The sequence below is a fragment of the Lontra canadensis genome, unplaced genomic scaffold (genome assembly GCF_010015895.1).
Source record: "Lontra canadensis isolate GAN:19392208 unplaced genomic scaffold, GSC_riverotter_1.0 scaffold55, whole genome shotgun sequence".
NCBI lineage: Eukaryota > Metazoa > Chordata > Mammalia > Carnivora > Mustelidae > Lontra > Lontra canadensis.
Window position 1 is genome coordinate 1279946 of NW_022631049.1, and position 123704 is coordinate 1403649.

The following is a 123704-nucleotide window of genomic DNA, read 5'->3' on the forward strand; positions in this document are numbered from 1 at the left end:
ATGTATTTTCTTTTATATAATTTCAATTTGATGCTGGGAAAATAAAAAACGTTATCTTATTAAAAATGGACAGGTAGGGGCGCCTGTGTGGCTCAGTGGGTTGAGGCCTCTGTCTTTGGCTTGGGTCGTGGTCCCGGGGTCCTGGGATGGAGCCCTGCATCAGGCTCTCTGCTCAGCAGGGGGCCTGCTTCCCCCTCTTCTTCTGCCTGCTTGTGATCTCTGTCAGATAAATAAATAAAATCTTTAAAAAAAAAAAGGACAGGTAATAAGATTTTAAAAATATATATTTATAAGAATGTCAAAAAACATTAAACACCTAGAAATAAGTCTAAAGGAAGATGTGCAAGACAACTACAAAATATTGCTGAGAGAAATTAGAGAAAAATTAAATAAGTGGAGAAATATACCAGGTCCATGGGCTGGAAGACTCTGCATAGTTAAGACATCTATTCTCCCTAAATTGATTGATAGACTTGATACAACCCAAGCAAAATTTGTGGTGAAAATACAAAGAACCTAGTATAGCTATCATAATCTTAAAGAAAAAGATCGAAGTTAAAAGACAACACCATGAGAAATCAAAACCTACTATAAAACTATAGTAATTGAGACAGGTTGATGTTGACACAAGAAAAGACAAAATAGAAAAACAGACCATAACAGAATTTGGAAACAGACGGACACAAAGGTAGTCACTTGATTTACACCAAAGCCATCACTGCAGTCAGTGGGGAAAGACGGTGTTTTCAACAAAGCTATTGGGGGAAGTGCACCTGGGTGGCTCAGTTAGTTAAGCATCTACCTTTGGCTCAGGTCATGATCCCAGGGTACTCGGATCAAGACCCACATCAGGCTCCCTATTTGGTGGAGAGTCTGCCCCTCCACTCGTGTTTTCTCTCTCTCAATTAAATAAATTTTTAAAAATTTAAAAAAAACAAGCTAGTGGGGGAAAATAAAGAACACTGACCCCTACCTCCTATCAAACAAAAATTAATTCAAAATGGATCATAAATCTAAATATGAAAAGTAAAAGAAGCTTTAGGGAAAAAAAGGAATAGAAAATTTTCATAATTTGAGGCAGGCAAACTGTCTGGAACAGGATCTAAAACAGCATTAACCATAAAAGAAAAGATGGATAAATTAGACTTCATTAAAATTAAAACCTCTCTTCACAAAAAGACACCATTAAGAGTAGGAAAATGTAAGGCATAGAGTACATTTTACTGCATGGATGATAACACCTCAATAAAAATTGTTTTAGGGGCACCTGGGTTGCTCAGTGGGTTAAGCACCTGCCTTCAGCTCAGGTCATGATCCTAGGGTTCTGGGATTGAGCCCCAAATCCTGAGCAGGGAGCCTGCTTCTCCTTCTCCCGTTCCCCCTACTTGCACTCTCTCACTCTCTGTCAAATAAATAAAATCTTAAAAAATATTGTTTTAAATGGATAAGGAAAATTCCACTTCTAAAAGATGGGGTAGATATACCCTTCCCTATTCTTCCCACTGAGAACAGCTAATATCCTGGGACATTTTTGGTTTGCCTGGGTGGCTCAGTCAGTTAAGTGTCTGCCTTCAGCTCAGATCATGATCCCAGGGTCCTGGGATCGAGCCCTGCATTGGACTCCCTGCTCAGTGGGGAGTCTGACTCTTCCTCTCCCCCTGCCCCTCACCCTGCTCATGTTCTCTCTCCTCGCTCTCAAATAAATAAATTTTTAAAAAGATGTTATTTATTTGGGAGAGAGAGAGACTGCGAGAGAGGGAACACAAACAGGGGAAATAGGAGAGGGAGAAGTAGGCTTCCCCTTAAGCAGCAATCACGACGCAGGGCTTGATTCCAGGACTCCGGGATCATGACCTGAGCTGAAGGTAGACGCTTAACAGCTAAACCACTCACGCACTCTAATAAATAAAATCTTTAAAAAAAAAAAAAAATAGGGCGCCTAGATGGCTCAGTGGGTTAAGCCGCTGCCTTCGGCTCAGGTCATGAACTTATGGTCCTGGGATTGAGACCTGCATCGGGCTCTCTGCTCAGCAGGGAGTCTACTTGCCTCTCTCTCTGCCTGCTTGTGATCTCTGTCAAATAAATAAAGTCTTTAAAAAAATAAAAAATAAAGTAAAATAAAATCCGTGGCGCCTGGGTGGCTCAGTCGGTTAAGCATCTGCCTTCAGTTCAGGTCATGAACCCGGGGTCCTCAGATCAAGCCCCATATAGGGTTCCCTGCTCAGCAGGGAGGCTGCTTCTCCCTCTCCTGTTTGCCCTGCTGTGCTCTCTCTGTGTCAAATAAATAAAAATCTTTAAATGAATAAATAAATAAATAGATAAAATCCTTGGGTATCTTATGTGAAACAAACAAAAGAAGAATCTGAAAAGTGGAGAGACGGAGGCCAACAGTCTAGAATCTGAAGCAGACTCCCCACTTAGCGTGGAGCCCAATGCAGGGCTGGATCCCAGGACCCTGAGTTCATGCCAAGTTGAAATCAAGAGTTGGCCACTTAACCCACTGAGCCGCCCAGGCACTTCGATCAGATTTTTTTTTTCTTACTATTCATGTTCATAGATACTCATTCCAAGAATAACTTCACTAGTAGAAATAACTAATACCCACCTTACTAAAAGTAAGTCAGATTAGTTCTGTGTACTGTGACCATAATGCTCAATTCTCTCAAATATATTTTCTGTTTCTTGTAGTCAGTATTCTTTGGAAAATGTAGCAAAGGCGGGCCAGTAGTTGTTCTTAACAAATCATTTCTCTCTCCCCTCTGGGCATACCAATAAACCATGTTTCCCGGCCTCCTTTGAAGTTACATATAAGCAAGTCGATAAATTCTGGCCAGTGGAATGTGGGTGGAAGGCTTGGCCATAAAACCCTCCCATGCATGATCCCCCATTCTTGCCCTTCATCTGTTGGCCAGATACAGAGGATCCAATGGAGAGGAGCATGACAAGGTCCCAAGGGATCATGAAGCCACCATCTGGAAGAAGCCTGGGTTTCCAAATAACCTCTTGGCAGAAATTCTAAGGCATCTGACTGACTACAAGCATCCAAGTGGAACAGAGAGGTAATAACTAAACACTTGTGCTCAGCCTCTGAAATTGTGTTTTTGTTGTTTTGTTTTTAAAATAACAGCCTATCTTGATAAATACAGAGTACACATGTTTCTCGAGCTTCCTTTCCCTGCTTCTCCACAATGGAATTCACTTGGGTATTGGTTGTGACCCTGCAAAAAGATAATAAACTTTCTTGGAGAAACTTGCTAATTGGTAAGTCTAAGCTCTTTTCATCAGCTGTCCTTCTTTGCTGATATATTCTACTGAACTTCTGAGGCTTATCAATACTTTGAAATCCAACATTTAGAACTAAAACAACCACTCCTTGCTGTTTTTATTTTAAAGCTTATTTATTTTCTTTTAGTAATCTCTACACCAAATATGGGGCTTGAACTCACACCCCTGAGATCAAGAGTCACATATTCTTCCAATTGAGCCAGCCAGGGACCCCTCCCTCCTTGCCCTTTTTATTTGGTCATATTCATGAGAACTTATCACTTCATGGATGGCATCTAGCTAAACGGCAAATACATAGAAATTCAATTTCTACTGAGGTCTCAAACTGCAGAACAGAGTTAAGATGACACTGTGATCTGAAAGAACAAAGGAGCTATAAGGATTTTGGAATTATATTACCACACTATGTACCCTGAATCATTAATATTCAAAAAAATAAGTACATTAAGTGCCTTTTCCTCTCTCTATGATCTATAGTTGTGAGCCTTCTGAACTTGCTCAGGTTCTTAACCTTTTTTGTGTCACAGACCCTCTGTAAATCTGGTAACCTTTATCACCATAATGTCTTAAAATGAATACAATACATAGGATTTTAAAAACCTCTGAATTAAAATAGTTATCAAAATATCTTTAGTATGTGTTGTATGTGTCTCTATTGACAGATTAGTAAGATATAAAAGTGGGTCTAATAATTACTGCAATTTTGAAGTAGTGATGAGTGGAAATGACATTTGGAGATAACAATTATTGTGAAATGAAAATATTTGCGTTTTCTATCAGAGTAACAAGTATTGCTAGTACTAATTGGTTTGTTGCCCGCATTCATAACCAAAAAAAAAAGGTTAAATTTTAATTAAGAGATAATGAAACTAAAGATAAATTTCTGATTTTATCCATGGAGTTCAGGTTAAGAGCTCTGGGACTGGAGATTTCTTCAGAACATCAACAGTGTTTCTCTGAGTGGTGGAAATATGGGTGGCTTTTTCTTCTTTTCTGTATTTTTCAAATTTTCCACAATAAGCAAACATCACTTTTATAATTTTAAGACATCAAATGTTATTTACACTATTGCTTGGTAAGATTAAGGGTATAGAAATAAAATTGGAAAAACAAAGTAACACTTGAAGAATATCCTTTGGGGGGAAAAAAGGAAACAAAATCCGGCATGAAGATGGAAAAATGGAACCTGACTCATCAGAGAGACTTAAAGCTGCTAAGACCGTTACGCCACTTATCTGTATAAACAGAGGGACCAATTCTTTCATACAAGATGCTGCCTCGGGTCTGAAGCGCCGTAACTCTAACGGGCCACAAGCCACATCCAAAGAAAAAGAAATAAAGAAGAACCCACAGGCCGCTATTACTCATGAGCTTAGTAATTTTATTATCCACATCCTGTGCATCTTCCTCTCTTGCTAACCTCCTAGCCAGGACTCATCTACCTCATTGCTCCAAGCAGCGACTGGGAAGAGAGAACTCCCAGCCACTGAAATCCAAACTTCTTACCAGGCCCAAGACCTTCTAGGATCTGAGCCCTGCAACTACCTTCCCAACTTCCACATTCAGTTTTCGTCAGCCACTTTATTCCTCCAGGAAGTCAACCTTGTTCCAGCCTCGGGGGCTTTGCCTTTCCTGGCCCTCCAACCCGGCAAATTCCTCCTGCAGAGCTCTCCCAGACCAGTCTGGCTCCTCGTCCGTGCAGGTGCAGTGTCCTCAGACTTCCCTGACTGCCCTATCGCAAGTCCCCAAGCCACCCCTGCCCCTCCTGTTATCGCCAGCAGCACTCTCTGAAATTACTTCCATATTGTTTCTTCTACTAGGAAGGACGCTGCTTAAAGGTAGAGACTTTCCGCACTGGTCAGCGCTGTATCCTCAGCACTTAAAACCGCCTGGCTCAGGAATGCACGCGTGCACGCACGAATGCGTGAGTGAGCGGGAGCCTGGAGTGAGTCTATACCTGCGGACTGTCTCCCTGGGGCGTACTCTGGCTGAGAAATAGAAAACGGTTTGCAGAGCGAAAGCGCGTTAACAGCGGTTTTAATCGGCCGGTTGGGTCAGCACCCCCGCGAGTCTCCGGAGTAGACAGTCGCAGAAACACAGCACAGCCGGGGAACGCGAAACACACGCCAGCGCACCCGCGCCTCGGGTCTCGGTGCGGAGCTGCGGCTGCGCGGAGCGTGGGGCGGGGAGGGGCGGGTCTGACGTCGCTCCCCGGAAGTGGGTCCTGACGGGCGAGAGGGAGCAGGCGGGTGGACTAGAGCCGCGCGGTCGGGTGGGAAGGGGGAGATCGGGCCATGGAGGACGAGCAGAGCTTCTCGGATATTTGCGGCGGTCGCTTGGCCCTGCAGCGCCGCTACTACTCCCCGTCCTGCCGGGAGTTCTGCCTCAGCTGCCCTCGACTGTCGTTGCTCTCGCTCACCGCTGTCACCTGCACCGTGTGGCTAGCGGCCTACGGACTCTTCACCCTCTGCGAGGTAATGGCCGGTCGGCCCCTTTCCGCGGTCGGAGTCGGGTGCTGGGGTTTGGAAGGGTCTTTGGGGTCATCGGGTCGAGCCCAGACCTCCTGTTATTGGGTCGGAGGGCGGGAACTAGCTGGTTCCGCCGCTGGACAGTTGTTTTCTTCACGTTTAGTCAAGTTTTTACACCTGTACTCTCCCTCTTGTGGGTCTTGTGGGTGGTGCGCTGCGGTTCCACCCAGCGTACATTTAGTTAGTCCTTGCACAACGACCTAAGGCTTTAACGTGCATGTGCTCCACATAGTACACGCCCACGGTAATTCAGTTCCAGGAGTTCCGAGAACTATTAAGTGGATCGTCCTTATCCATCACTTCCACTCCTCAGAGGAGTCACTGCTAGCAGCACCGTATGTAGTCTTTTTTTTTTTTTTTAAGATTTTATTTATTTATTCGACAGACAGAGATCACAAGTAGGCAGAGAGGCAGACAGAGAGAGAGGGAAGCAGGCTCCCCGCTGAGCAGAGAGCCTGATGCGGGGCTCAATCCGAGGACCCTGAGACCATGACCTGAGCCCAAGGCAGAGGCTTTAAACCCACTGAGCCACCCAGGCGCCCCTGTAGTGTTCAAGAACTGCCTTTGTCTCCACAATATGAGCTTGATAGTTCTTCCTAATCTGTTTTTCAAGGTAATCTACTCCCCCCCACCCCTTCCCCAACTTTTAAGTACTTTCTAAAGAATTGTGAAGTTTTGGAGATGAGTTGTTTCTATGTTCTTGCTAGACTCATTCCTACTTTTTTAAAAAAGATTTTATTTATTTGACAGATCACAAGTAGGCAGAGCAGCAGGCAAAGAGAGAGGGGGGGAAGCAGGCTCCCCGCCAAGCAGAGAGCCAGATGCCATGTGGAGCTGATCCCAGGACCCTGAGATCACAACCTGAGCGGAAGGCAGAGGCTTAACCCACTGAGCCACCCAGCACCCCTCCTTCCTATTTTCTGAGCCTCGGTTTTCACATGTCTAAAATGGAATTGCTCTCTTCCATGCCAGCTTCACAGTGTTGTGAGGGTCACGTGCAGTAGCTTTGTGACAGCCCTCAAATAAAAGGAGTCATCCTAATTGTCCTTTTCAGAATGAGTTTAGTTTTGTATGTATGCCCTGAATTGAACATACTATCCTAGGAGTGATCTGACCAGAGCTATGGCTATTTATAATTTGGATCTTGTTTTCATTGGCTTTTTTACGATCAGAGCATGGTAATTTGATGTAGATAATATGCAGAATTAAGACTGCTCTAATTTGTACCAAACTATATCTAAAAGTTTGTTCAAAAGTCAGTTGAAGTAGTTAAGTTGCCAAGACAGTCCTTCTCCCTCCCCCTAAAAAGATTTAATTTATAATGTAGTTGAATTTTAATACTAGCCTGTGTTCTGGTCACGTGGTCATGTGAGGAGGAGGGAACGTATAATTACTTAAATGCCCCCTGACTGCCAGCTGCTTTCCTGAATGTCTCATTTCTTAGAAGAAAACCCAAAGTCACAAAGCTCGTAAATAGCATACATGGGCTTCAAATCAAACTGGTTTTTAAATTCACAGTTCTATTAAAATTGCAGGTTATGGGACACCTGGGTGGCTCAGTTCGTTGAGTGGCTGCCTTCGGCTCAGATCATGATCCCCCCGTCCTGGGATCGAGTCCCACATCGGGCTCCTTGCTTAGCAGGGAGCCTGCTTCTCCCTTTGCCTCTGCTTGCCACTCTGTCTTTCTGTGCTCACTCTGAGAAATAAATAAATAAAATCTTTAAAAAAAATTGCAGGTTATTACCTTATTTATTCCAATCTGGAATGCTTTTCCCTCTTCCTTTTCTCAATTAAGTGTATCTGTCAATAACCACTACCTCTTCTGTACCAGTGAAAATCCTTCTTCCTTGGAAGTCTTCATGGGATATCCTGTGTGCTTTGATATCTTTCTTGCTCTCTCTCTCTTTTAATCCTTTCTTAGGTAGTTATACCCAGTTTTGTAGTATTCTCCAAAAATATCTTATGTGTATTAATTTTGTCTCTTACACATCTGTAAGGGCCAGGACTGAATTTTATTTCTCTCTATTCTTCCATAAGGCTTATTGAGTTCAGACTATGAACCAGACACTGTACTAGATACTAGGCATTTAATTAACTCAAAGTAGATATTTCTGGATCATCAGAGACCGAGCACATAGATTTTTCCATTCTCCATTCATTAATCAACAAGTAATTACCTAGCACAGAGGTCAGCAAACTTTATCTTTAAAAGGCCAAATAGTAAATATTTGAGGCTTTACAGGTCTCTGTCTCAGTCTTCTGTTTCTTTTCCTTTCTTTTTTAAACCATTTAAAAATTGGTGAAACCATTCCAAGCTCAGGGTGGACCAGACAAAAATAGATCAGGCCCAAACAGACTCTTGATCGAATACTTACTGTGTTTTAGGTGGAATGAAGTAGAAAAGTATTTTCAAGGAAAACCAAAGGCAGTCAATAGTTAAAGCAGCAAAAACAGATTTTATTCAGAAACTATTGCAATAGGAGAAAGAGTGACCTCAGTGCAGAATTGGGCTCAATTCTGAGTACAGAAAGGACAAGTGGGAATTGATAGCCAAGGAGCACAGTGGGTGGGGGGGTGGATGGAAAATGACAGAAAAGAAACCTCAGGGATAAAGGGGGATTCTGGCTAACTTGACTTGACATGATTCTTGCTAAAGGCAGGCCAGAATGATCAGAGGCCAAAGATTCTCTCTAAACCGACTTAGCAAGATTCTTGGTACAGCTTGCTGAGCAATGCAGGCCTAACAAGGATGGACACCCAAGGATGAGGGTTTAGAAGAGTGTGATTAGGGTTAGGTCAGAGAGAGCATCTTACCAGTAATAAAGTATAGAGATACTTCTGCCATCGAGGAATGATATTCATAAAGTACTGAATCTGTTTTGTTTCTAGGTCATCAGTGATTTTTTTTCTCTGTGCCATCCTTCTAAATAATAGCTTTTTTGGAAAAAAAAAAAAAGAAAATAATGGCACAAAAAATGTACATCAATAGAAAAACACATTCAATTTCAGAAATGTTGAAAGATTGTAAATGTGTCTTAGAATCAAAGGAATAAATACCCTTTTTTGAGCCTTTAACACGTAAGTTAGTCATTTCAGCTACTCAGTCAGGCTTACCACATCAGTTAGTCACTACCCAAAAGAACTAGAAGAGCTCCAGATGATGTGATCTTTATTATTAAACAAAGGAATTAGGAGGAAAGAGGGCTCTTGAGGGCATAAGAGGCTCTTAAAGGCCTTTTAATTATTTTCATCTTACTGCTCTTCCACTGTTGTTCTCATCCTCAATCTGGCTTTCTACATGGCCTGGCAGAGTAGTAGTAGTTTCATAGTAGTTTCAGGCATCAAACCTCAAGAGGAAGTGACCTTTTCTTCCTTAGATCTCTTTTTAAGATGGGCTTCATTTTCCAGAGGCCCCTTCGGCAGACCTCCCCTTGTGTTGGCCAGAGTTGTGTCATTTGTCCATTTCTAAACCAGTCATTGGCAGGAGTGGGAACCAATCATGATTCCAAGTTCAGTTAGGAAGGAGGAGTGGCTGTTGAGTACTGTCTGCTACACTGTGCTAAAGCATTTTATTATTGTATTGTCTGATTTTTGCACTGTATATTCCACTGATGGAGCATGAGAGGAAAAGGTCTGAGTCCTTAATTTTCGGTTTTGAAAGAAGAACCTCTGAGAGTGGTGTGATGGTGGGTACTATTTTGGTGATCGAGGTTCTCCTCCTACACCTATCCATTTGTTGTCTGGATGTACTTCATCATATGCTTTCATAGCACTGCAGAGCTAAAATAAGTGATTTTCTCTTCCTCCATGCATGTTCCTTCCATCTTTTCAACTCACCATAGAACACAGGCTTTTTTCCACATTGCGTGGAGTGGACCAGTTAAACAGCAGAGATCTGTGTGGAGGACCATTTGGTAATCTTACCGCCTGTGTCTGGCTCTCTCTTCAGAACAGCATGATCCTCTCTGCTGCCATCTTCATCACCCTCCTAGGGCTGCTTGGTTATCTCCATTTTGTCAAGATTGATCAGGAGACTCTGTTAATCATTGATTCCCTTGGCATCCAGATGACTTCATCCTATGCCTCTGGCAAAGAAAGCACTACCTTCATAGAGATGGGCAAGGTGAAGGATGTGGTCATCAATGAGGCTATTTACATGGTAAGTAGTTAAGTTGTAAGTATTACAGATTTCTCTGGAGGAGGTAGCCCATGGCCGTTGCTGGAGTCTAAAACGAGTCTTAATACCTTGATGTCAAAGAATTAAACTTGAAGACTCGGTTCTGGGATTATAGTGTTTCCTTTTTGGCTGGCATGTCCATGAACCATGAAAGTGAAACTTACATCGGAAAGGTTCATTCCTTTATTGTTACAGAGATATAGCAGGTTTTCGTAGAAAGTAAGTCAGCATTTCAACTTTTTTAGCCCAGCTTCAAAATCACCTTTTTTTTTTTTTTTAAAGATTTTATTTATTTATTTGACAGACGGAGATCACAAGTAGGCAGAGAGGCAGGCAGAGAGAGACGGAGAAGCAGGCTACCTGCTGAGCAGAGAACCTGATACGGGACTCGATCCCAAGACTCTGGGATCGTGACCCGAGCTGAAGGCAGAGGCTTCAACCCACTGAGCCACCCAGGCACCCATCAAAATAGCACCTCTTATTGTTGTTGCTGCTGATGTTAGAGAATGAGAATATATTTTTTTCTTCACTTCAAAAGCAATCAAGTGTTCTAATAGAGATAACTGCTTAGAAAAAGCTTTTAGCCTTCCCTTGAAGAAAAAGAAAACAAAGTGAGTTTCACTTAGATCTCTGCTGTTTGGTTTATTGTCTTACAGCAGAAGGTGATTTACTACCTCTGCATTTTATTGAAGGATCCAGTGGAACCACATGGGATATCCCAAGTAGTACCTGTCTTCCAGGTGAGCACAGAACAGTTGTCTAAAGTTTCTTCAGAAAAATTTACCTTTCCCCGTTTTCTGCATATCCACTGCTACTTATACTCAGTAGGAGTGTAAACTCTAGTTGCCAAGAGTATTTGAGGACATCTGACAGCTATTTTTTTTTTTTTTTCAGATTTTATTTATTTATTTGACAGACAGAGATCACAAGTAGGCAGAGAGAGAAGGGGAAGCAGGCTCCCTGCTGAGCAGAGAGCCCGATGCGGGGCTCAATCCCAGAACCCTGGGATATGACCTGAGCCAAAGGCAGAGGCTTTAACCGACTGAGCCACCCAGGTGCCCCCTGACAGCTATTTTTAATCAAAGTTAGGATTTTAGTTATTTCAAAAGTTTCTTTCTGAATCAAATACAGGCTTTCAGAAATATTACAAATTTATCCAAATTTTAAAGAAAAAAATAGCAATTTCTGCCTGTAAATCACCATTCATCTATTTTGTTAGTCTGCCAATATATGATTTTATACATTGATGTCCATTGATCTGCACATACTGTTACCTAATTTATGTCTTGCTTTTTAAATCTAATGTACATATTTTCATGCATCAACAGAATCCATTATAATTATTATTTTAAATAGTTTTATTATCATGTTGAGTATCAGTTTATTTAGCCACTCTACTGCTAGCTTTTGAAATCATCTCCAGGTTATTTTTTGCCTTGCTTTTACACGAAATACACAAACAGGATTATAGGTATGTAGACTATTTATGTATATAGTTAACTTTTCCTTATTGCCCTTCCTTTTCTCACTTTGGATTTAAGACCACTAAGCTAAAATTCTTTTGCATTACAGTTCAAAATTATTTTATTATTATTATTTTTTAAAGATCTTATTTATTTGAGAGAGAATGAGTGAGAGAGAGCGTGAGAGAGGAGAAGGTCAGAGGGAGAAGCAGACTCCCTAAGGAGCTAGGAGCCCAGTGTGGGACTTGATCCTGGAAGTCCGGGATCATGACTCGAGCCGAAGGCAGTCACTCAGCCAACTGAGCCAACCAGGTGCCCTCAAAATTATTTTATTAAAGCTTATGAACAGTTTCATAGATTTTTACAGTTTGAGATTTGGGTCCAGAGATTGGACAACTTTACCATATTTTTGGGAATCTGTACTTGTTTTTCTACAGTCTTGGCTAACAGCGGGTTTAATTATTTGTTTCCTTTAGTATGTAGGTAAGGGAATTTAAAGTTTCTTAAATCTCTTCTTAAATGACAAAGAGATTTATCTTTCCTTGAATTAGCTGTTTTTCCTCTTGTTTTAAACTATCCATCTCTTCTATTAGTCAAGTCTAGATACTGATTATACATTTGTAACAACTTACATATTTTAGATAATGAACTTTTATTAAATATGCTTTCCACATATATTTTTCCCATTCTGTGACTTTTAATTTTGGTTGTATCACATTTCATTGTACATAATACTTTTTAATATTTATATATTAAATTGCCCTTCTTGTCCTTGAAGGCTCTCACAGCTTGTGACATTTCTGAGGGTCTGTCATCTGTTATCCTCTTGCTTCCTTAGCCAGTTAGATGCTGTGTGGCCCAAACTCCTGCCTCTCCGAGCTCACACCTGAGCTGTTTAGACCGCTGCTGTGGGGAGAGCTTGTGGTTGCACATGGCTGCTGCACGGCTAAGCTCTCTCTTTTGTTCATCTTGACTCTGCGTTTCTTCCCTTTGGAATTCAGAGTGCCAAGCCCCGCCTGGACTGCTTGATTGAAGTGTACAGGAGTTGCCAGGAGATCCTGGCACACCAGAAAGCTGCATCAGCAAGTCCATGAGTCCCAGCATTTCAGAAGGCCAGTATTGTCTTCCATGGGAGAGGACTCCTAAGCCATAATGGCTGGTTTATTTTCTGTATCCTAAACCATCTGGTGGACACAGCTCTAAGAACCAGGATGGATGCAGTGGAGCTCAGAGCCACAGAGCAGGTGACTGGAAACCTTACTCATTGTGTGATGTGGAGCAAAGTATTTGTCTGTTTTAGTGATCCCCTTGTAAGGTTCTACCTACTTTATCGTTTGAGGGGAGACCTTAAGCAGTGGTATGTCAAAAGTAACGTTGACAAAGAGCACTTTGTGAAATTCCTAAGCACATGCAGGTTTACATTTTGTAGAGTTTGTGGCGCAGACATGGGACACTGACAGCAGATTTCTTAAGAAACATAATTTCCTACTACACAGTACCTCTGTGCAAAAGTCAAGCCCTTCAGGTACTGGTGACTAGGAAGAAATGTCCTACGAAAGACCAGTCTCTGTGCACCTACCTTCCGTGTTCTGTACAGGGTTAATTTATGATGACTGTCTTAATAAATCGATCCCCTTCCAAAACATACACAGTAATTGCCTGGTTCACAGCTGCTTTTTATTGACAACATGAACACAGCATTGCAGTCATGGATGTCAAGCACATTAATACTCTGCTGTTAGTCAGCATTGTCTAGGGTTTTGAAAACATCTTTTGCCAAGAGGGGTGACACCAAAGGCTGGACAGAAGTTCGACTTTGGTTTCCACACATGTTAAAAAAGGATAAACACACCAACTGTAGAAGCTTTTGATTATAAGGCAGTTTCTTCTGTGTAGAATTAATAAACTATGGGAGGATTCCTGAAGGGCTGGGAAGGAGATAGGGTGGGGGAAATAGCTTGACCCCCAAGTTAAGTGTGAACACAGCTCCATCCTTGCTTGCTTTTTCCTTAGAATCCTAATTTTTTTTTTTTTCTTTAAACTCCCAGGTGGATAACATTATCCTCATGGGCCTGGAGACACTCAGGGTATTATAAACTAGAGCCGTAATTTTACACCAGTATAGGAGGGGTTGTTTGGAGCCTGTGGTACATATGACGTGTGACTTGTTTGAGGTAGAAATGTCTCATCTAGTTCCTAAATCCTGGGGGAAAGGCAGCAATAGAAATGAGAGATGGCTATAAAATTTCCAGTCTTGCAAAGTCAAGTTCACTTAAAAGAGGCAGACACTATCATGTGCTGCTTTATGTTTAAAGGGTGAGAGAGGGGAAGCCTACAGCAGCTGAGGTGTTCAGATAACCAGTTCCAGCCTTGAAGTTCTTACAGTGTGCAACACACACACACACACGCACACACACTTCGCTGAAGTCAAAGGCTTGGTTCTTAGATGCTACTGCTAAACCCATACAGTTTTCAGCACTTTATTGACAAATGCTCAGACTGCCTTAGAGCTATGAAATAAAACTCAAGTTTCTCCAATGCTGGAAAATCAGAGTATGAATGAACTCTTTCATCTTTTTGTTTTCTCTCAGGGGAGGGTGGAGACAGGGATCATCTCTGCACTCAACATAAGGTCTCCGTTGGGGTTAGGGGGTATTTGTATCATCAGGATGCTCTTAGCCTACATGCCTTTTGCCCTCGAACTAATTCCCAGCGGAAGTTCGCCGGAAGTCTTGAGTAAATCCAGGCCCACAAGCCTGGATTCTGTTTCTGACTCCTCTTTGGTGGCCTCACAAAGCAGCAAAAACCGGTGCATTTGTTTGGTCTTTCAAAGAACAAGGAAACTAGTGACGACCACCCCATCCTACAGTAGGAAGCACAGCCTTCACTGAGCCCTAGCTAGTGGTTAAAATGAGACAGGGAGAGGTCATGTTGGACTTACCCCCTGCCCTTGCTTGTACCCAGTTGGGCTGACAGTCCAGTGTGAGGGAGAATAGCTTCAATCTCAGCAGGGATAGTGCCTTTCCTTGTCCTGCAAAGACAGGAGCTGCTGCCCCAGAGGGCACTGCAAATGCCTGCTCTCTTACAGTGGGGAAGGGAAAAGGTGAGTCTTCCTTTTTCTTCAGCCCTGCCAATACCTTTCCCATCTGGGAACGGCAGTCCAGTTTTAATGAGTTCTGGGCTTTTGTCACAGTTCAGGTGAATTGGAAATTTTAGTCCTGTCTTGTTTGGGGATGTTGGGAAAACTTCAAGTATAAATCCCCACATAAGGACCATGTACAGTATAAAAGATACTGGCCTTCCCAAGAGTATCCATGCAGAAAGCCTTGATTTACAGCACTGATGCCCTCAGTAACCAGTAACAGTGGACCATCCCAGTCTGTGTCTAGAATCGGGCAGCATCCAGAGCTCAGTATTCTGGTGAAAAAAAGTGGTTTCTATACTGGTCTGGATTTTTAAAAGTTGGGCCCTGAAACATAAGGCACCTACAGAGTAAAGGCTTCAGGGACACTGAACTAGACATTTCATAGAACAAACAGGGCGGGGTTGGGGGAGGGCTGTCCGGCCCATCACAGCAGTATCATACCCTAGGATACAGATCTCTAATCCCAGAGGTACCAGGTGGTTTGGGGGGAAAGGGGTAGGAGAAGCATTCACAGCAACGTTGGCCCTCTGGCAGCACGCGGAACAGAAGCAAAGAACTGCTGTCCGTCCGGTTCCCCTAGCTGGCGGGCAGCGGGTGGGTTGTTGTGGGGTTCACAGTCACGGAGCAATAGTTCATGTAGCTGGCCATGATGAACGTAGCCTCTGCAATCTTGAGACAACAGAAACAAAGGAATTCAACCTGCCGGCTTACATGCCGTCTTTCTCACATACTGCTGCTATACTGGGTGCATAACCTTCCTGGGCTTCAGTTTCTTATCTCTTAAAAATACCTGGGAGAAAATGTTGAAAGGGGATCATTTCTGGGAGGTTCAGAGGCCCAGTGAAGTGGGTGCCTGTTGGTCTGAAGGGCCACTGATGCAGAGTACCCTCCTGAGAACAGGAGAGGCGATACTCTGCTCTGTTCACCTCCAAGCCAGGGAAGCGGGCCTCCCTGGAGGAAGTGTCTGTGTATCCTCTCCTTTGGCAGGGGCAGCATTAAAAGGAGGAGGTTGGGGAAACTCCAATTTTAGGATTAAAACAACAGGGTTTCCACTTACCCTCAGAAGGAAGTCCGAAACTATAAATCAGAACTTGGGTTTTGGAGTCTTTGTTATTTTTGCTAGTCTGTATCTCCCGCACCAAGCAGGATACAAAGCCCTTAAAGCAGAAGTGGTCTCTGGGATGGACTTTAAGACCGTAAGGAAGGGGGAGCATGTGCAGACTGTCCCACCTGGGGACTAGTGTTGGCAGAAGCCAGCAGAAGAGCGCACACGGGAGGCAGCTGGCTGCCCTGGCCCCCGGTCTGCTGCAAGAGCAGCGAGTGGGCACCCGCCTCCAGCCTGTGCAGTGCTGGGCTGCGGGGGCTGAAAGTACCACGTGGAGGGCAGGGGAGCTGCTGGACCAGAGTGCGAGCCCTCTCAGCCAGCCCCGCACCCACCAGCTTGGCAGGGACTCGGAGCTGCAGCCCTACCCGAACCCTTCGGAGGACTGATTACAGCTAAGACCAGAGTTTTACCTGGGGGAGGGCCCTCATAGAGGCCGTCATAACCCAGCTTCCTTAACTTCAAGCCCACCTCCTCATTCTAGAGAGATCCGAGTATCCTGTTTTAACAGCTGTCAGACCCACCTTGGGAGCGGCCATCCGGAAGAGCAACTTCTCAATGTGGCCTTTTCCAGAGCTCTGGTCTGGAATGGATCTAATCACAAGCATGAAGTCATCCCGGCAGCCACCGAAGGTCATTACTGAAGAGTAGGGGTAAGTGACGTGCACTTGCTGTGAGAAGAAGCCAGTCAGTTCTGGGGAAACTTCCCACCTGCCTCCGGAGATGAACCAGCACCCCCTGTCTATTCCAAGCATAAGTAGCCTTAACCAGAAAGGGAGAACTTGGAAGTGGTCCTAACTTGGAGATCTACATCTTGAATGTCTATAAGCTGTGTCTAGCCTAGAGGAAAGCAAGGCTTGGGTAGGGTGGGTTGGGAAACCATGGTCACTTAGCTCAGCTCTTTGAGTCCACAGAGGAGAAGAAAAAGTGCTGTTCAGGAGAAGGAAGGGTCAGACAGCCAGCCCTCATTCTTTCCTACCATAGTGCTGTGATCCAGGATGCTGACACCGTCTTCATTCACAGCAATCCACACCAGAGAGCTGTCCTTGGAAGACGTCTGTGCAGGCTGGGGAAACAGGAAAATCCCATCAGATGTCTCCACAGCTAGGAATGCTAAACCGTAAGAGGTTTTGGAGGAAGAAGGCACATCCAGGAATCTGCTAGGCAGTAATGTCCAATGTTTGTCTTGGAAAACATGAAGGATAGTATTTGTACAGCATGCTGAAGTAAATAGAAGACATCTGGTCTTGGGGCTCTGGCCACCCAATTACCATCTCGAGAGGGGAGGGGTACTCATAGCACACAGGTTGAGAGGCTCTGTGCTGCAGGACAAGGCCAGCCCTGGCTGCTCAGTCACGGGCACAGAGAACGGGCTGTGTTCTCCTAGTGCTCACAAACTGACGGCATTCCATCCATAGTCTCTCCCAGCTGAAGTACATCTTGGTTCAGCCAATTTCCTAGGGGCCGTGAAAGAAACAGGAAAGCAAGAATGCAATCTTATGGGCTTTTGGCTCTACTAGTGAGAAAAGTGGCTATTTGGTGGACAATTCTTGGAATGACTCATTTTCACTGCCCAGCTGCAGTAGGGCAATCCAGATTTCCTAGCCCTCCTACCCAAAAGGCTGGGGAGAGGGAAGGACATGTCCTCATTTTCAGAAGCTTTTCCCAAACTCCCGGACTGAGAGGGCCCCAGGCTCCCCTGTTCTATGCCTTTATAACCCCGATACTTCTCCTTTCTTAAGCACTTACGACAGCTTGTAAAATGTGTATTTAGAGAGAGGGAATGTGTATTTAGAGAGAGAATATATATGATTATCTGATTAATAAGTATCCCCCCTACTAGATGGGAAGCTCCACAAAGGCCAGGATGGTATTTGATTCGCTCATCTCTTGCCTTCTCGAACTGCCTGAGACCTAGTAGCTCAACAATTCTTTCTTGAATAAATGAGTGAATGTCCACTGTTGCATCTGTACCGTCAGTGAATAGGATCGTGACCCAGCTTTGAGGACCCGGCACTCTGATTACGAATATCGTTTACGCACACCAGACAGCCAGCCTAGAGAAGTTCCAGCTGAGATTACTACTGGCCCCCGGGGTGAGTGGTTAAGGAGTCCCCCGTGGCCCTCCTCAGTCTGCAGAGACGTATTTGTTTAGATTATATATTGTTCTTCTACACTTTTTAAAAAATGGAGGTATTCTTGAGATGGTTATCATGTCAAGTTTGAACCCTTGTGTGTCAATTAGTTGGTCCTCTATTCTTCCTTCTGCTTGTGCATGCTTGCTCTCTCTCTATCTCTCAGAAATAAATCAGATTAAAAAAAAGAAGAAGAAGAAGAAGAAGGAAAGATGAAGGTCACCCAGAAATCATCCGGGCCCAAAAGCAGTGACCACAATTCTGCTCTGGACCATGGAAAACGGAGAGGCCAGAAATGGGTGGAGAAATTGCGCCCTCTGCTGGTTGCTATTGTGCAGGCAGGCCGTGCAGACTGGACTGGCTCAAAAGGGATCAGATAGGGACAGTAGGGTGAGGAGAAATGTAGGGCACATTGCTGAGGGTGTGGTCCCTGAAAACCACGGCACTTACCTGAGCAGCAAAGAGCTTAGCACCAAAGAAAGGCCATTTCCGGGCCACCGTCAGGTAGATGCGAATGCACTCAGGAGAGGAGCAGCCCTGCAGGGCTGCCCACTTTGTGGTCAGCAGATCTGCCAGGTGCCTGGTTTGGATGGATGGAGAGAAATGGGCCAGTGAAGGGCCAACAGGTTTTCACTGCAGCTCTGAGGCCTTCCCCCGCCCTAGAGCCCCTGCCTCCCCACAGCAACTCCCTCCCCACAGCAACTCCCTCCAAGATCTGGCCAGCCTACCTCAGCTGTTCAGGGGGTGCCCCGTGTCTGTAGCGCCTCGGGTAGAACCTGTCTAGGACCTGCTGGAGATGATGCTGAACCTTGGCAGGGGGAGGGCTCCCGGGGCCTGGTGGGCTGGGCCTCTCTAAGTCCCCATATTCTACCTGTGTTGGAAGCACACGGAGGGAGCAGTCAAGAATCTGGAAGTGGATGGGGTGGGGCCGGGGCTGCTGGGGAGGTGAAATCAACCATCACTTCGTTACTTCATTGATAGGGTGTGGATGGATGCGAAAACACTTCTCATGAACAGACCCTTCATCTCACGGTTCACGGACCCTAGAGAAATCACCTTATGGCCCTCAATGATTACTTATATTCACTTTCCTTCTGCAATGGAGGTTAAGTGCCTTATCCAAAGACTCAGTTAATTAGTGGCAGACAAGGGAGAACTACGGATCTTCTCGCTTCTAATCCAAACATCTGAGATCCAGGACTGAAGATGCTACAGATCCTGGCGTACTGCGGTGTTCCAAACGTGGCCTTCGGTATCACAGACCCGGCTCAGGTCCCTGTTCTGCCATCTGCTGGCCTTGTAAACCTGAGCAAGTACTTAAATTTCCTCATCTGTTACATGGGGATAAGAACTGAGATAATACACATGACATACTCAGCAGTGGACCCTCTACAGAGCATTCAGTAAATGTTTATTATTTCCCCTTCCTCTCCAGCATGCAGAGCCAGACCCTTTCTCATACAAACCATGAGGGCATCCCAGATACCTTTGGCAAGACAGCCTCTTAAAGGTAACAGGGAAAAGAGTCGAACTCTGAATGCACCTTCCCCTTCCTGATTCTATTTACGTTTTACAGTTATAAGTACAAATCTCAGCATATCCATTATGTGACATACATCATTTCAGTAGCACACTTAGTACAACCCTGTGGGGGGCAGGCAGGGAGGCATTTTTGTTTCCACTGTACAGAGAAGGAAATGAAAGCACAGACCACTGCAGTGACTTGGCCAAGATCTCATGGCGGGACGGTGGCCAGCTCTCAAAGGCAGGGCTCTGCTCTGGGTTCCATGTCCAGAATTCTGCATGTCATGTGTATTTGCAGTAAAGGGCTCTGACGGTAAGGAGTCAGCTTCCCTCCATTGCCAGAGACAGCAGGGTCCGCAGTCTCCTGTTTCAGGCTGCGTGCTATGTGCCCCCTGTGAGTCCAAAGATGGTTCCCTGATCCTCCCAATTCCTGCACGGAACCTTACCTGGGCCATTAGGGCAGCCATCTCAAGCGCCAGCTCTTTGTTGACAGGAAACCTCCCTGCCACGATCTCCCCACTGGTCTGGGAGGCGAGCAGCAGCCGCTCCCGCTCTGTCTCCCCTTTGACTTGACTCCGAAAGTACAGCCTACAGGGAAGACAGTGAGAAGCAGCCAGGACTCAGCTGGGATCCCGAATGGATGAGGTCATCTTGGCATCTGTTTACTTGATTTCCAAAGAAAGAAACGACTTTTTTTATACCATCTGTGAGACTCTTTTTCTACTGCCTCCAGAAAATTTAAGCACAACACAGGGCAGATAACGGGGCCATGAGATCTCATGCCAACAGTGGCCCGGGCCACACCTAACTACACCCCTCCCCTACTGGATTTGCTCAGCGGAATCTGCTCCCCAGAATCACAGCTTCTCGGGGGAACTGGAGGAGTTGAAGATTCCAAGAGAATAATGGAAATCATGTGCCTGCAGACAGATCTGGGATGGGATTTTCTTATCCAAATGGACACAAAATCATGGTATCTACTTCTATATTTGCTGGAATTGTTACAGGAGCTATTTATTCTTGAGCCTTAAATATCTAGTGCTCATGAGAAATTTCACTCTTCTAATGGAACCCTTGCAGCCATCCCACAGGGTTGGTCTATTTTCTTGCCAGGGGTGGGGGGGAGGTGTGGTATAGTGTGGGTGTGGGTGTGCACAGGCATGCGCAAATACATGCAGGAGAGGGACTGAGAGCCTGAACTGCCCAGGGTCTCACCGAGGATCACCAGAGCCAGCCTGGGCCACCAACTAGTGTCCACAACACAGTGCTGTCTGTGGGCGTGCTGTCTGTCCAGCACAGGCCAGCCGGTGGCCGTGACGAGTGCCCCCCTCCCCCACCCCCGGGCAACACTCGAGACCTGTTCTTGTACATCAGCTTCACGACACGTGTGCCACCCTCAGCCTTGCCAGAGTGCAGCTCCTTCACGGCTTGCTCCCACTTGGAGATGGCATCACAGATCTAAAACAGGAGGGAAAGGACAGTCAGAAGAGGCCCTGACGGGAGCAGGTCCCATCAGGTACAGGCCTCAGGCACCTGGGACTAGAGGTGTCTTACAACCTCCCCCCAGACAGAGCGGTAGAGCCCGGGGCATGGCGTGAGCAGCAGAGTGTGGGATGCTGCCCCCCACTGGCCTTGACACCTAAGGGGGCCTCCCCAGAGGCCAGGCAGCCCTCTGTCAAAAACCGTGGCCTCCTATTACCAGCTCCATTTCCCTTCCCCCAACCACTGTTGTCTTCAACAAGTACCCCCAGAGGTCTACTGGGTAACCGAGCCTTACAGACACCCAGACATTTACAAAGGGGACATGTGCGCAGGATTTCCAGGCAACAGGAAAGGATTATAGGAGCCTTTGTCCTGTCGCCTTAAAAAAAGCAGACTTGGAACCAAAACCCTCAAACTCATCAATGCTACAGCACATTCCCACAAACACTTAACATCCCCCATGGCGCTACTCCCAGACCACAAGACAAGATAGGTGGAAATCCCATTCAAGGGCCTTTTACTTGTAGATGTGCCACATAGATCTACCTGCTTCAAATGTGGTCCAGCCTGTAAGTGTAGCAGAGGCCCTGACAGGGCAAGAATGAGCTGCACTGCACAACACACAACTGGGGACCCAAGGGGATGGTCATCTACCTCTGCATGTGCACAGGGACAAGTGCCTCCCTGTCCTTCCTATACCAAGCCAAGAAGCAGCTTTTCCCCAGGATACAGCACAGCCCCTCAAGGGCCGGGGGAGAGAACATATGGAGATGTTCTCTCCAGGGACAAGGGCAAAAACAACTTTTCTCTGCCTGTACAGGTAGGTTTTAGCATGCCACAGAATGCTGGCCAGAGGGAGCACCTTGGGCTCCCAACCTAACAGACTGTGCAGGAAGGCACCCGCCAGAGGGGCTCTTTCCCCACCGTCCAAACCCCAAGGCCCAGAGGGATCCCAGGAGGGGCTCAGCTGGCTCAGTGGGGAGCCCATCACCTTGATGCTCCCATGCAGGCAGTGTTCCAGGTCCCTGCCAGAAGGATCGTCTGTGAAGAGGGCAAAGCCAGAGTGGGAGGACTTCCTCATGCCTGTCTCTTGGTTCAGACGCTGGAGGAACTCATCAACCGTGGAGGAGCCGTCAAAACCGACCACCTGCGTGGGAGAGGGGTCAGTCCCAGTGGAAACTTCCCGAGGAGCTCGTGAGGGCTAGTGGAGGCTGTGAGTCTGGAAGGTGGAAAGTCTTGGCTGCAAGGAGCAAGGGCAAATGCAAAAGCCGAAGAAAGCTGGTTTCCATGGTCCTATGCAGAGGGGCATGTGCTTTGGGGACAAGCCTGACCGCGGTAAACTGGAGTCAGCGGCTCTGCTGGCCCTCTGCCACCACACTTTTGGAGGCGTTTTATCATGCCACCCTCTCAGTCAGCGTCTCAGCTTCCTGTCCTTGCAGTGGCTTCGAAAGATCCACTTCCAAGGGCCAAACAGTGAGGTAGTTTTCGCAATGCAAGCTCCTCTCTCCCTGCACTCTGGCGCTCAGGGTCCCACCCACCTCCAAATCCCAAGGCCGCCCTCTGCTGGTCTGCCTGCTCAGAATCAGCCAAGGGCGCCTGGGTGGCTCAGTGGTCATGATCCTGGGGTCCTGGGATAGAGTCCCACAGTGGGCTCCCTGCTTCTCCCTCTCACTCTCCTTCTGTGCTCCCCCCAAGTAAAGAAATAAAATTTAAAAAAAAAAAAAGAATTGCCAAGCCTAAGGAGGTTTAGCAGCCCCCTGGCCTGAAGGTGATCCCTGGGCGAGGGATAGGAGAGGACGGAAGAGAGGGAGCCTGCGTAGCCTCCTCACCTGGTAAGTCCCATTGGTGAAATGCACGGGGATGCTGAAGGGTGAGGAGTGGTGGAAGGGGTTGCGTAGCAGGATGGACACGATTTCCATGCGGGACGGCCGGGCCTCCCGCTCTCCAGTCTGAAGCGTCCGCTCCACGGCCCGCTGGCAGTAGGTGGCATACTGGCCAGTTTCATTTCTAAAGAGACGGGAAGAAAGACAATCCCAGGGAATCCACTCATCCCTGCTAGATTCCCTGGCTGCCGACTATGACCAGGCCAAGACCCCATCTGCAGTGGGACTGGCGGTGAGAAAAGCCCAGAACGCTCTGGTCTGTGGTGTTCATCCATCATTCAGGGTCTATCTGCTACAGGTGGCTCGCACATATACTGTCTCCAGAAGCCATAAGAACGGGGACACAGACCATGAAAATGTGGGGATGATATGGGAACACCCAAAAAGCATGCACACATACAGAGACTGGGGTGTAGAGCAGCCCAGGCTTGCGCAGACCTCCGTGTGCCCACTCGTGTACACAGTGCCAAGTGAAGTCTCCGTGATCACCATGCAAACCTCAGGGGCAGAGTGGTCTGGTCCCTCCCGGTCCCCCACAGCCTGCCCGCTTCCCCAGGTTCCCCACACGTGGCTGGCGGGGCTGGAGCTGTGCGGGAAACGACGCTCACTCACCGGGGGTCCGCGTGGCGCTGGAGCTGCTGTTTGACGTACCAGAGGAAGTGGTGCTGAGGCAGGAAGAGTGGGGCGCACAGAGCCAGGAGCTGCCAGCACTGCAGGGCACAGGCAGCATGGGACGGGGCCCACGCGGCTCTGAGCTACTGAGCCCTCAGCACTCTCCAAACCAGGGCTCCCCCAACCCGGTGTGGCCACCAGCATGGCCAACCTGGTCAGGCCCCGTCCAGAGCAGCCATCACAAGATCTGACCATCCCAGCCGTACGGAGGCAGCCCACAGGCTACTAGCCCCCTCCTCCCACCTTCCTGTGCTCTGGGCAGCAGCCCCCCCAAGGGCTCCCGGCCCGGGCCCCGCTCACCTGAATGAGGGAGCACTTCTGAGGCGGGCGGCCACTGGTCTGCTTCATGAGCTGGCAGTAGATCTCGCTCTGCAGCTCGGGGTGAGCCAGGCAGACCTGCAGGGCTGTCTGCGCCAGCGACACGTGGTAGTCCACCGAGGCTGCCTCCACGGGCACATTGATGAAGAGCTGGCAGGACTGGAGGAAAGAGGATGGTGGGCACGGGCAGCCCCACAACCCCTGGGTTAGTATCCTTGGTGACAGTGGGCACACAGGGCCATCCCCACCACGGGCAGCCCTTCTGAAGAGGGAGCACTGCCCCTGTCTGAGTGCTTCTTGGCTACTCTGGGATGGCAGCATTCCTTCTTTAAATGTGTCCATTACATAAGCAAGACATCCATTTTTTTAAGAGAATATTCAGACAGACACAAAGAACATTCTAAAATGGGTCAGGATCTCTCAGGTTTGGAAGCAACCTAAACCTGGCCTTTCCTGCCCTTTATTCCAGGAGGAGGAGAGTTCCTGAACAGGGAGTCTCACTGGCTGGTCCCCAGAAAGTTGTGAATGCTTCCGCGTCCTAAGCCTGTGGTGATAAGCCTGTGGTGACGACCCTTCCGCGAGGGCCCTTCCGCGAGGGCCCTCTATGAGCTCCCCCTAACTCCACGGCTTCCACCCCAGGATCCCGCGGTGGGCAAACTGCTCCGGGGAGAGCCTAGGCCCGCGGCGAGGGCGCCGCCTGCTGGTGGGCCTGCGCTCCGTTCCTAGGTTACCTTGAAGAGCTTGAGCGCCTCCGTCTGTAGGGCCTCGGAGGGCAGGGTGGTGAGGGAGGTGTACAGCCCGTCCTTGCTGTAACACAGCATGGGGTGCCTCCAGAGAGGGGAGTCTGCACAAAGAACAGCACCAAGAGGAGCAGCAGTTACAGTTGGGGCGGGAACTGGACCCGCACCCCCACCCGCCGGATCTTCGAGGAAGACCAGGACAGACTGTCCGGACGCCCGCGTTGTGCTGGGGTTAGAGCCCCAGGGTGTGGGCCACACAGCTGGGCACTGTGTCCAGCATGAGCACAGCTCCCAGAAAGGTGGCTACTGCTTCGCTCCCAGGGCAGCGACAGGGCTGGGTACAGGAGTGCAAGCATGTGTGTACAGGGGAGGCCCCTCCCTGCAGGGCCGGGTCAGGATGGAGAGCACACCTCAGCCTGAGGGCAACAGGCCTCGGAGGAGCAGGGAAGGGGTGTGTGGTGGGTGCCGTTAATTCCTCAGGGTCCTGAGAACCAGGAGTGAAACAAAGACCTCGGAACACCCAGGCTTGGGTTCGTCTAATCCCAGTGCAGGCTTCACTCATGGATTAATAAACTGTAACGATTCACCAGCTACCTACCTTCTTTCCTCGACCCTCAGTCCAGCCGGCAAAGCCGCGGTGAGGAAAGTAAAACACTGACCCGGGTCACTGGGAAGTCTGCCCCCAAATCAACTGCCCCGGACACAGTGGGGTAACCCCAGTATCTTCACCAGAAACAGGGGCTCTGGAGCTTGGATGGGAATGTCCTTCTGTGGCTTAGATGGTTTTAAAACAGCTTTGGGGTACAGAAATGCTTTCTGTGGGTTTCTGACCAACCACTACCCAGCCACCACCCTCCAGCCAACGAGGATGGCCACCCTGCCTTACCTGGGTCTCCCTCCCCGTCCATCAGTTTTCCAATGAGTTGCTCATAGGCAGTGCCAACTGTGGCACTGCTGCCCCCTGCAGCCACTGTGAGGTGGTACAGCCACGTGTCCTAGAAGGGGAGTGGAAGAATGGAGGCAAGGGTCCGCAGTTCTCTTGAAGGAGCCAAGCCCAGGGTGAGGTTGGGCTAGTCTGGCTGGCACAAGTCAAGGCCACCAGTCTCTGAAAGACTTGGGATCAGGTGAACATGAACCCAAGTTTCTAAGCTTAAGGTGCTATCTCATGGTCCCAGTGGAGAGATGGTGGTCACTGGGAGGGAATTCGCTATAAGGAAGGGTCCCAATCAGGGAATGCTAGTTGCCAAAATGTCCAGGAAGGAAAGAAACTTGAATCTGAGGAGGCTGGGAAAGAAAGAAGGGAAGATGAGAATCACAGGCCGGAGCTTGGCGGCAGAGGCTCAACCCCCTCCCTTACCTTTTCATGCTTGGTGCCAATGAGGAGGTAGGTGGGGCTGTGCTCTGGGGGGTGGATCACCAGGGTGCAGTGGGAGGAGAGCAACCGCCTGCTTCCTCCAGCCTCATAGTCCTCATCGGAGTCACAGGATCGATCGACTTCCTCAATGCGCGCGTCCCGCACAGGCAAATGGCCCAGGGGTCGCTGTGGACAGGAGCCTTCCATGAATGGGAGAGCCAGCAGGGAGCCGGGCAGTCTCCTCTCTCTGAACCCTCAGGCTCTGCTGGGCTGGGAGTCATGGATGTGGCTGGGTCCCAGAATGAGGGGGGTTAACTACAGCTCCCTGGCTGAGGCTTGCCAGGAAAAGCACAGACAGACCCCATGGGTAGAATCTGTGGGCCGTGCACACTGGCCACAGGCGAGAGGGATCCAGCCAGCTTTGTACTTGTGTGGTGTGACGGAAAAGCTGCGGCCTTTCCATCAGGACACAGAGCCACAGGAATGTGGTCTGGGGAAAGCAGAGAGTGGGTGCTGTCAGGAAGCCAGGAAGTACCTTGTCCTCATGACTTCGATAGTAGTAGAAGGTTCTCCCAACAAGAGCACACCAGACCAGCTTGGAATGGCCATGTTTTACCTATAAGAAGAAATTAAGACTGTGTGATTAGAACCAGGTAATCCCAGAAGTAAATCCAGGTCTGCCAAAGAGAAGCCAGAGGAAGGAAGATCTCAAAATCTCTGGTCTAACTCTGGTCCTTAGTGGAGATGCCACCCAGATTCCCTACTAACAGGACTGGCCTTTTCACATGGAGAGGGCCATGGTGTGTACCCTGTGACATCCATCCATCCATCCTGGCACCACACGCCATTAAAAGACTAACCAGGCCAATCCAATGTCCTGTCCCAGGAATACGGACACAGCTGTAAGGATGCTGAGAGGGAAGGCAGGGCCATCGCTGGCAGGCTAAAGCCCCCGGCAAACGTAAATCACGAGGGCACAGCAGGTGTATGACAGGCGAGGAGACTGACCCGAGCACAGACGGAATGCCAAGGCAGAAAGCGAGCCAAGAGCACCGAGCTCACTCACACGTGGCTTTGCCTTCTCGTGGCGTTCTGGCCTAGTTCATGTTCTTCCTCGTTAACTTCCATTTTCTTGAGGTTAACAAGTACTTCTCTGCTCCTTCTAGCCAGAACAGTCCTAACTCAAACACCTCTAGGGCAGGCGTGGGATCGGACCTCGATGGGTGTGCACACCTACCTCACCTGCCTCACAGCTTCCACTGTTCATACCGAGGCATGGCGGGCGCAGGTGGGGGTGGGCAGCAACCCCTAATGACCTCAAACTAGGTCCTCCCATCTTGACAACAGCTGTGGTGCTCACAGCCCTGATCTCAGTGTTCACTCACAGACACTGAGCGGTCAGACCGTGTCTGGGGCCCACCCGCTAATCCCAGTGAGCCAAGTCCTGCAGAGGGGCGGCAAGGAGGGCTGTGCTCGGGCGCCTGGCTCCCCTGCCTCTCCGCCCCACCAGCTCCGCCCCTACCTTGGTCAGCCAGCCCTTCACAGTGGGCTTGGAGCCACCCCGAGGCAAGGCTGGAGGCCCCACGGCCTGCACCTTCAGCAGGCTCTGCAGCGCGCGGATCCATTCCTCCAGCAGGCCTGGTGAGTCCGCCGTCAGGTAATAGGTCTTTTTCTCAGAGATAAGCTGGGGAGGAAGGGTTGCGGGGAGAAGTGGGGAGATGGCGGGATGGCATGCCAGGGAGGTGGCACAGATCCCTGAACCCACTGGGCCTTCCTTCTTCCCACTCTGGACCCCCTCCCCTCTTTCCCTTGTTCTCTTCGCCTCGTCTCTGCTACCTTAACTCTGTCTCGCACATTTGGTCTCCTCTTCTCTCCCAGTACTCACAAACAAGGGTCACATCCAAATGTGGATGTGATATCTCTCACACATGTTCATTTTGCCCCAGCTTTGTTTCCACCCTAGTCCTATCCGAACCCACACCCCTTCGTCTAAGCCGCCTGCCCACCTGGAATGTCTGCGCACCCTCCCCTCGAACAATCTGGCAACGGGAATTCAGTTCCACTTGACCCTGCGGTTTTCGGATGACATCGCTCTGTAAAGACAGGAATGGGGAGGAACACAGTTAGGAGCCTTCCCAGAGCACATCCTTCTCCCTCAGGTCTTACTCCAGGTCAAAGTCAACGGAGAAAGTGATTCCCAAGCCTTCCTGAGCTATGGTAGGATGGTAACTTGTTCTGGATCCCGGTTCTAGCTAAATGGAACAATGATTAGAGACACAGGGGCCCATCTGACCCAGGCCTCAAAAAGGATAGATTGAGCCTTTAAAATTGGGTCAGAAGAGCTTTAAAGCCTTTAAATTCTTTCTACTCCATTCTCTATACCAAGTGTGGCAAATAAGTGGCAGACACATCACCACTCCCCTTCCCTGTGTGCCCGCACACCTCACTGCTCAGAGTGTGCCCGCTCACTGAGGGACACGGGCCCAGGATCCTCAACAGCCACGGGCATTGGCTGGAGTTGCACAAGAGATGTGGCCTTTTTGCTTTCTGTAAAACATTCATGTTGGTTCCCCAAAGAGATCCTGTCAAACTAGATCTCAACATCGAAGGCTCCCTCGTTCCAAACTGTACAGGAAGGAGGTGGAGGAGGTGATGGGCTGTTAGAACAACCCAGATGACATGAGGGCAGCTTGGGAACAATTCTCTTATGGGACTAGGCATTAAAAGAAATCAGCTTCTGAAGTAAGGAGTCACCGAGTCAGGTCATCTAGAACTGCCTTGACTGCTCTATGCCTGACTTCATTCCAAGAACCAGGGACCAGCCTCACTGTCCCATGTGAGGTTCAAAGTCCCAGGTACCCAGGTGCCCAACTGCCAGACCTCTGGCCTCTGGCCGTGGGCCCCACCAACCCTTCTTCTAGCCCCCACCACACAGCCCTGAGTTTGGCCCAGGCTCCTTCTGACCACTGTCCTGGGGGAGGAGGGTCTCACCGGGGACTTATAGTACATTATCTGTCCCTGTCTCAGGACAAACCAGCGCCTCTTCCATGTCTTCACTCGGCTCCCCATCTTCAGCAGGTAACCCGACTTCTCCAGGGACTCCTGCAGGGGTGAGAGGGCACGGGGTGGGGAGTGGACAGAAAAAGGGAATTAGTTGGGGTTTGTAGATGTCCCACAAACCAGAATGGCCCAGTTGTCAATTAAAGACAACTCCTTGAATACATACTAGATGTATTTTCAGGGCACCGTACCCTGCTAAGGGTTCAGAGAGAACTAGAATAAAGCCAGGTGGCCCCCTCAGGGACTGTACGAGGGAGAGGCTGGCCAGGGAGGGCTTCCTGAAGAGCCAGATCCAAACTGGCCTCGAAAGGAAAAGTCAGCTTCCCTTCAAAGCCATGACAAGGCCATTGTAGGCAGCAGGAAGGGAGGGTGAAGTCTGGGGAACAAGGGGCACATCAGCCAGGCCGGGGCGGAGGGCTGGGGAATGAGGGATGTGGGTCTGCAGCATGGCTCTGAGCCTCAGGCTTCTTATCTGGAAAATGGGGTCCTCGTCCTGAGAGGACGGTGAGGACACGTGAGACAAGGCACAAGGAGCACTGAGCACGGTGCATGGCGCTCAGTTAAAAACTCCTACATGTCCTCTTTTGGCATTCCAGGGTTGGAACACACGGAAATGCCTGGGGCCTGGTGGGCCGCTGTGGGAAAGCCCGCTGGCTGCCCCTGGTTCGACGAGAAGCTTGCTGGGTGCCCTCTCCTTCCTCACAGGGTCTATGACGCCAAGCCTACAGCCCCAGCGCCTCACCCTTGTTGCAACCCCCTGCCCCTGCCTTTTCCCTTCCCCAGGACCCCTCCTCTTGGGCTGAGGGCTCCAGGCAGGCAGCCTCTGCTGGAGGCCTGCTTCCCCCCATGCCCTGCGTCAGCCCGGGGAGACCTGTGCCCCCTGCGCACCCCGGCCAGGCCCGGCCCCTCGGCAGAATAGGAGGAGGTCCGCTGCAGTTTGTGTTCTGGCTCGGAGTAGTCGCTGTCTAGTGAGTAGGCATCTGGGGGGATGGCGTAGTCCCCCTCGGAGCTCAGCGAGGACATGGAGACACCTACCGAGGAAGGACAAGTTAAGGCCTGGGCCCCAGATCTCCCCAGCTCACGCAGACCGGGAGCTGCAGGAGCCTTCTTCCTCCCTGACCCAGGTTCTCTGAGTCTGCAGCGGAGGCTCATGGGTGGGGATCGAGCAGGGGGCCCCGGATGAGCCCGCCCATGGAAGGAGGTGAGGGGCCGCTTGCTGCCCACACCCTCCTGCTCCCTCCTCTGTACCTCTCTTGATGGCCCGGGGGCTGCCCAGTCCGCTGGTCTTCCTGGACTCAGAGCAGGGGACCGAAGTTCGGAAACTGGCCTGAGAGCAGCAGTCATCATCGGACCCAGAGGATTCGTCCACAAAAGGCACGGTGCTGATCTGCGTGGCTCTCTGCAAGACAGGCGCCCTCCCCTGCTGCAGCTCACCTTGCAAAATGCAGCCCTTACCGTCAGCGCTGGTAGCCCTAGCCCCAGCACCCAGGTTGTGGCCAACACGGCCTGTCTGGGGCACATGGGTGCCCTCACCTGGCTGGGGCACTCGACAGACAACTGTCCCGTCTCTACCTTACTCTCATGTCCTCACCTCCATGCTTCTCCTTAGGCCTCCTGTTCCCACACACTGTCATCCTCTGTGGTCCCCAAAGGACCTGCCCCATCTAGGTTGAGCACCAGCAGCTGTAACCCTTTCTCCCGCCACTAGGAGGCCAGAATGCCCCACGGGCCAGGCACGTGATAGGCGCTTTAAACGTGTGTGAGGATAAGGAAACAAGAAGCCACCGACTATCTCCACGTTGTTGAAAGTATGGGGAAAAGATACTCTGTAGCGTGATAAAGGCTTTGAAAAGGTAATTTGGTGCTACCTGCCACAATTTAAAATATGCCTATCATTCGCCCATAAATTTCCCCTCCGGAACTCTGTCCTCTGGAAATACATTTGCCTAATACTTAAGTGCACAGAGATGTGTCTGCACAATGATGTTCATCACTACACTGACTGCAGAGAAGCAGAGATGTGACCGAAACTGTCCATCAGCGGAGGGCAGGTTAAGGTAGTCATGGGGCATCCACACCGAGGGGCCCTGAAAGACGAAGCAGAGCTGTGCACAGAGGTGCACCCGCGAGATCTGACTCATGGTCGTATAACAAGCAAGGGGCGGAAGGACAAGTATGATATGATTCCCGCCATGTGCACGTGCATGGGTGTGTGCCTGTGTGCGTGTGTGCGTGCGCCAAGAGAGAGATAGGGACACAGACAGTATCTGTCAGTGCACTGGTAAATGCAACAGAGAGCCTCGCAGAATAAACACAAACCGTGAATGACAGTTGCCCCCAGGGTTAGAAATTAGGGAAAAGCAATGTGAAAGAAAATGGGACTTCTGGCTTTTCGATTATTCTAAAAAACTTTTTACAAAGTTAACTGTTTTGACCTCAAAAACCAATAACAAAAGGAAACAAAAATATGTGTGAAAACACTATGTTGCAGTTATATCTAAAAAATATAGATACGAAACTAACGTAATATTGTGTGCCAACTACATTCAAAGAAAAATACGCAGAGATATTATGAGAGTATACGTGGGATTATGTTTGAACGTGTATGAAATATTCTGGACAGAGTCCTTCTGGGACAGACATGGGAAAAGATGGGGAGGACAGGTGAAGCAGGGGTAGGTCTAACATTTAACTTTTCACTTTGCCCATGATCGTATGGATTCAAATTTTTCAATTTGAAAATTCAAATTTATACTTTTTATAATACTAATAAATACTAATAATACTAAATACTAGATACTAAATAATACTAATAAATACTAAAAATAAAATAACATTATATGGTAGCTGAGCTCCCTGCCCAGAGTCCTGTGTGTGCAGAAGCCTGGCCCTAGAGCCCCACTCGAGCCACTAGGTGGACAAGGGGCATCCTGGAGGGAACACCCCAACCTCGGACAGCAGCTTCTTACCCCCTTCAGGGCAGTGTAGACAGGCACGGTGACATTCTTGTAGACAAGGCCAGAGAAAGGCCCAGGGAACGCAAGGGCAGGAGGGCTTGAAGCTGGAGGGGGTGGGGAAGAGGGAGATTAACTCAGGTGCCATAACAGACAGAGACCTGGGCAGATCCACGCAGACTTCCCTGAAAGAGCACCCCAGGAAACAGGTGGGCTAGCTATCCTGAGGATGGGGCCAGGACTCCTTCAGTCCTACTCTTGCAAAGGTGCATTACCAACTGTGAGACCACGGAGCTCACGCCGCGGGGGAATTCAGTAGCTGGCCGGCTGACTCAGGAGCCAGAGGGTAGGGATGCGGTTCCCTCACGAGGTTCATCTAAATCAAGGCACTAGGGAGCTCTCCCACCCCTCACTACAGAAGTACCGCCCACTTACTACAGAAGGGAAGCCCGTGCAGGTGGGAGGCTGAGCTGGAGGACCCCGCCTCTAAGGTCCCTTCCAGCTCTGTAATTGGCTACAGTCCTGTTCAAGGCCACGCCCACCCCGCAAGCCCAGAGCTAAACCTGTACAGCTTCCTTTTGCCTCAGAGGTAGTCGGGCTGTGATTTCACTGAACCTCACCTGTTGGGGGAGGGAATGGGGTGCTGGGAGACCCTGGCCCTGGGTGTTCCTGAGAGTCTCCCCCCTGCATGCCCACCCTGCCCAGCATGTGCGGTGCACTTGGGACTCACCGCAGCAGGTGGCATTCATTCTGGGAGATGCATCCGAGAGCCGCATGCCAGCCATGGCCACCGCGTAGATCCGGCTTTCCTGGAATGGAAGGGCCTAGAGGGTCAGGGCCCAGCACGGAGACCAGCCCAGGCCCTCCTGAGTGTGGGGGGAAAAGGATGATCTGTGGACGCAGGTCCGCATCTGGCCTGGGCCAATTACTGGTGGGGTAATCCTAGGCAAGTTATACCTGAGCCTCCTCCTCCTCCGCCCTAAAGTGGGGCTAATACTTAACTGTCAGTGAACATCTGACACCTGGAATATAATCGGCATCCAACAGAGTCATTCCTTCTCTTGCCTCCACCCTTCTCTTGGCACAGGAAGTTCAAGAGGAGGGGGTCACTGACCTGTTTCTCTGAATCGTACCCATTTTAGAGGCCCTGGGTCTCAGGCTCTCACCACCTGAAGCTGGGGTGTTGATAATGAGGAAAAGGGAGCCCCATGGCAAGGGACCCTTTGGTAAGCCCGTTTGGAAACTGGGACACAGTTTTTTCCTACAGTAACGTGATGTGCACGGTTAGGCCCCACCTGCAAAGCCACCTAAGCTCACTCAGGACCCTGAACCCTGCTGTAGAAGACATGTGGACGCATCTTCTCCCTTACCCCTCCTCCCTTACCCCTCAGGATTCCTGAGTCTGAAGCAGGCCCACAGGGAGCTTTTCTTTTTCTTTTTCTTTTTTTAAAGATTTTATTTATTTATTTATTTGACAGAGATCACAAGTAGGCAGAGAGGCAAGCAGAGAGAGAGAGAGAGAGAGAGGAGAAAGCAGGCTCCCTGCTGAGCAGAGAACCCGATATGGGGCTGGGTTATGACCCCAGCCGAAGGCAGAGGCTTTAACCCACCGAGCCACCCAGGCGCCCCCTAGGGAGCTTTTCTAATGGTTTTGATCAAACAACCCAGAGACCCTGCCTGTGCTTTTCCCACCTCTTTCTTCACTCAAGGTAAAGGGAAACGAAGACCCCCTCAGGGGACAGGAGAGTTGGAAGGACTAGGAAAAGTAGGCCTGCTGGCCTGGGGAGGCAGCAGGGCTGGGGGCTGGGGCTAGAAGGGCTGCAGGGTATTCCTGGGGTGTCCCCCAGAGGGGAGCAGCAGCTCTGGGTACTTAGGGGAGGGAGGGCTGGGTGGGACCCCCTCTGAGCTGAGCGGAGCGGTAGGAGGTAAGAGATAGAAGGACAGTGAGGAAGGGGGTCCCAGGAGGGGATTATTCCTGCTGGTGCTGATCATGGAATTCAACCAGGGACAGGCCTCTAACCCCCCAGAGGACATGCAAGCGAAGCTCGAGGGATTTAGGTAAAACAGACGTGGGAGTGTTCACAAGAATCATCCACGGCCCAACTCATGAGGATGATTTCATCAACCAAAAAAGGGCTCTGGAGGCTCTGAATCAGCAGATCAGTGCATCTGCCTCCCTCCTCTCCATTCCCAGTCTTGATTCCCCCTCAGACAGTCCCTGCGCAGCAGGTCCCACCAGGGAAGAGAGGGTGGGCACCCACTGGGGTTGTTTTAGGGGCCAGTTGCAACGAGGACTGTGAACAGGAGACAACTCCTTAGCTGGCATGGACGGCTGTGGGGTCCCGCGGCACCGCTGAGAGCAGGGAGGGCCTGTGGAATAACCCAACACCCCTTCACACCTGCACCCCCATGGTTCAGCTGATGTCCCCCGGGGAGAGTGTTGTCAGAAGCATCTTCTCTATTTATTTACTCCCTTTCCCCTGGGTCTCTCTCCCCCACCCCTCAGTCCGCACTCAGCAGAACACAAGAACCCCTCGGAGCCATCACGGTGGACAGACGGACAGCTCCGTTCTGGCCCAATGGCAGAAGTGAGCAGCGCTTCTCTCTGGTACCACCTGCTGAGGCCTCCCGTCACATCCCTCACGGGAAAGCTCCCTCACTGCTCACCTCTGCTTTAGGATTCTAGAGCGTCTGAAGTTACAAGACAACAATGAAAGAGAAGAGGGACGGCTCTGACGGTGGTCCGGCCTGGCCTGGCCCTTCCCTTCTTTCCAGCATCCTCTCCATCCCTGCCTGCCCCTCTGCTCCTTCTCTGCCCGCTGCCCCCCACCTCACCCTTGCTCTCCGGAAGGCCATGCCTCGTGTGGCTCCTGCGACCCCAGAGCTTCAGGGACAGGGCAGCAGCCTAAGGCCTAAAGACTGGCCAGGGAGACCTGCTAGCCCCCCGCCCTGACCCCGCTCCCAGGCATGGCCCTGTCTCTGGCCATCGGGCCCCCTTATGGCCGGCACCTGCAAGATGCTGCTGGAAAGACAGGTCTTCCGGGCAGCAGTGAAAATGAAAGGCGGTGTCGCCCTGAAGTAGGGTCCCCAGGATCCCCACTCCTTAGGCTGCCAGAAGCCAGACACTCAGACATCTCCCACCACAGCAGCATCGGGGGGTCTGAGCACGAGGAAGAAAGAACATCTGCTCTCGGATGTCCCCCAAGAGGCAGTGCAGCTGGAAGGTGAGAGCCGGGTCAAGCCCGGCTCCTTACTAGGGGCTCCATGACCACGGGCAAGGGAGCAAGTCTGTGGGGTAACGGGACAGCACCTCACGGCTCGCACAGACAAGGGGTCCTGCAGGCATGCCAGGCCCTGAGCTACATGCTCCATACCCCGAATCTCATCTCACCCTCCACACTGACCTCGGCAGCCTTATCCACGTCCACCCACCCCCCCCATTTTCATTTCAACTGTTTATCACGGAAAATGCCGAACAGACACAAAAGCGGAATAAAGAGAATAAAGAATGATCTCGTGTAGCCATCACTCGGCTCTGCGAAGACTGAGGCATGGCTAGTCTTGCTTCCTTGGTGTCCCCAACCCCATATCACTGACTCCGAGGCAATGCCACCGGCCATGATATCCTTCATCCAATATTACGAGAAGGAAGCGAAGGCTCCCAGATAACAAGAGCCCGCGCTTTCTGGGAACCACAACTGCGGGTGCCCCCGGCCTATGCTCACGGTCGTCCCCACAGCAACCCGATACAGTACTGTTATCCCCATGTCACAGATGGGGAACTAAAGCTCACAGGGTTAGTAACATCTCAGGGTCACAGGGTCAGCGGTTCAACCCTAGTGGTTTGATTCGGGACCTGGGTTCCTCACCAGTGCGCTGCACCACGGCAGAGAGTCCAGGAGATTTGATGAGAACACATGCACCAAGCACCCAGCTGGGTAGGGGCACGTGCTCATGAAAGGAGAGCGGCCGGCGTGCAACCACTCCAAGTCCGGGCTCTGCCCCTGCTGGTCACCACGGGGCTGGTCGCCTCCTCTCACACTCTGCCCCCTGCCCCCTGCCCCGCAAACAAACTGCCTCTTACCCAGGATGGAAACCGGTGCAGGGGGGGAGTGGGGGGTGTGTTGCCCAAATCCACTTCCTCCAGCTCAGCTCCAGGGGCCTGTGGGCTCTCTCTTTCCTCCTTCTTCCCTCCTGGGGGTGGCTCCCCCATCTCCATATTCTCCAGTTCCTCCCGGAGCTCAGCTCGGGCGTCCACCTCAGGAAGCCTGGAGGGGTGGAGGGCTGAGAGGGTCCCAATCTCGACGCTCACCACATGGTTGAAGCAGCCGGGGCCCACCTGGGGCTGGCTGTGGTGCCGCTTGGCCAGCTGGATGCTGTCCCGGGGGGTGCTGGGGACCCGCGCCTTTGGTAGGGTCAGGCTGCAGCCCGGGCTTCCTTCCCTGGCAGAGTTCTTTGTCCCAGGGAGCGTGCCTCCCTGAGCAGGGACCAGGCCCTCCCCCCAGGAGGCCGAACCCTGTCTGTGGGTGCGAGGCTTCATGCACAGCCGGCGGGGAGAGCCCTCTCTTCCCAGATGAGTTGGAAGGGTCTTGGCCTCGGCTATTTCCCCAGAATGGACCACGATGGAACTAGAATCCTCCAGGGAAATTCCTGCTTTAGGACCAGAGTCCCTTCTAGGCAGAGCATCTGGGGAAGGTACAGGCAGAGCTGCCTTCAGGGCACCCTTGGCCTGGGGACTACTGTCCTGCCGTATTCGCTGCATTCCTGGCCCCGAAGCGTCAGAATCCTGCTCTGGGGTTTCCTGGGAGGCCACCAGCAGCTTCCCCGAAGGTGCCATCTGAAGAGCTGTGATTGGGGGGAAAACAGGCATAGTGAGAGCTCCCTCCATTCGGTGGAGACACACACACACACACACACACACACACACACACAGCCTGTCCCGAGTACCTTCTAGAGCATCCTGGAGGGCTCCCACCTGCTCCACCAGGTGCCGATTACTGCTCTTCAGGTGCTGATTCTCCATCTCAAGCTGGGCAAAAAGAAAAATAAAGATTTAAGAAGACTTAGCCGACAGGTTCAGGCATATAATTCAAAATAAGATTAAAATTCTTTTCAAAGATCAAATCTTTGAAAAAGAACACTTGGTGCCCCAGCAATCCAGGGCTGACCCTCCCAGGGAGCCCTGACCTACCCCCTTTCCTTTGTGCTAACCAGTTTCGGTTGGGATAGAATTCCATTTGGCAGCCCCTGAACCTTCTGTTCTAAAATACTATTTTTCAAAAAAAAAAAGAACTGTGAAGTGGAATACGTGCCCAGAAATCCTCAGACCACATCAAGGAAGAGCTTCGCAAATGACTCTGAAGTGAACACGCACGTGACCACCACCCAGGTCAAGAAAGAGGAATTGGGGGTCTCCTGGGTGGCTCAGAGGGTTAAGCCTCTGCCTTCTGCTCGGGTCATGATCTCAGGGTCCTGGGATCGAGCCCCGCATCGGGCTCTCTGCTCAGTGGGGAGCCTGCTTCCCCTCCTCTCTCTCTCTGTCTGCCTCTCTGCCTACTTGTCATCTCTGTCTGTCAAATAAATAAATAAAATCTTTAAAAAAAAAAAGAAAGAGGAATTGCCAGCACGGTCTACAACCCCAGACTCGCCCCTTCCCAGTCACACGCTTCTCCCTCCCCTGGAAGGCAACCACTAAGTGTACCGGACTCACTTCCTTGCTTTCCGGGCTTTATCATCCAGGCCCCCACCCCTGCACACATCGGCTCAGTTGTGCCCCTTTTGGTAGAAGTGGGCTTATACAGTATATACTTCTGAGTTGAGCTTCCTTTACTCAACACACTGTCTACAAGACCCTTGTGCACGGTTGCTGCATTTTCTTCCGACTGAAATCCAACCCAGTTTTTTGAGCACCTTTCAGCAAATATGGAGGCAAACCAGGCATCCGCTCTGCACCCCAAGAGCTCGTAGGTGACAGGAGATGGGGAGGCAAAACTGCCAACACCCGCGGCAGGCATGACCACTTTGTTGGGACAGAGCAAGAGAAGCTGAGGTATGTCCTTTCCCAAACTTCAATTCCTTGCCCTCTGGTTTGGAAAGAGGTTGCTTTTTGTTTCTTTTTGCTGGGAGCACAGTAGCTTCTAGCCCCAGGCTTCTCTAAGTGAGTGGCAGCGAGCCTCAAACTAGAGGTGGAGACAGGATGGGGCTGTCAGGGGACAAGAAATCGGGGACTTAGTGACTCCTGGGCACAGAGCTGCTGTCTGGGGTGACGAAAGTTTTGGAAACAGATAGTGGCGACAGCTGCATGACAGTGTGAATGTACTTAATGCCACTGAATTGTACATTGAAAATGGGGAAAATGGGCAATGACACGTGTATTTGGCCAATAGCACAGAGACCAGTTGAGAAGAACAGAGAGGGCAGAGGTGCAGTGGAGAGGGTAGGTGCAGGGTGTGTGCCCTCTGTGGGGCAAACAAAGCCGATCAGGAGCTCTGGGGAAACCCAACGGCCACGGGAGGAAAGGAAAAGTGAAGCAAGTCTCAGTGTTTAAGCCAAGTGAAGGACAGATAGTTAATACAAGGAAGGTCAGTCAAGGCCCCGCAGACAGGAGGCAGAAAAATGCCGGGGCACGGAGGGGACTCCCCGATCCCCCCTGCATGTTCACTCCAGGCTTCCTGAGATGAGTTTTCCACTCACCTCTCCTAACTTCAGAGTGACCCATTCTTTGATCTTCGCAGCTTTTTCCTGGACAACTTTTGCTTCTTCAGCTCTCATCTGCTTCTGCAAGAAAGGGAGGGACTCAGTGCATCAGAGCAGTCGCCAGTGGAGTGAATGGAGGCAGGAAACCCTGAGAAGGAATATCAAGCAGGTGGAGGGGAGGAGGGGCAGCGGAAAAAAAGAAATTCACTTATGAATTTAAAAAATATTCTGAAAGTGGGAAAAGGCTTCCTCAGCGTGATCCATACCCTGAAGCCATGAAGAAAAAGACGATCAAATCTATACCGTTACCATAAATTACTGTATGACAAACAAAAGGTCCCCTAAAACCAAAAGACCAACTGGGGGATGATTTACAGCACAGATGGCTTACACAAGAGGGCGAATTCGAAATGAACAAACCAATAACTACATGTGAAAAGAATACGAACAAGAAGTCAACAGAGAAATAAAGGGAAAGAGAAACCCATGAAAAGCGATTCAACCCAACTGTGATTTTAAAAATGCACAAAAAATCAGACATCTCTTCCTCTATCGGACTAACACAATTGAGAAGTTTGATGTTGTCCCAAATTGCCAGGGCTGTTGGAAAACAACCCCTGTTCTAGAAATTGGCAAAGCCTTTTTGGGTAGCAATTTGATCATCTCTGTCAACGTTTTAAATGTACAGACCGCTGACCCGACAAACCCACGGCTTAGGAATCGTTAGTTGCCGTACTATTTGATCAAGCAAAGAAAACTCACAACTGGACATAACCTAGGAGTCCACAAATCCAGGCTTGGCTAAATAAACAAAACGAAAATGGAATGCTGTCCTTTGATACAAAAGAAATGTTCACAGGGAATACTGGAAGGACCTTAAGGTTAACCAGCTAAAGGGCTCTGCAAACTGGCCACCATCCAGCCTTCCACCTGGTTCCTCTCCCCCGGCCCCACTTGTTTTTATAAATAAAGTTGTACAGGAACAGAGCCACAGGCATGCCTATTACTTAAGTATTGTCTAGGGCTGCCTTCCTGGTACAATGGGAGAACTCAAGAGTTTTACCAGAGGCCACATAGCCTGCAAAGCCCAAAGTATGTACTCCCTGGCCCTTTACAGAACAGGTCTGCCAACCCTTGCCGTCGTCTGATACCCTCTGTATAACGGAGGCCCAGAGGGTGACGTGGCTTGCCTCCGTCAGCGTAGGGAGCACAGCTGGGACTAAGGCTAGGTCTACTGACTTGTAGAACAGCATTCTTTCTATTCTGACCTTTTATTATTGGAAAACAAATTTTTTTTGATCCAGGCTTCAGCGGGAATCATTTTGCCCACGAATCCCCAGATGTGGCCACTTCTATGAAGCACTCGAAAAAGGAGGTACCTCCAAAGTCCATGAATAACTGATTAGAGATTTCATGGGTCGACGTCGTATTTCCCCACGACTTCTCAGGAACACATGCTGGGTGCCCCTGAGTATACAAAGGCCCATCGCACCATGGACACGTTCAGTGACTAGCGATGAATGATTACAAGTTTGCCCATGATGGTGGGGAGATACTCCCAGGACCAGCTGGCACCTCATGGAGAATTCACACAGAAAATTAACAGTCATCTGGCCACACTGAGGTGGTTTATGGGAAATCATGGTGCTCTGGTACCAACTGGGAAGGTGAGGCCGAGGACAGAGGGAAGGACAGCAGTGGGGAAAAGTTAATGGGACTGTAAAGGGGGAGGAGGCTGGCACAGGGAACTGGCAGAGTGATGTTTCAGAAAACCTTTCCGGAGCAAAGGGCTAACGAAGCTGGAATGCTAGGCATGGCCTCTCCTGGGCCCATGTCTGGGCACCCGAGTATGCCTACTCAGGTTCACTGAGAAACTCTAGCCAACCAGCTGACCAAGGCTCACGCTCCAGCTCTGTGTCGCTATGATACTACGCAGGCAGGGCCCAAGGCCAGGGTGGAGAAGGACAGGCTCTCCTTACCAAACCCAACCTCATGTCTGATACTATACACAGATTACCTGAGTTCACTCTCTGGACAGCCCCGGGGTGTATGATGACCCTTAGCTTACAGTTGTGTAAATGGGAATCCGTGACTTACCTGCCCACAGCCAGAGAGCAGCAGGTGCTCGTGGGTAGGGTGGGGGTGGGGTGGGAGGTGTCAAACCCAGATCAGTCTGCCTCCATGGTCCTCTCCCCACTATATCCCCTGCCTGGCTTCTAACAGTTCAATCTCCACGTGAAAGAACAGTCACATGAGGGAGGGGCCCCGACCAGCAGAGGGGCCCTGTTCTGCTTACCTGCTTCTCCAGCTGCGCCTCCAGCTGGCCGATGAGCTCATCTTTGCCCCGCATGGCTTCCAGCAGGTCCTGGTACTTCCGGTGCAGGCTGCCTGCTGTGTCCACGTTCTTCAGATTGGACAGTTTCACCTTCTCCTCCATCACACCCACCTTCAAAGTACCATCGTCACGCAGGGTTAGCATGTGTGTGTGAAATGGCCACTAACCTGCCCTGGGACCCTCCCTAATGCCCCAGTCCCCAAGTCCCAGGCAGAGCCCTCACGACAACAGGGGGACCAGTTAACTCTGGGACCATTTAGTAAGCCTCACGTGGGCAAACTAAGGACATGAGGAAGAAACCGTTGGGTACTTGGCCGTGTCACTCTGGGGCCTCAACAGGGACAAGCTGGGCAGGACAAACTGCTTCAAGCTCACCGTGGCCGAGATGGCTGCTGCTCACTGAAAGTCCCTGTGCTTCTCACCCTGCCCCAGCTCTCTCATGGCTAGATGGCCATAGAATTCCCTCCAGCCCATGGGTCTGAGTGGAGTGACTCATCATTTCTGGACTGAGGTATTTGAGAGCTCTCTCCCTGCCACGGCAACCAAGGAGGCGGCCTGTTCCAGAGGGTCCAGACAGAAGATGGAGAGCTCTGTCAGCCTCGATCCCCAAGTCCCTGTGGGAAGCAGAATCCCCAGCTAACTCTGGATAGAGATGCACCACGACAGAGAACTGGATGGGATAAACTGCTGAGACCCGTTACCTTAGCATAACTTGGCCACGTGGACTAACCCAGCCACCTGCTCTCGCGCTAACCCTTACCCAAAGACTCTATGCCCAAAGACTGCTCCAGGCACCTGAATTATCTGTTCAGAAGAACAGACATGTGACTGCTGGTTTTCCTTGTCCCCGTGAGGAGCTGGTGAGGGTGACGAGTATGTGTGTGGGTGTCCCTGGGAAGGATCAAGGAAGGCCAACAGCCGTTTCTGTGGCACAGTCCCGCCCGTCCCCCACCCCGGTTACCTGGGTCTCGGCGTTCTCTGCCCTCTGCTCTGCCTCCAGCAGCCTCTGCTCCAGCTCCTGCATCTGCTCGACCAGAGAGCAAGGACAAATATCAGTGCGGTGTCCCCACCACGACCGTGGCTTCAGGGCAAAGTGAGCAAACTGTGTAGACGCTCCACACGGGCCAGGTTTAAACTACTCAACTCAAGGGCGGCACAAGGATATCAGGGCAAAGATCTTCATGGCAACCCTCTGCTCCCATATCCCAAATTTAGGGGGCTGGTGAAGAGCCTAGAGCTGCTGTCCTCTCTGCTGAGCGAGCAGAAGCCTAGCTCTGTCTCCCATGCATGGCGTACCCAGGAGGGTAGCAGGAACGTTCTTCATGAGGCAACGCTACCCTCAGCCCTCAGTCTTGTCAACACCACGTCCCAGGCAGGGCCTTGCCACTGCTCACCACGTGCCTGGCACGAAACATGCTCCCATGTGAGCCGCCACGCCTGCAGTAAGAGAATGTTCCTTCCCACCCAAGGACAGCTCACTGGCTGGGGACAAATATTAATCCCTTATCAAGGACATCTCTGACTATAAATGGCATCAATAGGAATCAACTTATTTGATTTCTTTAATCTTAAACAGAGACGCTCGGGACATGTTTTTAAAAATTCTATCTCGCTACCAGTAGAGACGTGTCATTGAGGTCTGAGGAACTCGGCCATTCTCGAATTTTACACCAACTGGCCAAGCTAAGGGACAAGTGTTCTTACCCACCGAGGCTCCTGAGGGAGCAGCTCTAAGCTAAAGGCTAAGGCGATGCTCACGGGCCCACACGACACCCCCGCAGCTTTACAAGCTCCCTGTGAAGAGTGTGGGCTGGACCGCAGCTCCCATCCTCCCGGGGTCAGGGCCGGGTGAGCCACACGCTGCCCCGTGGACATCACCACACTGAGGCAGTCACATGTCCAACTCTCCTGTCAAGAGCCACCTGCTTCCATGTGCCACAGCCCGGTCAGTCACCTGCTCCCAGCCCTACCATGCCTTGCCCCGGGGGGCATTATACACACACTAGGGGCAGAATGGCTCAGCCTTGTCCTCCAAGAGGCTGGACGGGTGGCCCCTTCCCAGCTCCAGTCTAGCCTCACCCACCTCATCTCTGCAGATCTGGCCTTTTCTCCCGCTATTCAACCTTCTCTTTTTGGCCTGGATCCTGGTTTGAAACTGAATCTCTTCTTTCTTTCCCAATCTCTCATCTGCTCAACTGCAATTCTGCCTTCCCTTCTTGATTCAAGGACGCAGGAGAAGGGGCCCCCCAGCCTGGTGCTGGGCAGTGAAAGGAGGGTTCCCTGGGAGGAGGGCACGCCAGAGAACCTGGAGCAGCTCTTTTCTCAGGCCAGCTTTTCCTCACCCACTTTTTCCTCCTTCTTGGGGCTGGGGAAATACAGAAGCTTTCGGCACACATTCCCTATGAAAGGATCTGAGGGTCCCAGGGAAAACTCGAGAGTTACAACCCATGGGGCAAAAATGCCCCTTGGGCTCCCAGTAGACAGGACCACTGCTGAGGGGCATTCATGTGCTCAGGCCAAGGCTGCCTGTAGCTCTTCTCTCCTTCCTCTCCCAGTTTTCATCATCACGATTGAGCCTCTCGACTCAAGCCTGAGAGTGTGGGGTGGTGCCGGCCAGACACAGGCATCAGTTACAGCCAGACGGCCTTCACCAAGGCAAACAGCCATGGAGCCTGTGCTACAGAATACCCTGACCTTCAAACAGCTACACGGAAGATAAGAGCTTAGCATCAGCTGGTATTATGGGGACAGGGCTGGCTTCCCAGAGCAACAAGAATTCTGTGTAGTTGGAGCGGGGGTGTAGGCTGACACACAGCGGCAGCCCCCGGTGACCAGGTTAGTACTATGTAACGTGTCCCCCTTAGGCACCAGACCTGACTGGGCCAATCAGGTTCTCTGTCCCCAGGAATCTGACATCTCGGATTGAGAGACCAGAGACAAGAACCAGGGGACTGCATGGGAGATCGTGCACAAACTTCACCAAGTCACGACTGTTAGCTCATTCCTCCCGTTCCGTGAGCTGCCCCAGGATCCTCCAAATGAATTCCATTTGCTTAAGCTAGTCAGAGTTGGAGTTTGGGCCCAACCTCAGAACCATCTCTAATACAGCTGCTGGGAGCATTTACATTTCTTAAATAAGACTTACTTATTTGAGAGAGAGAGAGAGAGAGAGAGAGAGAGAACGTGCGCAAGCAGGAGGGGCAGAATGAGAGGGAGAAAGAAGCTCAAACAGACTCCATGCTCAGCACAGAGCCTGATGTGGGGCTCCATCTCCTGACCCTGAGATCATCACCTGAGCCGAAACCAAGAGTTGGACGCTTAACCGAATGTACCGCCTAGGCGTCGCAGAAGCATTTAATTTTTTAAGAATACAGTGAGGGGGACCTGGCTGGCTCAGCTGGGACAGCATCTCACTCTTGATTTTCGAGTCATGAGTTTGAGCCCCACGCTGGGTATAAAGGTTACTTAAGTAATAAAATAAGATAAATACAAATACAATGAAATACTGAATAGGAAGGCTTTGGATTCCTGACGAGTTTCCCTAGATTAACCTTCAGCTGGACCATTCAGATGCAACATCTCTGTAGCTCAGAAGACATAAGATTCCCACAGGAAATGATCACTCATATTGAGTGATCTTGAATATCAGACAACTGTCTGATATTTTCAAACTCCTTTAATAGAAAAACTTGTCTTTACATTCTATGGATGGAGAAACCAAGGTAGAGTGAAGAACAGAATTATATTTGAGTTCTACTGCCCAGCTGGGCATTTCCACTTGGACCAAGGGCAGTCAACGACACTGATGAGGGCTGGAAATCACTCTGGTATTGACAACACAGTGAGCATGTTTTTTCCCACTGAAATTATATACTATTAGACATCCCTTTAAAGAACACTATCCAGCAGTGTCCACAATAGCCAAACTATGGAACGAGCCCAGATATCCATCAACAGATGAATGGATAAAGGTTACACACACACACACACACACACACACAGGAATATGACACAGCTATCAAAAAATAAAATCTTGCCATTTGCAATAACGTGGATGGAACTAGAGGGTATTATGTTATGTGAAGTCAGTCAATCAGAGAAAGATAATTATCATATGATCTCACTCCTATGTGGGATTTAAGAAACAAGGCAGAGGATCATAGGGGAAGAGAAGAAAAAATAAAACAAGATGAAATCAAAGAGGGAGACAAAGTTCATAAGAGACTCTTAATCATGGGAAACAAACTGAGGGTTGCTAGAGGGGAGTGGGGGTAGAGAGATGGGGTAACTGAGTGATGGGCACTGGGGAGGGTATGTGTTGTAATTATATAATACAAGGTATTATGTAAGACTGATGAATCACAGACCTACACCTCTGGAACAAATAGTACATCATATGTTAATTAAAAAAATAACAAAGTACGCTATCACTGAAGCAAATGCAATGGAAGGCACCTTCCACAGAGCCTGGGGTCTTCTGCCAGCCTGGGCAGGCAGCTGCAGGGTCCCTATATTCCTACCAATCCTATAGCTGTTCTTATCTTCCCGGCAGGGACACTCAAAACTCAAAGCATTTTGTATTTGCCTTTATGCTGGAGTATTTTTTTTTTCCCTCTAAAACTAATTTCTGAACACTGAAAACATTTTGAACATCTGGAAAGTTTTTAAGAGAAGAGTGTAACGACCATCCACATATCCCTCACTACTGTCCAACAATTACCAACATCCTGCCATCCTTGTTTGAAGAGTATTTTTAACACCATCTCTCCCTCTGTTGTGATGAATGTATATTTCCTCCATGGCCCGGGAGTACTCCAGGTTTTCGAGAAAAACTCCAGAGTTTTCGAACTTCATTTAACACCAGCATCAATAGTTCTCACGAGGGCAGACTGCTCCTTATACCGCATCCGGGCCCCCCCCTGCTCTGGGTTCTGTTTCTCCTCTCAGCAGGTTCCCTAGAGCCACGTCCTCAGCTGTCCTCGGCTGTCTGTGGGCCTGGGGTGACGCACTGGCCCAGGAGGTGTCGGGTTCAGGCAGGTGACTCTGAGGCGGCTCCGCTCTCACCAGCTGTGATTGGCACACGAGGCTCATAAATCAGTGGCCCCGGCACTGGCCACGGTGACCTGACAACATGCACTGGGCGCCAACCTGGTGCTCAATCCCTGTGTCTGCAGCTCGTACACTTGTATACTCACAATGCCGTGACACGGCAGTGCCCGGGCAGTGGCAGCAGTGGGCGCTCTCGGGCACTCCCGGCACGGCCCTGTGAGCTAAACAGTGGACTGAGCTGAGCGCTGCACCTGCTGGGGCTCAGCCGTTCTGCAAAATGGGGGCTCAGCATTCTTACTGCCACGCTGCCCCCACTGGAGAGACGGGCACAGGGAAGCACTCGGGCTTGAACCTGACTGGCTCTGCCACAGTGTGGCTTTACATAAGTTCCTGAACTGCTCTGTGCCTCAGTTTCCTCGCCAGGGAAAAAAGGGTAACGAGTCTCCACCACCTAGGGTTGCCGGGAAGATGACCACGAGGTGCCTCGCATAGAGCTCAGGTGCACAATGTGGCCCTTATGGTGAAGTTGACAGTCAGTTACTTGCTGGTTTTTCGGAGACAGAGATGACACGGAGGACCAGGGAGACCCATTTGCCTGGCATGTTCGGGGTTTCCCCTGTTGTCCCACGATAATTACTAACAGTGCCTTCTTTTCTCTTTCCAGAGTGTCCTAGGTTAGATGATAAATTATAGGGTCATCCCACGAATCATCCACCTACAGCAAGAACGGCTTCAAGCCTGAGGCTGCCAACTCTAGCTTCTGGGGCATCTTGCAAGACCTCCCGTGTTAGGGGCATGTAGCTGACACATAGAGAACTCCACAGGGCCACTGGCTGTGTGTCTGGCACTGGCTTAAACACTCCACACGTGTCGACTCACTGAATGTTCATCCCACTGGGAAGGAGCACGTACTACTATTAGCCCACTGTACAGATCAGAAACGGACGCCGGCAGGCTAGAGAACCTCGCTAACAGGCCACGTGGGAGAGAGGCAGAGCCAGGATTCAAACTTGGGAGGACTGACTCCAGAGTCTATGGCACTGTTAGCCGTAGGGCCTCTCATATCCAGATCTCGCATGTCACATAAAAACAAAGATTCCACATATAATCCCTGGCTTCCAGCTTCCCTCGAAAACTCGGAAGATTTGGCCATGGTAGGGTTCCACTGTCTTATGGCGATAACTGGCTTCCTCCTCTAGCTCCAGCCCGTTCCCCTGATTCTTCCCAGGACCACCTGTCTCACTTGAGTAAGTGACCTGCTCGTGTGTGAGCAGCAGCCCCCAGTCTGCGCTATTAAATGGTTCTAACTTGGGGCGCCTGGGTGGCTCAGTGGGTTAAAGCCTCTGCTTTTGGCTCAGGTCATGATCTCAGGGTCCTGGGATCAAGCCCCGCATCGGGCTCTCTGCTCAGCGGGGAGCCTGCTTCCTCCTCTCTCTGTGCCTGCCTCTCTGCCTATTTGTGATCTCTGTCAAATAAATAAATAAAATCTTTAAAAAAAAATGACTCTGTTATCAAAGCCCATGCCATTCAACTTTTTTTTTTCACTAGATCTTTTGTTTAATTCAAATCTTATGTTTAGTCCTAAATATTTAAAATACAGCACCATGGGGTTGCCCTGGTGTCTGACTACAGAAAGGGAAGGAGTAAAAGGGCTCTGAGTCTTCTCTGTGGGTCCCCTGCTCCTCCAGGGCACGTGGGGCTCAAGATGTTGAGAGGCCGTGGATGGAGTTAGTGCCCAGAGCTCTCACTGTCGGGGGTGTAAGGACCCACTTGGAGGGTCCTCGAGGCAGATTCCAGGGCCTTGCCCACAGACGGTTTTATTTAGCAAGCCTGAGGTATGGACCCGGGAATGCACTTGGGAAGAAAATCTCGGGTGATCTTGATGTAGGAGGCCCACAGACCACACTCTGGAAAACACTAGACTAGCCACAGGATGCAAAGCATAGTAAAGCTTCTGAGCTACATCGTGGGGCCAGGCCCGTATTGGCACAGAGCTTCTCGAATGGCTTCACAGGGGTACAGAACGCTATCAGTACCGAGGTTCCAGAAAAATACTGCAGTGGACCATATTAAAAATAGGTAGTTAGGAGAATGAAAAGCCTCTCTCTCTCTCTCTCTCCCTCTCAACGTGCGTGCACACGCGCACACGTACACACGAGCTCATCCACAGTGAATGAAAGTTCTAGAAGGCATCTGCTCCCAAAGCAAACTGTATCTGTCAGCTAAGGCCAATTCTGTGATGACTTTATGCATACTTCAACATACTTCCAACTAGTCCTGACATGACAGCCCTAGTACTCTCCTTTCGCAGTTCCTGGCCTTTTCGTAAATTCTGAGGTACGCAAGGAAGTGTTTTTCTGGCCTCTGTGTTCCAGCCATACGTTGAGAAGCTGATGCCTCCAGAGAATCGCAGCCTCCATACAGTCCCTGGTCTGAGGGGGGAGGAGCAACAGTCATTGTTCTTTTGTTTAAGGGGACTGAACCACTTATGTGTTTACGGAAACAAAAAAAGTCTTAACCTACACATTTTTGGTATATAAATGTAAACTGGGTTACTGCATTTTAAAACCTTGGTTGGTGGAACCAATAAGAAATTCCAGAAAAGGGAGTGCACACAATTCAACTGGAAGGGGTCTTGGGAAAAAGCCGCTTCAGTGAAAAATATTCAAGCTAAAACATGAGGGATGTTGGGGCGCCTGGGTGTCTCAATCATTAAGCGTCAGCCTTCGGCTTGGGTCATGGTCCCAGGGTCCTGGGATTGAGCCCCGCACTGGGCTTCCTGCTCTGCGGGGAGCCTGCTTCTCCCTCTCCCACTCCCCCTGCTTGTTCCCTCTCTTGCAGTGTCTCTCTCTGTCAAATAAATAAAGTCTTAAAAAAATAATAAAAATAAACATGAGGGATGTCTCATCACATTACTTCTTTTCAATAAATCCACTCAAACCCCTTTTGGAAGCAGAGAGAGATAAATACATACAAAGCTTAAAACATGCGTTAGTTCTAATACTGAGGCTGTGTGTTCATCATGGTCATTCCTGCTGTGGATGGCTCCTCTGCGCAGTTACTACACTCCCACTTTTCTGATGGGATGACTGAAGCACAAGTTTAGCAAGAACGAGAAAAAAAATCCCAGGGACTTTCATACCATCTATAGATCCTCCTAGAATAGTATCAAGTTTTAAATTGATCTGACAGCCTTTGTGACTTCTTCAGCAGAGCAAGGAAGGTGGGGGCGGGGGGAGACGGGGGACGGACGGACGGACGGACAGAAGGACAGGACAACGGTTGGGGAGGCTCCCAGGGAGCAGAGCTAGATGCGAACTCCCCGGCATCAGCCACCCCCTGGACTCCTGTCCTGGACAGAAAGCGCACCCCCAGTTCATCTGGCTCCACAGTGCATGGTCCCGGCAACCTGGGTGTCCATGGCAACGGCACACCAGGCCTGGTGTGGTACACCAGCAGAGAAGAGTCTAACACTGTTTCCTCTCCCCTGCCCTTCCTCACCCTTAGGTGAGGGATTATGCGGGAACCTCCATGTCTTTTCTTTCAGAAAAATTTGTTTTTTAGCACAGATCATTCCACATCCCAAACAGCAATTCTGCAAGAGGGAGGCTGTAGGGTGGGGAAGGAGGAAGGGCACGTTTCCAAGCCTTCATAGCCCATGGGCAGGATCTGATCCCAGGAAGCACCCAGGCTTGGCCTGGCCTGCACCACAGACAGCCATGAGCGAGCGGCCATCAGCCAGCCAGATGGTGCAATCCCCACGGGCTGTGGCCGAGTGAGAGGGCTGGCCAGAGGGACCCAGAGAGCTGACCTGGCTTCGCCGGTATAGGTGGGTACTGGTGATGATTAACTAGTAAGTTCTAGGAGCAACGACAGAGACCCGACCTGGGCTTGGCCCCAGCACCAGCTCTCCTGAGAAACCTGAGTCATTTCCTCCCGTGATCTGAAACTTACCTTGACGCATGGGGGAAAATCTTTAAGTGAACTGTTGAACCTGTCCTGTGGGTTTGGGGATGATTGCAGGTGACAGGCCCGGCCCTGACATTGAGCAACGTGGTGTTTATGGCTTTTAAGGTTTCCTGCCAAGAGGTCTGGTGTTGAGCCACTGTCCTGGTCCTCTTCCTCAATTCTCCCAGCCTATGATCCCTAGTCAAGATGTCTTTCTCTGTCCTCTTCCCTGGCACCCCAGCCTCTTCTGCCCTGTGTCTACATGCTTCCCCTTTCTTTACCCAAGCCACAGTCTGAGTCCCCAACCTTTTCATGGGAGGGCATTTCAGCTACATGACAATCAAAGGCAGCCTGGAAGAGGAGACGGGGCCAATCTTACAAAAGTTCAACCTCCTTACACCCAAAAGGTTGTGGCGGGAGAAAGTGTGTTTACTGATGTGTTTAAGGACCTTGGGGAACAGGGAAGGAAGGCACTGTAAAACATTTTTTTTATTATGAAATATTTCAGGAAACACATGGAGAATAATATTTTAAAACACGTATCCACCATTCAGCTTTATCAGATCTTAATTTCTGTTGTCTCTGCTCCTGACGTAAGAAATGGGCCACTACAGAGAGGCGAAGGCCCCAGTCTACTCTTGGATTTCACTTCTAGCATCAACCCCACGCTTCGTTGTGTTTACATTTTATCTCATTTGCATACACCCCTAATCAACAGATAGACTGTCTTGTAGGTTTTAAAACTTCATATAAGCCAAATTGTTCTCTACACGTCCTCTGGATCTTTTTTGTTCAGTGCTGCTGTTTGAGATTTAAGCACAAAGCTCACCCGATTCATTTCTATCTGCAATGTAGTATTCCATCGTACAAATACCCCCAGTATGTTTATCCACTTCCCTGTTGATAGACATTTAGGATATTTCCAATTTTTCATATAGCAATGCTACATTCTTGTATGTGACAAGACATTCTTATATATGTCTCCTATGACTGATACATTTGGATTTATTTCTCCTGTTGCATTTTCTGCCTTCTAGTTACTCCATTTTTTTTTTTTTTAAATACTCTTGTTTTTTCTTCCTGGTCTAGATTTAATAGACTTTATTCTATTTCCCTACTCTACTGATTTGAAAGTTATAGACTCTACTTCTACTTATCATCATCATTCTAGATTTAAATTCCAGGCTAGTGACTGCTCCTTGATCCCCAGGATCTGTTTTCCTCTTCTTTCTCACACAAAATAAAGCCTCCAACTTTGAACAGACCACATCTTTATCCAGAATAATGACTGCAATTTCCAATCTTCCCTGCATGTGGGAATGACCATGAGAATACATTTTGGCCAATGGGACATGAGCAGAAGCGATGAATGGAAGCTCCGGGTCATACACGTAAAGGGAAGAGGCTGGAATGTGGCCATCACGGGAACCCTCTTCAACCATGCAGCAGACATCACCCCAGGACTATACTGCTCACGTCAGCAAGGTTACACGAGAAGGAAATGAACAGCTGCTGGTTTTAAGCCGTCATGTTTTTGGGTTCTTTCTTACAGCAGCCACCCTACAATCTAGCTAATACGATCAGCAGATTTTTAAGAAATGCATACTGCCCAGTTTCGTTTTGCTGCACAAGTCTGAGGCTGCACAACCTTCATCAAGTTGGGGAATTTTTATACCATTATCTCTCCAAGTAATGTCTCTCCTTCATCCTGTCCTCCACTTCAGGTACCTTATAGGATCTTGTCATCCTAGCATCCAGGTCTCAGCCTCTGGGCCTTTCTCTCTCGGTGCTGTATTCCGGATGGTTTCTTGCATTCGGCCCATCTTCCCACTCTATAAGCTCATCTCCATGGTGCCTCATTGGATGTTTAATTCAACTGTTGAACATTTAATTGCAGTGAAGACATCTTTTGTTTCCAGCAGTTCTATTTGGTTCTTTTTCCAGTCTACCTGATCTTTTTGGATAGTGTCTTGTTCTTGTCTCACATGCTCAATCATTTCATTACCTCTTCAATAATTTTGAACTCATTTATTTTATGGTGTCTTGCCAACAGTTCCTTATTCCAAGTTCTTGTGGGATCTAGTTGTGTCTGCAGACTCTAACTCAGGAAAGATTATTCTCTCAAGCATTTAGTCGTTTCGGATCATATACGCATCTTTACTATGGGTTTACTATGGGATAACGTGAGGATCCTGTGTGATTTGGGTTGAGGTCTTGTTTCTCCAGAGAGGTTCTGTGTCTGCTCCTACGAGGTCTCCGATGGGTATCACTGGCCCAGAACTCAGGGTTCTTAATCCACACAAAGAGTATAAATTCTAATGCTAAACCAGTACCATCATCACACTCTCCAGGGATACTTTTCTTTGGCTTTCTTTTGTTTTTTTCTGCCCCGAGCCTTGGCTAAGAAGCTGTTTGGTCATCTCCCTGTGTTGGCAGATGATTTTCTTTTCCTTGTCTACCTTTTAACTTACAGCAAAGAACTTTGATAGTTCTCACTTAACAGTAAAAGTTTCAGTTTAAGCTCCAGCTTCCAAAGGGCCAGACCTCATCTCTATCTCCACAAACCCCAAACCTCTCATCACTACAGGGAGGCCAGTCACACAGCCCGTCCTACTGAGCTGCCCAAGCTGAGTACCATGTGGGTCTTCCCTCTTCGTTTTTCATAGTGGTCTTTTCTTTAAGGTTATTTTGTGGTCTCTATCACTAGGAACAGAAGTTTTTTTCCTCTGAGATGTGTTTTAAACCAGCTGGGAGACCCTTACTTACTCTCTCCTTCCCTCCCACACCTTCCCCAGTAACTTATCCTAAGGCAAGGTTCTCAAACTTTATGAAACTAATTTCTGGGAGCTTGTTAAACATGCACATTATGAGCAGCACCCCTAGGAGATTTGGGCCAGGAGGACTGGGCGAGGGGGCATCCAGGAATGTACAAGATTAATAAGCACTCCAGGTTTCTGGCATGGGTGGCCCCAGGACCACCCTTTGAGAACCACTATTTAAGGCTGGCTTCCCTTTTCCCGAGGTGGCCCAATTCTACCCTTTCTCTTAGTACCTGAACCATGGCCACAGGAACACAGCCGGTCTCTGTTTTGCAAAGCCTGAACTTGGAGACAGCAGTGCCAACAGACCGAAAGTTCACAAGTTCTAGTTCAGGCTGAACCAGTGCTACTATCCTCAGCAGTGGAAATGCAGAGGTAATGCCAATAACTTGTCTTCCCAAACGCCAGCGTGTGGAGCTATCAGTAAAACTGGCCATTTCCTCAGGCTTTACTAATCAGAATTAGAAATTCCTTGGAGAGGGGTGGACTGAGTTTTACTTTTGTCGTATGAAAGAAAGGGTTGGCTACACAGATGGATGATGCAAACAAAACTAGAAGAGAGTTGAATCAATTAATATACAGTTAATATATTATATTATGATGTATTATATATGATATATAATTATATATATAATATATACATTTTTTCCCTTTAGTACAGGTCTCTACTCTCCAGATAGGTTATACTCCAAAGTGTTCCTGAAAGTCAGCTGTTTAGAATGCATCTTCCCAGAGAAATATTACAAATGATGGTCAGTTTCCCAGACCAGACCACCCAAGCCTATAAAGATAATAATCATTCCCGTTTAAGATCTATTCCATTCCCGTTTAAGACCTTTATATATGTGACCTGACACAATGCTCAAAATAACTGCAAGGCAGACATTTGTGTACCTGCCTTAGAGGTGAAGGGACTCGCCAGGATCACACAGCCAGTAAGTGGCAAGTGGCTCTGGCTCCAAAACCTGTATCCTCACCACCAGGAAACCAGGCTGCCTTCCACAGCTCCTATGCTTAATAGAGGGTGACAGCAGGGTGTGGCTTTCCCCTCTTCTCCCCTAAGAAGATTAAAAAAAAATCTCCTCCCTCTTCCTTCCCCACACTGAAGAAGAAATATTAAGGGAATAATAGAACCTCCACTTTAGCCACAGTTGTCCCAAGAGGTTATGGAGGGCCGAGAAGATTTCTATCACTTCTCTGGAGCAGGAAAGAATGCAAGACGACAGCTTAGTAAGCTGCTCTGATTTTGGACTTAAAAAAAAAGTACCCCAGGTTTCATTTTGCATGTGTGCAAAGTATCTCATTAAAAGTTCACCTTTCTGCAATGAGTAGTAAATAAGCCCTAGGGATATAATAAACGGTATGGTGAATATAGGCAATAATGTTGCATTATAATCATCAAATTTGCTAGGAAACTGGAACTTCATTATTCCAACCACTAAAAAGAAATGACAATTACATAACAGGATAGAAACACTAATTACCACTACAAAGACAACCATATTATAATATACAAATGTATCAGATTAATATGTGGTATACCTTAAATTATATAATGTTACATGCCAAATATACTTCAATTAAAAATTAATTAATACTTCAAAAAAAAAAGCAGCAGCAGAAAGTTCACCTTCCCCAACTCTCCTTCTCTAACTCTGGCCCTGTCTGACATTGACCTCTGCAGGGAGGTAGGTTAGCTCTCCAGGACTCACCTTGTCAGCAAGCAGCTCCCTGATCTTGCTGGCCTGCAGGCGGAACCGGAAGAGCTGGGTTTCCAGGGCCAGACAGCGCTTCTGCCAGTCCACGCTGGCACGGGTCTCCACCTTGACTTCCGCCATGATGGAGTCAACTTCTGGCTATTCCAGGGATGCCTGGGAACCAGTACAGCAAGAGGAGAAGATAAGGAAGTGTGTGAGGAGGAAGGCAGAGAAAACAGAGCTGGGGAGGTGACTGAGTCATTGCCACAGCCACTTTTCTTGGCTCAGTGTGTCCCATTCCATCGTAAGCTAGCTAAGCAAACTCAGGGAATCACAAAGTCTGAGAAAACTGTAAGGCGAACCTCGTCTCATTTTTATTTAAAGATTTATTTATTTATTTGTCAGAGAGAGAGAGAGAGACCAGAGCACACACAGGGGGAGGAGCAGGCGAGGGAGAAACAGGACCCTGGGATCATGACCTGAGTCTAACTAAGGCAGACACTTAACCAAATGAGCCACCCAGGTATCCCCCAGTCAGTAGAAAGTGGGCCTCATTTGTTTTTCATTCAATTATCCATTTAACAAAAATGTATCCATGCAACAAATATTTATTTTTAAAAAGATTTTATTTATTTGACAGAGAAAGAGTGAGAGCAAGAGAGTGCACAAGCAAGGGGAGCTGAAGGCAGAAGGAAAGAGGAAGCAGGCTCCCCGCTGAGCAGGGAGCCTGATATGGGCTGGATCCCAGGACCTTGAGATCATATACATATAAATGACTTAAATGTGAAATGATATAACGTCTGGGATATGTGCTTTAAAACACTTCATAGTAGGGGGCTAGCAGTGGTTTGGGGAGGAGATACATGAAATAAGATTTATCAAATTGCTGGTAAGTTTTGAAGTTAGGTGATGGGCATCTGGAGTTCTTTATACTGGTTTCTCTACTTGAATGAATGCCTAGAATTTTCCGTAATAAAAATTTAGTTTTTGGGGTTTTGTGTTTTTTTTTTTTTTAAATCCTTTTCCCTTCTTCAGGAGCCACATGACCTGGGAAAACCCAGTCACCTCCTGCACTGCTGCTGAACACTACCCTGGTGACCAGTGAGCCTGTCCTCCATAGGTTAACCGCCTCACATTTGACTTTTTTTTTTAATCTTCTTTCTTCCCTTCCTCCCTCCCTTCCCCCTCCATCCTTCCTTTCTTCCAACTATCACATTTGACTTTTGTAAGTATCTTTTTACCATACTACAAATAGCTATCATTTATTTATCATGTGTGGCCTCTTTAATCCTCATGACAATAAATAAGACAAGGTATGGGCATTGTCCACACTTGCGCAGGAGGTCACTGAGGAACTGAGAAGCTACACAGAGAGTTCTAGAGCTAGTAAGTAGTGGGGCTGGGATTCTTGTTCCAAAGTCCCTACTCTGAGCAACTGTGCTTTTTACCCATCTAAAAACTGGAAAGAATTCTGATTTTACAAAGAGTGAACTGGATTGTGAAGAATGAGAAAAGTATTTTGTGGGATCTTTCAGCATCCTTGGCAATAAGGTGAACCTATATTCAAGGTTTTCTAGGGCATCCTGGTCTCAAACATTCTGACACCATAACCTCCATAAGCGTAGACATGTATCATGTGTCCTGACTTTTCATTTAAAAATACAGGGCCAGTGGACCTGTAGAGAAGCCCCATAATTAAACACTGACGGGTCTAGGGTCTAAGTCTTCGGGTTCTGGGCAGCTCAGAACACTAGACATGTGACCTCAGTCCTGCTCTCCGGGGACTGTCCTGCTGAACAATCCTGACATTGTGATCTCCCAGCAATCCCCACCTCAAAAGACTAGGACTGACTGGAACGGGCAGGAAGACAAAAGACAAAAACAAAACATGACCTTCTCTGAGCTAAGATCGCAGCTGAAAAGACAAAACAGAACCTTATGGGGCCTCCAGAGATGGCCGGGAGGCCTCATCGTGTTTGATTTGCTTTGTCCTTCAAAGGGATTTTGCTTTTCCTCATATTTAAAAAAAAAAAAAAAAGTGTGGCAGATCTGAAAGTAGGACCTGGAAGTCTTGGAGCCTAGCTCAGGGCTAAGAATCAGCGGTAACAACACCCAGGTAAAACCAAGGGGCAGGGGAAACTTAATCCTTGCGTGCCACTGAAAGGGTTTGGTGAATTTTAATTCCCTCTTAACTGGCTGTCAAAGCTGCAGCTCTGATTCCATGGGGACAGTGGACAAAATCTCCAGGAGCTCTGGAAATAAAACACATCACTGGCCTCTGCCTAGCCCTGAGAGTTGAAATTATACCCAGCCTGCAGGGAGTCCTGTCCCAATCAAGCAGCTTATGACATCACACTTCTGAACAGATCAAGTGCTCTGCGAAAGCCTCTTCCTTGCTCTGGGAATGCGGTAAGGGGGCTGGACCTGTGCTAGGCTTGCCTCAGCATGTGAGAAGAGTTACGGGGCTTTCAAAAGGGAACTGGAGCAAGGGGCCTGCTGCCGAGCACGTGGCCCAGAGGCTCTTCCAACACAAGCAGGTGGTTGCTGCAGCAGCTATAAAACATTAGAGGTTAAGGCAAAATACCAGTACATTGAACTTCACCTGCTAAGTCACCTCGCACTTGTACCTCCCGTAAAGATGTGCAAAGATGAGCAGAAAATAATTTACAGAATGGTTAGCTTTTCAAAGCACCGTGAAGGTGTGATTTCTCTCCGTATCCTCTCAGTATCCCTGTGATGTGGGACAAGGGATATTATTCACAAAGAACAGATGAGAAATCCTATCACATCTGTGACTTGAGACACGGAGCTAAGGAGAATCAGAGTGGGGCCAAGAATCCTGACTTCCCAACACACAGAACATCCTCTTTCCATGCACATGCTTCAGTGGCGGTGGTGGAGTCTCACGGCTAGCCTAACACAACACTAATGGCAAAACAGATGGGACAGAAATGAAAGAAGGGACAAAACCCAATACAATTGTTCATTTTTTATTCTGGAAAGTTTCATATATATACAAGAACTAGGGAGAACAGTACAGTGAGTCCCCATGGGCCCTCCCCACCAGCTACAAGGATCACCTCCTGGTCACTCTTGTGAAACCCACTTCTCTTGATTTCTTCTAGTGCCCAGAGTGCTAAACTGTTTAGCAGGTGACAAATGACCGCACAGCCTGAGGCCCTGCTTTGGAACTCCCTAAGTCCTCCGGCATCCTGGAATGACGTACCCAGAGAGGGTGGTGAATGCCTCAGAGGCAGGAGCTGTGTGCAGGACGGGTGATGAAAAGAGGCCACAGGGAGTCGTTAGGTGACCTCAGACTCTGGGCCAGTAAGAGAAAACACAGACTTGACCTGGGATGACTTTGGCAAGTGTAGGGATTTGGCCAGAAATTGACAAGATGCTGAGATTAAATGTAATTCAACCAACTTTTCGTGAAGTGATTCCTACGTGCAAAGTCAGGAACATAAAGATGAATAAAGATCTCATGGTTTGCAAGGCTCAGGTCAACAGTGTATATCCTAGAACTTTCCTACAAAGAGGACAAGCCAATACAAGACCTTAAACGGAAGAGGTCAGAGGTCACTGTAGGAGGCTTCCCAAGGGAACACGCACTCTGTTCTGGGTACAGTTTCCACTGGGCTCTCTCGTGTCCCCTCACTACGGTTCACTACCTGAGTGTGAGCACCTTTTGTGATTTCCACTCACTAGTGATGGGCCACCACCATCTTCTAACAGTGCTACACTAGGCTGACCACCTGCCCAACTGTGGGAAGGGAAGAGCTTTGTGGCCCCCTTCTGAGGATGGAGCTGGGGGTGGGTGAGTGGACAGAGGGCACATCTGCCCGCACCTTGTCATATGATCAAGCCAACAATATGCATTTTACTCTTGGGGGCTGAGTGGCACATTTCACAATGTTGGAAAAGACAGGAAAAGGTGAGCAAGTTCCAGCCTTCAGGGATCTAAATACCAGAGGGGACTAGGACAAACAGGAATAGCATCCTTTAAGAACAAAACCAGTACAGAGGAACAGCAGAGTGTAGTAGTTAAGATTCCCCCTTCCGGCGCCAAGCAAGCCTAGGTTTGAGTACTGGCTCTGGCCCTTAATCTTGCGACCTTAAACCATCTGCTTAACCTCTCTGAGCCTCAGCGCCATTTTGAAATTGAGAGCAATGATATTTGAAAAGGAGGGCAATAATATTAGGTTGAATCACATTAAGTTATCAACATTTAACCATTCTTTTGACCTTCAGGAATGGCAAGTTCAGGGGCACTTGGGTAATTTAGTCAGTTAAGCATCTGACTCTTGGATTCCACTCAGGTCATGATCTCATGCGTTGTGAGACTGAGCCGCACAACCATCTGGGCTCTGCTCTCATCTGAGAGTCAGCGTGAAGATTCTCGCCCTCTGCCCCTCCCCCCACATGCATTTGAGAGAGAGGCTCCCTCTTTCTCAAATGAATAAACAAATAAATAAAATCTTTTTTTTAAAATGGCAATTTAAAAATTTTTAAATAAATACTAGGTTTGTTTATTTATTTATTTATTGAGAATTACAGGAGATATTACAGAAGCTTGGCACTCAATGATAGCTTCATTCACAATGAAAAGGCAAACCACCAGTGTGGACATACTAGGGAGATGTGGCCCACAGATGTGTTCACTACCAGATCTGCCTCAGAAAGATCAAGGGATCTTTAAAAATTATTTTCTTTTTTTTTTTTTTAAGATTTAATTAATTTATTTGACACAGAGAGACAGAGAGAGAGGGAACACAAGTAGGGGGAGTGGGAGAGGGAGAAGCAGGCTTCCCACTGAGCAGGAGCCTGATGCCAGGCTTGATCCCAGGACCCTGGTATCATGACCTGAGCCAAAGGCAGACGCTTAAGGACTGAGCCACCCAGGCACCCCATTATCTCTTTATTTTTGAATACTGAACAAGAGTACAAGGTACAAAGGCTTCCTCCCACCCCTGTACCTCAGCCACGGTTTTCCCCAGAGGCAACTGTGTACGGGGTTTTACGTCTTTCAGAGATAATCCAGTGCAGACACAAGCATTCATACATATGTTGCAAGCACATACACAAACACAAATGGTGTTTACACATACACACTGTACTTCACCTATAACCGAATTCCTGTATCCGCATACGCACCTGACCCGTCTCCCCTCCATGCTTTTTTAAAACATTTTATTTATTTATTTATTTATTTATTTGACACAGAGAGAGATCACAAGCAGGCAGAGAGGCAGGCGGGGTGGGGGTGGGGGTGGGGGAGCAGGCCCCCCCGCTGAGCAGAGAGCCCAATGTGGGCCTCTATCCCAGGACCCTGAGATCATGACCTGAGCCGAAGTCAGAGGCTTAACCCACTGAGCCACCCAGGTGCCCCTCCCCTCCATGCTTTTTAACAGCTGTGTCGTATTCCGTGGTGTAGATATTACATGATTTTATTTAAGAGTCCCTTACTGACAGACATTTGGATTGTTTGAAACCTTCTGCTAAAACAAACAATGCTGCAACAAACATATGTCATTTCACATGCCTAAGAGTGTATCTGAAAGGATAAGGTCCCGGAAATGGAATTGGAGGGTTAAGCGATACACATTTTTAAATGACCAAATAGTCCAAATCGCCTTCCGCAAGACTACCGGAATTCATACTCTAGCAAGCAATCAGTGCCTGTTTCCCCATGGAGGAGGTCAGTTTTGAATTTGCCAGAAGGGAGAGAGAGCTCAGCGGGGTTATCACAGAATGCAGGATGGTGACTTAATCGCCAGTCTGCTGGGACCTCTCCCCAATCAGGAGTGAGGGAATCCTCACACCTTAACACCAGCAGGTATAAAGCACTCTTGAAACCATAATGAGCCCAGAGTTCCCCACGTGGATACACAGCCTCGCAGAGAGAAGGGAATAGGAAGGAGGAGTGCACCCTGGGGAGCCGAGAAGGGGGTACATGTTTCTTCCCCCTAGCTGCTGACTTCTGAAGAGGGGAGGGGGCACCACGTTTTCTCAACTCAGGGGTCAGTCTTGATGAGTTTGAGACCACACTGGCGGCCACCGCCGTCACCCAGCTCTAAGCAGGTCCCCTCAGGAACCTATGGGAGGGAAGCTGACTGTGGACCCCACATTGGAATTTAGAAGGCCTGGGTTTGAGTTTTGCCTCTTTCACTTTTTATCTATATGACCTTGGGTAAATCACAATTTTTTCCACAATGGATTTTTTCCACAAATCACAATGGAGTCTGTTTCCTCCATTGTAAAATGGGGATAATAACGTGCAGAAACACTAAAACCGAAGTTCTATAAAGTGTCAGTGACATTACCACACACAGAGTCTGGCAGAGAAGACAGTCCAAAAAGCCTGAGGAAGGAACCCACGACTTTTCCAATGAAATTGTTATTAAAGCGATCTTCCAAGTAGAAGTTTTACCTGGAACGTAGGCTCTGTCCAAAAGGGTTTTATGAGATGGACTCACAGCAGAAGGTTATAGAGACGCCCTGGCAGGGAGAAACCCAACAGGGAGCGGATTCTACTCCCAAGTGCGGGTCTTCACGGTCTCTGCCACCCCCATTAAGGCTCCCTGGTGACAGAGTCGTCTCTAAGGCTCCTAGGACACAAAGCCCCTGCCTGTCACTCAGTGCCCAACTTGTTTTCTTTTCTGCTTGGCTGACCTGCCTCTAGGAGCCGAGCCTGACCCAGCAGAATCCGTAAAAGAACCGCCGAGAAATCACAGAAGAGATTACCTGAGCCAGGCGGGGAGGCGAGCGGGAGTGGGGAGAGCCAGCGACAGTCCCGGCAAGGCGAAGGAAAGCCTGCAAGTGCGCCCGAGGGCCCTTCCCGGGGGCAACCGGCTCCAGCCGGTCCCAAACTCCCGCTCCTCCGGGGGAAGGCGACTCCTCGCCACGTGCTGCCGGTCCCCGGTGCCCGACCGCGGCGGCCAGCACCCCCGGCGCCAGGTGGGGAGGCACCTGCTCCGGATTCGCCCCGCGACCGGAGAGACCGCGTCCTCTCCGCCCCGCCAAAGCCCTCCCGGCAGCCTCACAGCCCCCGAGCCCGTCCCTGCCCGCGGGGCGCGCGCGGCCGCTCACCTCCCGCCGGCTCGCCCGCGCTCCCGCCGCCCACCCGGCCCCCGGGCGCCCTCCGCGCGCGACCGCCGCTGACCTTGCGTCCTTCTAGCCCGACTCCGCGGCAGCCGCCGGGTCTCCACTCCGCGGCTGCAGGGGTCGCGGGGGGCGGGGCGGGGAGAGGCGAGGCGGGGCAGGGCCCGGGCGGGGTGCCCGCCGGCTGGCTGCACAAAGCCGAGACGGCCCCGCGGCACCCCATTCAACGCCGCGCCGCGCCGCTCTCCCTCCTCCCAGCCGGCTACTTAAAGGCCGAGCGCCGGCGCGGCTCCTCGGGCGGCTCGGGGAGAGGCACAGGAAATGACCTCAGCAGGCTCCAGCCTCCCACCTCTCCGCACCGCTGGGCTCGTCCCTGGGGCCGGCGGGGAAGGCGGCGGGGGTCTGCCGGCTCCGGCCCCGAGCTCTCCGCGAGGCACCGCACCGGCTGCCGCGAAGGGCGGCCCGGTGCCGCGAGACCTGCTCAACCCTCGGGCAGCGTGGGACCCTCGCAGAATGGGGCGCAAGACCGGACCTCCCCCCCGCACCTCCAAGGAGGTTCCAGCATTTGCTGGCAACTTCTGAGAACGGTAACGCCCGGATATTTGGAGAAGTCCCTATTTCCAACAGTCTGTCCCACTGCCAGACCAATGCACTGATTGGTAATTTTGGGGGGAGAAAAAAGTCACCACAAGCGACAGGGTAACTTGCTTGCTTATGTATGTATGTATATGCATTATTTATGTTAAAGAAGCGACCAGGGAGCCAGAAGGCCAGCGGGACAGCTTGGGCAGCTGCAAAGAGGTCTTCTTACCCTTGTAACGACTTGCAGTCCCTCAGCTCAGCAGTACAATCCTACACCCAGAGGGGACTGGAACACTCAATTTTATTTTATTTTATTTTTTAGATTTTATTTATTTATTTATTTGATAGGGAGAAAGAGCGCATGAGCAGAGGGAGGGGGCAGAGGACAAGCCAGAAGCAGATTCCTGCTTCTGAGCGGGGAGCCTGATTCAGGGCTCCAAACCAGGACGCCTGAGCCTAAGGCGGGCGCTTAATGGACTGAGCCAACCAGGCGCCCCTGGAACACTCAACTTTTGGTAAAGAAGATGAATATAGAGAATATTGCAGGGAAGGACTGCTTTCTTCCCTAATCCTACAGGCTCTCTGTCCAGGCCTGAACAGAGGCCAACACCAGCAGGGCCCATTTCTCCCAAAGGATTTTGGAAGATTCACTCCAGGTCTTGATGAAGGATCCCCTGGCTCCACCCCAAGTCTGAATTTGAATCGCTGGAGGTGAGGCTGCCAGGTCACCCAGCTAACAAGCTCCCCAGGCAATTCTCATGCAGGTACTTTAGAAAGCTGGTCTCAATAGGTCAGGAGGCCAAGGGCCAAAGCTCAACTGGGCCAATGGGATGCGGCTGGGTGGGGTGGGGTGGGGGGCTGAACTTGCAAATGGATTCATAGCTCCTGGGGACTGAGGTAGATCAACCCCGGATTATGGGACACAGGCCTTGGCTATCCCTTCAACACTCAGGAAGATGCCTTAGGGAGCCCAAAGCAGTCGGTTAAGAGTGACTCAATCCTTTATTCGTGCCTTCATCTACCTTGAATAGCTAATCCTGTACACACATTTCAAATAATATGGAGGAGCTAATGATGAAAAATGTCTACCTTTATCCTGCCCTTGTCCCCCAGATCACTCCTCCCCAAACACAAAATTTCCTTTCAAGATATTTTATTCATAAATATGCATAAATACATATACAGCTGACCCTTGAATAGCATGGATTTGAATTGTGCAGACCAACTTATACAGAGGTCCTTTAAAGAAGATTTATTTATTTATTTTAAGTGGGGGAGGGGTAGAGAGGGAGAGTGAGAATCTCAAGCAGACACCCCAGTGAGCGCAGGGCACAACGCAGGCTTGGATCTTATGCCCCTGAGATCATAACCTGAGCCAAAATCAAGAGGCGGATGCTTAACCAACTGAGCGCCTACATGGATCTTTTTAAATAAATATATATGAATTATTTTTTGAAAATTTTTTGGAGATTTGTGATAATTTCAAAAAACTACATACCTAGAAATACCAAAAAAATGAAGAAAAATTCAGTATTATTGTAAGAATACAGTATTTAATACATATACAAACTATGTGCCAATCAACTGTGTTATTGGTAAGGTTTCTGGTCAACAGTAGGCTACTAGTTAAGTTTTTGGAGAGTCAAAATTATACTCAGATTTTTGACTACATGGAAGTTGGTACCCCTCACCCTGGCATTGTTCAAGGGTCAACTTTAAATATATTCATACATATCTATTTACATCCCCCTTTCAACACTAAGGAAGCATCCCTTGCTTTTTTCCTCTTTTTTTTTCCTGAAGATTTTATTTATTTATTTGACAGACTGAGATCACAAGTAGGCAGAGCAGCAGGCAGAGAGAGGAGGAAGCAGGCTCCCCGCTGATCAGAGAGCCCAATGTGGGGCTTGATCCCAGGACCCTGGGATCATGACCTGAGCTGAAGGCAGAGTCTTTAACCCACTGAGCCACCCGGGTGCCCCTCCTCTTTTTTTTTTTTTTTTTGAAGATTTTATTTATTTATTTGACAGACAGAGATCACAAGTAGGCAGAGAGGAAGGCAGAGAGAGAGGAGGAAGCAGGCTCCCTGCTGAGCAGAGAGCCAGATGCAAGGGAGCCCCAATGCAGGGGATGGTCTCAATGCAGGGGGACTCCATGTGGGGCTCAATTCGGGGCTCGATGCGGGTTGATGCGGGGGGACTCCATGCGAGGGGACTCGATGCAGGGCTCAATCCCAGGGCCCTGGGATCATGACCCAAGCCTAAGGCAGAGGCTTTAATCCACTGAGCCACCCAGGCGCCCCAGCTTTTCTCCTCCTGACATTACCATGTGTTGATTCTGGTGGCATATCAGCACACTTGGAGATGCCTTACTGTTTTTAGGGGTTCCCTAGTGTTCCTCGTGATGGAGCTTTAGGATGTTTCCAGTCTTTGGCTATTACATACCTTGCTACAGTGACTATCTAGGCACATACTTCTTGGTCCACGTCTATGACTATCTTTAAGGTTTAATAGTTAGGAGTGGAATTGCTGGCTCTGAACACAGTATGAATTTTAAATTTCAATAGATGCAACCAAATCACCCTCAGAGGAGGCTGCACCCACCTATACTTCCATTAGTGTGTTTTGAGGGCCTCTTCATTCTCTCTCACCACACCAATTAAATGATTTATCATCACAAAGTACAAAGCTTTTAGGAAGGGAGGATTAAATGAGTTCACGGGCATAGATGAGTTGAAAACAGTGCTAGCTCACAGAAAGGCTCGAGGACCCACAGCAGGCACACCTCCCTGTGACCTCCCTTTGGGCTAGGTCTCAATCCCAGCTCTGTAAACTGGAGCAAGTTCCTTGGCCCCAGGCTCCGTTTCCTTTTCTCTAATACATGAATCACAATGTCTTTCTCTGGAGTTGGTTTGAGGATTAAATCAGATAATAGAGTTACATAAATTGGGGGATCCAGGCATTGGTCAGGAAGTGAGAGCTATTCTTCTTCCCTCAAACTTCCTCCTCCCCAGCTTTTATTTTGAAAATTCCAAACTGACAGAAGTTGCAAAAAATAGTGCATCAAACACCTGTATACTCTCTGCCTGGGTTTACCAGTTGTTAACATGTTGTTACATTTGCTTTCTCTCTTTACACCTATGTGATATCTATTATATTACATTATGTTATATATTCATGTTAACTGTTTGTATTGTGTGTTGTGTATGTTTTTATACATTTACATTTATTTTAACATATTATATATAATATGTGATAATATATCATTCTTTTCCTCAATGGTTTGAGAGTTGGTTGTACACTTCATGACCTTTGACCCCTGAATTCTTCAGCAGGTACCTTCCTAAGAACAAGCGTATTCTCTTAATACCATCATACTTGGGAAACCGATCATTGATACCATATTATCATCTGCCATACAGACCATATTAAAATTTCCCTAATTGTCCCAATAATGTCCCTTATAGCTGAGGTTTATAGATCTTCAACTTTTATTATTAGTCTCTACCTAATACTCACCAGAGTGAATGGATGCCTAGAGGAGAATGGGCTCATCTCCTCTGATCCAAGGAGAGAGTGCATCCTATAACTCTAGAACCTAGTATTCCTCAGGGGCTGTAGGTCATCTACAACCATGCTAGCAGGGAAGGTCATAGGCTGGGCCGAGTTTTCCATCTAAAGCTAGGGACTGGGGCGCCTGGGTGGCTCAGTGGGTTAAAGCCTCTGCCTTCGGCGCAGGTCATGATCTCAGGGTCCTGGGATCAAGCCCCGCATCAGGCTCTGCTCAGTGGGGAGTCTGCTTCCTCCTCTCTCTCTGCCTGCTTCTCTGCCTACTTGTGGTCTCTATCTGTCAAATAAATAAATAAAATCTTTAAAAAAAAATAAAGCTAGGGACTTTCCCATCAGCCTTCTTGGCTGACGTCTCCTCCTCTGCCTGACCCCAGCCACCCCATGCTGGTAGCCCAGGAAGGTTCTGCCCACCTCCCCACCAACTCTGGTTGGATTTCTGGTCTCTTCCACCACGCCCCTTGGTCCCAGTCAGTAGAGGCAGCTGTGTGGCCTTCAGTGAGGGAAGCCTGGTTCTTCCATCACCTCAACCGTAGCCTTCCCCATGCCATCCATCCCAGGGATGAATCGCTATGGACCTCCATCCAGGATGGCCTACCCCTAACTTAAGCCTGGAATTAAGGGTTAAGATGATGAGACACTATCTGTTCCCCCACAATCCTTCTGTCTGAAGTCACCTTCTCTGTAGCCCTCCTTAGATCTGAGACTGAGAAAAACTGGCCACTGACCACATCCAGTCAGTAATATCAGCTGATGCTTATATCCTTCTCTTTTTCCTTCCTTCTCTTTTTCCCTTTCACTCATGCATTTGTTCATTCATTCATTTATGATCGCTGACTTATAAGTTGTTCCAGGTACTCTGTTAGATGCCCAGCTGTAAGCTTGGAAAAAACATCTCCTTGCTTCTGGCCTCAGTTTGCCCTGTGGTAAAGTGTGGAAATTATTTTCTCAGCACAGCTACCTTTCAGGTTAGAATATTTGAGAATTTGAGGAAAAGGCAGGATTATGAGAGAGTCACCACAGCAGAGAGGAACTTTGTAAAACTGAAGTAAGAAAAACCATCTTGGGTACCATCTTTGTGCTGTCGTGGGAGAGAGGAGAGAGCAGGAAAGCTGGTGGGGGCCTGCTGGGAAGGCTCTGAGCCCCCAGACTCCTTTATGGGCCTGTGCAGAAATGGTTCTCACCACACCTAAACCTCATTCCTGTTTGATGTTCACTTACTATTACAGTGGCCTCAGAGCAGACAGAGAAGAAAGCCACTGTGTGCTCAGAGTCCAAGGCTCAGTTGGGTCACTGAAGCTGAGAGTCTCCTTTTACTTTTCCGAGAGGCCTTGGTGGCCACTCACTGTGAACAGGTCTGAACCAATTTGGTCCTTTGGCGCTTATCAGGTTCCTAAACCCAAGGCCTGTGGAGATGAGAGGAGAGTGTAGACCATTCTTCTCCTCCTCCATAACCTCCTACAGGTGGGATAGTAAGAATGGCCAAAATTCTGCCAGCTACACATTTATTAGCAAGCAGGCACAAATATTCCTACGACATGCTTCAAGGGGAATCAGGGTGTTGGCCTGGTCTGGTCCCTACACATTATTCATGCGAGGGCCTGGATGGTCTTTCCGGCTAACTCCTTTCTTTTTTTTTTTTTTTTTTTTTTTTTTTTAAATATTTTATTTATTTATTTGAGAGAGACACAGTGAGAGAGAGCATGAGCGAGGAGAAGGTCAGAGAGAGAAGCAGACTCCCCGTGGAGCTGGGAGCCCGATGCGGGACTCGATCCCGGGACTCCGGGGTCATGACCTGAGCCGAAGGCAGTCGTCCAACCAACTGAGCCACCCAGGCGTCCCGGCTAACTCCTTTCTAAAACCTCTAGCACACCTCCAGCACATTGAGGCCGCTGGTGTAGGCTTTGATGCCATTTAAGTGCTTATGAAACCCCCCTCTAGAGTGTTGGTTCCTGATTAGAATACTACAGATGACAACTGACCTCTCTGAGTGTTATATACACACAGCATGTGTTTGAGACTGAAATGGTTAAAAAATAAATCCCTACAGAGTCGCTACAACAGCATCCTAGTCTGTGCTTGGTTTCCTGGGCAGTACTGTGGGGAAGAATGGGGGCCACAGAACCGGGAAACATCAGTTCCCATTCCATCTCTACCATGTCTGTGCTAATGTAACCTTGGAGCAGGTGCTTAATTAATTCCTCATTTGTCAAATGAAGATAATAAAGCTTGCCTCTGATGGTTTTAGAAAGGATTAAACGAGAAAGTGTTGTGTCTGGCAGGTACCAAGTGCTGTATAGATGGTAACCTTTGTTATTCATTTTTTGGACAAATATTTGCTGGAGGTCTAATGTTTATCAGATACTCTCCCAGGTCCCTAGTATCTTGCACAAGGTCAAGAGGTGGTCTCAAGAAGCTCTCTCTGTTGCAAGATTGCAATAGATAAGAAAGATGTCTTGAGAGATAGTAATAGCTCTAGGAGAACTGGTGAAATGTTGGACAATTCATCTTCCCATGTCCTGGGCATTCTAGGAAACCCAATTCCCAACACCACTTGTATTCTCTGAGTAGGACATTCCAAAGAAAGCCCTTCTGCTTCACTGAAACCCTCCCAAATCAAGCACCCCTTCTTCTGCTCCCAGGGCCTGGTTCTCAGTTGTTGTTGGAAGGAGACTAAAGAGGAAAAGGGAGGAAGAAGAGACGGAGAAGGGGCCTCAGAATCCCAGGAGCCCAGGGGCCAGTCCTGGTGCAGCCTTCTATCTCAGGAGCCAGGGACAGAGTCTGGCAGCTCTTGGGTTACAGAGAATTTGGGAGACTATTTCTACTGCTGAATCTCTAGGAGCAGCCAGGGTAACCAGGGGCTGGGGCAGAGAAGCTCAGAGTCGTTGTCCAGTTCAGGGGATCCTGGAAGGCAGTGATCAGACATGTAGAGAGATGCAGGGTAGGAAGGAAATGAAATGGTCCAGAGGCAGAATTCTGTGGATGTGTGTATCGGATGGGGGGGGGGGAGGTCTCTTGGGCACGGACTCTTCTTTCATTTATTCATTCAGTTATTTAGGAACAAATATTATGGAGTAGTTATCATTTTCTAGGCACTGTGTGAGGAAACAAAGTGTGGCAAGTGTGACCAAGGAACTCAGGACAGAGACTTCAAAACCAGACGTGCCTGCCATTGAATCCTGGGTCTTCCAGGCGGGGAGCATGGCGAATGACCTATCCAGTCCAGCTGTGGGTCCAGCTGTCCAGAGCCAGACAGAGTCAGGCAGAGAGGGAAGGGAGAGATTTTTCATTTGTAAAACAGGAATGGACAGAAAATGTAAAGATGGAAATAAAGGGTCTGCCCCAGTGTCCGGCATATCATATGCACCTACTAAGTGTTACTAAATGGAAGTATAAAGGACTAGCAAGGAGCCCAAAGACTAGAGACTTGGAAGCTAACAAAGAGCAATGGGTGGAAGGAAGGACTAGTCACAAAGGACCCCAATGAGAGGGAAAGCAGTGATTCCCCATCCAACCTTATATCATAAAACACCGGGGCCACTGATTAAAAATATGGATTGAGATCAGCAGGCCCAGGGTCTGTATTTTCATGATTCTTAGACCAACAGGGTGCCTGGTATTTACTGGTTTGTCATGTGTCATATTCCAGCATGCCATCATCTTCTCAGAGAGGAACAACAGCTCCAGAGGGGAGCACGGGGCAGAACTGATGCAATTACAAAATGTATCAATGCAAAATGATCTGTCCAGTGCAGCTGCAAGCTCCCCAAGCAAGAGAGAGCCAGGCAGAGGAGGGCTCAGTGGGTTGGGGGTTGGGAGGGGGAAGAGGGGATGGTAGATAGGAAGAGAAACTGAGAGGGGAGCTGATAGAGCTCAGGGAATGAGAACTGGGTAAATCCAGTCATCAAAGTGGGATTTTTTTTTTTTAAGTCATTGTAGAACTTAGAACATTAAGCTTTTTTTTTTTTTTTTAAATATTTTATTTATTTATTTATTCGACACAGAGAGAAGGATCACAAATAGGCAGAGAGGCAAGCAGGGAGTGAGAGGGAAGCAGGCTCCCCACAGAGCAGACAGCCTGATTCCCCAGGACCCTGAGATCATGACCTGAGCCAAAGCAGAGGCTTTAACCCATTGAGCCACCCAGGCGATGTTAAAGAACATCAAGCTTTAAACCAACTGTCTTATTTCTCCATCTGCTTTCATCACAGTTGAAAACAATCGTGGCTCCCATCATGGGGCAGGAGGGACCCGCTTCAAGTCAGTGGCAGGTTCTCCAGCAGCATAGGGGCCTATGAGGGAAGAGACTTTGGGGTTCTAAGAAGCAAAGGGAACTCAGGCTAGTCAGGGAGCTGGTCGTGGCTCCTCAGCCCCTTTTCTGCCTCTCAGTGTGTGGCAGCTTCAGATATGTGAGTTCTTAAGGCTACAGTGTGTCGCCCCTGGGCTTCTACTTCCAGAGTTCAAATCCCAGCTCTGCCACTTAGCTCAATCCTGGCAGATAGCAAGTGCTGAGTAGACACTGGCCTTTATTATTACTTCTTCAGCTGACGACAGATCATGGGAGAGGTCTGGTGGGCTGGGGTTCTGCTTTCATATATTGAGTACGTGTTTGGTGAGTGTCCACTGTGGACTGGGGAGGAAGGGAGGGAGAGCAGCAAGGAACATGTGGCTCAGTCCTGGGCAAACTGGACTGTGGAGGGCCTCTTTGTGCCCCTCAGTCTCCCCTCCTCTGAGTGGCTGCTTCACTGGACCAGGCGGAGATCTACATGCAGGGCGATGAACAGGAGTCCTTTGCTTCAGGGACAGGGGAGCTCCCTTGCAGGGCATGTTCCAGGCTGAGTGGTTCCTGTCAGAGCAAGCCGACAAATGCCCCTGAATTCACAGGGATGGCAGGATGTGAAACACCTGGAAAGAATGAGAAAACCTAACCTTTGCAGCTCTTCCTCCCTCCTTCCCCCAGGGGTTTAGTTATGAAACTGATCGGTCAATTATCTGCTTTGGTCAATCAAACCGTCATCTGTCATGCTTACAATCGCTGTGCTCAGACTCAGCGGCTTTACCGATGTCAGGTCTTAGATCTTATGGGAGGCCATCTTTGCCAGCTCCTTTTTAAGAAGGGGGTTTAATCCAGGCAACATAATCTGTCTTCCTTCTCAAAGTCCCCAATGCCACCAGCAGCTAGCCAGGACAGGGGAGGCTGTCTCTCAGCGCCATCTAGTGTTTTTTTTCTTTCTTTTTTTAAAATTTATTTATCTGAGGAGACAGAGCGGGAGGGGGAAAGAGAATCTCATACAGACTCTGCACGGAGCATGGAACCTGATGTGGGGACAGATCACACAACCCTGAGATCACCACCTGAGCTGACACCAAGAGTCAGTGGCTCAACCCCAGCTCTACCCAGGCGCCCCAGGATGGCTTGTGTTTTCTTTTTCTTTCTTTCTTTTTTTTTTTTAATTAAAGAACTTTTTTTTTTAAAGATTTTATTTATTTATCTGACAGACAGAGATCACAGGTAGGCAGAGAGGCAGGCAGAGAGAGAGGAAGGGAGGCAGGCTCCCTGCTGAGCAGAGACCCCCCCCGATGCGATGCGAGGCTCCATCCCAGGACTCTGGGATCACGACCCGAGCCGAAGGCAGAGGTTTTAACCCACTGAGCCACCCAGGCGCCCCTGGCTTATGTTTTCTTAAAGAACCCAAGCTCCAGCTTTCCTACTCCCAGCTACACCTAAGGCTCCATCTCTTTACTTCTGATCTGACCAGTGCATGCTTTGGTCATCTTGAAAGGAGGTGGTAAATGGAGGGCTTTTACTTCTGTCTAAAGTGGAGACTTTAAAGATTTTATTTATTTATTTATTTGTCAGAGACAGAGGGAGAGAGAGTGAGCGAGCACAGGCAGACAGAGAGGCAGGCGGAGGCAGAGGGAGAAGCAGGCTCCCCGCCGAGCAAGGAGCCCGATGCGGGACTCGATCCCAGGATGCTGGGATCATGACCTGAGCCGAAGGCAGCCGCTCAACCAACTGAGCCACCCAGGCGTCCCTAAAGTGGAGACTTTAAACCTTAAACCACATACTTTGTTCCTGTTCAGTGTTGCATGGTTTCACGGAAGGGGATTGGAAAACTTCGCGGTACTAAAGGATGAAGGTAAAGTAGAGAAAGATGTAAAGAACATTCTCCCTTTCCTAGCTCTGAACACTGGGCTTCAGCAGTTCACAGACCATAGCTTGGCACTTCTTCCAGGAATCTCTCACCTAGTCATGACACAAGAGCAGGAACAGGAAGTCTCTGCTGCTGGTTAAGGCTCATCTTCGCTCTGACACAGGTAAAGTGATGAGACGTGGAGCTAGAACCAGACTGCTCAACTCAGAGTACCGAGGGAATCCACAGATTGGGAGATGCGCTTACGTAAAAGTGAGCTTTGGAAAATGTCCACAATAGTCAAACTATGGAAAGAACCTAATGCATTCTAGGATAAAGAAGATGTGGTATATATATATATATACAATGGAATACTATGCAGTCATCAAAAGAAATGAAATCTTGCCATTTGCGATGAAGTAGATGGAACTAGAGGGTATTATGCTTAGCGAAATAAGTATATCAGAGAAGGACGACTATCATATGATCTCCCTGATATGAGAAAGTGGAGATGCAACGTGGGCGGTTTGGGGAGTAGGAAAAGAAGAAATGAAACAAGATGGGATCGGGAGGGAGACAAACCATAAGAGACTCTTAATCTCACAAAACAAACTGAGGGTTGCTGGGGGGAGGAGGGTCGGGAGAGGGTGGTGGGGTTATGGACATTGGGGAGGGTATGTGTTATGATGAGTGCTGTGAAGTGTGCAAACCTGGGGATTCACAGACCTGTACCCCTGGGGATAAAAATACATCATATGTTTATTAAAAAATTTTTTTTAAAAATTACAAAATAAGCTTTGGAGAGTTCAGAGAGTTGGTATGGACAATGCACCTTCCCAAAATGCAATTTCCGCATTTCCAGGTTCTGAATTTCCTGGTTCAGGTCCAAAAGAGGGTCTCTTGCCAATTACAGTGTGGGGGCCACCCGAAGGAATGAGGTGGAGCCAACAGGTCTCATACCTAAGAAGGGAGGTTGGTGATAGAGCAGAGCACACAGATTCCTAGGATCAGAAGCAATGGGCATTGCTCTAGGGGTAGCACATGACTGTTGTTCCTTCCAAACACTACATGTTGCTCCACTGGCCACTGGGGAGACTCTCAGATGGCTCTGGAATGGTCTGATCTTGAAAGCAGGAATTTCCCTACAGGGTATAGGGGATTATTCTTACGAGGACTCAGGATCTCTCAGGAGAAAATGCTCTTGGGAAGAGCATGGCTCTTTGGGAAGCAAATTTATGTTGAAATAAATCCATTAGAATATTCAGAATAAGAAATTTCCCTAAATATCTTCACCGTTCAAACCACTGGAAGATAATGTCCATATGTAGTAGTACACATAAGATTGGAAGCTAATAGGTAAGGAGCACTAAAATTTTTCTAGGATCTTTTCCTCTACTCCAAATCCCTGCTTTCCCTGACATAGTTTATGATTTTTTTTTCTTTTTTAGAGAAGGAGAGTGGGGAGGTGCAGATGGAAAGGGAGAGAGAATCTTTTTTTTTTTTAAAGGTTTTATTTATTTATTTGACAGAGAGAGAAGACAAGCAGTCAGAGAGGCAGGCAGAGAGAGTGGGAGAAGTAGGCTCCCTGCTGAGCAGAGAGCCTGATGCAAGGCTCCATCCCAGAATCCTGGGATCATGACCTGAGCGGAAGGCAGAGGCTTTAACCCACTGAGCCACCCAGGCGCCCCAGGAAAGAGAATCTTGAGCAGACGCCACACCTAGCACGGAGCCTGAGGCAGGATCAATCTCACTCACAATCCTGAGATCATGACCTGAGCCGAAATCAAGAGTCGGAGGCTTAACCGACTGAGCCACGCAGGTGCCCCAAAAGGTATTCATTTCTAAATGTGAAGTGAAACAATTTCTAGAAAAGTGTATTTAATACAAATTATTTTATGTAACACTGTAGGTATGCAGAACTACGTATATATCCATGTACATAAATATGAGTGGAAGATTCCCCCCCCAAAAATATTAGCAGTGATTATCTTTGGGTGTAGAAATTTGGTAATGCTTTTAGTTCCTGCTTTGTTCTTTTCTATATGATTTTAATGTTTTAACAGAGTATGAATCATTTTTCTAATAAAGCTATTAAAATGTTTTTCAAGTATTGATCTCATCAGTAATGTAGAAAGCTGAGATTCAGGGAAGTTGACAACTAACTCAATATAGCCACAGTCTGCCAGTCAAAGAGCCAGAATTTGCCCTCATCTCTTCCCATCCCTCAAGTTTAATGCCAACCCCTTTGAGTCACAGCTTGAACTGATAAAGGTCCTGGGGAGGGATATTGCAAACAGACACCCGAGAGAACTGGGGGTCAGTGTTGAGATCAGAGGGTACTCACATGTTTTTGATGTTGCTCGGATCCCTGCTACCTCTTCAGAGCAGTTAAGCTATGACCACAATAGCATTACTGGGTTCCTGTTCTGCACCGTGTTCATGTGGTCTGGCAGTTGTCCCGGTCTTGAAGACACAGACACAAGTCTGGGTTCAGAGTTAACTTGGGCCCAGTTCTAATCCAAGCTCACTTACATCCTGCAAGGGAAATGATGTATTCAGCCATGTTCTCCACTTGAGGGAAGAAGGAACATGTGGCTAGTTGGATGGAATCCAGAGGACTGACTTCATGGGGCTCTTGGCGGGAGCAGTATGGTGAATGATTTCAAGGAGAAAGTCCAGAGTCTGTCTTCCTTCCCTCCACCAGTTCTCACTTCTCTGCACTCACCCATGTTCATCGACACTCCTTAACAGTAGTACTGGAGACCCTCACACCCTTCCCTTGATGTTCTTGGGTTTCTGGGACATCATCCTACTCCATTCAACCTGCTTGTCAAGTGGCAGGACAGGGGTGGGACCCACTGAGCCCAGTGTCTTCCTAGAACGAGAATTTGGATTTAAATAATGAAAGCTCAGAGATAGGCTACTGCAGTAATTTCCCATTATACAAACACTCCAAAGGGCACTTACTGGGTCAAGAGGAGGCCCCAAGCAACTGGTTCCCTTCTCAGCCTATGCACTCTGAACACAGACATGCAGTTTCTGACAAAGCACTCAGCAGTGCCGCGTTCCTTTTTGTGTCATCAGAAACCCCACTCTTCTTCCCTCCCTGTCCCCAGACCGTTCTATTGTCTTCCCTGAAGGAGGTCACAGCTTTATATACTCAACATAATAACCCACAGATAGGAAAGAAAATCCACCAAAGATGACATTGCTCCCTTCCTAGGTATGTACCTTGCTGAAAGACATAAAAGAAAGCAAACCTTGACCTAAGCTGTGGGCAAGAAAGAGGGGCAGATTCTTTTTTCAGAAAAAGGTGTATATATTTGCATGTATGCGTTAATCTTGAGCCATGGTGGAGAGATTTCTTTACAGAGTGTGGTAGAGAGAAAGCCAGGTCATGGAAACAGCTCTGTGTCATAGAATGCAAATGATCACAGACCTTCCACAACATGGGAGGTACAGAATTTAAAGCTAGGAGCATGGGGGTAATGCTTTGTCATTATAGACCATTGTATATGGCTCTCCTATCGACGTGCATAAGTCTTGATCTCTTTACTTGTGTGACCCTGGACCTTAGCACAGTGCATGGTACATTAAAGGTTGTTGAACTGAATAACAAGTTCTTGAAGTCAGGTCAGCCCTCACAACAGCACATTGCTTGGGGAGAGAAGACACTAAATACACACTTATTAATTAGCATCTGAGACTAATAGGACACCTAATTGAACTAATTCCCTAGACAACTCAGAGTCCCTGGGATCGTTAACCTATCAGGCTTATGCAGCCTTTCCTGAAGATGGCAGAGTTCTCCTAGAAGGGCCAACACAAGGATGGTAAAAAGAATCAAAACGGGATTTCTCCTACCCTTGGTGACGCGATCTGCACACCCCACTCCCACTCCCACCCCCCCTCCAGTCTGGGCTGCCACAGAGCCAGCTCCTAAAGGAGAGACCTTTCCCCTCAGATCTACAAGAAGAAAGATCTTCTCACTCTCACCCATCCCAGGGCCAAGAGGGGCCCCGAACTGGGACTTGGATGAGATGTTGTGATAGAAATTCTTAGCCTATTAGTGTTGCCAAGTCCCAAGATACCCTGCTGCAATCGCCTTGTCTGGCCCAAGGTTCTCTTTGAACTGATACAGTGAAGTCGGGACAGGCACACAGTGTCCCCCCAGGCAGAATGGCTTAAATAGCAGCATAAAAGCTTTTAGTTGCAAAGTCTTCTCATAAGCGGGCTCGCCTTAACAATATCCCTTTGTCCCTCCTCAGGCGACTAAGCTCCTTGTATCCTGGCAAAGGGAGGCACGGAGGGGAGGTGACCAGCCTGGAGTTTGGTTTCTAATCTCCAGGGCAGAAATTCTTTCCAATTTGCCCAGCACCTGGGCTGACTGCTAAGTTGGAAATGAGAGCAGCTGGGGAGTGGGGGTGGCTCTCTCCATGATTCCCACGTTTTATAATAAACTCTATCTGACCCCCCACCACCAAATTTACAACCTTCACTATTAAATCCAACACTTAGAAGTATGAGGCAGCGTCATCTCAAAGTATAATTTTCGTATTTTCACTCTCCTTTCTTTTAGCATTAGCCTTTCCCCCCCAATTTACTGCTAATCTCATGAAACGGCACTCATTTCCAGGACTGTCTTAGTGCACACACGTTAATGTCTTAATGCTTTATGGATAGATTCACATTATCACAGATTGGTGAGTTCTTCATTTTGGGGCTCGAGGTGTTCATGAATACTGCATGGTCCTTATCTGTTGCATTCTTTTTGACGAATAAATAAAGAGAGAGGACACGACTTTTAAATATCCCCAAAGAAGCAACACACACATTATTTTGAGAGCTCTGTTTAAGTTCCTATCCCTTTCCCACACAGACATAAGGCGAGCAAAACTTCTGATAAATTTGCAGTCAACAGGGGTTTAACCCTGTTCCCTGGGGTTTAACGCCTCTTCCCCGCTACTGGTACCCCACTTCCCCTTTCAGAGGCATTTTATAAACATTTGAGGACATTCGTAACAACTTTTTGCAGCTCGCCTCCCCTTATCCCAATTCACCCATTGCCAAGCACAGCTCAGAACTGGAAAAATCCATGAAACATCTGCCTGTTCCTAGCTCCATACCAACTCCAGCACTGGCAGTAATTGTATGCAGCAACCTTGGCCTTCCTGTCCTGGTACTTTTCGGAGCTTCCTGCTGCTTTTTCAGGCTTATGTCTTTCTCTCCCTTCACCTTCTTTCAGAGCTAAGCGCTCTACCGGGGCACTGAATCAGGTGTGAATTCCCCACGCTATCTCCCCCCACCCCCCACCCCGTGGCATGGACATTTGCTGTATGAGGCTGTGTAGCAGCCTTGGCCTTCTTTGGGAACCACTCTTTGATTTCTCTCTCACTGCATACTTCTCGCTCGTGATGGGGGTGCTGGGAGAGCCTGTGTCAGAGGATCCTTCCCTGGCCAAGAGGTGGATGCCTGATCCAACTTAGGTAAGTTTCACTCTAACAGGAGCAAAAGCGATAAAAAAGGCTGAGGTCCTGGGAACCTGGGTGGCTCAGTCTCTTAAGCGTTTGCCTTTGGCTCAGGTCATGGGCCCAGCATCCTGGGACCGAGTCCTGCATCGGGCTCCTTGCTCAATGGGGAGCCTGCTTCTCCCTCTCCTTCCTGCTCATGCTCTCTCTTGCTAGCTCTGTGTGTGTCTCTCTCACATAATACCTAAAATCTTAAAAAAAGGCAAAAGAGATGGAAGTCCAGTTGTTCAACAGCAGAGTCCTGAGAAGACTGTCAACTATTTCCTACTACCCGGGCTCCCAAAGCTGTTCTGGTTCTAGCCTTTTTGAGTCTGCTTTGCCATCATTCCCTTCAAACATGTGAGCCATCTGATCATATCCTTCCAAGAAATTCCTTTCAGACTTAAGATAACTGAAGTCGGTTTCTGTTCCTTGCAACCAGAGAATCCTAAATAATGCCAGTTCACTCTTTAGTCTCTCTATGATCCTTTCCTTCCTATTTCCAGGAGGGACTGTTACAAAGACACTCCCTCATTTTCAAACTCCGGATGGTTGTCTGACCTCCTCTTATACTGCTAAAACCATGTTCATGTTTTCTGAAAGACAAGAACTCTTCTGCCCTTCCACTAAGCAAACCATCCGTAAAGGGGTTGCTCTTGTCCACCTCAAGCAATTTTCTTGATGACTTACAAGAGAAACAGAAAGACTTCTGTATGCTTGTCAGGATCAGTGGCCTGAGGTTTCTGCTGTTGTCCCTCACCCAGCTGGTTTTCCTGCAAAACTGGTCCATGTCATTCCAATCTTGAGATTGCCTTTGCCTTCAATGCTTCCTCTGTGCCTATCCCACTTATCGCTTTCTTGCCCCAGCATTTGGGATGAACTATGCAAATATACATACCATGCAAGAGACAATTCTCTCTTGGCCTCCAATTTCCATGCTCAGTCTCCTTCCCAGGTCCTTCCTGATCTGGCTGTGGGCCCCCACTGAAATCACTCTCTTGAGCCACATCTCTCCTGACTTGTGGTCAGAGGGCAACCCCCAGGGAACCAATTCTCTCTAACAAGCATATAGAAGTCTTTCTATTTCTCTTGAAAGTCACCAAGAAAATTACTTGCGGTGGATGAGAGCAACCCCTTTATGGATGGTTTGCTTAGTAGAAGGGCAGAAGAGTTCGTTGTCTTTCGGAAAATACGGTTGAGAACCTAAGCTATTCAAGGCACTTGAGAGACTACAGAGACACTTGAAAGACTCGCTTTTCCCCTACCTGATGGTAGAAGAGAGATGTGGTGAGAATTACTACTAACTGCCCTATTATGGCAGGGACTTGTCACTATGTATATGTGCTTGACAATATGCTAGATACCTAAAATTATCTTATTTATGCTTATGACAGCCAGGGGGGCTGGGGATTATTGCCATTCTGTTCTGTAGATGAGGATATAGCCTCAGAAGGTTTAATTTAAATAAATAGCCTTAAGACATCTGACTAGGATGTGGAGTCTGGACTCAAATCTCCCTTGCTTTGATAAGTCAGAAAGACAAAGGAGGGCCTGGTGTCTTTGGTGTGTGTCTAGTGCAGCAGAGCTTGGTCTGTCCCATGCCTTTCACCTTGAATCTGTACTTGAATCACTAGAATTACTGTAACTGTGCCTTCCTTCACGTGGGGTCACTCTCCCCACCCACTCCCACAACACAATTGGTGAAAAGCCAGGGGATCCACCATTGCCACAGATGCTATTTTTAGGTCTGCTTCTGGAACTGACTGCTTTCCCCTGTACATACCTAATCTTATTGGAAATTTGTTGGGTGCAGACAGCTCTGAAGGACCAGGGGTGGAATGTGGGAAGACCTGAGTTTGGCCTGCCTTCTGTCTTTACTAGCAGTATAACCTTGAACAAACCATGCAATCTCTCTAAGACTTGATTTCTTCATTTATAACACGAGGGTTAAAATAGCTGTCTTACCCAAAGAGAAAAAGATATGTTAATTGTAAGACACTTTATGAATTTTTGTTAGGAAGCAATGATTCCTAATTTAGAAACAAGGAAAACCCAGATCGTGCAGTTAAGTCCACGGGAGAGCTGGATACCGTAGAGACCGGCTGATGCCAAGCCTTGTGTCTTGGTTCCTTACCCTTCCTTCTTCTTGATTCTGTAACTGGTGACTTGGCTTCTACACTAAAGATGAAAATATTAATATTATATATGAAAACATTTTCTATGATCTCAAAGTTTATTTTTTTGTCTCTGGTTTTGAAGGAAATTTAAACATTTTTGTGGGCCCTAAAATATTATGGGCACAAAGCACTGCACATGCTGTCTATTAGGGTAAGTCCCCTGGAATTCAGATCTTCTGCCTCCATAGCCCATTCTGTGTTCTTCTGTGCAATGCTGCCTCCCAGAGCCAGGGACGGAGCCCAGTCAGCTCCCAGCTACAGACTGAGAAGCAGTGTGGGAGAACTGGGCCTTGGAGACAAGAGGGCACAAGGGAGGTCCCTCTTCAGTAGGTGGGCTTTGCTGCCAGACTAACTGAAGCCCCTTTTTGCTAAGACAACTCTGGGAGGGGGCTGTCTCCTGTCTCTCTGATAGTGTCCCAGGGACAGCCCATGAGCCTCACTGTAGCCCTGATCCCTTCTGCCTACTCCCTGCCTTACTTCCAGCAGAAAATATTCTCCTGTTATCGAAGGCCCACTGTGTACTGGGGACTGTACATGGATTATATCATTGGATGATCACAACGGACTTATTTTTTAAATTAACATATAATGTATTATCAGTTGCAGAGGTCGAGGTCAGTGATTCATCAGTTGCATATAACACCCAGTGGCCATTACACCATGTGCCCTCTCCAGTGTCCATCACCCATTTACCCCATCCCCTCTCCTCCTTCCCCTCCAGCAGCCCTTGGTTTGTTTCCTAAGATTAAGAATCCCTTATGGTTTTTTTCCCCTCTCTGGTTTCATCTTGTTTCATTTTTTCCTCTCTTCCCCTATGATCCTCTGTCTTGTTTCTCAAATTCCTCATACCAGAGAGATCATATGATAATTGTCTTTCTCTGATTGACTCATTTTGCTTAGCATAATACCCTCTAGTTCCATCTACACGGTTGCAAATGTCAAGATTTCATGTTTTTGATGGCTGTGTAATATTCTATAATATATATATATATATATCTCACATCTTTTTTTTTTCAGATTTTATTTATTTATTTGATGGAGAGACATAGTGAGAAAGGAAACACAAACAGGGGGAGTGGGAGAAGGAGAAGCAGGCTTCCCGCTGAGCAGGGAGCTTGATGAGAAACTCGATCCCAGGACGCTGGAATCATGACCTGGGCCGAAGGCAGGGGACTGAGCCACCCAGGCACCCCTATACCACATCTTCTTTATCCATTCATCTGTCGATGGGCATCTGGGCTCTTTCCATAGTTTGGCTATTGTGGACATTACTGCTATAAACATTGGGTGCAGGTGTCCCTTCAGATCACTACATTTGTAGATTCCATTTATTTATTTGAGAGATTCACAGTGAGAGAGGGAACACAGCAGGTGGAGTGGGAGAGGGAGAAGCAGGCTTCCTGCAGAACAGGGAGCCCGATGTGCGCTGGATCCCAGGATGCTGGGATCATGACCTGAGCTGAAGGCAGATGCTTAATGACTGAGCCACCCAGGCATCCTGCTACATTTGTATCTTTGGGGTAAATACCCAGTAGTGCAATTACTGGGTCGTGGGGCAGCTCTATTTTCAACTTTTTGAGGAACCTCCATACTGTTTTCCAGAGTGGCTGCACCAGCTTGCATTCCCACATCACAACATTTTTATGAAAGAGGAAACTAACTCAGGGGAGCCAAGAGCTCGTGCTACTGGCACCACATGGCTGTGTACCTCCTACACTGGTTTGAGAAATCCAACCTAACTCCTTCTGCCCTCATGGAACCCCAGTGCTTTCTTTCTGGAAAGAATGGATCAGCCAGCCTAAGAACTAGGTGTGGATGGGATGGCCTTAGATCTCTGTCCACATTGCCTATCCCTAGTTGGAAACACCTTGGTTGATCTTTGAATATCCTGGCTAGGGACAGGAGGTTGATGAAGGACCCACGGCCCCATCAAGCAATCAGAAGACATAGGATCAGATTAGGTTCAGGTAGTTGGAAAGCAGTCCAGCGTCTCCCCCAGACTTGGGGAAACCAGCTGGATCCTCATGTTCCTTTTCTTTGAAGAAAATTTCTTTTCTTTGAAGGAAATTTAAACATTTGGCACTGCTCTGGACTTGTGAGAACTCTTTGTCATTGTGGCATGTGGGAAAAACAGGTTAGAGGGCTAAGAGATATGAGGCCTAGGCACTCCTAAGGTGTCTGTGTGTGAATTAGAAAAGGACATCTGCCCCTTCAGAATGGACTGTTTACAAAAAGACAACCCCAGGGGTCATTACCTATAAATTAAACAAACCAAAAAGTCTTTTCCTCTTGGCTGCCATACCCAGTGCCAGAATTGAGGCTTGGGCTGGGGACAGGAGTTGGATTACATTCCCACTCCCTGCTCAGTCACTCTACAGGATCCTAGGACCTGTCTGACCCACCTGTCTGACATCAGGTCCCTCTCACCCATTTCCCAAGATCCATATTACTGAATCTCCAGGTTTTTCAGATGACATCCATTATTTTTCCACCTGCTAAGAGAAGAGATCTAGACTGAACTAAGAACAACCTGTGTTTAATCTTTTCGGTATAAACCAAATGTGGGCCTTCCAGCTTCAGACCCTGCTTTAGGCCAATTCCTTAATTTCCATAGGCCTCAGTTTATTCATCTTGAAAATGGGAACAATAAAAACGACCTTGCAGGACTGATTCAATGAATAGACCGCCCGGAACACAATGCCGACACGTAGTGGGTCTGCAATACCACGTGGTCCATGGTCCTCAGGTGGGCGAGACCTGCAGGATGCTACAGCCGGCATTGTTCACGAAGTCCCCCACAACTCCTACAAGCTGGGAGGTGAGGGGCTCGGGCCGGTCCTCTCCCCCGGGGCTCCTGCGGACACCTCCGTGGCAGGCAGGGAGGCAAGGGCAGGGAGGGCGGAGCAGCTCTGCACTGCAGCCACCTGCGCCACGGCCTGGGCCGAGGACGCGCTCCCAGGCGCCCGGGTACGGCCGACTCCCGGAGGCGGAAGGCGGCGGGGTCGGCGGGGCAGCGGACGAAGCGGGCGAGCGGGCGAGCAAGGAGTTAAGCGGGGCTGGAGGCAGCGCGCCTGTCAGACGCGAGCATGTGCAGTTTGCACAGCATCCGTACTATGGGTGAGTGCCGCCGCCGCCGCCGCCGCCGCGGGGGGCTCGGCTCGGCCCGGGCAGCGGCGGCTGCAGCCCCCCGGACCCCGCACCGCCGCGGCGGGCGCCGACACACAATGCGGGACTAGGCGCGGCGCGGGAGGGCCGGCGGCGTGGGGGAGGCACGGCAGGCAACTCGACGCGGGGGGAGCCGGAGCTCCGGGCGTGGGGGCGGGGAGCAGGAGGCGCAGGAGAGCGCCCCGAGTCCCGGCGCGGGAGGAGGAGCGGGAGCCAGCCGGGGAGACGGCGCTCCTGGCCGCACCTGCACCCGGCGGGCGGTCGGCGCGGCCCTGCCCTTGCCCGCTGCCTCGGCTCCGCACCGGTAGGTGCCCCTGATGCCGGCGGAGAGGCCTTTTCGCCGCTCGTGGAGGTGGCCGCGCGGGGCGGGCAGCGCCGAGTGCGGGGGGCCCGGGCATGGTGCGGTGATGGGGAAGACCGGGCTGCCGGGCTGGGGGTGCTGCCCGATCCCTCTTCCTCTTTGCTTTCGGTTTCGAAGCGGCTGACCGGGCTGGAGCCGGAGCCGCAGATTAGAAGGTGCGCCCGGGCTTGGCTTCCCTGCGGGGGATGGGCGCACAAGGGGGCGTGTTGGGGAAGGGGTGCACGTTGGCAACTTTCCCCGCTTGAAACAAAGGGGTGTCGGGGAGGTGCGGCGGGGTGGGAAGGGGCCAGCGGGGATCTCCGGCCCAGAAGGTTGACATCCCCCACTTCCTCCGGGCGGAGAGCACCTCTGAGGCCGCCTTGGGAGCGCCGAGGGGGGGCGCCAGTTCCAGTGGGAGCTAGGGAACCAGGGCCTGGGAGTGAGGAACACCGACCCTTCTGAGTTTGAGGCTGAACACTTTCCTGTAGGGGATGGAACCCTGCCAAGATGACCCTGCTGCCTTCTCCCCAGGGTGCATGGGAAAACTGGGTGATGGTGGACTGAACACCTGGGTGTCCTCCCTTCTCCGAGTCAGTGCCTTGGGGCCCTGCTCAGCCGCCTGGTCGTCAGCTCTCCATTTGCCCTCTCTGTTTCGAGGTTCTCGGTGGGAGAGGCAGGGTTGAGACGGGGACCGTTAGAGCCCTGTTCATGGCAAGGACAGGGAGACATTGGCCTCTTTCCCAGGTGTCTTCTTTTCCCTCTTTCAGCGCCAGTCAGAAGCTGACCCCCTTTTCTTCCTTCCTGGGACTTTCTCCAGGGTTTTCTCCGGGGTATGTTTGGTTGCCTCAGGTACTGAGCTTAGGGTGCTGGGTTGTTCTCATGCCACTTCGAACCCTCCCTGGAGAAAGGGATCGCAACCCCAGGGAGCTGTGCCAGCGTAACCTTGGGGGCTCTGCTCACCAATTCTCCTGTGCTTTCAGCACGGAATAACAAAGGAGCTGTGACTCTGGCCTTTACACTTCGGACCACCTGGTTGTCTCTTTTGGCTCTAACCAGGAAGAAGAGGAAAGATTAGGGATGAATGGCTTGCCATGGGGCTGGTGTACTGTCTTTCTGTCTAGAGAACAAATGGGCTGGGATTCAGGTGGCTGGTGTCTCCCGCCCGAAGCCCACTCGCATGTGACCACCGGCTTCCATTCTGTGGCGGGACTGCCCATTGCCTTTCTTCCTCTTACAAAGGACAGCCCCTTGAGAGTTGGATTTTCCCCTGGTTGCAGAGCAGAACTACATCTGCTCGCCTTGGGGAGACAGAAGCCACTTAGGATGGCAGGGAGCTGGACTGCTGGGTGCCTCTCTTGCCTGGTGCTGTGAATGGGCTAATGATACGAGTGGTTGGGCCAGGGGTAGGCCATGTTGCTCTGGAGACATGGTGGGGTGGGCTGGGATGAGGTTTGGCCTTCCACTCCAAGGCTTTGTATTTGGTGACAGAGAGGGGTAGCTGGGAGACAACAGGTCCTTGGAGGCCAGGTGACAAGCTGATGTAATGTTGACTTTGGCCACTCAAAGGCACTGGATTAAGGGAGATTCCAGGACCAATAAGGGGTGGCAGGAGAAAATGAAGTCCCCTAAGACCTACATGTGTGGCTCTGGAACTTGTGACTGAAGTCAGGGGCAGGTGCTGGGCCAGAGATCACCCCCAGCCCCCTCGTAGGGACCTTTCCTTTCTAAATAGGTGGGGTTGATTTTCTGCTTAGCCCCCCACTGGGTTAATCACAAGCTGTTTACTCAGAACTGAGAGTAAGGATATGGAGGCCTGACCTCCCCACCCCTGGTGGTGAGAGCAGGGCTGTTCCTCAGATGTACAGTAAGATGGGAAAACCATACTCCCCCGACTCCCTCTCTTAAAGCAACAAGGCATAAAGTTTTACCTTTGTAAAGTGATTTAAGAGCCTTGGGTCCTTGAAAAATGTTAAAGGAGTTAGGGAAACTTACACTGTGTTTATTTCACTTGTATCAGATTTATATATTGTTTCTAAAGGGAAAGGTGTCATTTTGCAGGAAAGGGCTAAATTACAGCTTTTGTGAGAGGGAAGGCTCAGCGCTAGTTTTCGAAGTGTGGTTTTTAATTGGAAGACACTTGCTGCGGCACACAGGCTGCAAGGGTTTTTCTGTCTGCCTCTGTACTCCCAACATCCTAGGGCTCCTTCCGAGGAAGATTTTCCCCCATAGACAAGAGTCCAGCCTGGACACCAGCAACAGTCACTTTCCAAGCTCTGAGAAGGGTCTCTGTTGATGTCGGGGACTCTGATGTTACAAGTTGAGACCTGGGCGGTAAAGCGAAGCCATTTGGTCTTATCAGAGGCCGTATCAGATCTGGCTGTCCTTGAGGGAAGGGAAACCTAACTCCCCTCCTCCTGGCACAGCCTGGCCATTTTCAACTTTTTATCCCTTTACTTTCCCTTCTACCTCCTCCCCTCACCCCCAATTTATAGACAAGGTGGTTTGGGTTTTGTTTTTTTTTATTCTCTTTTTTTCTTTTCTTCTTTTATTGCAGGAACATTGCTTTTAAGGTGTGGGTAATTTCTGACTTGGCGAACTCTCAGCTTCCTTTGTGGCAATACCCTGGCTAAGGAGGGAATGTCAGAAGATGTCGGGAAGAAATACGGCCCTTCTGGCCAGGTCTTCTGCTTGATCTACCAATCCCCCTCGGAAGTCAGAGGCTTTGAATTTGGAAAGTGAGGTGTAAACGGATTTCTGGGGAAGGGCTAGGAGACAGCACTTTGGCTGTGGGTTCCCTCCAGGGAAACTGAGCCACACTGAGAGTTAGGCCAGTGGCAGTGGCATGCGTAAATGTCTGTGGGGGGCAAGTATTCCTTTCCTGTGACTTCACCGTGTTTGAGACAAGTACTAGAAAAGTCCCTAAGAAGGCGCGGATGCACCAATGGAGTCTAGGAACCCGTGTGTTTGGTGTCCTATGCCCCTGTGTCTCAGACTCTGCACTGTGGGATAGTCCAGGCTGCTGTGATTTTAGGAAAAGGAAGTGGTTTGCCCCCCTGCAATTCACATCCTTAGAGCTGTAGCTGAATCAGTCAGGTCTCATGCCCAGATAAAAAGGAGGGCCTGCTCCCTCGTCTGGGCTCACATCCATCCGGCAGGTGTGGGCCCCCACTCTCCTCCACCCAAGGCTGTCCTCAGTGTTCATTTTAACATCAATCCCCCTATATATAAATTTAGTGGGGTGGAGGTCACAGAGTGGTATTGATCCCCTGCTCCTTCAAAGGAAGGTTCTGAAAGGTAACTTTCTACCCTCCTCTGATGTTGGTGCTTCTATCTTTGGGGTTGGTCACAGTCCTGTTGGCAATGTGAAGAGTAACCAAAGTCATAGCCAATTTCTGTTTCTGAATGTCCAGCTGCCCATTATCCTCTACTGTGCTGGCTCCCCAGCAGAGAGCTTGATATCCTTTCAGGGCTCTTGGCCCCAGTGTGACTGGTACTGTAGAAGTTAGGGCCAACAGTCTACACGAATAAGACTTGGGTCTCAGGTTGCTCCTTCCTGCTGCTCCATCCTTTAGAAGCATAACAGTTAAAAAAGAAAGACTTGCACTGTCAAATCCTAACCTCATGTAGGGAGATCTAATAGATGTGGTGGGGGGGAGTGCATAATCTAAGAGCATTTTTTGGCCATTCCTTTCTGCTTCGGAAGCCCCGCCTTCAGAACACACTGGATTAGCCATTTCTGACTGCTTCCGCAGTTGAGCTTGAGTGATGAATACTTTCTAGCCGGTTCATTCATTCACTGTTTCCTTTCAGTACTTAAGACGCACCCCATCACATGAGTTTCTGGAATGGTCCGTTTCCATCAGAAGTGTCACTCACCCGGAGTTTTCATTAAGGCCTTGATACTAGCCCTGAGGATGTAGGGATGCCAGCCAAGAAGGAGACTGAAGAGCCACAAAGAGAGGATTCTTTTCTGGACTTGTGAAGGGTGATTCATGCTCCGAGATAAAATGTGCTTCCTGGGCTCCATGGCTTCAGTGCCTGCATGGGCGGTGGAGGGCCGGGCCCCGGGGGCAGCAAGAAGCCCACCTTAGGGACAATAATCGATGTGCTTTGGAGTGGTGGCGGGGACCTATTTTTAGCCTACTGCCAAACCCTACCTTCTTTTTTATAGCCATCCTTGGCCACATCCCATTCCAATTTGTAGGTTCCCCCTCCCTCTCATTCCCAATCCCAAAAGCCTTTTGAAAGCCGGGAGCAAGGCAGCCAGGGTACTGGTCTTACTTTTAGCTCCTTCTAAAACAAATAAGGACGAGAAGTATGGTCAGCACTGGGTAACACAAGGAGAAGCTCCAGTTTTTGTTTTTTTTTTTAAGATTTTAAAAGCTCCAGATTTTTGTTTTGTAACTGTGTTTTTGCCTGCTATAAACAAGGGGATGACTTTCTTACACGGACCTTAGGAGACTTAAAGCTTCCATAGAACCTGCAGTTTCTAGCACGTGGTGATTGCTGGTTAAATCATCAGGTGTGGTACCTGGATGTGACCAGATATTCAGATTTTTAAGTCATTGGGCAATGACGCCGTTTGTGCAGGAGCCGACAGTTGGCAAAGACTTCCAGAATCAGGAAATCTTGGATCCCTCCCTTACTGACCTGTGTGACCTTGGGCAACCGATTTCAGCCCTCGGAGCCTTAATTTCACAAATGGAGCTTCGGCTGGTTTCAGTGATCATAACAATGATAGTAGTGACAGCCACCATTTATTAAAGACTTACTGTATGCCAGGCATTGGACTAATCACTTGACATATGTTCTCTTTCTCTCACAGCAATGTTGAGGTAGCTACTATTAATTATCCCCATCTCGTAGCTAGAAAAACTGAGGCCCTGAAAGATAAAATGAAGGCACATGGCACATGACTAGCAAGTGTCCAAACTGGGATTTGAACTGGGATCTGTCTGATTCTTTTATGTTCTATAACCTTGGATCAGGGGATGAAATAAGTGTTGAGGAGAAGTTAAACGTGGTGATAGTGTTAGTAAGATAGAAGAGCTGATGTGGACTGTTAAAAGGTGTGGAGCTAGTTAAAAGGAGATGGAAGTACAGATTCTTATTTGAAAAACAACATCCCAGTGAATGTTCGGGAAGGAGAGAGAGGTTGGTACCCTGCACTGAGGAAGGAGACCAGATGGCCTGGGAGTTACTATAAGGGGAACCAGACTCTCTGCTTGGCATAGGAATATGTCTCATAAACCCCATTTCATTTTTATGCCAAAATTTGTCTCTCGCTGAGCAGACTCAGGGCAGCATTTTTCTTTCTGTCACCCTACTGCCACGAGTCATAATGGCTTATCTTTGCCGATCCTTAACTCCAGACCTCATCCTCTAACCCAGTTTCTGGGCCTTCCCCTGCTCACCATTAAGAGTCCAGCTGTGGAGACCTGATTCTGACTCTGGGGTCCCAGATACACTCTGGAAAGGTAGAAAGCATCAGACTGTCCTGTTCTTCTGAGAAAGTCTTTGTGGCCACCGAGTACTCCCTTCAAAATGACCGGCTGGTTCACTGAGGTGATTCTCATCATTTTCGTCCTTATTTGTTCCAGGCAAGTTAATGTTAAGGCTCTTCTACCACTTTGAGGTGTTTGTGGAAGAGGAATGGAGGTGAAGGTGGTGGCCTGGGGAGGTAAGCGGACCCCACTCAGAGTTAGTGTGATGGTGTGTAATGGAGCCTCATTCTGGAGGGCAGGGGGATTTGGGTTCTCTTGGCTCAGGGACTCTGGCCACATGACATGGGTGTTTTGGCCTTTCATTTCCTTATATGTAAAATGAGAATGCTGAAAAAGAGATTCTGGAATATTCTGGAATATTCTCCAGCAATAGTGCTGGCTGATCCAACAGAGTCTGGACAATTTGGTCCTTTCTCAGGGAATAATTCAGCTGAGGTCTAGAATTGGAGGAAGTTAGAGCTGGGAGAACAGAGGTGGGGTTGAAGGAGAAAGAAGCCAAATTAAGGGACAAAATCAGAGAAGGAGCAAGTCCCTTCTTGTGAAGGGGACCTGGGTTAGGTCATTCCTCCTTCGACTGCTGAAGTGGGGCAGCTGGGAGGCCGCATGTTTACCCTGCATTCACCAGCTCATAAATGGTGAGGGGCATGCCTGTCTCTTGTCTTGAAACCTCAACTTCACACCCCCCCCATCTCAGACTGTCCCCAACTGAAGGCAGCAGGGGAGTTGTGTATTGGTGTATGTTTCACATTCTGCACTTGGATTCGGCAGACTCTACGGCGTGGTTCAACCCAGGATACCCTCCCCCTACCCCACCACGAGGCTCCAGGACCTGGGTGCTTCGACTGATGCTTTCTGGGTGACTCGGTGTTAGTAACAACATGTCTCTCTGGCTTCCCTCACTTCCCCTGGAAGCTCAGCCTAGGAGCTCATGGAGTCACAGCTCTTCTGTTCCTAGATTTGGGTCTTCTCAATTTCCCTTTGAACAAAGCCATTTGTCCAAGGACCCTTGGATTCTGCTGTCCATTGGTACATGGTCGATTTTCATTTCATCATATTCAGGGTTGAGGAGCTAGTGAATTCCCACTGAACCCACCAAACCAATCTTTTCTGTCCACACCTGCCTTCCTTTTTCTCTTAGTTCCTTACTGCCCTTAATTCCATTATTCCCAGGGGTGGTTACCGTACCACTGTGAATGTGAGAGATGCTCTTTGTTGGTACAGGGATAAAACATTTCATTTAAATAGCTAGCTTTCTAATGAGTTAATGAGTATAAAGAAACAAGACTCATTGGGTTGTACTCAGAAAGTGACTTCATTTTGTCTTCCACTGTCCCTTTATGCTTATTCAGTGGGATTCGCTCTTTCCCTGCCCTGGGATGAAAACTCAGTCAGGCCCTATAACGGTTTGGGTCATTCTTAGGCAGTAGAAGGTCCTATGGTCACTTTGAGTCACAAAATATAGCCTCAATTCAATACTTAATCTGTCTAGTCCTTTGTGACTGGGCTGGGAGGGACAGGAAACGGCTCTCTCGGTCAACACCAGCGTCTGGTGGCTTCCGGCTTCCGGCTTCCTGGGCCTAGCAGGTATTTGATGCTGAATCTTTCTTGTGGCCGTGTTCATGGCTTCTTCAGAGACACCTCCCCGCCAGCTGCTGGGATATTCACTTCCGATTGTCTTGAAAAGAGCAAATTATCCTCTATTCTAGATCATTGTTCTTTCATCAGCCCCTAAAACCCAGTGATTTACCTCCAGTCTCTTCCAGCTAAGGTCCTGCAATCTGTCTGGGTGGCCCTCTTGGACGAGACCTGCTTGGGTCTCAACCCAGCCTTCTCTTGCACATGGCCCCATTAGCCAGAGGACACGGTCATGCATCCTTTGGTGCAGTGAACCTGGGAATACGGGAGGACGACCCCCCCAACTCCCCACCAGCTCAGCCGTCCACCTTAGCTCCTCTGACAGCCAATGGCCAGCATGTGTCTCTCACCTGGGGACCTAGGGTGCCTCAGGTGGTGGTCAGACGCCAGTCCATTGTCCTCCCAGTTGCAGGGTCAGACATCAAGTTTCCCGAGCTGTCCTGTTGAAGCCCCTCTCGTGGGTCTGGGAGTGTCAGACCTGTTATCCTCAGTGCCCTAATTAGGACTTTTGATTTAACCTCTAGCTATCTGTGTATCAAAACAATAACTCTTACAAGAAGTTCATGACGTCACAGATACGATCACTCAGGATAAGGCTGCAGTACCTATTTAAAAATTTAACTTAAATAAAAAGGTTAACAATGGCTAACAGTTAATTGAATGCTCACGATGCCAGGCACTGTCTGCAGTCCCAGAAACATGCTCTTCCACTTAACCCCCATGGGGGAAATGCTTTTGTTTTTTTCCATTCTACAAAGAGAGCAAAGAGAGTTCAAGCAGCTTGTCCAAGGTCACGCCATTGGCATCAGAACCTGGATTCAGATGGGAAGGATCTGAGCCCTGAGTGTGCTCCTTTAGCCCACTGCACGCTGTCTCTGCCTACAAGGGCGGTGGGCAGCCATAAGTCATGAGGTAGAAAGCAAACGGTTGGCAAATGCTACCTCAGGGACCTAAGTATAGGTTCTTCACTCTGGCTTTCAAGCTCTCCACACATTGCCTTTCTGGCAGCTCCTTCGGTGCCCTTTGCAGGAGCCTCAGCCCCTTGCCTGCCACCCCTGCCAGGCACATGCCCTGCCCTACCCAGAGAGTCCTCCTCTGCTTTTCTGCCTCCCCAAATCAAAGTCCTTTAAGTCAGACCCATCTTTGCTGCAAAGTTGTATGTAACCAAAAGCACTTCAGCTGGGATCTTTTACTTCTCCTGGAATTTCATTACTATATTGACAATGATTATGGGCTTTTCTGCAAAGAGCTGTGAAGGGTGGTTAGCAAACCCAGATTCTGATTCTGTGCAGTTAACTGCCTGTTGCTAACTTATGCAAGACCTGAGACCTCGCCGAACTTTGCTTTCAACATTTTTTTTCCTCCAGATTTTATTTAAATTTCAGTTAGTGAACGCAGTGTATAATAGTTACAGGTATAGAATTTAGTGATTCATCACTCATGTAGGACTCCCAGTGCTCATAGGAGTGCCCTCCTTAATCCTCATCACCACCCTCATCCTCCCCTCCAGTAATGGTCTCAACATTTGTGAAGTGTGAGTGTGGATAAGCTGCCTTCAGTCTTCAGTATGCCGTGATTTATGTTTACCTTCTTGTCCCCTCGAACCTCTAAGCTCTTGAGAGGTCGAACTGTGTGTCTTGACTGTCTTCTACCTCCCATGACTCTGCACAAGGTTTTATGCACAAAATGGACTATTAGTCGGCTGACTGGTGGGAAATGCTGCTCTAGGTCTGCCCTAAGCTTGACCAACTTCTATAATTCACCTTCTTCTGGGTGATTGCCAACAAGGACTTGGCAGTTTTCTTTTCTGCATAAGGTTTAGGTCCAACCTGCTGCCTTTTCTCTTTGAGAGACCTAATGTAATGCCTTAAGGCCCACATGCCTTGATGGGCAGCGTCAAAATCCAAAACATTCTAAAACCAAAAAACTTTCTTTAACTCACGCAGTGGCCATACCTGTTGTAGCCGTGTCTGCTGTGCGGGGTGTGACTATTTGCAGGTCTGACTGCAGAAACGTTAGTGTGTTGAAGTGCTCGGCCTAGACCCTGCTGGGATTACGTAATCCACGGGTTGTGTTCTACATCACCTCCTAAAAAAAAAAAAGAAATCTAAAAAATTCCGAATTCCGAACTTGGGAAAGTGATGGAAGTTCTGGGAGGTGTTTGTCCACAGAGGTTCAGGACGTGTCTAACATCTCTAACAATGTGTCTCACTTTGCCCTTGCCAGCTCGACCTTGACCTAATCCCAGCCCTGATTGAAACACAACAGCTCATGCCTTAGTTTACCAATTCGATTTTTTAAAAAAGATTTTATTTATTTATTTGTCAGAGAGAGAGAGCATGCACAAGCAGGCAGAGTGGCAGGCAGAGGCAGAGAGATAAGCAGGCTCCCCACCGAGCAAGGAGCCCAATGCAGGACTCGATCCCAGGACCCTAGGATCATGACCTGAGCCGAAGGCAGCGGCTTAACCGACTGAGCCACTCAGGCATCCCACCAATTTGATTTTTTAAAAATATTGCATTACGAGGGACGCCTGGGTCCTTCGGCTCAGGTCATGATCCCAGAGTCCTGGGATCGAGTCCCACATCGGGCTCCTTGCTCAGCAGGGAGCCTGCTTCTCCCTCTGCCTCTGCCTGCCACTCTATCTGCCTGTGCTCACTCTCGCTCTCTCTGACAAATAAATAAAATCTTTAAAAAAAAATTAAAAAAAAATATTGCATTACGAGATCATATGTCTTGATTTGTTTTGGGGGCCTTCTTAAAGTTTGTGCCTCTCTTGCCTTACCCACTTAACCTAATCCTAGCCCTGCATGACTTCTGAACCTTAGTCTTTCCTCTTCCCACATCCCTATTTCTGGGATGAACTGGTGTGTCCTGAGAGTGGGAGCCGCCTGCTGGGTATTTGCAGCTCAGTTGGTTCTGTGGGGTCCTGTTGGCTCCTTGGATGAATCAGGTCTGCAGAGACACTTGTAAATTGGTTCCTGGAGACACTTCCTACATCTGGATGTTTGCTTGGAGCCCAAGTGAGCATGGTTCCTCTACTTCCTCCTAGGATATGATGTGACCTGATGTTTAAAGAAATAAATTAATTTTAAAAATATATATGTGCCCACAGATACTCCTGTGAAATAGAAAATTGTACAATGTTGGAATCTAAAGTGTTCCGTTGTGTGTTTTTTTTTTTTTAAATAATCTCTATACCTGATGTGGGGCTTGAACTCATGACCCTGAGAGCAGGGGACATGTGCTCTACCAACGGAGCCATCCAGGCACCCCTCTATTGTGTTTTATTTATCTTTTTGGTGAAGAAACTGAGAGGTGGTGATAGTGTTGCAAATGTCTGTAGAAGAGCCAGGCTCAGACATCTTGTTTCTGGAACTTCCATGGGCACTCCAAGCTGAAAGTCTACTCCCTTCTTCTCTTCCCAGACCCTGGTGTCCTCAGATGGTGGGCAAGACTCATGAATCAGTTAGCTAGTCCCTCTTGATTGAAAGACACATTTTTTTTTTTCAGTCCTTAGTCCCTATTTGGCAGTGATGGGTATGCTTATGGGAATTCAGGCCGTCATTCTCCCACCATTAAATAACCATTCCTCTCAGAATCTGAGCCCGAAGTATTTCTGGCTTGCCTTTTAACCTAGTGGAGGTCCTCTGAGATCACTTCTCTATCCCTATTCCTGTCTGTGATTCCTCACGATATAGCATTTTCCATAAATATCCATAAGCACCCTCTTACATACTGTTTACTCATTTTCTCATCCATTAAGAAGACATTCCCCAGACCAAGCCTGGCACTAGTTTCTTTGACTTCTTCTAAACACATCTTTGCCTCCAGACGTTGAACCATGTATCATTTCCCTGGCCCCTATGGATGCCTTGTGGTCTTTCACCTATTGTCCTCAGGCTAGAAGATGCTAAGATATAGTATAATTTAAATTAATCATGGAGATGAAATTTTCCAAGATGCCCAGTTGAATAATCTTTTTATGCCCCATAGGTTGACCACATCGTCTGTACACCCATCATTCAGAAGCCTCACGGCGATATCCGTTAACAGACCATTAAATTTCTAACATGGCATGACCTTTTGAAGCGTCCATAATTCTGTTCACCCCTTGATTCCTCCTGGCACTGCAGTTTCCCTTGATTCTAGGGACACATGATGTGGAATGGTGGCCCCTTTTTATCTAGCAAATGTTTGTAATAAATAAATTTCCTAATAATAGGACCTACCTATATACATGTTTTAAAAAAATCAATATAATACCCTAACTGTAACATCAAAGAGAAATAAGGGAAAAGAGTTAGTTGTAATACAGTATCATGTATTCTAGTAGGTAATTGCTTGGGCACGACTACACGGAAAACAGAAGGAAGAAGTCAGATGCCTGAACCTGTACATAGACTCACTGCGAACATAACAGCCACAAATACCCACAGATACAGGTGTGTTGTGTGGGCGACTCAGATACCAGGAGAGGTGCCGCTGAGGTTGATGTGATTTTCCCAGATGGTCAACCACTCTTGGTAAAGTTCCAACGAATAGGAGGTACAGTATCCCCTCGAATAGCATTGTGATGACATTCCCAGGCAATTCAGTATCTGTTAAATCCATGCAAAAATCCTCTGTATTTATTTCAGAAAGGGAGTTTGGTTCTAGATGCAGATGATTATAAATGGGCTTTTCACTTCCGTGAATATCCAAGTGGGATGTTCTCAAGTCCTGTGGGAGAGTTTGTTTGTGGACTGCTGTGGGAATTCCAGGTTCCCACTGCTAAGCACCTGGAAGCACCCCCATCCACCATGGCGCTGACAGATGCTCCCTCCAACCCCGGGGCAGCCTCATGGAGAGCTACCAGTCTAGAAGTCTGGAAGAAGGACCAGGACCAGGACCTGGAGACCTGTGTTCCAGGTCCCAGGCTCTAGCACCTCAGGACTTGCATGACCTTAACTCCGGCTGCCTGGCTCTTCTCTCTGTGAAGGGGGTTATGATGACGCGTGTGTCCTGCTGACATTTGGGATTGAGGCTCACTGTGTTCCCCTCCACGGCCAGAGCATCCCTGTGCACCCCACAATACATTTCCTGTCGACAAGCATTCCCTTTCTGTTTTTTTCCTTAACATTTCAACCTCCTTAAGTCTCTGTGATCTAGGAAAGAAGGAAGGAGGAAGGGAGAAAGGACACCCCCCCATCTCTGCTTCTCCAGCAGCTTTTCTGTCTCCATCCCTTCACAAGCAAACTTCTCAAAAGCGTTATCCTCCAGAATCATCAGTACACACTGTCTCTGTCACCTGCTTGTGTGGGCACTCTTCCTTACTGAATGGCCCCCAGGACCTCGGTGCGGCTAAATCTCTCCAGCCCTTGTCTGACTTGTCTCTGCAGCTGACCATGGTCCCCGACAGTCCCCACCCCTGCCTCCCTCACGGGGTCCTTTCCTGGAAGTCGTCCTCCTTCGTTGGCCCTTGCTCAGGCCCCTTCACAGAGCCCCGTCCTTGGCCAGCCCGGATATCACTCCTCTCCCCTCCTCCCCAGCAGGCTCGCTCTGTGTTGCTTCATCTGCTGAGGGCCCAGACTCGCTGCAGCCAGAGTCCATGGGCCATTCAGACTGGAGCCTCTGAAAGGCAGTGCATAGTGGGTTATCTCTTCGCCTCTCCCTGTGTCCTCTTCTTTCAGAGAATAATGCCGCTCTTGCCCAAGTCAAAAGTCTGAGTATCACCCTTGACCGCCGCCCCCTCCCCACGCAGAAATCCCTGCCAAGTCCTGTCAGTCCTGGGTGCTTTATTTTATTTTTTAGGAGAGCCAGAGTGCGAGGTGGAGTGGAGGGGCAGAGGGGGAAGGAGAGAGAATCTTAAGCAGTCTTCGTGCTCAGCAAGGAGCCCAACGTGGGGCTTGATCTCAGGACCCTGAGCTCAGGACCTGAGTTGAAATCTAGAGTTTCACTGACTGAGTCCCCCAGGTGCCTTCAGTTCTACTTTCTTAATAGAAGAGCTCTTCCATCTTCACTGATTTGAGTTGGCTGCTTGACTCTTGTCAGCATTTAGGACTGCAGACTCTGCTTACTGTTCAGGCTAGATCAGGATCTTTCGAGGTGGTCAGCACAGATGCACTTATGGTCCCATAAATAATTAAACATAAATTAATATAATTCTAAGTTATAAGATAGAGTCATGTTTCCAGAAATGGCAATATTTATTGGCACACTGAAGCCACAACAGCTTCTTTCTGATGCTCTCTTATTTTTTCTCCTTTTAAATAATTTTTGTTGGTGCCCCATTGTGGCTGGCACCATGAGCACATATGTCCAGGCCAGTCGGGCCATCCAGAGCCACGTAGAACAGTGGCTTCCTGTGGCCCAAGTGGGGCCTTCACCTCTGTGGCCTTTGTGTGTCCCTGGTGGCACAACACAGGTCTGAGTAATTGTTCATTGAATGTGTGAATGAATGCCTGAATCATGAGATGAACTTGAAAGGGCTCATTTATTTTTTATTTTTTTAAAGATTTTATTTATTTATTTGACAGAGAGAGATCACAAGTAGACCAGGAGGCAGGCAGAGAGAGAGGGGGAAGCAGGCTCCCCGCTGAGCAGAGAGCCCGTCTTGGGCCTTGATCCCAGGACCCTGAGATCATGACCTGAGCTGAAGGCAGAGGCTCAACCACTGCGCCACCCAGGCGCCCTAAAAGGGCTCATTTAAGTGAAGAACACTGTGAGAGTGAAAGTAACTGTTACCATTTGTTTTCTGGTGTTTGATAGTGGAATTTCCAAGATTTTATAGTTCCAGTGTTTTGAAAACAATGAGCCGCACTCTTGTGCTTCGGTTTTCATATTCCAGCCTCCTTAGCCCTGAGTAGTCTGCACATGAAAGATGTGTATAAGGCCTTCTGAATTAATAAGTGAATTTGTACAGTGTGATGGTTTGCTTGATTCCCCTTAGCCTGCAGGAAAGCTGCTTCTAGAGACTGCGGCACCTGTGCGTTATGACCATACCCAGCTGTGGCAGACAGGACACCTGCGTGTGTGTGTGTGTGTGTGTGTGTGTGGTGGTGGTGGGGGGGGAGATTTACTGTAGAGTCAGGTGGTGGTGATGGCGGTGGGCTGTGGGAAATGGGGCATGCACCCTAGAAAATTCTGTGTGAGATCTCCCAAGGGAGGAATAGGGCCTATAAAGGCCTAAAGTCAAGCCATATGAATAGGACGAGCCACAGGATTTGAGGGGTGGGGAAGAAGAAATGTCATATAATACCTAGAAGGCTGTGGCTTAACAAATATAACCAGACTCGTTATCGTGGGCTTGTGGATGAAAAAGATGCCAAAACATCTCCAGAAGATATTAGCTTCATGTGATAAGAATGGACCCAAAAGTTGAATCAGTCCTATCCTCTGGTATTAGTAGGGAGGCCTCCTGGAAGATGGGGGATCTTGGGGAGGGGAAGGAGTAAGTGGATGGAGAAGTAAGACAAGGGGAGGTCGAAACTGGGAGAGGAAATATGTCCATGCGTGACATTTTGGCGGAGCTGGAGTTTTTGTGTCCTCCCTGGATTCCCCCTCTCTGTGTGCCCCACCCCTGCCCACACCCTGTCTGGTGGAAGGGGCCCTTTGGTGTGGTTTTTCTCCAAAACTTTTTATTTGGAAGTCATTTCTTTCTTTCTTTCTTTCTTTTTTAAGATTTTATTTATTTGACACACAGAGAGAGAAATCACAAGCAGGCAGAGAGGCAGGCAGAGAGAGAGGGGGAAGCAGGCTCACCACTGAGCAGAGAGCCTGATGCGGGACTCGATCCTAGGACCCTGAGATCATGACCCGAGCTGAAGGCAGAGGCTCAACCCACTGAGCCACCCAGGTGCCCTGGAAGTCATTTCAAACTTAGAGAAAAGCTGTCAGCATAGTACAAAACACCCATATACTCTAACCAGATTCAGTCTTTTTGACCTTTGACCTCCTTTGCTTTATCATTTATGTTCCTTTTCTCTCTCAAGTTTTTTCTGGACTACTTAAGAGAAGGTTGCCTACATCATGGCCCTTTCTTTGTAAACCCTTCAGTGCGAACTTTCTAAGCATAAGAATGCCATTTTATATAACCTTCAGCAAACTGAAGAGTAGGATATGATATTTTATGTGATATTGATATGATACTTTATGTGATCTGCTGGCAGTATTCCAGTTTTGTCAACTGACTCAATATCGTCCTTTATGGCTTTTCTCCCTCTCCAGTGCGAGGTCCAGTCTGCAGCCCCATACTGCATTTAGTTGTCATGTCCCCTTGCCTCTAGAACCATTCCCGAGCCTGTCTTTGTCTTTCAGGACATTGACATTTTCGAAGAATATAGCCTTGTCCTCCCCCTTAAAAAAAAATAGAATGTTTTTCTCTTTGGATTGTTCTGGGGTTGCCTTATGTTGCCTTATTCAGACTCCCGAGGGGGTTATCATGAGTGACATTTTCAGTGTTTCACGTCCAGGGGCACTGGCTGGATGTCTGCCCCTTATGTGTGATGTTAAGTTTGATCTCTTGGTCAAGGTATTGTCTAATTCCTTCACTGTGTGTTTACTAATTTTCCCTCGCTACTAAGAAGCAATCTGTAGGGAGACACCTGAAGACCATATAAATATCCTGCTCATCAACATTTGTCCCTAGATTTACCAATCATACCCTCTGGATTTACAGGTATTTCTGGATCCTAGGCCAGGGGTAGGAGTTCAAAGCTGTCTGGGACCAAACCAGGCGGACCATTTCAGGAGCTTCACCCAGGTGCTGTGTGGGCCCAGCCCTGTCGAGTAATTTCCAGAATAATTTCCTCTTCTACTCCCACTAGGGAGAGCAGCTCATTTGTCATTTACTCAACTGACATGTAAGCATGTTCTTGCAAAATCTTCTCACCTTTACTTGGGCACAGCAGAGCATAAAAAGAAGGCTCGTGCCCTCTCATTGTCTTTAAGAAGCCTACAGTAAAGTAGGAAGACGAGACTTGGACTCACTGAAAGGTAAAGGGCAGATAACTTGTTCTCAGCACTATGACCCCAATGGGCAGCTCAACCAGACCTGTCCCATGTTCCTGGAGAATTAGGTGCCCTTAGGAATTTGGGGAAGAGGGATGAGTGGGTTAGGGGGGGATGCAGGGACCTTTCTTCAAAGAGGGTAATCTCTGAGTGGGCACTGAAAAAGAGGCAAATACAGGTAAACAGAGAGGAGAGATAAGGGCACTCCAGGAGGGGGGCTGTGTGCTCAGAGGCAGGGAGATGGGAGCGTGGATGGTGTGACTGGGGAGCAGTAAATTATGGGCTGGCCTGGATAGGGCCAAATGTTGGCACAGTGGGCAGGATTGACTGTGCGAACGAATCTTACTGAGCACCTATCTTGTGCCAGACATTTTAAAAATAACTTTTCCAGTTCTCAAAGTAATATGCATTTGATAAAGGAAGTTCAGAAAAGCAGACCTATATAGGGCGCCTGGGTGGCTCAGTGGGTTAAAGCCTCTGCCTTCGGCTCGGGTCATGATCCCAGGGTCCTGGGATCGAGTCCCACATCAGGCTCTCTGCTCAGCAGGAAACCTGCTTCCTCCTCTCTCTCTGCCTGCCTCTCTGCCTACTTGTGACCTCTGTCAAATAAGTAAATTAAAAAAAAAAAAAAAAGAAAAGCAGACCTATATAAAGAAAAAAATTTAATGAGATTGTTCTTTCATCCAAAGATAACTGGTCAACCATGGTGTATTTCCTTCACTTGTAAGGTCTTTAACATTCTTTTGGTATCAGACTTGTTTTGGTTCATGGATTCAGGAGCCCTTCTTATCCCTCAGGGAATATGAATTGTACCTTTAAAAATGTTTCCTTCTGTTGACTTTATTTTGTTTTCTACCTGTAACATCTGTTGTCAAATTTGGTGCTTCTTTGGCAGTTTTGGTTTGGTCAAATGTTTAGTGAGTTATGGTTGTGTGTTCCTCTCTTGATATTGTGAGGTTTTTCAGTGCAAACCCCACTTCTGGGCCAGTCACTGGTTGTGGGCAGGAGGGTGGGATGTGCCTGCTAGGGACTGTTGTCTAGGTGTTCCCTTTGCTTCCCTGCCCCCGTGTCCAGGACACAGAGCTGGTGGGAGGGTGGGAGGGGCCCACTTGCCCAGTTACTCCAGATCCAATCACCAGCCACTCATCTGGTGTTCTCCACCCCTGCCGGTGACCTGGCTCCAAACTTGAAGCCCTCACAGCCCGCTCCCCTGACTGAGCACAGAACCCTCAGCCACACCTGTTTGGGTTCAAATCCTAACCTAGCACTTATCAGTACTCTGACTTTGGGAAAGCTAGGTAACTCTGGGTCTTATTTATAACGTGAGGATGATGATCTGTATGTCAAAGGCTTTTGTGAGGGTTACATAAGATCATGCATGCAAGGTTCTTAGACTAGTGTCTGTCATAGATATGCCCTGGATGGGTGCCTGTTACTAGGTTTATTATTGTGATTACTTGTTTTCATGGTTTTATTTTGGGGGGTTGTGGTTTCTCCATCAGTTGATTTCCTTTTATCTTACCATCTTACCATCTTCAGGGAACCCATATCATTCCTTCTTGTTTTCTGGTGCTGTAATGGATTTATTCTTCCTAGAGAAATGTCTCTTCAGTCATGTTCTGGGGCCTTAGGGGAGGGAGACATAGGCATTTCCTTCAAGGGCTTTTTCTCTGAGTATGTGTGAGTGTGTTATTATTGTCTGTAATACACATCTGGGGACATCCGGGCCAGGGCAGGACTCACCACCAGGTCTGGGTTACCAGATGCTGACTCTGTCCTGGGCAGGACTGGGAGGGGATGGCTTCTCTTCTCAGCCTTCCTCAGGCTGGTTTGAGGCTGTCCTAATGAATGTAATGGGTCCTCTGTTTCTTTTGTCAAAAGGAATGTTAATTATTTTCAGCAGTCTAATTACGTGGCTAATGAGAGACTGACTGTGATAACATCCCTTTAATTACTCTTGCCTAAGTGCTATTTGGAGCCCTGTTTTGAACATGTTGCAAGCCTCAGTGCTTTTGCTGTAGATGGAGCTGTCCAGCGAGAGGCTGAGTCAGGGGTCCGGGCTGCTGGGCTTACGCTCATGGTGGAGGTGCCTGGCTGCTGCCACGGGTCCCCAGCCTGGTGTCTGGGGGCCTTCCTTCCAAGCCATCACTTAAACGAAAGGGATATTCGGACTGGATCACATATAGCGCAGACAGAGACCGTCACAGCTCCTTCAGAACACCTCATTCCCATCTTTCTCCCCAGCGTCTCTGTCCTATAGGCTCCTCTTGGCCAGGCCTCCTCACTCATGGAGGACCTGCGCCTTGCCTTTTCCCCCATTCAGCACTTGGATATCGAGTCCCTACTGTATGTTTTATCCAGGACATGGGGATGCAAAGATAAGGAGCTCAAGGTTTGTGTAGCTTTCCATAATAATATTTTATCATGCTCCTTCCTTCTTTGCCCAGGAGAAATGCCACATGTCTGGGTTCCTACTCCTACCCCCTTCTCAGATTTGTCCTCTGTAGTGTGGCCTTCCTGTGGTTTTGATGTGATGGCTTTTAGGAACTGGGCCTTCATCGGCAGACCCTTGGCGGCAGCTCTCCCAAGGCCCTGGGTGGACTTGAGCAGACTGGGAGGGGCAGCTCACGTGAGACTGTCCACCATGAGGACCCGCTGTCAACTGTGGGTGGCCTGCTGCTGTGGGTAAATGAAGTCCCCTAATTCTTGTCTGCACATTCCCATCTCTCGTGAGTGGCATAAGAGAAAAAGTGCTAGTAAAAACCTTGGCCCTCCCATTTTTTAGCTGTTGTTTAACTTCTTTGAGTTTTCCTTGCCTCCTGAGTAAATCTGAGTTAATGTGTGCCTCACAGACCTGTGAGGGGAATCGATGGGATGGTCTGTTCGGAAGCTGCCTGGCACACAGGAGGTGCCTAATAAATGGTCTGGACTTTTAAAACTTCAAACAGAGTTATAGACAGAGACACAGGGGCTGGCCTCATTCACCAAGAGCCCTCTCCTGGCTCTTGGATGTCAGTCCTGTAAGTCGCTGTTCAGACAGCAGAGACTTTCATGGAACAAGGGTTCACAGTCCCTCTGCCCCCTCCATCTCACAATGGTTAACTAAGTCTGAGCCTGAGAAAGAGAGGGAGGGCAGGGGTGTTCCTTCAGAAGAAACTCGAAATGTGGCTAGTGCAACCGAGGGATAGAATTTTTAATTTTATTCATTTTTCATAAATTAAAATTTATTCTAAAAAATTTTTAAGTGGGCTCCACATCCAGCATGGAGCCAAATGCGGGGTCTGAACATATAACCCTGAGATCAAGACCTGAGCTGAGACCAAGAGTTGGACACTTAACCAATGGAGCCACCAGGCGCCCCTAAAATTAAAATTTAAATAGCTACATGTAGCTAGTGTCTATCAAATTGGACAGTGCTGTTCTGGGGCTTGTAGAAAAACAGTCTAGTTGTGTATTACTTGTTCTTGGCTGAGGCCTCCCCTTCCAGCTTCTAGTTTTCTCAGGTCCTCTTTCTAGAAGGTAGTCAGAATGTGCTAGGCGGCTGGCAAGGGTCACTGAATCAAGGAGAAATAACAAAGTCTGGGCAGGACCCAGAAAGGAGATTTGGAGCCTCCAAAGCTATAGACATCCTGCCGAGACGGACACACCTTGCTAGGCCTGTGACCTTTCTTCTTCTGCCCCTCACTGTCTGCAAGGGCAGAGCCACTGGTTTGCATGGTGGCAAAGGTGGGCAGGTGGTGCTCATTGATGTGATTCTCATGCCAAAGAGGTAAGGTCCAGATGCGGGGGCGGGGGGTGGGGGATCACCTGTGTTAGCTAAGATTTTCTTCATTCCAAATGACAGGAGACTTAAGCTAGCTGGAGTTAAAAAGGAACACTGACTTTCTTGTTAAAGTGAGACCGCCTAGAGAAGGCCTAGTGAAGTCACTTCAGTTCTTTTGATGAGATACCGACAGAAATTCCAGGCCACAGGTCAAAAGATTTTTCACTTTCCTTTTCTTTGTTCCTAAGTGCAGTGCCTAACAACTGACTGGACCTGCAGTTTCCAGCTCTGCCCACAGGGGGAGCCTCCAGTTGTCGGGGCGTGTTTCCTTGGCAGCTGGACTTTGCCCTGGCCCAGCTGGCACCTTAGGGACAACCAGATGACTTTTGCAATCAGGGGCAGGGAACGTTTGACCCCTTAATTACATTAACTTTAGCTGCTATGCCCTTGTTATTTCTCAAACTTGTTTTTTTTGGTTCTTTTATAAAGTATGCTCCATACCCAACACGGAGCCCAGTGTGGGGCTTGAACTCTCGAGCCTTGAGTCAACTCCTGAGCTGAGATCAAGAGTCAGACACCTAACCGACTGAGCCACCCAGGCACCCCTCAAACTTGTTTTTTGGGGTCTTTGTTCCCTCTGCCTGGAATGCTTTTCCCAAAGCTCTTTGAAAGGCGTCTTTGCATCTTTCTGATCTATGCCGAAATGCTACCTCCTTAGAGAAGTGTAAGACTTGCACTCTAGCGTTCAGTGTCTCTGTCCCCACCGGGCCTTTTCCCTTTTTTGTGGCCTGCTGTCAGACATTCCAGTATGCTTTATTGTCTGTCCACCCGAGGGCGGTGGGCTCCCAGGGGCAGGAAGGCTGCCTTGTTCACACTCAGGTCGGTGCCTGGCCTTCAGCAGGTGTTCCATCAACGTTGTTCGCTGACCACTGAAACACAACACCTTGAATAAACAAACTCTGCAGGATATCCTGGACGAGGGCTCTGTTGTTTAGAAATCTCTGGGGTGGCTTGACTATAGAGATTTGTGAAAAGCAGGGCACTGGGTGTCGTGCTGTTCAGGGAGCCCAGGTTTATCCTCCAAAAGAGCCGCTGGGGTTTTTTCTGCCCCCGCTGGTAAGGCAACAAAGGGGCAGTGTCTGCATTGCTCCAAAGGTCACCTGTGCAACACCCGAAGGATGTGGGCGGTAAGAGGGAGAGCCCGGATAAATAAATTCCTGGTCACTGAGTCGGTGAGGCTGTGAGGCCGCTGTCTGTGCCTTCCCAGCTGCCGGGAGGAGCCTTCCTGGTTTCATGTGACCGGGATTTCAGGGCCCCTCAGCTGCTGCCTGATGGGATCTGCCGAGGGGATTATTCAGGGGAGGGGGGGCAGCTCTTTACTGTAACATGGGCCTTGCTCTGGGACGGCAGCCAGGAAGCTCATTAGAGAGCCCAGCAGCTGTCCAGCCTTCCAGGCAGCAAGCAGCAGCTACCCAGTGCTGAGGGGTAGGATGGGAGGGAAAGGAAGGGGCATGGGGCCAGAGACCACCCTCCAAGGTGTAGGAGATGGATGGTCTGGGTTTGTTCAGAAGGGGACATTGAGAAAGGTGCATAAGATTGGAGGGGCTGGATGGGAGGAGGAAGGGAGGAGAGGAGGCTGACAGGCTACACAGGTGAGACAGAAGACAGAGGGGTGAATTGTCTGGGTGGCAGAGAAACCCAGATTTCAAGAAAACGGATAAATGAGGGAGCGTGGATGGACGGGGTCAAATGGAGTGTGTGGGCAGTCTGTTCTGTCTCCACCCTGACCTTCCCTCTGCCAATCCGGGCCAAGGGCCCGGGTGTCCCTGCTTCCGAAGGGGAGCTGAGCAGATGCCGCCTTTCCCCTGGGGGGATTTGGAATTCCCTTTGCACTCATGCCTTAGCATGGTCTCTCAACTTGGGAAGTTGCCAAATCCAGTTGTGTTCAGGGCTGGTCTTACTACAGGACAAGAAAGAGCAGTGGTTCGAGGTCTCGTGGAAAGAACCAGGGCACTTTGAATAATTGGAGAACTCCCCAGTGGGTCCTGGGGGCATTTTTTCTTTATTTCATGGGACCTGGGGTAGGGGAGATTTGGGGAAGAGGGGAGAGAGAGGGAAGAAGGGATGGTGTTTGCGGGCCACTTCCTGGCCCCAGTCTTAGGTTCCGAGCCGTGGAGATTGCACGGAGATTGGGGGTAGGTTTGATTTATGGGTTCTGGTCAGAGAAGTAGAGCTTCAATCCCAAAAGCCCAGCTTACCCTAAATAGTTATAGGGGAGGGGAGAGAACGATGCAGAGGGAATTTCCTTCCAGCAGCTGCTGGTTAAACCTCTTTGGGAAATGAATGCTATGTGCATGAAAACTGAATGTGCCTTTTGAGAGTACCAGCACTTGTAGAAATAACAGAATAGGCATTGTTTTTCTCTGACCTGAGGCCGAGCCTGGCGGCTTGCCACGTAGGAGCTGCTCGTAGGAGCCTGCACTTTCTGGGGGGACACCTGGAATGCTTCCTCGGGCGACAGGTCTTCTGTAGTGTGCAGACCCAAGGCACCCACTCATCTAGCTTCACCTCGCTGTCCAGGTGATGGCTCTTGGAGGTGGGAGAAAGAGAGCAAGCGTCCCCCTTTCTTCCCTCATTTGCAGAGATCGCCCTGTTCCTGGAAGCCAGCATTTATGGTCCTTCGTGGGAGACAGCCCTTTCATGACGGTTGCCTAAAAATTAGGGAAGAATGTGAGATATCCTCGTTTAGTTAATAACACTGGATAGTGCCATCACCCAGGAATTTAGCTGGGCCCTTCTCAAGCTGATTTGTCCATCCATCCAAAAGAAATTCCCTGGTCTTGAATTTACCATGTGGAGGGACAAACAGACAATAGTAACTTTGAGATGGGACAGGATGTTTCAGGGCAAGGATGTTCAAAGTCCTGCGGGAACATCAGTGATGGACTAGCTGGAGGCTTAGGAGGACGGCATCACAAAGGAACGAGGAGGGAGCAGGGTCTCAGAGGAGCCCCCGGGTGCGTTGATGAAGCTGGATGGACATGGACGGACTCAGGCTGTATGTTTACAAATAAGCAGCTTACAGAACGGACTAAGTAGATGCTGGGGAATGAAAGACAGGTGTACACAGGCAGACACATGGGAAGCAGCTTGAAGACACACTGTGTGGGGAGCGGGGGGGGGGGGGACTCTGGAGCCCGAGGACCAGGGTTTGAGTCAGAGGTGTAGATTTGGCCTAATCTCTTAATGTCCTGAGAGTCAGAGTTTTCATCTCTAAAGTGGGGGGTAGGGGGTGGGATGGTGATTCCTGCCCTCCCTGCAGGAGCCTTGGGAGAATTGTGAGGGATGATCTGCATGAAAAAGTGTAAATTCTGCCCACGTTAATTGCTATAAGGGCTCTTCACACATTCCTGTGCTCCAGAAACTTCGAGCTCAGGCACTGCAGTCCACAAAGGAGCCTCACACCATCTGCACCAGGGACCTGCTCTCAGGGGCCAGGGAGCGCCAGCGGGGGCCAGGGACAGCTTGTGCACTTAGCAACAGAGGTGGGACTCCTGTTAGACCATCGCCTCCTTGTCCAGCCCCCACCGACTCCCTGGCGGAAGAGCCTGTAGACCAGGAAGCAGGAGGTGTCCAGGCCAGGCCGGCCAAGGAAGGGAGCCCGTTCTGACCTCCGCAGCCTCACCAGCCAGCCGCGGGTTCCCAGGGCTGACTGCAGCGACCAGCAGGCCCTGCTGCCAGGATGTGGGCTTTGGTTTCTCTTTCTCTTTTGTCTGGTGCTTGCTCCTGTGGCCCGCTTCGGGCCCTGGGGAAAGGGAAGTGCCGGTGGGTGGGATTGAACTCCCCAGGCACAGGTCCTGGTGGTGCTGGGGATAGAGGTGGTGTTGGACATGCCCCATTAAAGCCCCTTCCTTGAGGTAATGGGTATGTGCCAGGCAGTCTGGGAGAAGCGGGGAGGATGGACCGGTGGGGCAGGTTGAGGCTCCTGTTTGGGGAGGAGCCAGGGAGGACCTGGGGAGAACTGGGCTCAGCTGCCCTGTTGCACTTCGCTCTCATCCTTCTCTGGTCTCAGTGCGGGGGCGGAGGGGGGGGTGTGCTCTGGGGGGGGGGTCCACCCTCCAGGGTCACAAGCACAAGTGCGTCCAGTGAATTTCCGATTCCTATCCCCACCCCTTCACTTCTCCTCCGCTCCCCTGCTGCTTCTGGGGAGCAGAGGCCCAGTGACCCCAGCTCACCTGGGAGGTGCGGGGAGGGAGGGGGAGGGAGGAAGCTAGCTGTATGCACCAGCTCGGGTGGTGCCCCCTCCGATAACTCTGCTTGGCTGTCCAGGGGGTGGGGCAAGGGAGGGTGCCAGTTTCTGGCCAGGACCTGCTACAGGGACCTGAGCTCCGTCCATCCTTGGGCTCGTGCACATGGTGCCGCATCCAAGGGGTTTTTCTGAGAAGCTGCAGGACCTTCACATTAAAGTCAGAATCTTGATCAAATGGTCAAATCTCAGGGATATATTAAAAATGTGTCTGTGGCCAGGGGCATCAGAAAGTCAGATTTATATCAGTTTGTACTCGGTTATTGATGTTAACAGGAAGGGCTTTAATAAGAATAGTGATAAAATAGGGTGAAATAAATATTGGGGTGGTGGAATTGTGGGGAGAGGGGTCTGGCACACCTTTTGTTGGTGTGCTTGTTTTTCTGTGTGGCTGTGCTCGACTCCCCAAATGCTATGACAAATGTCCTCGTTATCGGCCTTCTGGGAGGTTCCTGACCGCCCTTGAGAGCAGATGTGGCCACTGCAGGGCGAAGGTGAGAGTGTAATTTGAAGCTAAATGAGAAAGGCACTGGAGTCTAAAATTATACCCCCTCTCAGATTTACAAATATGCACACATTTACTTGCGGAGTAAGAAGCCCTAAGTCCCAGCCCCACATGTAAATGGCCTGGGACTCACCCCAAGCTGTCATTGCTGGACTAACCAGACCTGAGCAAACAGGACAGTACAGAGGAGGGAGTAATTTCTAAGAGAGGGGCCCAGTGGCCCTGGTGGGATGACTGCCTGGTGCTGAGCCGGGAGCCTGGGAAATTGTAGTGTTTGCCTTGAGGCTGCCTTTCCTCCTGGCCCAGGGGGCAGTGGAAGGTAATGAACGCCTCCTCTTTTATTCGCAGGGACACATGGAAGCCTCCTGCCTACCAGCCAAGGATCAGCTGAGCCCTGGGGCTGATGCTTGCCGGCCCTGCTGAGAATGGCACCGAGGCCCACCCAGGCACCAGGACAAAGGTTAATCCGGGACACTCCTGGACAGTGACCCTGATGTCAGTTCTGAGCCGTGCACTCAGAGGTCTGATAAGTGAGTAATGTGACAGGCTCCCCAGGGATCCCGGACCCTCCCTGCCTCAAGGGCACCGACGCCGGTCTGGAGGTTCCAGTTGGGAGCCTGTGTTGTGTCCGAGGGCCCGTCATGGGGCCGTAGTTCCAGGATAGGCGGGGAGAGCCAGGCCCCTTCAGGTCATGCCATGGGCTGGAGCCGTCTTAGAGCCATGTGGCCTCTGAAATATGTGCCCCACCCAGATGGGCTGAGTGAGTGAGGTCAGATACCTAGCACATGGGAGATGACATCCTCCCACACTCCCTTTCTTATCTCTAGGCTCCTGGACGCTTTGGGCCTTGGGCTTCACCTCTGTGCCATGAGAACTGTACTTCATCTGGGATTGCAGACTTTGTCCAGAGCCCATGAGCGGTTCACGTGGCCTTGGGGAGAGCATCCAGGGCCCTGGGAGGAGTGGGATTTCTGGTGCCTGAGCTGCTACAGAGGTGGCCACCAGGGGGTCAAGAGGAGCAAGACTTCTGCTGCTTTTGGCCTGTGAAGGGTCTCCTCCTAAGGCCAGACATGCTGCATGTAGAGCGTGGGACCCCTGACCGTGGAGCTTCACCTGTCCTCGTATGGCCTTTCTTTCCAGACTTGGTCTCTGGCTTTTCCTTGATGGTGCTTTAAAAAATGGTGATTGGCTGCTTTCCCAAGCCCCAGAGGTCTGTCTAGCCTGAAGGCCATTGTCTGTGTAGGGCAGACATTCCCCCTCTGGGTCAGCCAGCAGAGAACTCGCCTGGAAGACACGGCAGGGAGAGCACCCCCGACAAGACAAGCTGTTTGGGAGCTGCTGGACTGGCCCCCGGGGACCCGGAGCCTTAGATTCCACACAGGAGCTTGCGGGGAAGGAGAAGGGCAACTAGGTAATTCTCAGCTTTAGCCAGAACTTGCCAGTTGACAATTGAAAACTCAGGGCTGGCATCTATGTTTTCCTCAGCCTGGGCTTGCAAAACCAGTTTGTGGTTGTAGGACTTTTCAGGAAATGGGTCGCTGGGGCAATCTGTAGCCAGGGAGGTGTGCACCTAAACTGCGGGGGTGAGGTGGGGGTGCAGAGATGACCGTGGAGGCCACGGCGGCAACCCGGTGACTCAGATCAGAGACCTACTCCCCACATCACGCAGGATTCCCCACCCAGGGCAGTCTCCACCAGCGGCCTTGGGACTGTTGTACCCTCTGGTCGGTGATCCCACTCCAGAATTATTCATTAAGAAATCTTTCCTTAGGGACGCCTAGGTGGCTCAGTTGGTTAAGCGGCTGCCTTTGCCTCAGGTCATGATCCCAGCGTCCTGAGATCGAGTCCCACATCGGGCTCCTTGCTCAGCAGGGAGCCTGCTTCTCTCTCTGCCTCTGCCTGCCACTCTGTCTGCCTGTGCTCACTCTCCCTCTCTCTCTCTGACTAATAAATAAATAAAATCTTTAAAAAAAAAAAAAAGAAAGAAATCTTTCCTTAGGAAATAACCCCAGAGAAGAAAGGGGCTGAATTCTTTTTTAGAAGCATAAAAAGGATGTTTCTTATGGTGTTGTGGTAATAGTGGAAATGGGAAACAATTGTTCTCTGTTGAACATGTAGGTTAAGGAAGTTAAAGTTTTCCACCTGGTGGAATAGCATACTGCCATTGTAATAACGAGGACACAGGCAATATAACAACTTTGAAAAATGATTATGATGTGCTAAGTGAAAATGTCAGGTTACAGGAGAAGTACATTAAGGATTAAGGTAACTTATAAAATAAATACATGAGAAAGATGGCCAGGGAGACATGATGGTGGCTGCTAGTTTGGTGGACTAGGAATTCCTTTTCTTTCTTTCTTTCTTTCTTTTTTTTTTTTTTTTTAAAGATTTTATTTATTTATTTATTTGACAGAGAGAGACACAGTGAGAGAGGGAACAAAGCAAGGGGAGTGAGAGAGGGAGAAGCAGGCTTCCAGCTGAGCAGGGAGCCCGATGCGGGACTTGAACCCAGGACCCTGGGATCATGACTTGAGCCAAAGGCAGCTGCTTAATGGCTGAGCCCTTGCTTTCCATGATGCATGGATTTGCTTTTGTGAAACTGAATGTAATCAAGATGAATATACGACACACATTAACAGTGACTTTCTCTACGGTGTGGGGTGATGGGGGGCTTTTGCTCTCCAGGTCGATCCTTTTAGTGATGTTTAAATTTTAGGTGTGAGCACATGTTACTTTTATAATCAGGAAAAATAATAAAGATCTTTAAAAATGTTAGAACTGAAATTTTAAAAAGACCGTATTTCCCAAGAAAGAGAAGAGAGAAATGCTGAGGAAAGCTAGTTGTTTATACTTGCCATGTGTGGGCCCATTCACCCTCCCATTCATTCATTCATTCATTCACCAGCCCCGGGTGTTAGTAGGTCTCATTGCCAGGCACTGGTCTAGGCACTGGGCACCCAGCACTGAACAAGGCAGAGCCCCTGTCCTCCTGGAGCGTTCATTCTAGTTGGGGGAGATAGACAGCAAACAAGTAGTAAAATACCAGAAAGCGAAAGTGCTGTGAGGACTGAAACAGGATGATGTCAGTCACAGGGAGGCTATTTTGGATTGGAGACTTGGAGAAGGTCTCAGGGGTGACTGGTTGAGTCGAAATCTGAATAACAATAGGGAGGCAGCCAGTGAGGTCTGGGAAGAGCCTTGTTGGGGGGGGAGGCGGGGGCAACACATAGGATGCTCAGCCTGAGGGCCCCGCCCGCCGGGTACCCTTCCCTGCCTGAGCCCTGCTGACTTTCTGTGCCAAGCTGACTCTGTTCCCAGGGCCCACCTGACCCCCTGTGCCTGCCAGCTGGGATTTGGTTAGCATCAGAGGCCTTCTAAAATCCTCTCCAGCTTGCTGCTTTGTGTGGAGTGGTCTGCTGCTGCTCCAGGCGCCAGGCTTGGATGGAGAGTATGATGCTGGTCACTGCTCTTGGCTGGCATTTGCATGGCAGAGCTGGGCCATCTGAGATTCCCAGCCATGTTGGGACAGGCTCGCAGTCAAGGACACTCTGGGGAATGTGTGTCCTGGTGAAAGGTCTTTGAATGGCACCTGCCTTGAGGCCCTCCGTAGTGGTGGCCACTGTGGTCCTCTGAGGTCAACTATGACCCTGGAGGACCATCCCATGGGTCTTGCCGGAACTTGGGCTTAGAACAGAACTTGGCTTCTCAGAATAGGCTGAGAGCCTTCAACAGCTCTGACACCAGTCCCGAGCTTCACTGATGATCTTTCTAGAAGCTCGTGTGTCCTCCTTGCTTCCTGTTGTCTCTCCATACACCATCCTGGCTTTCCCAAAGCAGAAACTCAGAAACTGGTGGTGCCCGCAGAGGAGGCTGTAGTCAGCTTCAAGGGCAGTGTGCTGAGAAGGCTCTGGAGCCAGACTCGTTGGCTTTGAATCCCAGCTCTGCCTTTTACAGCTGGAATTACTTAGCCTCTCTCTTCCTCAGTTGCCCTAGCTGTAAAATAAGCTTGAGTATTATCTGAGGTAGTACATGGTAGGTGCTGGGAAGAGGGCCTGATTATTCCTGTTACTTGAGAGGTGGAGGGAGGACTAACTTTGGGGACTTTCCTAGGGGATGCCCATAGCAAGAAAGGGTGGAACTCTGTGGCATCGGGGTTACCCAGTTACCCCAAGTATTATTTAGCTCTACTTGCTTCCCTTCTGGCCCTGGAGCAAGTGCATGGGTTCCCCCCACCCCTACCCCACCTACAATCTGACAACCACAGAGAAAGCTCAGGACGGCTTCAGACCTTGCACCTTTCACCCAGATGTTAGGACAACTGCCCCCCCCCGCCCTTTGATTGCACTCCAGCACAGAGCCTGCCAAGGGTCTGGACTGAGGGTCTCTGCCACTGCCTTGCCCTCGGGAGCCCCTGAAGCCTCCAAAAACTGAAACAATTTTGGTGCCTAGGAATGAGGAAGTAAATGAGGTAAAAGAAGGAGGAAGGCCTGCCTAGTCTGGCTGCATGGAAGGGGAGTCCCAGTTTTCTAGCAAGATGATTCTCTGCACAGAAATTCCCAGAGTCTTTTTGTTGTGGCACCTTAGCTTCCTGGGACAAGATGGGATCTTGGGGGTAAAACCAAGGGCAATCATCTCATTTGCTTTTGCCTGCAGCCTGTCTTGGACTTTTATGGCGTTCTTTTCATCCTTCTCCGCTTGCTCTGCTCTCTAAGGAATAGCTCAGTGGGTTCCAGGACTCAGTGAGATACTCTTAGGGAGCAAGACTCGGTACCCCTCCCCCTAATCACCTATCACCTGTGCCCTTGGAAGGGTAGTGCCCTGCTCTGACAAGTCACCTTTGCTGGCACTCCGTGTTCACAGGCCCTTTTATCAACAAGCATGAGGGCTCTTTACTTGAGTGTGTTCCGCAGTATCCTGCTTGTGAAACCGTCCCCAGCTCTCCAAATTCCTTTCTCTCATTTTCATCCTTGCCCATGCTCTCCTCTTTTCTTCGCCTTGAGTTTTCTTTCCCTGACTGTCCTCTGTGTCATGGTCCTCAGGACAGTTGTGTTTGTCACCAGGAGAAAGAGACTGACTTCCAGTGAGCTGCTGGTTCTTCCTGATGCAGGACTTCACAGGGCTTTGATCCAGTGCGGAGCAAGGAGGTACTGGGAGAGTCTGGGGCAGAGTCCCCCGTTCAGGTGCGGGAAAGCATGGCCGGGGCCAGGAAAGGGTGGGGGAGCTTGTCCCAACTTAAGAGTTTAAGCCCTCCCGTGAATGTTAGCAATGGGTTCAGGGAGTGGATTTTTGAAAATCCAGCCAAGCCAATGTGGCCTCTCATGTTAGTGTCTGTAGCTGTCCCAGCTGATGACACTGTCTCATGTCCCTCCTTCTCTGTCTTTGCCCCCATCTCCTGGCCCCAGTCAGGACTTCCAGCTTTTCCATTTGTCTCATGCAGAGTTGGTGTGTTCTTCTGGCACAACCCCTAGGACGTGGCCTGACTTGCCTAGGTATGCTTCCCCTCTGCTTACCCCTGTTCTTCCAGTATGGAAGATTCCAGAAATGGGATCCTATTCTTGGGCTCACCTTGTTCTTTCTCCCCCATCTTCTCTTCTATTTAGCAGCTTGCCCTCCTTCACCCTTTAACAGTGGCTCCTTCTATCCTGCTTCTGTTCATATGGTTTGGAAGTCCAGCTCTTCCAAGTCACCTGCTCCAGGGATGACTGGAGCCCCTGGGTTGTTGGGAACTCCAGTTGCCTGGGCAACCATCCTCAGCCATGTCTAAAGATGAGACCATGAGGCAAGGAGAGCAGGGTTTTAAAGTCAGCATTAAGGTGGGGCTGACCTGAGGGGTCCACTAGTTCTGTCAGGCCACTGCGTAAGATGAACAGGGAGTCCTTTTCCCTGGATCCTGTGGGCCAGAGGGGCCAGAGGTATGAGTGCAGGTCGGGTGGACAGATCTAAGTTCAGAGGAGCCAGAGTTGGGCGGGAGGCAGAGTGGTCTCCGGGCCACCGCAGCACCCTCCACCACCTTTGGTCATGGGCACCTCCTCATTCTCAGCCTGGGTCTGTTCTCTCCCACTCTGTGGGGGGCTAACAACCTATTGGGGTTTCAGGATAAAAGAAGGGTGTGGGAAGCTCTGCCAGGAACACTGGCCCTTTCGTTCTACACTTCAGAGGGCTAGTTCTGAGACCCCTCGCCCTTCATGAAACCTCCCGAGCTACACAAAAGCTGGAAGCTCGCCTTGCCTCTCCTCAGCTCCGTCTTTGTTCTCCTCTGGTCTCTACATGCGGTTATTAGTTAAGGAGGGTTGCTTGGCTCCTGGGTTGTGCTCTGGATGGACGTGAAGACCTGACTTGCCCGGTAAGGAAGGCTGCCCAACCACGAGCGAGAGCAGGGGCAGAATGACCCTGCCTCAGGGAGGAGGGCGTGCTGGAAGCAGAAGCTGACCAGGAAGCCTGGCTCTGTGCCAGAAATGGAGCCACCCTCTCTGATCATTTGCTGTCATCTTAGTAGTGTCTGTCCCCTCAGTCACCCTTACAGTAACCCCCAGAAGTAGTTACCCTTATTATTCTCACTTCACCTGTAGGAAAACCGAGGCACAGAAAAGTCAGGTAACATGCCCCACATCCCATAGGGGAAGGGTACAAGGAAACTGGAAAGGAAAAGGCAAGGTGGGGAGGCCAGGAAGTTTGGATCCGCAGCCCCTGGGCTTAACCATTTCATGCTATTCAAACCCGAGAATCATGGTTTGTGGTTGGTGATGGTTCAGGAGGGAAGGACCTGTATGAACTGTATGGGACATCAGGTTTCCTTAGATTTGTGGCGAATTTGTTGAGCATCTTCTGTATACAAGGCACAAAAATGACTCATGCATAGTGCTACAGCAAATGTTTTTAAGATAAAATTTTTAAATGCAAGCTTAGACATACTTGTTAGAAAAACATTTTAGGTTATACAGAGAAGTTTAAACAAGGAAACAAAAATCACTTGTGATGTCACCTTCCAGAGATGATTATGGCTAATTTTTTTGTACATTTGTTTTTTTTTTCCAAGATTTTATTTATTTGACAGAGATCACAAGTAAGCAGAGAAGCAGGCAGAGAGAGAGGGGAGAAGCAGGCTCTCTGCTGAGCAGAAAGCCCAATGCGGGGCTTGATCCCAGGACCCTGAGATCATGACCTGAGCTGAAGGCAGAGGCTTAACCCACTAAGCCACCCAGGTGCCCCTTTTTTGTACATTTGTGTGTATGTATGCTTTTGCAAAATCAAAATCATATTAATTACTCAGTTTTGAATCCTGCCTTTTTTTCTCTCTCACCATTATATTAATCAGTCACCAAGCGGCCACTAGTGCAAAGCATAGTGCAAACTGTTGTCACAGAAGTGAACTGGATGCAGAGGTGGACAAACAGGGCAGCTGAGGAGGATTATGGGTCATGAGCCATGGGTTAGGGGTGGTGGCGGCAGTAGCAGTTGGGAAGGGCACCCCAGGTAGCAAGAGCAGTCATGAAGAGATCCAGAGGACAAGATCTGAGGCCACGGTATCTCACGAAGGGCTTTGCCAGCCATCCCTAGGGGTTCAAGCCTTCCCATGTGGATGGTAAGGACACACTAGTTGGCCTTATGTGGGGAGAAGCATTGGATTTGTGTTTTAGAAAGACCGTTGTTTCTATACGCACTTTCCTAGCTGGGTGAGTGAATTGGAAAGGAAAAGGCAAGCGGGGAGACCAGCTGGCAGATGACTGAGGGCATCCAGGTGAATGGCGGTGACAGCTTGGAGCAGAGCAACAGCAATGAGAAAGGATGGTCAAGGGGAAGAGATGATTTCAAACATAGTTAAGTGGTAGAAAGGACAGGAGGTAATGGCCGACTTGGTGGCTCTGCCATGTGACTTGCTTTGGCCAGTAAGATGTTCCTGGGCATGACGTAAGCAGAGTCTTGAAAAGTGTGGTGCAGGAGGGTCTGCTTGTCCATGTGCCTCTGCCCCTGCATGAGAAAGCATGATGGGGACGAGAGACAGGTAGACCAGAGCCACCCAGCCGAGAATAGGACAGAGCCCCAGACAAGCAGCCATTTCATGATCAAGGCCAGCCAAGATCTGCCAACCCACACACAAGCTGTAATAATAAATGAGAGCTGATTTACGTCACTGAGTTTTAGAATGCTTTGTTATGAAGCATGAACTGATTAAGAAATGTCTTCTTTAGTTGAATGCTGTGTGCCAGGCACTGTTCTAGGCACTGGGTAATGCAGCACTGAACCAGACAGACAAGGTCCTTATTCTCAGGGAGCTCATGTTGGTGGGGGGATGCAGCAGAGGAAGCTAGAATGAACTCAGGGCCTCCTGCTGCCAACTGGGTGCAGGGTGAGGTCACAGAAGGAAGATGAGCTTTAGGGAAAAGATACTGAGTTTGAGGTGTCTATAGGACGCTTAGGTGGAGGGGTTGAGGTAGGAGTGGGATATGTAGGTGTAGGACACAGGAGAGATGTCTAGATGGGGACTGGGAGTTATCACCATAATAAAACGGGAAGTCATCTGGACCAAAGTGAGACAGAGGAAGTGCTCTGGCAATTCAGGGGAGGAAGAGAGGGCTGTGGGGATGAAGATGATTTTATTCTGAAGGTCATGTGGAAGCTGGATTTGTACTTGTGGACGGTGAGAGGAAAGGCACAAGAAACATACAGACAGGATCTGCAGAGGCAGGAGGGAAAACCAGGAGAGCCAGCCAGTGAGAAGAAGGCTGAAAAAGTGGCTGGAGTGAGATCCTAGAGAGTCTTGAATATCAGGCCAAGGAAGCTGTGGCGTTTCATTAGGACCAGGGATGGAGGGTGGGGGGTGGGTGGGAACTGAATGCTTTTGAGGAGGGGAACTGCACTAGGCAGTCATGTCTAGGAGCTGGGCAGTAGTGTGCAGTGGGATGAGTGCTGAAGTAGAAATCGGGAAATATGGGTTCTGGTCTCGGCCTATCCATTCACAGGCCCTGGGGTATGGGGCAAACCCACTTTTCTCTGAGCCCCGACTGTGTCTCGGAAAAAATGGGAGTGAAACTACCTGCCTTTCTTCGCATGAATCTTAATTTTGTAATTACCAGTGACAAAAAATGGGAACGGAAGGGTCTGGAAGGGCTCAAAGCGATACAACAGGGCGGGTAATCTTGTGACGAGGCCTGCGTTAGCCGGAAGGCGAGGCTGCGATTCCCAGACAGGGAGGCAACGGCAGGTGCAGCCTGTTCACCTCTGTCCCCTCACCCACCTTGACAGAAGGGTCAAGCCTGGGGTCCATGGGCCGCTGGCAGAGCTGGAATTTGTGTTTTCATGCCCTGCCTTCCCCTTCCTGACGCTGCCCTGAACTCTCCCCATAAACCTGCATCATGTAGAGAGGGTCTGCCCCAGAGAGACCTGTGAACAGAACAGAGGAGTGCAAAAGAGGCACTTCTCTTTCGGGGAGGACTCGGGCTAGCAAGGTGGATTGAGAGGGCCCATGCCTTCTAACAGGAAACGGGGTAGCATTGGATAAAGGACAAGGAAAACTAGAGAGGCCTGTGGGCGAGGCCAGCCTTCAGGGAAGCAGTCTGGGGCCTTAAAGCCCAGTGGGGCTAGAAGAGAGGAGGAAAAGGGAAGAAGTAGAAAGGAAGATTCTCTCCTCTGTCAGCCCACTGGTTTCCTCTCCACATTGAAACTAAACACCCAAACCCGCTTAATGGAGCAGTTAAAGACAAATGTGACCACAACGAGCTGCCACTTTACACCCATTAGGATGGCCGTCCTCAAAAAACCAGAAAATAACACGTGCTGGCAAGGGTGTGGGGAAATTGGAAGCCTTGTGCATTGCTGGCGGGAATGTAAAATGGTGCAGGTGCCGTGGAAAACAGCAAGGGTATTCCTCAGAAAATTAATATGGAATCACCATGTGATCTGGCAATTCTCCTGCATATAAATCCAAAAGAATGGAAATCAGAGACTCGAACAGATATTTGTATACCTATGTTCATAGCAGCAATGTTCACAATAGCCAAAAGGTAGAAACAAACCATTAATGGACAGATGGATAAATCAAATGTGATCGATCGATCGATCACAAAGAATGAATATTATTCAGCTTTGAAAAGTGAAGGATATTCTGACACACGCTACTACGTGGATGAACCTTGCCGACACTATGCTCAGTGAAATAAGCCAGTCATGAAGGGACAAGTTCCATATGATTCCCCTTGAAAGAGGTAACTGGAGTAGTCACATTCATACAGACAGAAGGTAGAAGGGTGGTTGCCAGGGGCTGGGGAGGAGGTGGGGAGTTAGTGTTCCATGGGTACGGAATTTCAGTTTGGGATGATGAAGTTTTGGAGATGGACAGTGGAGACAGTTGCACAATAGTGGGAAGGTACTCAATGCCACTGAACTATACACTTAAAAATGGCTAACATGGTAAATGTTAGTATATGTTAACACACACACACATACCCAAGGACATATGTGATAGGTTGCTTAGAAAGATCTCAGAAATATGAGTGAGGTGGAGTTGTTTGAGAAGTGGAGGAGGAGATGGTGACCCCAGTGGGTGGGCCTGATGAGAAATCAGCTGGTAGCCTAGAAATGGAGGTGACTGGTGGGTCAGGACAGCCAGTTCTTCCATCTGATCACAGATAATTAAAAAAAAAAAAAAAAAAGTCTAGGTTGTGTAGGAGACACCTCCAAGTAGCATTTGAGTAGAGTTGGTCAGAGGAAGCCAGTGGGATTTTAAGTTTCTTGCCTTCCTTTCTCATGCCCACCTGGCCAAGATCAGGAATAGGGCGTAAAGTAACGACCAGGAAGTAGGGTCCGGAGTGGGAAGGTAACCAAAGAGAACAGTAGCAGCGGGTGTGGAACCGCCTGGAGCCTGGTCACAGCGGAGACTCGGGCTGGGCGTGGGTGGCCAGGAGGAGGGGCCCCCTCCCGCCCTCACCTGTCTCCTCTGTGTCGCAGCAGCCAGCCCCACTGGGCGCCATGGCGTCGGCCGAGCCGCTGACCGCGCTGTCCCGCTGGTACCTGTACGCCATCCACGGCTACTTCTGCGAGGTGATGTTCACGGCCGCCTGGGAGTTCGTGGTGAACTTCAACTGGAAGTTCCCGGGGGTCACGAGCGTGTGGGCGCTCTTCATCTACGGCACGTCCATCCTCATCGTGGAGCGCATGTACCTGCGCCTGCGGGGCCGCTGCCCGCTGCTGCTGCGCTGCCTCATCTACACGCTCTGGACCTACCTGTGGGAGTTCACCACCGGCCTCATCCTGCGCCAGTTCAACGCCTGCCCCTGGGACTATTCCCAGTTCGACTTTGACTTCATGGGCCTCATCACCCTGGAGTACGCCGTGCCCTGGTTCTGCGGGGCCCTCATCATGGAGCAGTTCATCATCCGCAACACCCTCCGCCTCCGGTTTGACAAGGACGCCGAGCCCGGGGAGCCCGGGGGCCCCCTGGCCCTGGCCAACGGCCACGTCAAGACGGACTGAATGGGGCTGGTGGGCGGGGCCCGGGGCGCTCTCACGGACGCGGGGGACAGAGGTACCAAGCTGGTGGGGTTACATCTTCTGAACAGCACAAGCCCTGGCTGGGGGCCTGCCTCAGCCCCCTAGGGCACACACGACAGTGGCCTCCCTCCAGCACCCTCCGCTGGGGGCCGGGTGAGGTGTGAGGGGCTGGTGTGGAGGGAGCGGAGGGACTCTGGGAAGGGTCTGGGTCTCTGCGCTCAGCTCAGAGGCTGGCGGCAGGAGGCCTGTGGCTAAGCAGCGGCTGGAACCCCCCCGGGGTGACTTTGGAAGCAGCAGGCCCTGTCCTGGCTAAGGGGCTCTGAGAACGGGGCAGAAGGTGGGAGGCAAGGCCTGAGGAGGCGTTGGGCTACTGCCAGGCCTCCTCCCTCTCACCTGGTTTAGGTGGGCTTTGGCTGGTTCCATTTGGCAATATTCAGGTGCTTGCTTGCAACCAATACCTCCCTGGGGGCCTGCTGAGCTGCGGCCTGACAAGAGACTGGGCGGCCAGGAGGCTGCTTAGCAGCAGTGCCGGTGTGCAAGGGCTGGAGGCCTTCCCTTGGCTCCTCTCCCCTCCCCCAGGGCTCCACCCCTCCCTTGGCCTTCTGGGGGCCCCCTGGTGCTGGATTCCCACCAACCTTGGGCTCTTGGAGGTTTCAATCCCTGTGTGTTCGGTGGTGTTTCCCCCTTTTCGCTCTTATTTTCTAGGCCTTTACTACTAGCGGCCCCTTTATCCATGTCAGTCACCACACCCACCCCCTTCCCCAACTCCCTGGCCAGCACAGCAGCTGCCAGACACAGAGCCCTGAGAGCGACCTTCCTTCCATTGTGTCCGCTGCCTGAAGACTGGGAAGTCATCCTTTTACACCTCCCCACCTGTCTGATGGGCTGTGGCAGCGCCCCCTCCCCACAGAGGCCCAGCTGAAATGGAATGATGCCCTCCCCAACACACAGTCAGGCCAAGATGCACCCCGCCCCCCAGATCCACAATGGGGACCTAGAGACAAATCAGTTTAGGGGAGTTGGGGGGTAGGGGAGAAGGCATTTCTCTTTTCAAGTCAGAGTTGATAGAGCTCTCTAGGGGATGGCGGAGCAGGCATCCAGGGTTGGAGACCCATGCAGGGTGACTGAGAGAGAAAAAGGAAACAGCCTTTGCGCTTTGGGAGGGTCTTCAGAGCATCCTTAGTGGGAAGGGATCAGCTGGTCCCGCCATGGCACCAGCCCTGCAGCAAAACCTCCTCAGGGCCACCCCGTCCCACCCCTCCCAGGCAAGACCAACCCTTTGAGCTTACCCCTTAAGCAGTATTGACCTTGCCATGCTCACAGGCATTGTCATCTTGGTTGCCCCCCTTCCTCTGTGACGGGTCCATTGCTGGCAGTGGACAGGTGAAATCCTCACTCCAGCCCACTTCTGGCTCTGCCCCCACTCCCTGAGGGGAGAGGCCCATCAGAACGCAGCCTATGCCATGGTACATGGTCTTGTCTTGACCACATGAGGACTCTTAGATAGAAATTAGCCTTTCCCTTTTTACGGATCATTAAAAAATGACAATACCACCTGTGGAGAGAATCTCCTCTTCCTTGATCTGCTGCTCCACCGAGACTGTGCGTACAGCCCCAGCCAGGGTGTGAGCCGGGGCTGGGGGGCTGGGGGACTGGGTAGGATTGGGAGAAAGGCTGGGAGACTCTGCCTTTGATAGGGTTGTTTTGTGCGGTTGACCCTGTCCAGGACAGGATGAAGGGCATCTCTCAGCCTCTGTGTCCTGGCCAGGCTCCTCAAATCCAGCGGTGATCATTCTCCAGGGGCCAGACCTACCTTCGATTTTACTGTGGCCCCAATTCCAGAGCTCTGGAGCACCCAGGGATTCAGGTTTCCAACTACCGGTGGAAGGGTTTCCAGAAGAAAAGCATCACCTGGATTCCCTGTCCCGTCTGCAGAATTATTTCCCAATACCCTTTCAGGCCCCTCAGGTGGGCCCCTAGACCGCACCATCCGCCTTTGACCTCCCCTCCCATGACCAAATCGGGGGTTGGTTTCTTGATGTCTGCCGGCACAGGGTCTCAGTGATTCTCAGCCACAGCAAGCCCCTGTATGGCCCATCAGGTGTGGCCACTCCAGATGCTGCCCCATGGACATTTCCTGGCACCATCTTTTCTCTGGGCCCTACAGATTCCCAGGGATAGGAGGTCCTGCGGTAAACCCGCCTGGTATGTGCAGAGCGCTGTTTTTCTGCTTCATCCAGGTGCCTCATGGCTCTTGCTGTCCCTCATAGGCCATAGAGTCCCCAGCAAAGAGAGGCAACAATCCAGGGCTTAAGCTCAGGGTCGGTAGGTTCAGAATTCACCCGGGGTAGCCCAGACTTCAACTCTGCTTTCTTGGGTATCTTCAGGGCCCTCATCCCTTAGTGCCCGGGCACCCCAGCTCTGCCAAGCAGTGGGGGTGCTGTCAGGAAGAGTCTGCTGACTCTTTGTGACCCTCTGGTGTCCTGGGTCTCTCTCCACTGGACATGGCAGCATTTCTGAGTTACTTCAGATTGTCATATATAAGGCTATTGCCTTAGAGCTGCCCTGCATGGTTGAACCGCTTCTGAGGTCTGCTAGGCACCCGGTCCCTTGTGCCCTGTCCCCTCTGTTGCCAGTAAGTCACAATGGCCTATGCTTATCTACAGCAATAATATATAGGGAGTGCCCATGAAATCCTCTTGTCCTAGTCCCTCACTCTCTGCATGGGTCTCCTCCTTGGGGAGGCAGTGCTGAGTGGGTCAGTTCCTGAGAACCTGCATTTATGAAGCTCTGGGCCGTGCAGACGTCATCATGGGGGATGGAGAGAGGAGAGATGCCCGGCCCCCAAGCTATGGCTAAGGCAGTGAGGGTACCTTCCACCCTGAGACCTCCCCAGACCCGGAGGAGCTACAGGTCCCAGCTCTCCCACTTCAAAGTGGGTAGGACTGTCTCCCAACTGCAGCCCCTCAGGACACGTGACTGGTTTGTGCGCCCATTGCCTGCTCTGTCTCCATCAGTCTCTCTGTCTCTTCCTTTTCACATTTGTGCACATCAAATATACTGGTGTTTGTGTTCCAGGACTGGCTCTGATTCGTCTCTGTTTCTTCTATTTTGGAGCCCCTTTCCTAGGGCAGCTGGAGGCCAAGCCCTTCACACTGTGTCGTGCTGCTGTCCTAAACCAAGAGGACTGCTGGGGGGAGCCACCTCGTGGGGAGGGCAAGTGGGACTCCCTGACAGTCCTTTTCACCATCTCTGCCCTGACCCTCCTGAGTAACGAGAATTCTCCCCCTAACCTCCCACTTCTCACCAATAACATGATCTGGTCCATAATTTTGCTTTCGTCCTAGGCTACAAAGCAGATGGGGAGGCCTGGGCAGTTATTCAAGTTGGCTACATTGGCTCAGGAGATGAGCTCCTCGAGAAACAGACCAGCCACGACCTGGGTGGGGTTCTCACGAGTCAGGAGGGGCCAAGGAAGGAGGCTGAGCGTACTCCAGAGAGCTGAGCCACCAGAGCCCCTTACTTTTCATTACATCAAAAGTGATGCTTTGAAGAAACAGAGCTCTGCACTCCTCCCTGGCAACGTTCCCAGAGAGGTGCTTTTGGGGGGAATAATCCCTCCCTACTTTGTGTACCTCTGCTCTGTCTACTGTCCCTTGTCTTCCTCAACCCCCACCATGCTCCTGCCTACTTTCCTACTTCCAGCAAGAGAACGTAGAGCTCAGAAATTGTTTGGTCAGTTCAACTCAACCCAAATGGCTTGGTCCCCACTGCCACAGCCACTGGCTTTCTGGATGGAGCAGGTAGTGTGCTTTCTGAGTCATTAGGAAGGGCCTCTTCCTTCCCCCACTCACTTGAATGTATTCATTTCTTTCACTGAATCCTTTTCCCCTTATAAAAACAAACAAGCATAAAGACCCGACAACAATTTACATGTTAGTATAAACAAATATATAAGGCTATTGCCTTAGAGCAGGTTTTTAGAGAAAAAGGCAAGCATCATGAAACAGGGTCTACCTTATGAAGCTCCAGAGAAAAGGCAAGAGATAGGGCTCAGAACAAGAAGTCTGAGGGGACCCAAAACCTTTCTTAACTGGCCAATGACTTCTGTACTCTACTCAAAGGATGCTTTCCTTTCTTGATATTTTCCTTCACCTCCTCTGCTCCACCTTCATTCATTCCAAAGGGACCTTCTGAAGACAGTGCCTTGAGGCAAGTGCCCCAAGAGAGCTAATGCCAAGGACCTGGGCCGCATCTTGTGACATTTGCCCAGCCTTCACAAGGGCCTAATATTTAATTAATAACAATGAGTGAATGACCATAACCTTGCCTTTCCTTCTGGGGTGCCCATCTCAGAAGGGTAGCTTGGTCCACAACCGTGGTGCTACTGAGGATGGCTGGACAGCCTGTGTATGGTTATCAGGGAAGCAGGTACAGGGAAAGAGAGCAACTGATTGATGACACTCCAAGTTAGAGGGACTGGTCCCAATAATTTTAACAACAGCTGTGGTACTGACTACTGGGACTGCAACTGGGCATGGCACTGAGTGCATACACACGATCTCAAATGTTCTC

The 123704-nt window shown here is 49.5% G+C and overlaps 3 protein-coding genes across 23 annotated transcripts; 2 read left to right on the forward strand and 1 right to left on the reverse strand.

The window, feature by feature from the left end:
• Window positions 1-5521: 5521 nt before the first annotated feature.
• Window positions 5522-13108, forward strand: PIGH (phosphatidylinositol glycan anchor biosynthesis class H). Of its 4 annotated transcripts, none has more exons than XM_032875133.1 (4): window positions 5522-5759; window positions 9763-9972; window positions 10647-10730; window positions 12455-13108. In XM_032875133.1, exons 1-4 carry the CDS (start codon window positions 5580-5582, stop codon window positions 12545-12547), a joined length of 567 nt encoding a protein of 188 aa, XP_032731024.1. In that variant the 5' UTR covers window positions 5522-5579; the 3' UTR covers window positions 12548-13108. The 4 variants fall into 4 exon arrangements, with proteins under 4 accessions (XP_032731024.1, XP_032731025.1, XP_032731026.1 ...); XM_032875134.1 differs by having other exon boundaries at window positions 10650-10730; XM_032875135.1 differs by having other exon boundaries at window positions 10683-10730.
• Window positions 13109-13751: 643 nt separating this feature from the next.
• Window positions 13752-61626, reverse strand: PLEKHH1 (pleckstrin homology, MyTH4 and FERM domain containing H1). 3 transcript variants are annotated; one of them, XM_032875130.1, is made up of 29 exons: window positions 61529-61626; window positions 54382-54540; window positions 41815-41877; window positions 40815-40964; window positions 38516-38599; window positions 36770-36851; window positions 35907-36667; window positions 32553-32631; window positions 31838-31929; window positions 30117-30267; window positions 29757-29899; window positions 28800-28910; window positions 27815-27901; window positions 27331-27492; window positions 26344-26424; window positions 25812-25994; window positions 25341-25449; window positions 24446-24558; window positions 23697-23873; window positions 23337-23434; window positions 22671-22848; window positions 21833-21988; window positions 20717-20817; window positions 19806-19947; window positions 18564-18706; window positions 18286-18415; window positions 16680-16766; window positions 16225-16371; window positions 13752-15267 (listed from the first exon to the last, which is right to left on the reverse strand). In XM_032875130.1, the coding sequence occupies exons 2-29, from the start codon at window positions 54505-54507 to the stop codon at window positions 15175-15177; spliced, it is 4029 nt and encodes a 1342-aa protein (XP_032731021.1). In that variant the 5' UTR covers window positions 54508-54540; window positions 61529-61626; the 3' UTR covers window positions 13752-15174. The 3 variants fall into 3 exon arrangements, with proteins under 3 accessions (XP_032731021.1, XP_032731023.1, XP_032731022.1); XM_032875132.1 differs by lacking the exon at window positions 61529-61626 and adding an exon at window positions 61456-61475; XM_032875131.1 differs by lacking the exon at window positions 61529-61626 and adding an exon at window positions 61111-61132.
• A 20828-nt stretch (window positions 61627-82454) lies between these two features.
• On the forward strand, window positions 82455-119286 carry TMEM229B (transmembrane protein 229B). Of its 16 annotated transcripts, none has more exons than XM_032875142.1 (5): window positions 82499-82550; window positions 86749-86923; window positions 88539-88618; window positions 107991-108172; window positions 118587-119283. In XM_032875142.1, exon 5 carries the CDS (start codon window positions 118608-118610, stop codon window positions 119109-119111), a length of 504 nt encoding a protein of 167 aa, XP_032731033.1. In that variant the 5' UTR covers window positions 82499-82550; window positions 86749-86923; window positions 88539-88618; window positions 107991-108172; window positions 118587-118607; the 3' UTR covers window positions 119112-119283. The 16 variants fall into 16 exon arrangements, 14 of the variants coding, with proteins under 14 accessions (XP_032731034.1, XP_032731033.1, XP_032731040.1 ...); XM_032875141.1 differs by lacking the exon at window positions 82499-82550 and adding an exon at window positions 82588-82902; XR_004384760.1 differs by lacking the exons at window positions 82499-82550; window positions 107991-108172; window positions 118587-119283 and adding exons at window positions 82557-82902; window positions 93506-94105.
• The last annotated feature ends 4418 nt before the right edge of the window (window positions 119287-123704 follow it).

Coding starts and splice junctions, on each gene's coding strand:
- PIGH (XM_032875133.1), top strand. CDS start 5,580: ATGGAGGACGAGCAGAGCTTCTCGGATATTTGCGGCGGTCGCTTGGCC. Junction 5,760..9,762: donor GACTCTTCACCCTCTGCGAG/GTAATGGCCGGT, acceptor CTCTCTCTTCAG/AACAGCATGATCCTCTCTGC. Junction 9,973..10,646: donor TCAATGAGGCTATTTACATG/GTAAGTAGTTAA, acceptor ATTGTCTTACAG/CAGAAGGTGATTTACTACCT.
- PLEKHH1 (XM_032875130.1), bottom strand. CDS start 54,507: ATGGCGGAAGTCAAGGTGGAGACCCGTGCCAGCGTGGACTGGCAGAAG. Junction 41,878..54,381: donor GGGAGCTGCTTGCTGACAAG/GTGAGTCCTGGA, acceptor CTGGTCGAGCAG/ATGCAGGAGCTGGAGCAGAG. Junction 29,900..30,116: donor CCCCCGGGCCATCAAGAGAG/GTACAGAGGAGG, acceptor CTTCCTCGGTAG/GTGTCTCCATGTCCTCGCTG.
- TMEM229B (XM_032875150.1), top strand. CDS start 108,046: ATGCTTGCCGGCCCTGCTGAGAATGGCACCGAGGCCCACCCAGGCACC. Junction 108,173..118,593: donor TGCACTCAGAGGTCTGATAA/GTGAGTAATGTG, acceptor CGCAGCAGCCAG/CCCCACTGGGCGCCATGGCG.